This window comes from Triticum aestivum, chromosome 2D (genome assembly GCF_018294505.1).
Source record: "Triticum aestivum cultivar Chinese Spring chromosome 2D, IWGSC CS RefSeq v2.1, whole genome shotgun sequence".
Lineage (NCBI taxonomy): Eukaryota > Viridiplantae > Streptophyta > Magnoliopsida > Poales > Poaceae > Triticum > Triticum aestivum.
In genome coordinates, this window is record NC_057799.1 from 649,077,778 (window position 1) to 649,221,956 (window position 144,179).

Genomic DNA, 144,179 nt, shown 5'->3' on the forward strand with positions numbered 1-144,179 from the left:
TTTTCAAATTCAGCGGGGAACTTGTATCGTTCGTGCAGCTTCGTGAAGAGGAGGTTGCGCAAATTCCCTCGGTCAGGATGCCTCAGGTTCTCGGTGTTGATCGAGACGGTGCTCCGGAGAATGCACCAGAGCTGAAGCGAGTACCCCTTGACTATTCGTTCGGGCGCCGTTGGATTCCCGTCGGAGTCCACATCAGTAACTTCCTCTTTGAGGGTGCGGAGCACGGTCGGACGCCGGTCCTTCCGTTGCCTCTTCGGTTGGCTGCCATCTGTGTGTGCGCCGCCATCATCAGTGGTGGCATCCTCGGCGGCACCATCAGTGGTGGCATCAGTGGGGTCATCCTTGGCGGTACCATCAGTGGTCTCAGGATCGGTGGGGAAGGCGGCGTCCTCATACAAGTGAGGTTGTTCCTCCATCTCCTGGGACAGCTTCTAGAATGGCTTGACGCTCGAACCCCCGGCCTCATCGTTGTTGGCCATGTTTCTCTCTAAATAGGAACAAAGTTTGGTCAAAAAGTTGGTACCTACTAAGATACCCGGCCCATGCATTAGTCACAAGTACCCCATATGCCCTATTTTTAGCTAAGTCATGCTAAAATTTACGGAAAATTTCAGCATGACCTTTGCTGAAAATAGGACATATGGAGTACCCGAATTTGCCGGAACGGAAGTTAATCGACATTCCGGCAAACTCAAGGGCCTCTCGGGTGGACAAGGCAAAAAAGGCCTCCATCACAACATGGAAAATACACCAAGCAGTATCATCTCCAAGCAGTATCATCTCCAAGCAGTATCATATTTGTAATGACTGAAAATATTTACTTCAGGAAATATTCACTACTGTAGTTTCTGTTACAAACAAAAAAAAGACTGAAGTTTGTCCTAGCTATATTTCATGATGATTTTTCAGTTGCTCATGCTTTTTACAAATTGTAGCTACTGTTTTTTATACCTAAACAAAATTGCCCTAGCTATATTTGCTACTGTTTTTGTACCTAATTTTTTGCTACTGTTTTTTTAATTTGCTACAGCTTTTTTTTATTTGCTACTGTTTTTTTATACATACACCACCAAAGTCCAAAGAGTAACCACTTATTAGCTACCAGGAGTAAGTAACTAACTAAATACACTTCTATAACAAAATAAATCAGAAACTTAGTTTTCAGTGTAATGAAACTAATTTGGCGTTGTAGGTCTTGATATATTTTTCTTATGGACTTGGTCAAATTTGAATAAGGACAAAGCTAGAACTTCAATTAATTTTGAATGGAGAGAGTAATCCACAATAGATAAACTGAAGCATACTAAATGAAGACAAACTCTTGGATGCTACACCTTAGTTTTAGAATAGACAAACAGACACGTTCTAACTTATAATGGAAAACATGGTTAGATAGATGATTACAAATTGCACATGAAAGAACAGGGGTAAATATTGTTAACAGAAGACAGCCAAACAAATATATTGCTCTTTATGAGGTTATGAGGTTACAGAGTACAAACTTAACTTGAGAATGACAGTGTTCAAAATAGTCAATGAAAAATTCATCAGTACTGAACATAATTAACAGAAGTTATTTTGATGGTATATAAGAATATTTATGGAACAAACAACATGAAGATAGCTGCAATCTTAAACAAAAATCAAAGCACACTTGTCTGTAAAAAGCTAACAAACTATGTGATGCTTCCAGCTAATATTTTGCCATGCTATTTTACAGAACAAACAAACATTTTGCCACCTTGATACATAACTGAACTTTTGTGTAGTAGGTTCAGATCTCATTTTTTGAGCTATCACACTTTTTTTTGTTTACACAACTACAATCTTTTGCCATGGCAAATCTTGGGACCATGGTCACATGGCAAATGTAGGATTGCTCTTAGCTAAAAACACGGCAAATGTAAAACATGGCAAAGTCTGAAATTTCCACAACATGTCAAACTTATTTCAAGTACCATGGCAAACTGAATGTTTTTATTAAAGTTGCCATGGCAGACTTTGCTATGAGTAGTTGCCATGGATAGAATCTCTACGAGTTTTTGACATGGCCAAATTCTGGAGTAATTGCCATGGCAAAATTCTGTAGTAGTTGCCATGGCAGTATTTGCTATGAGTAGTTTGCGATGGATAGAATTGCTATGAGTACTTGTCATGGCGAATTTCTGGAGAAATTGCCATGGAGCTAAAAGAGCAGCAATTGTTGGTTCCTCGAGTAATTTCTAGATGGATTGTGTAGGAGGAGAACAAGGAGCAGTAGGAGGAGATTGGGCAGATATCATGGATGGATCGGAACGGAAACTGATTGAAGGGAAAGAAAAACAGAGAGAGGAGGGAAGGAACCAAACGAACCTTGCGGAAGTCGAGGCTGTTCTGGGGCGCGTTGGCGAGGTGGCGCACGCGGCGGATGGCCTCCTCGGAGGCGTTGTCGAGGCTGTCGACGACGAGGACGCGGAAGCCCTGGAGGAGAGGAGAGGGCGGCGGCGGGGCGGCGGCGTCGGGAGAGGAGAGGGCGGCGTCGCGGCGTCGGGGCGTCGCGGCGGAGACGAGGACGACGGGGCGGCGTCGAGGCGGCGGGGCAGCGGCGTCGGGGATAGGCGAGGGCGAGGGCACAATACTAATGGCGCACCACCCCTCGGTGCGCCATAAGTACATCCATACTAATGGCGCACCTCACCCTGGTGCGCCATTAGTATTTTTTTTTGATTTCTGCTCGAGCCAACAGGTTATCTTCCACCTGACCTGGTCCTCTCTGGCATGTTGAGCAGGGTACCAAGCAGACTCTCGCACACGTTCTTCGTGATATGCATGACATCAAGGCTGTGAGGCACACGGTGGATCTTCCAGTACGGCAAGTCCCAGAAAACAGACCTCGTTTTCCATACCTTCAGCAGCGGCTCTGGCGCCTTTCGCTTCTTTCCCGGCTCTGGCGCCTTTTGCTTCTTTCCCGGCAGTGGGCAGTCTTTCCAATTTTTCAACAGCTCGTCTATTTCCTCGCCGCTCCTCGTACGCGGGCGTCCTCGGGGTTCGGTTTCACCATCGAATAGATCCTTGCGTTTTCTCCACGGGTCATCGTCGTGAAGCCACCTTCGATGTCCCATGAACACGGTTTTCGAAGACCCGGGATCTCTATCTAGCTGGCGATACGTTGTGTCATCCATGCACCTGACGCATCCAGAAAATTCGTGGACCACCTGCCCCGCGAGATATCCGTAACCGAGATAGTCGTGCACCGTCGTGAGCAGCGCGGCTCTCATAGGGAAATATTCTTTCTCTGCGGCGTCCCACGTATTGGCTGGCGTTTTCCACAGCGTGTCAAGCTCCTCTTTCAGCAGCCCCAGATACAGATTGATGTCGTTCCCTGGTTGTTTCGGTCCTTCAATTAGCATACTCATGTGAATGTACTTCCTCTTCATGCACAACCAGGGAGGAAGGTTGTACATCCACACAAACACAGGCCAGGTGCTATGTGTGCTTCTCTGGCTGCCAAACGGATTGACTCCATCGGTGCTCGCGCCCAGCACGATGTTCCTTCGATCGTTCCCAAATTCTAGGTCTTCGAAGTTCAACGCTTGCCACTCGCTCGCATCCTTAGGGTGACTCAGCATCTTGTCTTTTTTTCTATCTCCGGATCATTTGCGTCATCTTCTCGCTTCTTCTCCTCCCTATCCGCGTGCCAACGCAGGAGCTTTGCTACCTTAGGGTCCGCGAAATACCGCTGCAGACGAGGAGTGATCGGAAAGTACCACACCACTTTTCGAGGAGCTTTCTTCCTCTTCTTGTATCGAGTGACGCCGCACACCGGACATATGGTAGACTCCGCGTGCTCGTCCCGATAAATGATGCAATTGTTCATGCACACATGGTATTTCACGTGCGGTAAATCCAGAGGACACACGATTTTCTTCGCCTCCTCCAAACTGGTCGGGCACTTGTTCCCCTTGGGAAGACGTTCGTGCCAGAATGACATGTTCTCGTCGAAGCATGCGTCGGTCATTTTGTGTTTTACCTTCATCTCCAGAGCCATGAGCGTTACTTTCAGGCGGGTATCCTCGGGCCTGCATCCTTCATACAATGGAGTAACCGCGTCTAACTCAAGTTGATCCATCTTGGCTTTCTCTCGGGCGGCAGCTCTTGCGTTATCCGTCTGCTTGAGAAGCAGCTCTTGAATATGAGGGTCCTGCACCCAGCCCATCGATGGTCCAGCGTCGTCTGCTCCGCCGGCATCATCATCTTCATGATCATGCCCGTCGTCTGCTCCGGCATCTTCCTCATCATCATGTCCTGCATCTTCTACATGATGACTGTGTACAGCATCACCGTCGTGATCATCTCCTGGGGATTCTTCGTCTTCTCGCCCGCCCGAGCCGCGGTGGTTGTCTTGCTGCCCTTCCTCATTTCTTGCCCGACCCCATGGACGACTTCGTAGTCATCTTCATCACCTTGCCACCGATAGCCATCCATGAAACCACGCAAGAGCAGGTGGTCCCGCACCTGCCAGGATTCCGGGTCCGCAATAAGGCTCTTCAGCTTGCATCTTCGACACGGACATCTTATCTCCGTCTCGTTCTTTTGAAGCATATCGGCCTTCGCGGACCTCAAAAACCTATTCACGATGCCTTCGGTCATCATGCGGACCATGGTCGCCTGCGGGGTAGAGCAAAACGATATTTTAGAACCAAGAAAAAATTTGGCATGACTTTCCCTAAAAATAGGACCAAAAAGAATGCTTAATGCCAAAATTCTCGCCGAAACGGAAATGAATCAACATTCCGGCAAAATATTGGCAACTATCGCATTTCAAATACCGGTACACCTCCAAACACAAACACATATGCAACACCACAAACATATGCAACACCACGAACATACATAGATCTAGCTAGGCCATAAAAAGTGCATGTGCACATTGTTGTAGGGAGAACAACATAAATATAGCTTCCCCCCCTACTTACCTATCAAAACAAGGTAATTTAACCACTTAAATTGAATGAATCTATGATGGAAATGAGGTGAAAAAGAGGAGGCACCCGAGACAAGGAGGAGGTGGAGAGAATGAAGTGGGGAGAAAGTGAGTGTGGCGGGTAGGAGAGGCTGTCCAAAATATCTTGTTGCTGCCCATTTACTAATGGCGCACCAACTCTAAATGCGCCATTAGTAATCCAGGTCACTAATGGCGCACCTACTGGTGGTGCGCCATTAGTATGTTTGGACAGGCGCACTAGTTAAAAAAAAACTTTTGATACTAATGGCGCACCCTGGGCCAGGTGCGCCATTACTAGTTACAACTAGTAACGGCGCACTGTGTCTGGATGCGCCATTAGTATGTTTGGACAGGCGCACTAGTTAAAAAAAAATTATACTAATGGCGCACCCTGGGACAGGTGCGCCATTAGTATGTTTGGACAGGCGCACTAGTTAAAAAAAAACTTTTGATACTAATGGCGCACCCTGGGCCAGGTGCGCCATTACTAGTTACAACTAGTAATGGCGCACTGTGTCTGGATGCGCCATTAGTATGTTTGGACAGGCGCACTAGTTAAAAAAAAATTATACTAATGACGCACCCTGGGACAGGTGCGCCATTAGTATGTTTGGACAGGCGCACTAGTTAAAAAAAAAATTTTGATACTAATGGCGCACCTCCAGGGTGCGCCATTATTAGTTACAACTAGTAATGGCGCACTGTGTCTGGATGCGCCATTAGTATGTTTGGACATGCGCACTAGTTTAAAATTTTTTTTTGATACTAATGGCGCACCCTGGGCCAGGTGCGCCATTACTAGTTACAACTAGTAATGGCGCACTTTGTCTGGATGCGTCATTAGTATGTTTGGACAGGCGCACTAGTTAAAAAAAAATTTGATACTAATGGCGCACCCTGCGCCTGATGCGCCATTAGTAGTTTCAGCTCTAATGGCGTATCAGAAGATGGTGCGCCATTAGTATATACTAATGGCGCACCGCTTGTCTGGTGCGCCATTAGTGTCAATCCCATCTATAGCTCTTTTTCTAGTAGTGTCGCCTTGTTGTAGGATAACACATAATGAATCATGCCCGTCACCAGTCAGGTGTTCCATGTTAGTTCTGGCCATTGCGAATAACTATCAGATGTCCTGTGCGAAGAAAGCTAACTCATCTGATCAAAAGTGGTGCAAGCCAGAATCGAAGTTTATAAAGTTGAATGTTGATGCAGCATATTTTCAGATGAGAGTGTTGGTGCAACAACTGCTATCTTAAGAGATGGAAAAGGGAGGTTTTTGGCAGCCCATTGAAACTTTATTCCTTATATATATGCAACGGATGTGCTGACCATAGAGGCAATAGGATGGAGAGATGGGCTAAACTTTGCGAACGGTATAGGATTCCATCGAGCGGAGGAGTCCGACTCTCAAGATGTTATTCAATATTTATAATGGGCACACAAAATGGCAATATTTATAATGGGCACACAAAATGGCAATATTTATAATGGGCACACAAAATGGTGGGATGGGGCAGATGCTATTTTTGCAAAATGTGTTGACATTTGAGCAACGATTGAGAAGATCATATTTAAGTAATTCATTCGCTAATTAAACGGCGCATGTGCTAGCTAATTTTAACTATTATTATTATCGATCCCTGAATTGACTGGTGAGTAAACTCATAAACGATAATTCGCAAAAAAAAAAAACTCATAAACGATGTACTCCTACTCCGTATCTATGTGTGTGTTGTGATTAATAAAGGCGCTCAACAGGTTCCTATGACTGGAAGGCGATTAATAAAGAGTCGTAAACGTGCCATGACTGAAAGGCGGAAAACCCATTCTACGTCTTCGCACCTTTTTTCTGACAGAAATGTCTTCGCACCTGATGTGTGGCCTCGTCTCTCTAACTCTTCTTGGTTCAAAGCGTACCTCTAAAAAAAAACAGTCCAAAGCGGAACACGGCGGCCGAAGAAGCCTCGCCCAGCTCCTGCTCTCATGCCTCACCGGCGACCGCGCTCCTCCCGGAGGCGCCGTCGTCACCGAGGCTCTCCGGACCTCTTCCTCGCCAGCCTCCTCCTGCGTGGCTGCTCTGAGCTGGGCCGCCTCCGGCGACGCCTGCCACCTGTTCGACCGGATGCCACGGACGAGCCTCGTCTCCTGGGGCCGCGCCATCTCCATTTACGCGCAGCATGGCCGCCGGGAATACTCCACCGCCCTCTTCATGGCCTTCCGGAGGGCATCCCATGGCAAGGCGCTCAACAAGTTACTGCTCGCCAGCGCCACAAGGGCATGCGCTCAGCCGAGGAAATCATTTACTCCCAGTCCAAGCCGTTTAGGTGAGATCAGCATAATATGGTACAGAAGTGGATGGATTATGGATCCCGCGGCTACCGACTTCCTGCTATGCCGCGTGTTTTAAGCCCAGCTCAGGTACATGATTATGTGCCTGTCATGAATCTCTGTCAAGAGTCGATGATAATCCAGGGGAGCTGCCCCATTCAAAGAAACAAGTATGTGTGCATTTGATTTTCTCTGTAACCTTTTCAGGAGATCAGGAGAATTCATCAGATGTTTCCAACATCAGCAAAACAGCTGCAAGCTATGCTGAAAACCGGAAGTCGGTCAAAACCAAACGGTTTGATGAAGCTCTGCTGCTCAAACGCATGTATAGGGCGCAGGGAGGTGCGCCGATGTGCTTTGGAGTTGGGACCCAGCCGCTTTGGTCCTGTTTGATGATGGTGATCACATGACCTATGCCGACCTTATGGTAATCATTCATATTTGCGAATAACTATTAGTAGCCATACAATCTCTGTTACTAATCAATCAAAAAGTATAATTAGAAAGCTACAGTAGGACAGATTAACGGATCAGACCATGTCAAGGAGATTTGTCTTTTAAGCTTGAGCCAACTGAAATCCGAGCTTCAATTCAAGGCACCTAAGCTATAATTTCCTTGTATTGAAGCTGAGATTTCCTTGGTGCAGACACCACCTAAGCTAGATAACATAGACTATGCACTGAAATCAATTATCCATAGGCCCATGGAATAGACAGCATCAACCTTCTATGATTTCATAAACTGGGAGTTTTATTGTGGTGTGTCTGGTGACCAGAAGAAATTACCCATGCATGCAATTATTTCTTATCAAGGACCTGCACACATACGTCACACTCTATATTGTCTAGAAAAAAAATTGTTACACAAAAACAATACAGTGCAACTGGCTGGTGCCATCTTGGTAAATTTTGAGAGATGTACATGAATAGAATTGACAATGAGTATGATAAAGCATTCGCTCCTAGCTTATATGCGCATAACATCCTTCGCTTAGTCATTGTCATCCTCACCATCTGCAGCTACATGCTGTTCTGAGGCTCCGAGTTGTGCTAGGGCGAAAGCACCAGAGTCGTAGCATGAGCCCCTGGTGGTAGCATGCTGCAACTTGTGGCAACTCAGCCATGACATTAGGTAAGGGACCTTCGTGTACCATTCTTCGCAGATGTCTAGATGTCTCTAATGTTCCCTTCCAATTTCAGTCACTTTGTTGCCGAGGTTTGACATGATTTGTAGTAGCTTGGTTGCACTCTGTCCCTGATTGGAGCCCCTGATAACCTAGAAATATTCTCTTCTGCGTCAGTGATGAACATCATTCCCTTCTAGGTCCAGACAGTTAGTCTGTATTGCCAAACATCTCTTGAACCCTTGCAGACGATTCGGCTGGTAGGTCCTCCTCCTCTCCTACACCTGCCACCTTTTTGGCCACAAATGACAGGAAACACTTAGTTTCTGCAAGAATAAGTTGATTGCGATGGCAACTAGGATTATAACATACCTCAGCTTTGGAATTCTCAGGGAATTGATCTTTAGCATCCCACGTTACATCAATTTCATCATGGCCTAGCGTCAGAACGTTGGAGAACATGGCAATGGCAGATGGTGTTGGAGACAGTGGCGGAGGCAGGGGGGATCAACAGGGTCCCCAGCCCGCCCCGACATTAGCCACTTCTTTGCATTTTGGGCGTGACCAGTAAACTTTTTGTTATGTTTCGTTAATTGCCCCCCCCCCCCCCCCCCTCAAGATCATAAATTTACTATTCCTGCCTCCACCACTGGTTGGAGAAGGTGGTGGAGATTGTGTTGAAGGTGGAGGTGATGCTGCAGGTTGAACACTATTTGAAGTGGAAGTCAGCAGTGATGGATCTTGTTCACAATTGCTAACCTTTTCAATAAAAGTTTCTGTCTCGTTAAGGTTGTTTATGATATCCACTATACTTGGCCTTTCGTGCCTATCCGTCTTCATGCAACTCAGTGCAATCTCAGTGCATATTTTCACTTGCCGGCATTGTGCGTCTAGTAGCTTGGGAGAACTCCATGTTTCTTTCAAACTTTTTCTCCAATTTCCTTCTACCTGTGTAATCGAAGTGTAAAGCTAGAATCACAACATACAAATGTACATCATATCATAATATGGTTCAAAGTAAACATGATCCTTTTGTCCAATCGTAGGGATAGCTCCCTTACTTGATCAAGAAACTCCTGATGCTGCATTTCAGCACATTTGGTGTGGCCGCTAGGCCCTGCAATTATCTTGTTCATGACAACACCCAAGCTGAATATGTCAAACTTCTTTGAGACCGTGCCTCCATTTATGTATTCCGGTGGCATGTATCCACTACATACAGCAATATAAATATTAAGGACATATATTCATGAAAAATGAGTTCATTTGCAGGAGGCATTTACTTACATAGTTCCTGCACGTAAATATTGCGTCACCCTGCAGGTTTGTTCTTCGTTGAAGAGCTTGGACATACCGAAACCGGCAAGTTTTGGAGCCATGTTTTCATCTAGAAGTATATTGCCCAATTTTAGGTCCAGATGGTAAAATGGTTTGTCCAATCCTTCATGAAGGTATTTTAGACCTTCACAAGTCCCTTTGATAATTTTGTAACGTGTTTGCCAATCAAGTACATTACATTTATCTGCAAGTTTATTATACAAAGAGGTTGTCAATGGAATCCAAACATAAGTAACATTTTTCTTCACATGCTTAATACGTATGCATGAAATATTCATGAAGTGGAGCGGCCTCATACCAGAAAGACGCTCGTGAAGGCTCCCCTGAGGCATATACTCGAAGCAAAGTGCTTTGTGTCTTCTTTCACCAAAAGCAAATCTTCCTTGGAAGTCCATAGGTTGATGTTGTGTTTCATAGCAGTAGCCAACTAACCGTACAGTGTTTGGATGCTTTAGCATCATAAGGTTATGAAACTCACGTGTGAATTTTTCATCATCAATTGTTTGCAAGCTATCATTGAGCAGCTTGACAGCAATCTCTTGTCCGTCGTCATGCACACCCTACACAAAATGTTTAAACTATCAGAACACAAAGATAGTATGTCAAGCAGAAAATGTAATTAAATATCAAGCTTTGTTTGTCTATTGCGTGTCACATGTATTTTTAGTACAAACTTAGTGTCCGGAATCTTACCATATAAACTTTTCCATATCCACCTTCACCAAGTAGTCGCTCCTTGGAGAAATTATTTGTGATTTTTCGTAATAATTTCATCGGTAGACTTGTGGGCTCCATGGCTTCACAGGGTTTCCTTTCTCCGGTGGTGGTGTGCCTGCTGGTACAAATTAAACCATGATGCACAACCATTTTAGAACATAGTACAGATTAACAATATACCAATATATACATATTGATATGCGGGTCGGGTCAATCGAGCGAGCGCCAAGGTGGACAGTACAGTGCATCATGATGACTAAATAACAGCCATAAAATCTAGATGGAGTGAGATAGTGAGATGTATTAAGCCGCGTCAGAACCTGCAATCTAGGTAGCCAGCTTGTGGGGTGTCGCAATAGCCATCGGAGGGAAGATGACCCACTGTACTGCCGGCGGTGTCGACCTGAGTGTGTATGGACAAGGGCAAATTAAGAACGCCCGTCAGGCTGGTACGGATCAAACACCACAGAGTTGTTAGATGGTACTTACCCGAGGTGGATGTGGCTCTCCACTGGTTGTACACTGGTTACTGAGACAAGCTGACAGGCTGTCGCTAGAGACTTGTCCTTCATATTCAGAACCACTCCAGCTCGGTCCCTGCATATATGTGCGGTTAAAATATAAATAAATAAATAAAAAATGCTAGCTAAGCTAAAGAAGAACTGCTTGTTACAAGTGAACGTGGACAGTTGAATTGCTACATCACTTGTTGCATGAGTATAGTTATATACTACTCCCACCGTCCCATGATGTAGTGTCAAAAAATGTCTTACATTATCACTAGTGTCAAAAAACGTCTTACATTATGAAACGAAGGGAGTAGATGATACCCCGCGCATTGTTGTGGTAACTTTGTTTAAAAAATGCGTAAGTGAGTGCTAAAAAATACGGAGTAACTAAATCTAATGAAAAGAAAATGAAAGCTTGAAAATCAATAAAAGAAAGTCTTTAAAAATAGAAAATAGACTTTTGAATTACTGTTAAAAATATCATTTTCTGAAAAAAAATGTGAAGGATGATTAACATGCATGTATGATGTGGCAGCGTTACATGCATAGAGTAATGCAAAAATAATTGTAATTTATAAGTTCATCATGGTCTATCACCAGAACCTCTGAGAAGGTGGCAATGATACATGGTGGTGGAAATGGTGTGGTTGGTGGAGGTGATGCTGCAGGTTGAACAACGCTTGAAGTGGAAGCAATTGGTGGTGATGGATCTTGTTCATAATTAGTAGCCTTTTCAATGCATTTTTCAGTCTCATTGAGTTCATCTAGGATATTCACTATGCTTGGCCTTCTGCGCCAATCCATGTCCATGCAGCTCAATGCAATCTCAGTGCATCTTTTCACTTGTTGGCATTGTGCTTCTAGTTGCTCAGGAGAACTCCATGGAGTCTGTAACCTTTTTATCCAATTTCCTTGTACTTTTGTAATCCAAATGTAAAGCTAGAATTACGACATACAAATGTGGAACATCATAATGTTGCTCAAAATAAACATATCTTTTTGTCCAATCGAAGAGATATCATTCTTACTTGATCAAGAAACTCCTTTTGCATTTCATCATGTGTGTCGTGGTCGCTAGGCCCTGCAATTATCTTTGTTATTACAACACCCAGGCTAAATATGTCAAACTTCTTTGAGACCTTTCTTCCAAATAAGTATTCCGGCGGCGTGTATCCACTGCATATGGCAAGGTAAAAATTACAGAGAAATTTATTCGTTAGAAATGATTCCATTCGCGGGAGGCATTTACTTACATAGTTCCAATGGGACTTTGTGTCATCCTGGTTTGTTCTTCGCCGTAGAACTTGGACAAACCAAAATCTGCAAGTTTCGGGGCCATGGTTTCATCTAGAAGTATATTGTCTGGTTTTATGTCCAGATGATAAAAGGGTTTACCCAATTCTTCATGAAGGTATCTTAAACCTTCACATGCACCTTTGATAATTTTGTAACGTGTTTGCCAATCAAGTCCATTGGATTCATCTGCAAAATTATAATACAGAGAGGTTGTCAGAAGAATCCAGATATCGGTCGAAGTTGTCTTCACATCCTTAAGTATGTACATATTATAATTAAAGTGGAGCAGACTCATTACCGGACAGATGCTTACGAAGGCTCCCCTCGGGCATATACTCGAAGCAAAGTGCTTTGTGTGTTGTTTTAGCAAAAACAATGGTTCCTTCAAAGTCCGCATGTTGACGTTGTGTTTCGTAGCAGTAGCCAACTAACCTTACGATGTTCGGATGCTTTAGCACCATAAGGTTTTTAAACTCACGTATGAATTGCTCATCATCAATTGTTTGCTTTAGATTATAGAGCAGCTTCACAGCAACCACTTGTCCGTCATCGCACACACCCTGCTCAAGATATATTATCAGCATACAACACCAATTATGAGAAGCAGAAAAGATAGATACCAAACTTCTTTTGTTGGTTATGTGTCACAACTATGGTTTTGAATTTTGTCTTCAGAAAGATTTTGATCAAAGGACCAACGTTTTTTTTATTATAATTCAATTGACAACCAACACTTCATTTTTTGAAAATAATTTAAATTTTTGTGCACTACTGTAATAACAGCTAAACTATTTCAATCAAAGGGCTATTATTTCAGTATCTATTGAAATGACTGAAATATTCAGAAATTCAATGAAATCCCATTGAAAGTGAAAACCACAAATGAAATTTCCTGAATCTTACCCTGTAAACTTTTCCATATGCACCTTGACCAAGTACTCGCTCCTTGGCGAATTGCTTCGTGATTTTTCTTAATAATTCCATCTTTAGACTTGTTGGTTCCATGGCTTCAGCATTGTGTAACCTTTCCCCAGCGGTAGTGTCTCTGCTCATACAAGTTAAACCCATATGCACGACCGTTTTAGAACATGCAAATTAACAATTAACCAATATATTGATATGTGGGTCAGTCGATCCAACGCTCAGCTAGGTGCATATTGAATAGTACATATAGTGCGCAGCATGATGGTGAAATAACAGCCATAAAATCTGGATGGAGTGAGATGAGATGTATTAAGCTGCATCAGAACCTGCAATCTAGGTAGCCAGCTTGGGTGATGTAGCAATACCCAGCTTGGGTGATTGTTAACTTGGCAGCTTCTTCCGACAAAAGGTTGGCTCCATCCAAGTTGTTAGGCATGGAGAGTACACTGGCGGTGTCGACCTGAGTGTATATACATACATGGTCAAGAACAAATGAAGACAACAGCGCCGGCCGGTATGGATCAAACACTACAGATGGTGGATGCACACATGGTTCTTTTAATGGTACCTTAGGTGGCGCTGGCTCGACATTGTCTGTAAAATGGTCGTTGAGACAAGCTGACACGCTATCGGTAGAGGCTTGTCCTTCATATTCAGAATCACTCCAGCTCGGTCCCTGCGTGCGTGGTTAAAAGCAATCAGCGCAAGTATGCAGATGCTAGCTTGCTAGAGAAAGAACTACAGTACTAATTTAATCAAGTGTCCGTCGACAGTTGAGTTGCTACTTCACTTGCTGCATGAGTATAGTTAGTTCAAAATCATAATCTACCAGCATTTTCATACCTGAAATGAAATGGAACATACATCGATGCCGTCCCATCTCTTTATGGTGAAGACTGGACTGTTGGGGTGGGCTTGGCTCGCCTGCCTTAGATCTTCTTCTGCCTTGTGCACCTCCACGGGGCTGCAACCCAAGTAGTCGAGATGGTAGCTGACCCTCTCAAGGAGAGGCATGTTCCCCCGCAGACCAACGTCCGTCCCCACCCTGATTCCGCCAACCTCCAGCTCCTGAATCCTTGGAAGCGCTCCCTCTCCACATATCAGCTCTATGTTGGTTACGTAGAGGTATGCCAGCACCATGAACTCGTGCTTGCCGGCGGTGTACAGCAAACGGTTGCCGTAGCAGTGGATGTGGAGGCAGAGGGAGCGGAGGGATGGCATCTGCCCGAGGATCTGCACATGTTGCACCTCCAGGGTCTCCACCTGCAGCACCAGCTTGGAGAGTTTGGGGACACGCGAGTGGTGGATCCACGGCATCGGCCTGGGTAGGATGATCCCCAAGAGGAGCAGCTGCCGGAGCTGCGAGGATGGCACGCTGCCTTCCCAATCGTGGCTGCCGAGGCGTGCCTTCTCCTCTGCGTCGGACCAGACCTGCAGGACCTGGAGCTTCCTCAGTTTATGAAGGGACACCACCAGCTTCTTCTGCATGCCCTCGTCCACCTCGTCCAAGTGGATCACCAGCACCCGCATCTCGCTCAGCTTCTGGAGCTCGGTGGCGAAGTCCGGGGACTTGTCCGCCGAGTGCAGCCACAACTCTTCCAGGCACGTCAGCATCCCTACCCGACCCATCATCCTTGTGCCCTTGCCAGCACGCAGGCACCTAAGCTTCCTTAGCTCCTCGACGAACGGTGGCAGCTCTCTGATGCCAGTTGCCGTCACGTCGAGGATCTCTAGTAGCTTGAGGCGTCCTATTCTCCTTGGGAGCTCAGCCATGTATATGCCGACAAGCCCAACATACTTGAGCACTTTCAATCTGCCGAGCTGCTCCAGATTGGAATCTCTCAAGGATAAATCACATCTCTCCAGATCCATTACACGCAAGTTTTCAAACTCCCGGAGTGGTGGCAAGCTGCTGCCGGGGCATGTGCTGGCATACAATGACAGCACCTCCCTCACTTCCAGCAGTCTACTGTTTTGACTTCGACCCACCATTGCTTCGCCTTCGTGGATGGCTAATCTATGAATGGGTATGGTTCTGGATATGCTCTCCTGCTTCATGTCTAGGCCTAGCATGGTGGAGAAATTCTCGCTGCTTGACAGGTCACGGATGACGCGAAGCATCAAAATGTGGACACGGCAACCACCTTGGCTGGGGTCATGAGGGCTCACTGCCCACTGGATCATGCACCTATCCATTAGCTCCTTGAAATAGGTCTCCCCAATCTCAAATGACCGCTCAGGGACAAGGCCTTCTGCAACCCACCTCCATATCAGCATATTCTTCTCGATCCAGTGGTCTTCTGGGAACAGGCTTAGGTACAAAAAGCATCTCTTGATATTATAGGGTAGAGCATAATAGCTATAAGACAACACCTTCCTTATGTGCTGGAAAGCCCCGTCCTCCTTGTGCTCATCAAAACCAATAGAATCATACACCCCATGCCACTCTTTGCTTTGATGTTCTGCAAGCAACACACCTATCATAGTGATAGCTATTGGCACACCACCACATTTACGCAAAACTTGATCTGACAGTGTATCAAATTCTGCATCATGGCTTTTAACTTGAGCTTTGGTTCGGAGCAACTCTTTCGAGTCGGCAGGGGAAAGTGGTTTCATTGTGTACACTGTGACACCAACTCCTTTGACAATATTTCGGTTACGAGTGGTGGTGATGATTTTAATTCCAGCACAACCCTTAAAAAAAAGTTCAACAAAGTTCCATGTTTCCTTATCCCATATATCATCGATGACAATTAAACACCTAATCACACCAGAAAGACAAGAGGCCAGAATGAATGATCATGACAAAAAAAAATCTGCTTCACGAAAACGGAAAATGCAGGGGAGAAGGCAGGAAGGATAGGAATACAGAGATGCAGGTGTTACCAATAACTCAGTACATTGTTTCTTTGTAAAATACTGAAAAAAAATAGTTACCAACAGCTCAGTACATTGTTTCTTTGTAAAGTACTACCAAACGTTTATATAAGGGCGTTGGAGCACATACTATACTAGAGATTTTTCCTAATTAACATGGTATTATAATAAGCATCACAATTTGAGAAGTTTATTTTGTAATGGATCTTTCGTGTCACTTGTATATACAGCAACAAAACACAATCTTAAACTCGCATTAGAAATTAGTACTACATAGAAATTAATGTCCACATGTAGGTACCACAGTACTGATTATACACTGACAAATAATAGCCCACCTAATTAACATATGAACTTGATTGATGAGATGTAATCTTTAAAATTTATTCACTATTTAATTACATGTAGGAAAGGAAACTCACATGCACATGCACATTCATTAATTCAGAATTTTTGTATTTATGTATTTTCTATATATACAAACAATTTGTTTCTCTAGTAGTTTATAGATATGGTAAATGAGGATACTATGCATACACATAAAAACATGTCATCAGCTCACACCACTAGCAAGCACATTAGATATATTATCGGAATAACCATGCGTACCTCTTATCCACCAGGAAACTTTGCAGCTGGTTGGTTAGCTGGTGTTGGTCTGGTTCGTGACCATAGATCTCCATGTGAAGTCCGTCGAAGATGTACATCAGAACCCTCTTCATGTCGGCTCTCTGACCGATGGGAACAAAAGCTCCGCAATCAAAATCACCTTTCATCTTGTCGTAGACTGCTCGAGCAAGGGTGGTCTTGCCCATCCCCCCCATCCCGACAATGGAGACATGATCACTCTTGGACAGCTTCTTGGTTAGCTCGGCAATTGCCCCTTCTAGGCCAACATGGTTAGATTCCCTAGTGTCCGTGGTAAACATACGTGTGCTGACTTCCAATGAGGAAGTACTTTCCAGGGCACTCTTACAAGGATAAGGGCCATACCGTTTACTCACCTTCTCCACCTTCTTCATGATTTCTTTGACGTATCTGTCCATCTCTTGCTGAATGTTCACCTTGCTCACGCTAGGAAGGAGGGCGCCCTTGGTTGACTCGATGCGTGCCATGAAGGAGTGGAGGTGTGTCCCGATGGCATGCGACAGCTCCCTGACCTCGCGGGCCCTGAGCTTCACCTGCGACTCGAGCTGATCCGGCGGCACGCTGGAGACATCCTCAAGGAAAGCGTCCATGTTCATAAGCTCGTCGTAGAGGTTCGTCAGCTCGTCCTTCATGGTCTTTTCCACGCACCACTTGTTGACGACCAACTTCACAAGAGAGGACATGATGACGCTCAAAGAAGTTGAGACCACCGCCTCCATGGCCATGCTTGCACGGTGGACTCTCACCCTCTCTTGCTAGCTTACATCTTCTTCTTGGATTGGGAACGTATAGATACTAGTCTGTAGTCTGTACTACCTTTGGGAAGCTCTTGCTTGGATTGGGAGCGTATAGATACTAGCTAGATCCAGGCATAAATATTTTGTTGGTGAGATCTGACCCATGGTGCCTCGCGTTCTGCTACACAACTTCTAAAAATACAGTGACTCACTGATCTAGGCGGTAAGTGAGCACACTTCACGTGCCTCTGCAATTAACCTGATATTTACTCCTAGATTCCCGCCACAACAAAAAAAAAAGATATTTACTCCCGAGGTAATCAAGGAGCAGTACGTCTTTCCACGCAGCATCATCTTATAAAAACACAGTTTTCGTTGCATTTTCAGTTTTCGTGAACCAGTTTTTCGGGAGGGTATCCAATGCATTCCTATCCTCCCGTTGGGCAACGGGATGGTTAAAGATAAACTTCGGCAGTGCTGTTGATAATGCCAATGGCAAGGGAGCCAATGGTTACTCGTGATCATGATGGTGCTTTTCGCTGGCAAGATGCGCCGGCTACGTGGGTGTCTCTGACCCTCTTAGCTTGGAGCTTTTGGCGTGTCTCGATGCCATGCTGTTTGCAAAGGAGGAGGGGTACCAGTTCATCATCATAGAGACGGACTGTTTCAATGCCAAGAACCTATGGGAAGCAAGGCAAGTGGATAGATCAATTGGCTACCACATTCTACAGGAGATGCAAGAAGAGATATTAAGTTTCCACGGATTCCAGCTTCATTATGCTAGTCGACATGTTAATTCTGTTGCACATATGTGCGCTAAGGAGGCTCTAGTGTTAGATGATATTGTAACTTTTTCAGATGTAATTTCTGGCTTTCCGAGGGGCGTTTTGCACTTAGATGGGCTACCGCTAAATGAATAAAATCCGGTGTTTGTAAGAAACCGGACCAGGTGCCGGTTCTGGTTTTCTCTGGTCGAACGGCCTGTTTAGTCAGGTTTTCAAAACTATAGGTGACAAACTGGACACATGGTGCCCTATGCTAGCCCCGCCAATGCCCGCGGATGGGCTTTTGCCGACGACACAATTTTGCTGAGTGCCCACGTCTACTAGACACTCAGCAAATCATGGACACATGGTGTGCTGCTGTGCTCCCAGTTTTGCTGATTGTTGCTGGGACGGCACTTGGCCTTTGCCCACTGGAAAGAGGCCTTTGCCCAGTGTGCCCAACACTGGGCAAAGTGCCCGGATCCGGTAGTTGTAATACTTCGTTTCTTAGATTGAGGTTTGATAGTAGTGAGAGATGTTTTGGTTTTTGAGACTGTTAGTAGTACTAGTACTTCTGAACTTTAAAGAGATCTCAAAGTACGTACTAGGTATGAACAAGTTGGAACTGTCATGGCAAGGGGTAGCCACATGCCCGCATATGGTTCAGGAGCCTACAGTAGGTATGAACAAGGTCTTCACGCCCATGTGTGTGGCTGTATGCCATGGCATGGAACGACGTGCGGCTACTTGATCATCTCACAATTAATATATGTAGTACAAGTCTATCAGCTTAATAAATTGCAGGCACGTGAAGTGCACTCGCCTTCTGCCTAGATCAGTGAGGCAGTGTCTTTTTCAATGTCGCGTAGCGGCACAGGTGCGAGGCGCCATGGTGTCCAGATCTGGTCAAATGCCTCGATGAAGTCACCATGTGTCCAGATCTGATCAACAAAATATCTATGCCTCTCCATCCACTAATCAGGAAGCGCTTGTATATCTTCCTAGCTCCAGCCGCCAAGATCTATGCGCTCCCAAGCCAAGCAATCCCGCTACCAAGCAAGGGTTTCTCAAAATATAGAGAGAGCAATAGGAAAAGAGAGGAGAAGAAATTAGCTAGCAAGCGAGGGTGAGAGTCCACCGGGAGATCAAGCATGGCGTTGGAGGTCGGCTCAGCGGTGCCGTCTCTAGATAAGCTGCTCCAGCATGACTGGGGCCTGGACAAGACCGTGAAGGACAAGCTGTGGAGCCTGGAGGCCAAGCTGAGCAGCATGCACGATTTCCTTGATGATGTATCCAGCATGCCGCCGGGCCAGCTCGAATGGAGTGTGATGCTCATGGCTCGCGAGGTCAGGGAGCTTTATCGTGCCATCGAGACACGCCTCCACTCCTTCATAGCGCGCATTGACTCGACCAAGGACACCTTTCTTCCTGTCATGAGGAAGCGGAAAATTAAAAAGTGAGATGGCCAGCTACATCACAAAAACACTCAACAAGTTTAGTGGGATGCATCAACGGCACAGCCGATATACTGGTATGATTTCCCTGCAACGTACTTCCTCATTGGACCCTCGTACCTTTGTCAACTACAGCACGGAAGGCCTGCTTGTTGGCATGGACGGGCCAGTTGCTGAGCTAACCAACAAGCTGTCCAAGTGTGATCATGTCTCCATTCTCGGGATGGGGGGAATGGGCAAGACCGTCCTTGCTCAAGCAGTCTATGACAAGATCAAAGGGGGTTTCCATTGTGAGGCTTTTGTCCACATTGGTCTGAGAGCTGACGTGATGAAGGTTCTGGTGGACATCTTCGAAGAATTTCACATAGATATTTGTGGTCACAAACCAGACCAACACGAGCTAATCAGCCAGTTGCAGAACTTCCTGGTGGATAAGAGGTACGCATGGTTTCTATTCCCATAGATCTATCCTTGCTAGCCGCGTGAGTTGATGAATGCCATCTACCATCTCAGTAAAGTGTAACATACTAAGAGAATACATAGTCTACATAAATGACTGTTACAGAAATTATGAATTCATAACCGCACATACGCCATGGATAAATAGTGAAATCTAAATTAATTGCTAACATCACATTGCCAACAATCATTAGATGGGTCATTATTTATCTGTTCTTTCTAACATTCATTGTGTGGTTGGCTGGTTGCATGATTATAAATTGCTAATGTGTAAGTGACAGGAGACTCATTGCAAACTGTATATTTAACTTTGTGATGACACCGATAATACCATGTTAACAACAAGCAGTATTGTCCCACCTGAAAAAAAACAACAAGCAGAATTGTGCGCAAGCACAAGACCACTTTGGGTCTATAGTACGCAGTCTTTCCCTACATTTCTGCAAGAGGCTGTTTTCAGGACTCGAACTCGTGATCTCATGGTCACAAGGCAACAGCTTTACCGCTGCGCCAAGGCTCCCCTTCTCAAAAACTCAACATTGTAATATAAACATTTTACAATGAATCAAGTTTTTGGTAAATCTCATGCACCTCCATGTTCCTCTCTTCCATGACTTCTCACTCTGCATTTGGGGTTTAATTAATCAGATTTTTCATGTTTGTTGATTCAAGTGTCTTGCTTTCTGGTGTGGATAGGTGCTTATTTGTCATTGATGATATATGGGATAAGGAAACATGTTACTTGGTACAAGGTCTTTTTAAGGGCAGTCACTTGTAGGAAAAGGGGCTTAGGTCACATGACAGTTTTCACATTAGCCCCGATTCAGTCACGAACCGGGACTAATGGGAGCCCGGTTCGCGCGGCCAGGGACCTGCCGGGCCTCGTGGGGGCATTGGTCCCGGTTCGTCCGGATCCTTTGGTCCCGGTTGGTGGGACAAACCGGGACCAATGGACCACGCTCCTGGCCCACCACCCTTTAGTCCTGGTTCCTACCACAAACCGGGACTAAAGGCCTGTTAGTCCCACCTCGCCAACCGAAGGGCGCTCACATCAGTTTATAAGGCCGTCCCTATCTGCCTTGTTGAGCTTCTCTTAAAGTGAAAATAGATGCCCTTATACAGGAAATTTGACCTAAATTCATAGTAAATTTCATAGAAATTTATTATGAATTTAGGTTGAATTTTCTCTATAAGCGCATCTATGTTCATTTTTATATATTTATAAAATAAATAAACCTTAATAAAATAAATAAAACTAAATAAACCTTAATAAAATAAAATAAAATAAACTATAGTAACTACAATAAATAAACCTTAATAAATTAAGTAAAAATAGCAGCAGTAAAATAAATAAAAATAGCAGCAGTAAAATAAATAAAAATAAAATAATTAAAGTAAAATACATAAGTAATTAGAAATAAAATAAATAAGTTTTTTGTTGTAAGTAGAAACAAAACAAAACAAATAAAGCAAAAGAGAAAAAAAACAGAGGAAAAAAATTATGCCACCTACTGGGCCACCACGGCCTGAATACGACTAGAAACCCATCCATGGGCCAGGATTCAGGCCCAGTAGGTCCACAGGCAAATAGTGACAGAATAGGCCCGTAAGCCTGCATTTGAGAGGAGCTCGAAGTGGTCAGCGCAGCTGCGCTTATAAACCACTGTCGAAGCCTCTCGGCTAGCGAGGTGGGACTAAACATCCCACCGCACCGCGCCAGTTCCAGCTTTGGTCCCGGTTGATGCCACGAACCGGGACCAATGAGTTCCCTATATATACCCCATCGCCACAGCAGAGCACTCCAGAGGTGTTCGATGATCACCTCCTATGCACATGAGGTGTTCGATGAAATGTCTGAGCCACACTAGTTAATCTTTCTCCTCTCGAAACTCGACCTCCGAGCTCCATTTTCCCCGAGATTTGTCTAGGTTTAGCGGTCCTTCACGTCCCGTCCCCGTCTTCACCACCGTCGATCGCCCGCGCCGATCTCGTCGCCAGCACCACCGTGGTGAGCCTCTTGTTCTTATCTTCTTTCTGAAAGGAAAAAATTCTTACCTTAGATAGTTACTTGTCTAATTTTGTTACTTTTATTATTCCTTCTTATTACATAGTGCGATGGTTTTGGTATCCGCCCCCGTCAGCCCTCGTCCTGTCTATGATTTGGATGTGGTATATATTATCTTTTTATAACTATTTGGTTCATTTATTGTTTATGACAAATATACCGACCAACGTGACATAGATTTTATTTATCTAGGAGGTGGTTGAACCGGAAATTCTAACCGACCCTATTGTCGAGAGGTTAAATTTAGTTGAAGAAGAAAACAATTACTTGAAGGAAAAAATAAAAAAATTGAGGAGTAAAAGATGATATTGGAGTTGCATGTTGCGGATGTCGTCGATGATCACAAGATCAAGATGGATGCAATGCGCTTGAAGATTAGAAAGATTAGAAAATATGACATTTATACCGAGGCTTGGTATCATTATGCCGTTGGATCAATTGTTACCTTGGTTGCGATTATGATCGCATTTGTTTTCGCATTGAAATGTTTTACATAGTTTCAATGTATGGTTTAATTAATTAGATGTTCTGGAGAGCTATATATATGTTGTTAGATGAGAACTATGTATGTACTTTGGTTCTAATGTGATGATGAACTTCTATTAATTTGGTCACTTAATTATCTATTTATGATGTTCTGTAATGGTTTTTGACACACTTAATTATATATAATGCACGCAGATGAACCGGCAATGGATGTACAGTGACAGACACACCTCCGAGTACATTAAGGGTGTGCATGATTTTCTCGAAGTGGCTGAGGCAAACAATACGAAGTCTTACTCTGACCGGAAAATCCTTCACACCCACCTGCTTTACAAGGGTTTCATGCCACACTATAATGTTTGGACGAGGCACGGAGAAATGGGGGTTATGATGGAAGACGGCGAAGAAGAAGAGGACGATGACAACTATGTGCCCCCTGAATACGGTGATGATGCAACGGGGGAAGCTGCTGAAGATGAAGAGGAACCAGACGATGTGCCCAATGATGCTGCAAGGGGGGAAGCTGCTGAAGATCAAGAGGAACCAGTGCCCGATGATGATGATCTCCGCCGGGTCATTGTCGATGCAAGGACGCAATGCGAAAGTCAAAAGGAGAAGCTGAAGTTCGATCGCATGTTAGAGGATCACAAAAAAGGGTTGTACCCCAATTGCGAAGATGGCAACACAAAGCTCGGTACCGTACTGGAATTGCTGCAGTGGAAGGCAGAGAATGCTATGCCTGACAAAGGATTTGAGAAGCTATTGAAAATATTGAAGAAGAAGCTTCCAAAGGATAACGAATTGCCCGACAGTACATACGCAGCAAAGAAGGTCGTATGCCCTCTAGGATTGGAGGTGCAGAAGATACATGCATGCCCTAATGACTGCATCCTCTACCGCGGTGCGTACAAGGATCTGAACGCATGCCCGGTATGCGGTGCATTGCGGTATAAGATCAGACGAGATGACCCTGGTAATGTTGACGGCGAGCCCCCAGGAAGAGGGTTCCTGCGAAGGTGATGTGGTATGCTCCTATAATACCACGGTTGAAACGTCTGTTCAGAAACGAAGAGCATGCCAAGTTGATGCGATGGCACAGTGAGGACCGTAAGAAAGACGGGAAGTTGAGAGCACCCGCTGACGGGTCGCAGTGGAGAAAAATCGAGAGAAAGTACTGGGCTGAGTTTGCAGCTGACCCAAGGAACGTATGGTTTGGTTTAAGCGCGGATGGCATTAATCCTTTCGGGGAGCAGAGCAGCAATCACAGCACCTGGCCCATGACTCTATGTATGTATAACCTTCCTCCTTGGATGTGCATGAAGCGGAAGTTCATTATGATGCCAGTTCTCATCCAAGGCCCTAAGCAACCCGGCAACGACATTGATGTGTACCTAAGGCCATTAGTTGAAGAACTTTTACAGCTGTGGAATGGAAACGGTGAACGTACGTGGGATGAGCACAAACAGGAGGAATTTAACCTGCACGCGTTGCTGTTTGTAACCATCAACGATTGGCCCGCTCTCAGTAACCTTTCAGGACAGATAAACAAGGGATACCACGCATGCACGCACTGTTTAGATGACACTGAAAGTATATACCTGGACAAAAGCAGGAAGAATGTGTACCTGGGCCATCGTCCATTTCTTCCGACCAACCATCAATGTCGAAAGAAAGGCAAGCATTTCAAAGGCGAGGCGGATCACCGGAAGAAGCCCGCCATGCGTACCGGTGATCACGTACTTGCTATGGTCAATGATTTACACGTAATCTTTGGAAAGGGTCCCGGCGGACTAGCTGTTCCGAATGACGCTGAGGGACACGCACCCATGTGGAAGAAGAAATCTATATTTTGGGACCTACCCTACTGGAAAGAGCTAGAGGTCCGCTCTTCAATCGACGTGATGCACGTGACGAAGAACCTTTGCGTGAACCTGCTAGGCTTCTTGGGCGTGTATGGGAAGACAAAAGATACACCTGAGGCACGGGAGGACCTGCAACGTTTGCACGAAAAAGACGGCATGCCTCCGAAGCAGTATGAAGGTCCTGCCAGCTACGCTCTTACGAAAGAAGAGAAAGAAATCTTCTTTGAATGCCTGCTCAGTATGAAGGTCCCGACTGGCTTCTCGTCGAATATAAAGGGAATAATAAATATGCCAGAGAAAAAGTTTCAGAACCTAAAGTCTCATGACTGCCACGTGATTATGACGCAACTGCTTCCGGTTGCATTGAGGGGGCTTCTACCGGAAAACGTCCGATTAGCCATTGTGAAGCTATGTGCATTCCTCAATGCAATCTCTCAGAAGGTGATCGATCCAGAGATCATACCAAGGCTAAGGAGTGATGTGGCGCAATGTCTTGTCAGTTTCGAGCTGGTGTTCCCACCATCCTTCTTCAATATCATGACGCACGTCCTAGTTCATCTAGTCGACGAGATTGTCATTCTGGGGCCCGTATTTCTACACAATATGTTCCCCTTTGAGAGGTTCATGGGAGTCCTAAAGAAATATGTCCGTAACCGCGCTAGGCCAGAAGGAGGCATCTCCATGGGCCATCAAACAAAGGATGTCATTGGGTTTTGTGTTGACTTCATAACTTCCTAATTGATGTAACTTTCCCATTGGATGTTAGAAAGGAATGAAAAGCACAATAATTGTTAGTTTAACACGTTACAAAATTCACTTTATAACTTCCTAATTGATGTAACCATTGAGATTGCCATAACTGTTCTACAAATCCAATGTTACCAAAATTTAAAAGTTCAATTTGTTTATCCACTTCAACAATATTTAAACTTTGTAACTCTATGCGTAAAAATACATATTTTATATGTAACTTTTTTAAAATAACACAACTAAAATTACTTTCCATAATAACGTATGGGCTTTACCCTGGTACACATGCTATTTCGAAATAGAGGGAGTAGAGTTTTTTAGTGATTAGTAAAAGAATGGCAGCAGAGCGGCAGCCAAAAGAATATTACTCTACCATTTTTTATCTGAATGTAATATTTCTTGTATTTTGAAAAACCGCCTATTGGAAATAAAAAATAACCGGATACTCCATCCGGTTATTTTCTTTTCAAAAGTCAAATTTTCTATGATGGACTAAATTTATAGAAAAATCATCAATTTCTACAATGCCAAATTAGTATAATTAGATCGATCGTCAAATATATTTTTGAATTTCATTTATTTGGTATTCAAGTTGTTGATTTTTTTTCCTAAAATTTTCTCAACCGTAGAAGGTGTGACTTTACAATAATACACCTTGTATTTTGGAATGGGGGAAATCTTGACAAACGACTCAATTTTCTTAAGAGCAAACTCTGTATGAAGTCGTCTCTACCTTATTTGTGGTAGATGTCCTCATAACTCTCCCTTATGCAGGTTCTCTGACTATTGGCGTGGTGGGATCTGTAGTTGGTCTGATTATGTTGGCTTGTTTAGCAGCTCTGATTTGGAAGGTGCTAAAGTTACGGAGTCAGTGCAGAAGAGGTTCATGTGATCCTTTTGGTGAATTATACTCTCTTCGTTCCATAATATAGTGCCTATAAATTTATTCAGTAGTCCAATTTTGCAAACTTTGATCAAGTTTTTAGAGAAAAATGTCCACATTATAATAAGTTGGCACTCTGCCATGTATGTTATATATAATTATACTATTTTGTTCTAATAGGGCATATTCGAGAGTTCACTTACCGGGAATTGGCGTCTGCAACACGCGAATTCGCTGACGGACGAAAGCTTGGACAGGGTGCCTTTGGAGTTGTCTATAAAGGGGCAGTGATGCTGCAAGATGAAGAAGTGGAAGTGGCTATAAAAAAGAATTTAAATGTTGTGTCAGATGAATCAAGGGCTGCCTTTAAGAATGAGGTTGATATTATGAAACCGTTGAACCATCTCAATATTATACGTCTTGTGGGTTGGTGCGACAACAGGAGCAGTCTCTTGCTTGTCTATGAACTAGTGGAGGATCGCAACCTTGAGGATCGGCTTTACGGCGGTGGTGCTAGTGTGTCTTCGGGTTCAGGTTTAGTTCTAGATTGGCGCCAAAGGTAGTTAAACACAAACATAACCTTCATATTACATTTTTCCCATTCATCAAAAGAAATCCTGGGTTTATAAACTTCAAATTACTTAACTGACATGGAATGCACTGACCGTGTTTCAGGTACAACATACTGGTTGGAATAGCCTCGGGTCTTGATTACCTCCATAATAAATGTGTGAAAACCGTCCTGCATAGAGACATCAAGCCAGGTAATGTGATGCTGGACAGGGACTTCAATGCTAAACTATGTGACTTCGGCCTGGTGACGCAACTCACCCATGCCGTAACCTCACGCTCGACTGGGAACATCATTGGAACACCAGCCTACATGGACCCTTCATTTGAGGAAAACGGCAAGGTTATTAGGGAATCAGATGTCTACAGCTTCGGTGTGTTGTTGCTTGAGGTTGTATGTGGTGTGAAGCCAAAACTGATCCCGATTGACAGAGACACAAAAAACAGCCTCATCGAGATGGTCCGGGAATATGAGAAGAAGAATGCAATTCTTAATGCAGCCGACCAACATTTGAGGGGAAAGTTTGATGACCAAATAAAAGGAGCACTGTTGATCGGGCTCCATTGTGTGAAAACAAACCGCGGTGATCGTCCAACTATCCAAATTGTGTTGTCCAAATTATCAGGCTTGCGTGACTCATATGTTGTGGTTTGAGTCCCAACAAAGATAGGTAAAGATGCTCACAGGGCAGCCCTCGTGCAGTGAAGCCTTACATGGTATGTACAATGGAAGCTATTTCATTGTTATTATTACCAAATGATATAGGTCACCATGCGTGCGCTGCGTGGCGTGTGCCTATTTGGGATCTCTCTACTCAACAATGGGATTGATCCAACATTGTGTATGCATTCATGTAACCTATGAGTCTATGACAATTTGTAACTGTCGTCTATCTTGTGATTCAACAAATCATGTTATCATCTTAAATCCAAATCCAATCAACCTTGCTACCCTTTTTTATCTCGTGCATTATTAATTTATCGATGTGAAATGGATGTTATGAATACTCCCACTTCCTCGCATCGTTGCCGGCGTAGGGAACAATGGGGATGCGCTGATCCCCCTGCCACACTCCCGCTGACCCCCATGCACCTCCTCACTGATCTCTATGCTCTGCATGCTGCTGCGAGCTGAATCGGGCACAACGAACAAGGAGGAAGGCCTAGGCAGTAGTTACACCGGGTCTCTTTTCCCTATACAGTCATGGAATCCGGCCCAAAGAGATGCTGGCCCAGGCTGTCAGTTCTAACACACCTAACCAAAACCCTTCTCCCTGCCGCGGTTGTGAGGCGCCCCTTCCATTCATCTAGCGGCACCCGGATTCTGTCGAGGATGAACTGCATAGTTGTCTCCATGTGATGTTCGAGCTGGTTGTTTTGCGTGGCTACTCTTGGTTGTAATCATTTAGCTTCTGCTAGCTAGTACCTGCAGTGGCTTCCCTACTAGTGCCCCAACACCTTACTCTCTTTTCCATCCCTTTTTGCTGCATGTACGAACTAGTTAGTTCTGTTGATAAACTAATGGAAAAGAGGTTTGCCTGGTTAGAATATGATGTAAGCTGGTCCGGTGGCAATGCCGAAGACATCTCCAAGGAAAGCGTGCATGCTGATCAGCTCATGCTTGACGTTCCTCAGCCTGCCCTTCACGGTCTTGTCCATGTCCAACTGCGCCATGCTCGCGCGGTGGACTCTCGCCCTCTCTTGCTAGCTTTTTTTTTTCCTTTTGAGAAGCCCTTGCATGACTACAGGCTGTCGGTGGAGCTAGAAATAAGATTTGAGGTGCGGCGCTAGCTACTGGTTTGTGCTAGGCATAAATGTTTTGCTGGCTAGGTCTCTGGATCCATGTTGCGTGACGTGTAGGGGTTATATTAACTAATTGTTAACGTTAATTCCAGGATAAGTGAGCAATCATTCTTCTGCGCAGGAACGTTTTGAGTATATGCTAAAATGCATGCACGCCATGGCATGAACAGATTAGTAATAAAATGAAAAAAGAACTTGGAAAGCAAATTTTGTAATGCCCCTTGTGCCCACATCTTTAATCTGTTCCAGTCATCAAGTCCAGCCAGATCTGGGCAGCAGTCGGCAAACTGGTCGATTCTGGTAGTACAATACAACCACTCTATTTTCCTTTAGAACATCTCCTACATTGCTTATGTGTTGAAGTGTCACGTTTGTACATCTTGTAAGGTTACTCTCTGTACTGGTGAGTCCTAGTCTTCAGGGCGATCCCTAGCACGTCGCTCCTAACTATCTTGCCCTGCATGTAGGGCACTCCCTGTTGTATACGTATTTGTATGTTCAGTGAATGAAGGCAGCGAACACATTGCTCATTATTCTTCTTTATGTTATCCTTGGGAAAATATGACTTGTAGAAAAAAAATGATAATCCGACAAAAAATATCATACATTAGTTCTAGACAATAAATGTTAAGGTCTTGATGTGTGCTGTACTCCACCAGTTTATCCGTGACACGGTATTCTCCTACTTTGCAGTAGCGCGAAATTTTGTAAATAGAGTGGTTTGGACTTTGGATCTCTCCACCAATGGATGAAAGGATAAGACTTGACGATGACCCATTACAGAAAGTTGTTTATAATTAGATGCTTTTCACGAGAGGAGTGTATAACTAACATATGCCACGCATAATGAATAAGATAATTGTAGTACGTACTGTAAGTGATGCAATTCTTGGGCTTGAATTAAAATCCAATTGTCTAATAGTTCGTCCACTTGTTGGTTTGTCTTCTCGGTATTTTTTTTTAGAAATGGAGGAGGACCCCCGGCCTCTGCATCTGGACGATGCATGCAGCCACTTTATTAATTATTTACACAAGACCTTACAAAGTCATACAATAGTAAGACTGAAGCCACCGTCTAGGCAACAAAAGTGTCGTTACTCCTATCCAATTGATGAAGGGATGCTGATAGTCTGGGCCTAATACCAAACAGACCTCGCAGCCAAACCTAACATGTAAGACCTGAGGTCCCAACCAGGACGCCTGCCGGGTATGGGCACCCACCAGTCCGGCGTGCTCCTCAACCAGGATGCCTGCCAGGTATGAGGCCGCCACAGCCACCTGCCACCAATCTATCTTCAGAGCTGTACTGTTGCATGAACGTTGCCCGGTCTAGCTGCAGCCGATGCCACCACGACGCTAGACAGCGTCGACCTCCTGCGCGAGTCCATCATCCCACATCAGACGCCTAATCTCCAGAGCGCCATGCCATCGAGATCCGACACCATCAATGTGTGTGATGAAGCACCGCTCCTCCTCTTGTCTCCTCCAGCCATCACTTGCTCCAAAACGATGCCCCCATGAGGGAAAGCGCTACTAAGAACGCCATCATCGTCCGATCCGGGAGACCCAGATCTAGGGTTTCCCCCGGAGCATCCCGAGCCTGATGACGCCAACTGCAACAACGATGCCTCGACAAGGAAACGACGTCAAAGACGCCGCCATCGTCCGCCATGACCGTAGTCGGCGCGATTTTCATCGGCAGTTGCGTCACCGGGCGTACGCCGCTGGCCTCACTGGTTCCTTCGACCGTAGCAAACTCCAAAACGATGCCCTGAAGAGGGACTACGGCGCAAGAGCATCGCCATCGCTCGATCCCATGGAGATCTAGGGTTTCCCCCAGAGTTGCCCGGGTTGTCAAGGGCCAGACACAGATGGAATCCCGCAGATCCGTCCAGCTGCCAACGTGTCGCACTCGCCATCGCGCCGACCGTGACCCGAAGACCAAGCTCACGCCTGAGCCCAGATCCGGCTGCGCCGCCGCCGATCTGGTCACGCCGCCGGCGTCCCTGGCGACCGTGGCGCCCCAGATCTTGAAACCGCCTGCCATGGGGAATGGGATTGCCGGAGCGTCCGCAAATCCCCCGTCGTGACGTCCAGACGCACGCCACGCTCCGGCCCGGGGGCGCCGGCCCGCGCCAGCTCCTCACGAGCGGGAGGGCACCTAGTCCCCGCCGCCGCCGGCGACGGCAAGGCTTTGCCTGGCCGCGCCCTCGGGCGGCGGCGAGGGACGAGGAGGACGAGAGGGGGAGTCGGGGGGACGGGATTTGGGGCCTCCCAGCCGCCGCACGGGGGCGACTCGGGAGGACTCGGGAGAACTCGGGATACAAGTTGAAATATACTATATGAAGTTGCTAGGCAGTTTCAGAATATAAAATGGTAATTGGGCAAGAACGCCACACAAAAGTTGATTTCAGTTTTGTTGAATGGGACGTAAAATATAAAAAAATGTAAAAAAAATGGATTCGTATATCAAGACTTCTCATCTTGTATGAAGTCTTTCTACTTTATTCAGAACAATTAGTAGATATACGTACAAACAAGACCAACTTGTGTGCAAGTTGCCTAGCTAAACAACAAAGCATGACAACTAGGCATCTGCATACATAATATGAACTAGAGAAGGGTACCAAGACTTGGTATGCTGTGCCAAAGTCTTCCTATTCAATAGAGTTTGGTCGGATAAAAAAAATTACGTACAGTGATTCGTTGGTCCATACAGAAAAGAGGAACTTGTTTCGGTTGCTTGCCAAATAATGCAAGACATGTATGGGTCATCATTTATTAGTAGATGCAAAAACTTGGCTAGAAGTAGTATTATCTCAGTAGGGCTTGTTGCTAGTTGCAATGATAATTTTCTTTCCTTATATTAAATCCAATGCTCCATTTGTTTATTCATGTAGGTAATATTTTTGTTAATTTTAAGTTAATTAATACATCGGCGTGTTAGATTAATTAACTACCTAGTGTGTCCTACTGTTGATCTTGACAAATTATCTCTAAACCACAGAAACATTCAACCGTAGCCTCCACCTAACCCAACCCTTGGCGTTGACAAAGATGGTATAATAGCCAGACCCATCACACACCCACGACCATCTTCATTTCTCCCGTCCAGTGGAAAGGAAGCCTAGTGACGAGACATGACATCTCCTGGAGGCTTCGATGGAGCGCTGCAATTGCAGGCAGGTCTCCATTTGTCCACCACAAGCTCCAGCTCCACGTTAGTGCTACATCCTTCTCTCTGGTTTGCCTTCTTTCCAACACCCCTCAAGCTAGCTAGCTACCTAGATTACAGGTTCTGACGCAGCTAGCTTTATACATCTGATGACCACACTTGATCCAGATCCCTTATGGCTGTCATTTCATTATCATGATGCGCCGCATTGGCGCTTGATTGACCCGCATATCGATATATTTGTTACAATTCTTAATTCAAGTTTTAAGTTGGTCGGGCGTAAGGATTTAAGTTGTACCACTACCAGCAAAGACAACCCCACTGACGAAATGTCACGCTGCGAAGCCATGGAGCCAACAAGTATGCCGCTGAAGTTATTAGAAAAAATCACGAATAATTTCTCTGAGGAGCGAGTACTTGGACATGGGGCCTATGGAAAAGTTTACAGGGTAAGATTCATTCATGACACATTGTTTGTACCAAAAATGTGCGACACATAGGCAATAAACAAAGCTTGATACTTACATTTTCTGCTTGACACGTACGATATTATGTGCTGATAATACATCTTGAGCAGGGTGTGCACGACGACAGAGGAGATATTGCAGTGAAGCTGCTTCATAACAGCATGCAAACAATTGATGACAAACAATTCATACATGAGTTTGACAACCTTATGATGCTAAAGCATCCTAACATTGTACGGTTTGTTGGCTACTGCTATGAAACACAACGTCAACATATACAGTTTGAAGGAAGAGTTGTTTTTGGTGAAACAACATATAAAGCACTTTGCTTCGAGTATATGCCAAAGGGAAGCCTTCAAAAGCATCTGTCTGGTAAAGAGGCCGCTCCACCTTCAGTTATATTATATACACACTTATTAGGCATGCCAAGAAAAATGTAGTCTATTTCTGGATTCCACTGACAACCTTTTTGTATAATAAATTGGCAGATGAATGTAATGGACTTGATTGGCAAACACGTTACAACATTATCAAAGGGGCATGTGAAGGATTAAAATACCTTCATGAAGGATTCGAAAAACCATTTTATCATCTTGACCTAAAACCAGATAATATACTTTTAGATGAAAACATGACACCAAAACTGGCAGATTTTGGTTTGTCCAAGCTCGTCGGTGAAGAACAAACCAGGATAACACAAAGTCCTATTGCAGGAACTCTGTAAGTAAATGCCTCCTATAATGAAGCCATTTCTAATGAAACTGTATATATAATATTTATGATGCCATGTGCAGTGGATACATGGCACCAGAATACTTATCTGAAAGCAAGGTCTCAAAGAAGTTAGACATATTTAGCTTGGGTGTTGTAATGACCAAGATAATTGCTGGGCCTAACGGCCAGACAATATACGCTGAAATTCCGTACAAACAGTTTCTTGATCAAGTAAGAAAGTTATCTCTTCGACTGGACAAAAGGACCATGTTAATGTTGTAAATATAACTTTACATTTCTATTACACAGGTACAAGGAAATTGGAGAAAAAGGTTGCAAACACCATGGAGTTCTCCCGAGTCACTAGAGGCACTGTGCCAGCAAGTGAAAAGATGCACTGAGATTGCACTGACCTGCATGGAGATCGACAGACACAAAAGGCCTAGCATAGTGGATATCATACACGACCTTGACCAGACCGAAAAAAATATTGAAAATATTAATTCTTATGAACAAGATCCATCACCGCCACTTGATTCCTCTTCAAATGTTGTTGAACCTGTAGCATCAGCTCCACCTACAACTCCATCTCCACCACCTTTCCTAACCCAATCTTATATTGGATCTTCAACACCATGTCCGCGTCCACCTCCAAAAAATAGTCCGGTTATGACGCCGCCACCACCACCACCACCAGTCCCACGCGGTGGCATCATGGAACTCTTCGGCACGTTCATGCATCGCAAGGCCAAGATATCCGGTGCATGTCCTTTGTCCATTTCCTTCCCCAATCATCCTTATGTTCTATTCAAGATAGGCACTGCATCATCACATCTCCCTTGTCACTTTTGCATCTTTTGCAAAGTTCTGCTTGTCTCATAGATTTCCAGCGAGGAGGTACCACTGTCTCATATATATACTTTGTTTTCTCTGTTTTCGTAGGACATGGTCAAAGGTTCACTTACAATGAATTGGCGTCAGCAACACATGACTTCTCGAAAACGCAAAAGCTTGAAGAGGGTGCCTTTTGGACAGTCTATAAAGGTACATTAACGTTGCAAGACAAACAAGGTAAGAAACAAGAAGTGTCTGTGGCTATAAAAAAGAATAAACATGGAATGTCAGATGAAGCCAGGGAAGCCTTTAAGAATGAGATTGATATTATGAGCCCGCTGAACCACCACAATATTATACGTCTTGTTGGTTGGTGTGACAAAAGGAACAATCTCTTGCTTGTCTATGAACTATTGGAGGATCGCAACCTTGAGGCTCATCTTTACGGCCATGGTGCTCATATGGATGCGGAACATTCTAGTGCAAGGTCTCCAGGTTCAGGTTTTGTTCTGGATTGGCGCAAAAGGTTGTTAAACACTGATTTGTGTTCTGTACCTTCAAAGTAACTTTTCTTTTGATATAACCTTCAGATTACTATTTTTCATTTGTCGAAAGAAACCAATAGTTTACAACCTTCAAATTACTTATCTGACAGAGAATCTATCATTCGTGTTTCAGGTACAACATACTTATTGGAATAGCCTCAGGTCTTGAATACCTCCATACTAAATGTATGAAATGCATCTTGCATAGGGATATCAAGCCAGAAAATGTGATGTTGGACAGTGGCTTCAATGCTAAGCTGTGTGGCTTCGGGCTCGTGATGCAACTCAACCATGCCATGACCTCGCGGTCGATGGACAACATCATTAAGTCACAAGTCTACATGGACCCAGCATACCGGCAGAACGTTGGAGGAAATAGGGAATCTGATGTCTACAGCTTTGGTGTGTTGTTGCTTGAGGTTATATGTGGCGTGAAACCAAAGCTTACCTCAATTGATAAAGGCACGAAAAATAGCCTAGTCGAGATGGTCCGGGAATGTCAGGAGAGAGATGCAATTCTTGATGCAGCTGACCAACGGTTGAGGGGCGAGTTTGACGAGGAAATTAAAGGGGTGTTGTTTATCGGGCTCCGGTGTGTCGAAACTAGACATGGTGACCGTCCAACTATCGAAATTGTGTTGGACCGGTTAGTAAGCCTGACGGCTAAATAGTAACCAACATACAAGTGTGGTGTCCGTTGAGATGTGGTGTCTCCTTGGAGCCCGTTATTCACTAGTACATACAGTATTTAAGAAATGTTCAGTGTGTGTTACTAAAATGTTGATCATTTATTTACAAATATGCTCTTTGAGTATTTTGAATAAATATTCGTCATGTTTTGAAAACATGTTCACAGTATATTTTAAAAAATGTTCATGTTTTTGAAAAGTATATTATAACTGACACAAGATAATAAAAAAGGAAAAAACCAAAAAAGGGCAAGAAACGAAAAGGGAAGAGAGATCCACAAAAGCGAAAAATCTTAAGAGAATGATGAGGACAAGAAAAAACCGCTGAAAACCTGAAAACCCGAAAACCAAAAAAAAAGAAGAAGTAAAAACCGCACAACCCTCGCAATCGCTAACTGGGCTGGTCCAGGAGCGAGCGTCAAATAGGAACTATCTGGAGCAGCGGTTAGCAGAATACAGGCGCGTAGGCGAGGGAGGAAGCTGGGCATGAGATTGGACACAGCATACAGAATATTATTTTAGTCAAGCATGAAGGCATTAATACACATGAGTCAATTACACTGGTGGTGCTATAACTTGACGTAAACGATCACTTTGGTGTTAGAAGTTATGGTGTACATAGAAGTGGTGCAAAAACTTGGCATTAACGTGCAAATACAACGCTTATCTCGCATATATATGAAGCTGGTGCTGACTAGACGCGTGGGGCCCGCTGTCAGCCATTGGGCCAAAGAGAAGGAGCGTGTGGCCTGATTTTTTGAAAAACGCCTCGAGATATAAAAGAAAGAGGGGATTTGTGCTACCTCCTACTCCTACAGAAGATCGATTGGCGCAGACGCTAGCTCACGTTGGCATCTTTCAACCTTTCGGATAACTTCTCTCCATACTAACCAAGAAGAGCAGGGCGGTTTTACTACCATTAGCGAGTAGTTCCCTTTTTTTATCAAAAAAGACTATTGACGTGGCAATTTTTTCACCTCTATGACCAGTGGGTCCTGCCTGCCAGAAGAGAGTGAAAATTAAACTAAACAAAAGGTAAGGTGAGGCCACTTCGCCTGGTCTTGAACCCACAATCAACACCTAGATACCAACCTGTCTAACCTGCAAGCCATCACGCTCGCATGCACACTGTGGATAATAGACTCTTAGGGCCCGTTCTGAACTCCTCCCGATCCATGTTTCTCAAACTCCGGGCGAGGAGCCGGACAAAACGCCTGGGCTCCGCGGAGTTAGCTTCCTGGAGCGTTGCGAGCCTGCAGTGTAAAAAGTTGAAGCTGCTAAAGCCCAGCTTCACCAATTGGAGAAGTGAGGAGTTGGTAATAATTGCGAGGGGATGCCACCACTAAGTTGAAAAAACGGTTCGTGAAACAATTCCCCCGACGCCTCTCGATGCCTGCCTCGCTTCAACTCTGTGCAGTGCACGTGGCCAGCCCTCCTCCACAGAAAGATGCAGCGTGGGGTCATATGGGCTGCCTCGAGCTGGCCCAAATTGGCGACCAACAGGTCAGTAGGCTCCCAGCTGGGCCAAATCTGGAAGAAGCTACACGGGCTGCCGAATGGATGAAATCGCCAAGTGAAGTTAGAAGCTAGCTCCGGAAGCTAATTTTGTGGAGTTTGGGAAGCTGGGGGAGGTTCAGAACAGGCCCTTAGTTTTAACATTTCTGCATGCGGAGCTTATCTGAGCCACAGATAGTGGGCCCATTCTGCACCTGTTCCTTTTTAAAAATTTAAATGTACATCCGTGTATGATATGAAAAATATTTAGTTAATACAAGTTATACATATAAACGATTATTATTAAATAATAACATTTAAATGTACATCCGTGTATGATATGAAAAATATTTAGGTAATACAGACATTTAATAAGAATGAATATGTTTAACGAATACTTAATATTATGCAGTCACGTCTTATATTAAAATTATATAAAATAAATATTCATATGAACAGTTTAAATTATAGATTACGAATATTTTTAGTTATAAAAACGTGTGTATAATTATTGAAATGCTGTATAACTAAAATAATTTTTTGAATAGTAATTTTTAATTATAAGTTATACAAAAAAAATTATAATTCATAAATATTATTTAAATATATGAGTATTTTTAAATAATATATGAGCAATTTTCTAAATGTAGTTTATTCTGTTTGTATGTACAATATTTATAAACAGAAATATTCATGCGTTAATTTCATTACCTTTTTTTTAGGGAACGCTAATTTTATTACGGAGATTATAATTTAGATACTTTCTACAGAAAATTTTAGAAAAACTAACAGGTGCAGAATAGGCTGCAAGATCCGTAGCTCATTTAACCTCCGCCAGATTCTCAAAAATATAAAATAAATTAACCTCCGCCTGCGCTTAGGTCATACTCCTATATATAAGTGATTGTTATCCATACTGACAAAGGGAACGTAACGGGTGGAGTGGTTTGTTCGATACCTACCGGTAAAATTGCCATTTAGTTCTTGCTCAGGCGGGACCCACTTCTTCTTATTATAGGTGACAAAATCTCCCACGTCAACATATGTTCATTCTCTCTGGTCCAGTGGCTGACAATGGGCCCCACGCACCTGGTCAGCACCGACTACGTATACAAAAGAGATAAGCACTGTATTTGCACGGCAATGCCAAGTTTTTGCACCACTTCGATATACACCACAACTTCTAGCATCAAAGTGATTGTTTACGTCAAGTTGTAGCACCATCGGGGTAATTGACTCAATACACATGCATATAGGGAAGAAAGGAGCAGAAAGGGAGACGTCAATTGTAGCACCAAATGAAATTCAGAATTACTTTACCCCCCGGTCTTACCAGAAAATGAAGCAGCCGTCCTGTCGTTGGAAACTGGACCTACACCTGCCTTTCCGCCCGCCTACGCCAATGTGGGGGATGACGGGGACGCGTCGACACAATGTGGGGGATGACGGGGACGCGCCGACACGCGGCCCACGTGCTCCTCCTCCTCTCACCGCCGGTGGTCGTTGCTGACCTCGAACTCGTCCTATACCCTGCGCGCAGTGGAGAGTCCCTGCCTCCTTAAGGAAAATGCCGACACATCTTCATGGGAGAGTTGCGGCGGAGCAAGCTGCACTCCGGTCGGCGTGGGGTTGAGGGTGGGGAGATAAGAGAACAGAGCTCGGCGGGCTCGGCAGTGTGTACAGGCCGTCCATAAGTCATGAATCCAGGCCGACATGGATCCCGGCCCAGGCCCTTCGAATGCCAGCCCATGTATTGTACTTTAGTCTGTTGGACCTCATGTATTAACAATATCAGTTTTGCTAAAGCATGTCTAGATGTACCATAAGTATTTCATATTAGTTTTGCTAAAGCAAATCTAGGTATGCCATTAATTAAAGCTACTAGCAACTCATGGTCATGGGAAGTGACAAACAACACAGTTGTGCCGTATCGTTCCAGAATTGAATGGCCTGGCTTGCTCTTAGTTTTATTTACTCCCTCCGGTTCTTTAGCGGAACAACATTGTCTAGTGTATCACTCATGTGTAAAGTTTCATAATAAAATAAATTTTATGTTACTATTGGCAAAAAGACAAAATTGCAACTACAAATTATGTGAATAGTAAGCTTATATTAATATACTATTGTTTTTGTTTTTATTCGTTCAGAATACCACAAAAATCATTTCGTCATGAATCTTTACGCGTGAGTAATACACCAGACAAATGTCTGTTTCAACAATATTTTAGAAAAAAAATAATTTTTTTTATTAATTAATAAACAATTCTGGTACATGTGCATCCATGTCCCAAGGTGTATTTTTGAACTTGTTGGCAGGTAAAAAAATGCGTGCTTGTTAGCTGGTTGTCGTCCATTCAACTAGAAAAAGATTGTTCAAAATAAATTTCAAAAACAAACAAACTTAAAAAAAGAAAAGGAAGTGTGCTATGGATTTAGGCCTTGGACAATGTAGTATGCTTAGGGAAGGTGCTTAGTAGAATAAACCTATTTTTCTCAAGCATCGGTGATTTAACTCTATTGAAGGGTGTCTAATTAAGCGTCTATCCTTTGTAATAAGTATTGGTGCTTAAGAAATATTGGTTTATTTTTGTAAGCACCTTACAACAACTCCAATGCTTCCTCTGGAAAACTTACGGGATGTTTGTAAATTGGCCAGTTATAGGAGCCGGCGCACCGGCCGAAAATTTTGGCCGGTTGCATCCCATGCGTTCGTTCTGCTAACTGCCAACCGTCAGATCAGGAGTGCTTTGTCCCCCACATCCCGCATCCGAACCCGCACGAGATAAAAAAAAGGAAAGGGTGCGGCTCAGATCGCCGAAATCCATCGCATCACTGACCCCGCCTGCGCAGCCGCCGGAGTCCCGCTCGCCGCCTCATTGTCGACGGATTCGTTCCAGCAAAAACGCTGCAGCAGGTCGTGGTAGTTGACCGCCGTGTGACATCGTGATCCACCACCATGAGTTCACCGGTCCTAGCACCCTACGACACCGGTTCCAGCAAAAACAGAGGTGGTTCCAGCAAAAACAGAGGTGGTTCCAGCAAAAAAACAGAGAGCAGGCGTGGCCGGTTTGAAACAAAAAAACATGGTTCCAGCAAAAAATGATGTGCTTCCAGCAAAAAAATGATGTGGTTCCAGCAAAATATTGAAAATTGTTTTCAGTAAACAATGTTATGATCCAGCAAAAACTGAACATGGTTCCAACAAAAATTTGACACAGTTCCAGCAAAAATTGAAATGGTTTTTAGCAAAATTGAAATGTCAATGCAGCAAAAAATCATGCCGTCCACCGCCGTCTCAGGGCCATCCTCGTTTGTTGTAGCAAAGTCAAATGCTGGATCCAGCAAAAATCTGAAGTGGTTCCAGCCAAAATTTGATGTAGCAAAAATCATACGGCGATGGCGCCTCCATCCTCTCAATTTGCAACAACACCGAAAGTTGGTTCCAGCAAAAAAAATTGATGTAACAAAAAAAATTCATGGCGGATAGAACCGTCGCCGACCACCACCAACCCTCACCGGTTGAAGCAAATCCTGCGGGCGGTTCCAGCGCCGCACCTCATCGGTTGCAGCAACCCCCCCCCCCCCCCCCCCCCCCCCCCACACACACACACTACTAGAGAAAAGCCTATACACAGAACTTTAGAAGTAGCGCATGTTAAAAAAGGGCGCTACTGCTAGACAGCAGTAGCGCGCGCGAAATAACCACGCTGCAGATACATATATAGCAGTAGCGCGTCCCGTTGTAAAAGCGCTACTACAAAAATTCCCACCACTAAGCCGATCGGCTACACATAGTAGCAGCGCTAAACAACGCTGCCGCTAATTTTGTTGTAGCAGCGCGTTTAGGTGTAAGGCGCTACTGCTAACGAAAATAAAATGAAATGAAAAACAAGTAGAAAAGTAAATGAAAATGAAAAAAATAGAAAAAGGAGAAAGGAAAAAATTAAATGTAAATAAAAATAAATGAAAAAAGGAGAAAGGAATAGCAGTAGCGCGTTTCAGGAAACGCGCTGTAGCTAACTTAGCTATAGCGCGTTTTCAGGAACGCGCTACCGTTACGTTTCACTTAAACAGCGGTTTCCCTCCCCCCGGCCACCACTTCTCCCCCAAATCCCTCGCCCTCGCCGTCATCTCCCCAATTCGCAGTCGCCCCACTTCGCCGCCGTCTCCTGCCGGCGCGGACACCCGCAACCTCACCGTCTCCCCCCGAGGCCGCCGTCATCCTCACCGCTGCCGCCCGAGGCTTCCCTCGACCTCACCATCGCCGCCCTCGACTTCACCGCCGCCCGAGCCCACCCAGGACCGCCGCTGCCCGTGCCCGAGCCCGCCCTCTCCACCCCTGCCCCCGTCGCCGAACACCTCCCCGCCACCGTCTCTCCCCTCTCTGTAAGTCCCCCACCCCTCCCCCCACTCCTCTATCTCTGCATTTTAGAGCAAAAATTAGTAGAGCAAAAGTTAGTTTATAGCAAAAAAATTAGTTTAGAGCAAAATATGTTAAGTAGTAGATGTTAGAGCAAAAATTAGTTTAGAGCAAAAAAATTGGTTTACAGCAAAAGTTAGTTAGGGCAGTAGGGTTTAATTAGGGTAGATGCTGCTTGTAGTATATAGTGATACTAGTAGATGTTAATTAGGTTAGGGCAGTAGTGGTACTAGTAGATGTTAATTAGATGTTTTTTAGTTAGGGCAGTAGAGTTTTGCTAGGTTAATTAGGTTAGTAGTGCTGCTAGTAGTAGTGGTACAGTAGGTTAATTAGGTGAAGTTAAATGAATAACCTAAATGAATGAAATTAGTAGTTAACTGAATTTTTTTCCTTTCATCATTATAGAGCACTAAAGTTAACTGAATTTTGTTCTATTAGTAGTTAAATGAATTTTCTTCTACACTTTGTTTTTGAATTAGCTTGTGAAATTTGGACATGTATATTTGGACATGTGGTTGCTCGTGTATATTTGGACATGTGTTGTGGTGTCGAAGATGGATATTTGAACACTATTTCCAGGGAATGAAGCTGAGTGGCCTATGTTTTGCCGGAATGTTGATTCATTTCCGTTCCGGCAAATTTCAGGTTCTCGATTTGTCCACTTTTTAGCAAAGGTCATGCCGAAATTTTCCGTGAATTTCGGCATGACTTGTGCTACAAACTAGGACATATCGAGTGCCCGAGATTTGCCGCACCGGGAAGGAGTCAACGTTCCTGCAAAACATAGGCCTTTTTTATGTCATTATTCATTTTATTAGGTCTAGAATTAATTGACTAGATTTAATCGTAGGAAACATGGCTAGCAACGATGAAGGACAGGGTTCTGGTGATTGCGACGACGTCTACCTGGCGGCAGACGAATTTTTGAGCCTTGCCGACGATCAACCGATGTTGTTGCTGGGCCCACCGGTCGCATCAGGGACTGAGGCCGACACGCAGACCGGTGCTGAGACTGAGACCGGCGCTAGACTGAGACCGCGCTGAGACCGACGCATCGAGACCGGCGCTGCCTCGGGGAGCGGAGCCGGTGTAGAACCGAAAGCAAAGAGGCAACGACTTCCTAACAAACTCAGGACTACTAGACTGGTGGTCACGGAGGTGGATGACGGCAATTTTGAGCCAAACGCGCCCGAGGAAGCGCGCGCGTGCTACGGCAATCAAATAGGCTGCATCGTACGGACAACCGCCACCATCAACGATGAGAAACTACAGAAGATAGATAATATGAGGCCCTCCCTCCTAAAGAAGTTGCATCAGGTATTCTTGTTCCCGGGCCGGAATGAAAAGGATTATAAAGATCCAGATAAGGACCCGACAATGAAGAAGATAAACAAACACGCCATGACCAAGTTTAGCGACGCGTTGGCCGCCTGGAAAACAAGGATGAAAGCAAGGATCATCGATAAAAAGGAACCCTACTCCGAGATTGTAAAGGATAATCCGACAATCACGGCAGAGGACTTTGAAATATTCAAGGCATCTTGCGAGGCCGAAGCTGCCAAAAAAAAGTCGAAGTACATGAAGGGGCTTCAACAGAGGAACATTGGGTGCCACCACCTCGGAAGCCGTGGTTATGGCGGGAAGAGGTCCATATGGGCCAAGGAGGACGCGGAAGCTGCGAGTCTGGGCATCCCAGACCCCTTGACGGAGTTCACCGTCCCGCAGGAGCGTGACATCCTCAGGGCCCGGCACCGTTGGGACCCAGTGAAGAAGGTTTTCGAGACGAACGCGGTCACGACGGAGTTCATGAGACTGCTGGTAATTTTAGTTTTTGATCAATTCGACTGCACGTTAGTCATATTTGTAAACAATCCTTGTGCCTTTTGCAAAGAGAGCACCACAGGATTGCGGCCGAAAGCGACTCGCCGTCTGAGGCGTTGGCGAGGCCCAAGTGGGACACTCCATTCAACCGGGTGTTGAACATATTGAAACGACTCCCGGTGGAGACTCGACCGTCGTATGGACGCGTGCACGGTGTCGGAGACGGCGCCATGTGGAAGAAGTACTACCGTGAGACCACGGAGGAGAGGAAGGAAAGACGGAGGTTAACTGAAGAAAACATCGACAAGAAGGTTGAGATTGCTGTTGAGAAGAAATCATCTCAGACAGTCGCAACAGCGGTAGCTGCCGCAAAATAGGTGGTTGTAGATATGTCTACTTCCTTGGTTCCGGCCATTTTCAATTGGACCGGGCAAAATCCAAAAAAAATGCAGCGTACTTCCCCTTGCTGACTTCTTAGGGAGCGCCTCGACTAGCGTTGCACCAGCACCTGCATCTGCACCTGCTCCCGCACCGGCTTCGGCACCGGACGTGCTCGGCGGTGCTTCGTCTTTGGCTGAGCTTGACGCCCTCACGGTATCTGTCACACCGTCCCCCTTCAATAAATGTATAATCTTCCGTTTTCGTTGCCTTTCGGATGTCTCCCGTCGCAGACTTTTCTTTGCAGGTCGACGAAACCCCGTGCACCATATTGTACACCACCGGCAACCAGAAGGTGGACGTGGGGAACGCGATGATAATGAAGCCGGAGGAACCATTGTTCCACAGCTGGCCGATCCCCTCGAACGTCTTCAAGGTTTCCGTGGCCAGTGTCAAACTGGGCCACGAGAATTTGGCTCCTCTGGTACTAGTGGGGGATGACGACGAGACCCCGCGGCGGCTTGGTGATTGTTGCAATGGGTGGGTCCTGTTGTGGCCAAAGAGTCTGCTTCGTCTGGAGGCGGCCGGGAGCACACCCACGAGCACGTAGTTAGGTATGAACATCAACACCTCACCTACCCAATTAGCGTCGGCTGTCGTGCTGGGTGATAGCGGAGGGGGTGAGGAAAAGGCTCCATTAGTCGCTGGTGACGTTGCCATAGATGAGGATGAGGATGACGATGGCACTCAACAGTATGTCAATACTGGTGCCTACTTAGGGTTTGAGCGTCATGAGTCGGTGCCTGAATTGCCGTCTACGGAGGCTGAATGTATTATGGACGACCTTCCGGTAGTAAAGAAGTCTAGGAAGAGACCGAGGAAAGGCCAAAAAGCTGATTCTATGATCCAGCCGCCTCAGCAGCCTCGGGTTCAAGACCGTATAGATATCCCCGGTGCGGATAAATGGCATATCCCCGGTCAACCAATCCTACCTGCAGCAGCGCGAGGGGCCAGATTCGACGATCTAAGGAGACTTCATGACGATGTGTTGCGGATAGAGAAAGGTCTCATCGCCTCGAAAGATCCAGGATACCCACTCTACATGGTTAACGTTCCGCGGCAATTGTCGTACGTCGACACATTCCCCGCGGAGAAGTTCTTCCTTCGATTCGATTACATATTCGACATGTTTCACGTGAAGAAGCTGGATTTTATGTTTGTCCGCCTTTATGCCTTGCACGTGAACTACATCATCGGGGTTGAGCAGATGCCTCCTATCTGTGTCGCTGACCCGTACTTCATGTATGAGGGGGCTTCTTGGGAGTCTGCGCAAAGCACCGTGAATACGCAAGGGAATACATCGTCAATTTCATGCTCGCCAATAAGGACAAGGAGGCGATTCTCGTGCCTTATCATCCCCTGTAAAGTCATCCGCGCGGATATCCTTCCTTCGATTTCAATCATTCATTTGCACGGTGGAGGCTAATTAATTTGAGGTGTACTTATTTTGCGCAGCGGCGGGCGCGCCGTCCTCATCATCCTCTACCCTCGATACTCCCACACTCTTTACTTGGACTCGTCGAAGAACATTAACAAAAAGGATTACACCCACATCAAGGATGTTCTCGACAGTGCTATGTTTTACTACGACGCACGGGGTGGAGAGGTCAAGGACAAGAAGAGAAGGGACGGCAGGCCCGCCTTCGGCCATAAGACCGACTTCTGCTGCATCCAGCAACCGAGTGATTCTCTTAATGATGGATTCTATGTCCTACACCACATGCTGGAGTACAGACGGGATCACCAGAACCTTCGCATGTCACCTACATCCGGCGATGCCCATATTCTGCAATGGGCAAAGAACGTAGGAGATATCGAGGATCATCGACTTCGAGCTGAGTTCTATCACATCCAGCGCGAACTTGCCCAAATCATCATGAAGGAGGTCGTCGGAAAAACAGGGATGTTCTACGAAGAAGGACAAATGTCGCGGGAAGACGTCCGAACACGGGTAGCCGCTCAGCGTCTCGACCTGAAGCCTTTCACTAGGCTCGGGGACTATCTCCCTGACTTGGATGGATGGCACTACATGTTGGAGTGATTGTCGATATATGACAATGTGTCCGTTTAGTCCATACTTTCTGTATGACGAAACTTTGAGTTATGCACGACGAAACTTTATTTGTGATGTAATTAAACCGTCCTCCTCGACTAGCGACGATCACTCTAGTTAGGGCATTTTGGGTACGATCAACTTTGTTATTTATGCTTATGATATGTTGCTTCTATTTTTGCCAAGTCTGTCTCTTTCTGTTGCTCAACTATATATGTTGCATATCATCGACTCATGTGACGATGCAGGTGCATAGATCATCGATGGCGAAGAAGTGCTACGCCAGGAGTATATATACGACGAGTGGCCGGAGTGTCAGGCCCAGGTGTACCGGTTTCCGGTTTCCGAGCGACAGGCAGTAGTTAGTTTAGGTTCACGCTAATGCGAGAGAGGGATACGAACTCATGTACTGCATAGTTCCGCTCTCACTCAAAGTGATAGCTCTTCTCGCGTATATCATTGTTTAGATGGATGACGATGTAGTTGCAAGTAATCGAGACTTGTATCGCTATTTTTGAGATGATGACGAGAGACCACTTTGTGTTGGATGATGATTATGATGATGACATGATTTGATGAGACTATTTGTATGTATATGCTATGATTACATTTGTATGTGTATGATATGCTAAAGATTATTGTATAAAGCCTATTCAAATACAAAACAAATATGCAGAAAAAAACTAATAAAACTAGCAGTAGTGAGGGGAACAAAGTTAGCAGTAGCGCTGCCTTACCAGTAGCGCTTCCTGCTAAAAAGGGCTGCAGATATTAGCAGCAGCGCTCTTCACTAAAGCGCGCTACTGCTAGCCATGGATAGCAGTAGCGTGGGACGACAAGCGCTACTGCTACACGTTAGCTGTAGCGCCTTATCAGTAGCGCGTCGTCCCGCGCTACTGATAGGCAAAATACCCGCGCTACTGCTAGGGTTTTCCCTAGTAGTGCCCCCCCCTCGCGTCGCCGCCGGTCCCAGTATTTGTCGTGTTGGACGCAATAGCCTCCGCCGCGGACCGGCCGCACCACTGCCGGTGAGCTGCCGCTCGTAGTAGTGCACGACGCCATAGCCCCGTAGCAGCCTGCAGTGCGTCCCCGTCGTCGATTAACCGTTGTGCGGCCTGCCTGGCTTGTCGCAGCCGTGGAATCGGGGGGCGCCGTCGCCCCCGCAGGACAAGCATCAGGCTCGTCTCGCCACGTAGCCGCGCCACACAGCACGGAAAATCAGCGAGCTCTTGCATGCCCCCTGTATGGGTGCTCACGCGTAGTCGGATGTGGAGGCCGCAGGGCGCGTGAGATCGAGGGATGCCATGGCAGAGCGACGAAGAAAAAAGAAGATGTGATGGAGACGATAGACTCACATGCTCGGTCCTAAAAGAGATAAGGCAGTAAAGAAGGAAAGTGGTGGTTGGCCCCACAAGACCCGTGTGTGGTGGGAGGCGACCGGCGCAACGTTTCGGCCGGTGCGCCGGGTCTAAATGTTTACCTTGTAAATTTTAGGGAAAGTTTTCCAAAAAACTTATTTTGTTAAATGCCATAAAACATCTTCCTCTAAATCTATTTTTATTCTATGTTTACGGGATCTAGTTTTTTTTCAAACTTCCTATTGATCAGTTACTCTTATGACTGATGGCCCCACCGCTGGGTGACCGGGGATTACGACTCATCATATTTTAGTGAGATTTTGGTTATATGGAACATGAATATTTGAAATAATAGTTTTTAAAATTATATAAGAATTAAATCTAATATCATAATAGAATGGAATTTTACATGCAGCATGTTTTGCATGCTGAAGTGGATTTTTAATATACATAGTTGCATGTTAAGGTGGACCTTTCTTATGCAAGTTGAATGATGAGGTGGCATGCTTGCATGTTGAAAGAAATATGTTAGTGGGCAGCTATTTAGATATAGAAGATTGAGTTGTAAAAAACAGTCCACTCAGCTTCTTGAGCGGTGGCGGCTTCAAAACAGGAAGGCCGAAGACCGGAAGTCGAACCTCCGATTCTTAGAGAAGGGGACTTGCCGGCGGCGAGGTGAGACGAGGCGAAGTGGCCGAGAAGCATCCATACGCTCCATCCCATTCCCATCCCCACTCGTCGTTTAATCGTTTCTTCGCTCCGCAGCGCCGACCACACCCGCAGCCTACTCGACAGAATGCCTACTAGGAAGAAGCGCAAGGGTGCGCCGTCGGTGTGCGCCACCGACCGCATCGGCACCCTCCCCGACAATATGCTCCACCACCTGCTCTCTTTCCTGCCAGCGCAGGCGGCTGTGCGGACGTGCGTGCTCGCCCGCCGTTGGTGCGACCTCTGGAGGTCCGCCACAGGCCTGCGCATTGTTGGCCTCGACGACGACGAGATGCCTGTGCAGGCCCAAGACATCCGTAAGTTCGTGGACTATCTGCTGGTCCTGCGTGAGCGCACGGACCTAGACACTGTTGAGACCAGATTCGACACTTTCCTAGAAGACGACATACCCTATGTGAACCTATGGGTCCGTTCTGCTGTGATGTGCAAAGTTCGGGTGCTCACCCTTCATGTCTGTGGCGACATCCAATACCACTGCCTAGTTTTTTTTTTTTTTTTTGAGAACTGCGTCTTGTCTCTCAGCATCTGAGAACGCTGGACCTTCAGGCTTCGTTTGACACGAGAGGTTTCGGGGGGTATCGAGTGGATTTTCCACGCGTGGCCCAGAATCCTCTACAATTCCTCCTTGGCCCATTTGGCAGACGAGGTTTCGCTGGCCCAATCCACCTGATTCCCCCTCGATCCGCCTCGACCCACGCGGGTCAGAAGGCACGAGGAGGGCCTCGTGGAATTGGAGCCACGCGCGAGACCGAGCCTTCTCCTCGCGCCGCTGGCGGCAGCAGCCATCCTCGCGGAGGGGATGCGTGGCTGGAGGGGATGTGTGGCTGGAGAAGGATTTAAGCTTTCAAGGGGATTGGATGAAAGAGGAGGATTCACCAAATCCTCTAAAATCCCCTCCTCCCAAAACCTCCACGATCCCTTCCTGTCAAACAAAGCCTCAGGGTGTAGCCCTACAGAAGGCCTTCCTTTATTTTGCTAGGTGTCCAGCATTGGAGGATCTGAAGATGCTTAATTGCCTCATCAATGCTAATAAGATATCATCTCATTCCCTGAAGCATTTGAGCATCACCGATTGCCGCTCTGACTTGGATTGCCGGATCTGTGTTTCTACTCTGGGCCTTGTCTCTCTGGAACTAGATGCGTTTGATGGTTCAGCCCCTTTGGCGTTGCTAGATACTGCATTTGTCTACCTAGGCAAGGACTGCCACGATGTCTGCTTGAATTATGAATCTGGTGTTTTCTGTGGAGCTAATGATATTACATGTAAGAACTGTGTTCCTATTAGCGACGATTGCAACAGCGATTGTGTGCTTCTAGGTGGTATCTCAAGTGCTAAACACCTCAAGTTGATATCTACAATTGGAAAGGTATGCCACTTGAGCCACTTGTCTTTACCTCCTTTATGCTATCCCTTTTCTTGTTCTGCACTATCAACATCATTGCTGGAAACAGGCAAAAGAAAACTGATAACATATGCATCACCAGCAACTGGGGTGGTGGGGCAGTTGTGTTCTTAGAGTTTGATCTTTATCTCTCATTCTCATTGATTGTTTAGTTTTGCATTACTGTTTCAGTTTATCTTCTCAAGAGATTTGAAGCACTGCCCTGCATTTTGCAAGTTAAAGACTTTATCACTCAATGAGTACTGGTGCGAGGCTCCTGATTTGCATCCACTATCTTGCATTCTGAAAAACTCACCAGTTCTAGAGAAGCTCACTCTTGAACTTTTTCCCAAGGTATAAATCATCTTTTTTCCCAAGGTATAAATCATCTAACATGGACAATTGCTGCACTGATAAAGTTATTATTGATTATCTATTTTTGTTAAACGTTTCTGCTTACCACAGGGGCAAAATCCCAAATTGGAAATAAAAGGAAGCTACTGTTGCATGGAGAAACCATCTGCAATATCAGAGCACCTTAACGTAGTTGAAGTCAAGTGTGATGTGGTCAACGAGAGAATTCTCAAAGTTCTGAAGTTCCTGTGTGCATTTAACATACATAAGTTGACTAATGACACTTTACATGCTCTCTATATTCTGAAATTAGATTTAATATACTCCCTCCATCCGAAAAAAATTGTCCCTCAAATGAATGTATCTAGCACTAAGTTAGTGCTAGAGTTATTGTACAATATCTTCAGTTCTTCACATGTTCATTTGCACTGATAGTAACCCAAATGCATAGTAACACAATATTTTGACTCATTGTGTTGTCGAATAGTTTGTGCTAATAAATAGCAAAATTTATAGGCTCGCTAGATCTTAGATGCTCCTTGCCATTGTGGGCTAAAATTCGACACTCAGTTTGATTGTAATTCTAGCACTAATTTTTTTGGTATTTTTATAGACTTGCTGTTAGATTTAAGCCTATTGTTGTGTCATTGAGTTGAATAAGTGCATGCCTGTGTGCATAAGTGTGAACGGTACAACTGTGTGGTATGCCGAAGTGCAGCGGCGTGCTGCAGTTTGCCTGCAACTGAAGCCAAGTTGCACAGGTGACCAAATGCGTCTCTGTCTTGGTGAGCTGAACCAGCTGCGTGCATAGGTTCAGTGTTTAAGTCGGTTGTGTTGGCAATCGAATCATGTGTAAGTCAGGCATTTGTTGTACTGAACAGGCTTACTGAAAAAGAAAAGGGGTGTGTGTTGCCCGGAACCCATATACTACTGTTTATCCTCTGTGTTTCAGTTACTCTGTTTTTGCTCTGAAACTATGAAGTGGGCATCGTTCTGAAACACTCCGTGTGTATGTGTCTGTATCCACTGAAATCAGAGAGAGCGGAGGAGATTGTGAGGATCTGAGCCAAGACTTGGGATGCGTTTGGATAGAAGGAGATGCTGGGGTGGCTATGGGCATCCCTATCCAGCAGGATAAGGATAACCATATTTTCTGTTTGGTTGATGGATGAGATTAGCCCATGTTTTGTTTGGTTTGAAGGTTAATTTTGGTTGGGGATAGCCATTTTTCTGTTTGGTTGGTGGGTGAGGTTAGCCATTTTTCAATATGAGGCAATCAAATATGATATGTACAACAGCAAGTATAAGAACATTTTTAGAATCTTGAGCACCATACCAAAACAAACTCCAGCAAGTTATAATGAACGAAAAAATAAATTTCAACAAGTTAGAATGCATGAAAGAACAAATTTCAGCAAATTATAATGCATGAAAGAACAAATTTCAGCAAGTAATAATGCATGAAAAAAGCATTTCAACAAGTAATAGAATATATAGCTCGACATTCCATAGAATACTTGATCAAATATATAGTTATACAACCCATGCATAGTTCAATGTTTTGGTTGTAATCAAAAGAACAAGTCCATACAAGCCATTAGCTCCATTGTTTTGGTTGTCATCAAAAGTACAAGTCAAACTACCCATATAAACTCATCATGCGTCGGCTTCAGGGAAGGTACTCTTCACATACCTAGAGACCCAAACCTTTCTCTGGACATCTCCCAAGACCTTGAATGCTGTTGCAACACGAGGATTGTCAACCAAATAGGCATAGTAATGTGCAAGGGAATCCAAATCAAAACCAGGGAGTTCTTTCATCTCATCCCAAAGACCATCAATGGCGGGGTTGGCGCTGCTAATAAGTTTCTCTATGGCAACAGCAAGCCTTTCACTTGAAGCCATTATGGTTGCATGCATCCTGTCTTCTGCAGAAGGATTGGTTTTGGCTTTCTTCAACTTGGGAGCAGCTGACTCGCCACAAGTGGGTGATTGGGAAACCTCTTCATGAGGGGCAGCAGCTTTGTTGGCTTTCGGTTCTTCAAGATCAATCACATCTGTACCTAAAGGGTCACTTGAGCCTTTTGCATATTGCCCTGTAGCCATGCTAGCTCCAACGATAACCAGCATCTCTTCATAATGTTTAATAGGCTTGTTAAGGAAGGGTTCATCTTCTTTGTGGTCCTTTATAAACAAAGGTAATCATTTTAGCAAGGAATGGGAATACAAATAAATTATAGCAAGTTATAATGCATGAAAGAATAAATTCCAGCAAGCTATAATGCATGAAAGAATAAATTCCAGCAAGATATAATGCATGAAAAAGCTCATTTCAGTAAGGATTTGGATATAAAAGTACTTATCCCATCAAGGAAATGGAGTATAAAGAAGTGCAAGCAAGTGATAATGCATGAAAAAGCTCATCAGCAAGGATTTTGATATAAAATTACTTATTCCAGCAGTGAATGGAGTCATTCCAGCAAAGAAATAGCTCATTTCAGCAAGGATTTGCATATATATATATATATAACCAAATTCATCAAGTACTAAAAGGGCGGTGAAATAGATACCTTAATGTGGTTTGTGTAATGCTCATGATCAAGAACAATCATAAAGTTCTCTTCATCCCAAAGTGCACCACTCAATGATTTGAGGTGCACTATCTGTTTATACTTCCTCTTCCATGTCCTTGTATGATTTGTGATGTGGGTTCCAATTAAGTCAGTGCGGTTAAAATGTTCATTCATAGCCATGGCACAAGCATTCCAATGTACATTCTTGAAGGCGGTACCGGTTCTATGGCCACCGGTCACCACAGCACATAGGTTCGCTAGCATGTATGATGACATGGTAGGTGTCCATGAAATTTGCCTAGCAGCCATATCCTGAAATTGCAACAAATATTTAGACACAATGAATAAATTTCAGCAAGTATTTAGAGATAATGAACCAATTCAGCAAGCCTTTGGAGATAGAGAACCAATTCAACAAGTATTTGAAGATAAAAAACCAATTCAAGAAGTATTTAGAGATAATAAACCAATTCAGCAAGCATTTGGAGATAAAGAACCAATTCCACAAGTATTTGGAGACGAATAACCAATTCAGCAAATATTACAACGGATAAAATGACATTACAAAGTAATTCCAGCAAAAACAATAGTTCCAACAAGAAAGTACAATAGATTGTCGCAGCAAACTAAATGACATGGTAGCTACTACACGTTTTGATGTTGCATATAGTTTTGTCGGTCTTCCCACATTTGATCAGCAAGGCCTTGCCTAAAGTTAACCATGTATGCATGTTCTTCTGCTTGTCCAGTTGATGTTGAAGCATGAGTGATATTTGGCACCCATTCATCCTCAGGTATGATATATTCATCAATCCCATCATTTAGAACCCAATTTTGAATGATGCAGCAAGCCACAACAATATCTACTTGAGTAGGATAAAGAAAGAATGGAGTGGCATCATCAAGAATTTTGAATCTTCTCTTCAATGACCCAAATGCACGTTCTACGGTTGTGCGAAGAGAAGAATGCCTAAGGTTGAACAGCTCCTTCTCATTTTGCACAGGATTGTTTCCCCACTCATTCAAATGGTACCTCACACCACGAAAAGGTGGCAAGAACCCTGGTTTGACTCCATATCCAGCATCAACTAGATAAAATTTTCCTAAGTATGACAAACATTTGGGTTACTTACATATATACCAAAATCTCATTGACAACATGTATCTACACAGTTAATCTATTACCTTGTGGGACACGTAGACCGTTTTCACGTATTAAAGCATCACGTAAAACTGTAGCATCATGTGCTGTCCCTTCCCAACCAGCCAACACATATGTGAATCGAAGATCAAAATCAACAGCCGCCATCACATTTTGAGTAGTATGTTTCTTTCTACCACGAAAGGCAGGCTCCATATCAGGAGTAACAGAGGCACGTACATGTGTGCCATCAATAGCTCCAATACAATCCTATTTGATGGAAATAACACCCAAAAAATTAGGATCTAAACAGATTTGTTTCTACAATGACAAAATGTAGTTGTCACTCAATCTCATACCTTAAAGTATGGATCCCACCGGTAGTTTCCTTCTACTTTGGTTTGAGTCTCCAATGAAGGCTTCCTAATAAGGTCATCTCGAAGCTCACCAATTGCATGGAGTACTCTATGGAAATACCGGCTAACAACTTCCCCGGATCTACCGAAATTCCCTCCAATTACCCTATTCCTGACATTATGACCAATGGTGTGCAAAAACATTGCTACTTGTTGCTCAATAGACATATGGACTGTGTCTTTTAGCAAATTGCGATCTCTAAAGAGTTGACAAAACCGAAAGAATGGTGCCCTCCGAAGCCTGAGCATGTTCACACTAGTTGTATCATTTTTCCATACTTTGTTATCAAAGTACTCTCTTCTCATCCTATCTCTCTCATCGATTGGGGCATATGTAATTGCTTCTCTCCTTTTTCTTTTTCTAGATTGAACAACCAAAGCTATCATATTGATAAACCATTGTGCCACTGCCGCACAAATTAACATCTTTGTCTTTTTGTCCATCTACAATATAATAGTACAAATGATATAACTTCAGCAGGAACAAGTCAACATGTACATCCTCTGTCAAGCAGTACATAGGAGGAGCAGTTAACAAGTTACCTTAGATTTTGGAGAGAAAATCAACGATAGGAAGATGTAGTAGTCCCTGACTTCCCTGTCGCCTTTGACCTGCCTTTGACCTGAGCTACTGCAGCACAAAGAAACAACAAAAAAAGATTAGCATGTTGGATAGAAAATCAATGGAGAAAGCACACATCAGTACATCTGGCCGCCGCAGTACACAAAGCAAGTTTGGCTGCAGAGCTAGCAAGATCCACGCAGCAAGCAGGGCCAAGCAGCTAGCAGGCCGGCGTACCGCGCACAACATCTGCTCTCACGCGGCGCACAGCATGCGCACTTGCCGGACAGATGCAGGGCCGGCGCAGCACCCGCGCACGGGGCGCACAGCAGGCGCGCCGGCCGGAGAGAAGCAGGGACGGCGCCGCTATCCTCAGGCCTCCGGCGGCCGCGCGCGGCACTCACCTGGCTGGCCGCCGCCACCATGACCTCTGATGGCAGATGAGGAGCGGAGGAAAAGAAGGAGAGAGCCACGACGCTGCGCACTCACCGCCGTCGTCGGGCTTCGATCTGCTGGCGCCGCTACGCACTCACCGCCGTCGTCGGGCTTCGATCTGCCGCCGCCACTGGACAGGAGAGAAGTGAAATGGAAAGGGGAAAAGAGATAAGGTTGCCCTTTTGTGGGAGGCGAATGAAACGAGACGGCGCTGAAAAACGTTTCACGGGCTCCCTTCGCGCCCCCCGCGCGCGCGGGATGCCCACATCCGCGAGATTTTCGCGGACCCGCGGAGCCGAGTTTTGGACGAATATTCGAAGCATCTAGCCATCCCTATCCCAACTCGCGCGTGAAACAAACGACTGCTATCCACTTAAAAAACTGCTATCCCTGTCCCATGGAGGGATAGCCCAGCATCCAAACGCATCCTTGCATTGGGAGTCTTTACAGTTATACGTGACGTTTTCTTCAAAAATAAGTCTATACATAACATGTCAAGTAGTGTATGCCATGATTGCTTATTTCACATTTCCTTTGCCGTGAAATTGCTTTTGACATTTTCTGTGTTCTTGTTTGGGAGCAGTTTAGCTATATGTTTTCGTGTTAAATTATCAGCTAGAAGTGGCTTATACTCCCTCCGTCCGGAATTATTTGTCGCAGAAATGGATAAAAATGGATGTATGTAGAACTAAAATACATCTAGATATATCAATTTCTCCGACAAGTAATTCTGGGCGGAGGGAGTATCAAATATAGTGGAGTTTGTGCCGAAATTCATATTAAGATAAATTACACCTGGTAAAGTAAATCTCCATCATACATTCATACTTACCAAACTTTGTTCCAGTATCTTCATTTTAATTATGGAGTAACTGAGCACTTTTTTACTTATGCAATACACCAGAGACTTACATTGTTTTTCCATTCTTGTACAGGATTTAATTTCGAGTAACGGTTAGAAGATGCAGGTTGTTGTGGATCTGCCATGTCTCAACCAGTCGGAAATACAAGGCTTAAACCCATCTAAAGCATCTTATGCCGATTCTACTGAGAGGAATGGTGTAGAACCCGCAGTGTGCAACTTATGAACTCTAGATCTTATGCCTATTCTACTGAGAGGAACGAACTCTAGGCCATCTAGCTGGACTTGGTTCCTGTAATTTCTTATGCACTTTAAGCGTTTCTCTTTTGGCCTGGACCCATGACTGCTCTCTAATGATGTGATCTGTATATTTTGTCTCCTGAGCTAACAGGTGGGTGTTTGGAAAAGTAAAGGTGTAGAGTTGCATATGTTGTGTTTTTCGATTGCGCTACTGTTGATATATTTTTTCTGATGTTATATTCTGGGCAGGGAAAATTGAAAGTGAGCTACAGCTCTGAGCTTGTGTTTCGAGCAATTGGAGGGATACCCAGCAGTTGCTACTCTAGGAGGTAATCTCAGCTCCATTCTATAGGAGCACTAGATCATAGAAGCACGCGTTACCGTGCCTGTCTATATTGAAAAATTAATGATAAGTATGTGCTCCCTCCTATCCGAATTAAATGACGTAACCTCTATACAATGTCAATAGTAAAATATATTAAAAAATTAAAAGGTTTGAATTTTATTTATAGATGACACACATGAGAAAATGTCAACAATCTCAAAGGATTTCCAACATTGGTTAGACGTGTGATGCAAATCCGGTAAAAGAAAGTTACATTTTGTTCTAAATTGCAAATATTTTGATTTTACAAACACCAGATTAATGAACCACACTGATGCTAAATAAGGTTTCCAACAGCACTACTATTCAAAACTGAGGGTACCATGATACTGATATCACATGAAAAATGACGCGTAGCTATCGTTTTCTGATTTCAATAGCTCGACTTTGTACATACTACATACCTACATGTCACTTTAGGTTGTGTTGAAGCGACAAATAGCTGATTTTAGGCCCTTCCACGGGGAAAATCCATGGGAGTGCTCGGCCTCGCCTAATCATGGCATCGTACACCGTCCGACATCTCAAGATTTGGGAAAGGATTGACTCGTGGTTGAGGATTCATCTTTCACTAGAAGGGTTAGACGCGTTTTGCTGCGCCGCGCGCTGGTGTTGTTGGGTTTCTTAAAAAAATTACTCACTCTATTTTAAAGTATAAGGTGTATTATTCTTTGAAAAAACAAACCTTTTAAGTTTGATCAAATTTATAGGGAAATATATCAAAATCCAATATCAATTTGATATGATTAGATTCATCATGAAATGAATTTCCATACTTTTTTATTCAATATTCTGGATGTTGATTTTTTTCTCCGAACTTGGTCAAAGTTAAAGAAATTTGTGATTATGTGTCCACTTACCAACCTACATTTATGTTGAGAAATTTCTGCTCGGTGGCTGCATTTACTATATTGGTGCTACAGTATCACATGGTGATGCTTCTTTTTTCTAGGTGGTGGGAGGGTGCGCCGGATTGATATTTTTTTAGGCCGGTTTCTACTAATTAATTAAAAAAATCATTGGCCAAGTCAAAATTGAATACCTCAATTGAATGAAAGAGTTTCAAAATTAGGGAACAAAGTGAATTAAAATATTTGAATGGGAGGGCTCGAGAAATTGTTGATCCGGCCAAAATCGGGTGAGCCAATTCTAAATCGAAGACCTTAAATATTATGAAGCATACTGTATAGTTTAGAAGACTATGAATTGGTTTTCGTACAAAAACTATGAACTGTATTGATTGCCAACCCTTGTCCCTCATCTGTTAGTGCGTTAATTCTAACCAGATAATACTGTTTGAACTAGATCAGCAAAACAACATTATTTTTCTGTTTAGATTGTAAAACATGACTGAGAGGTTCTAAGAAAAGAGTGATGTCTGCAAAACTATGTTGTTATTCAGCTTATATTTTGGGGCATTACCTAAAAAAATGTTTTTCTCAGGTTCCCAAAGAGGATTCTGACATGGTGCTAGCTGATGACAATTTCAGTACCATAGTTGTTGCAGTTGGTGAAGATCTACTTACAAAAACATGAAAGCTCAAAGCTTTCATAAGGTTTGTGCACTGAGAGCAGTGCTCCCTCTTCTCATTGGCAGTTTTGTGGTTGCTCGCTTGCATTTTATTGTACTGGTTATATGTGCCTTGCTAATGCTGATGTTCCTGAATTGAGCATATTTGCATGACTGCTGCTTCTTACGTACTGTACTTGTCTAGGTTGTAGATTCAGTTATTGGAAAATCTCTTTTTGAGTATTCTGAAGGTCCTTGTTCACTGTTGCAGATACATGATTTCCTCATACATTGGTTAAGTTACTATTGCAATCACACGGAGTATTCTGAAGGTTCCTTTCCACTGCTGCAGATACATGATTTCCTCAAACAGTTATTTTGCCTTGTTTCCAAGTCTAATGTTTACCCAGTCAATGGTGTCCAAATGTGCACGGGATCCAAAGCTACGCACAATGCCTGATATTCAGTCCCTGGCAAAACTTCTTCATAGTTGGCTTGCGACGGACTTTATAACATTTCATCATGCATATTGGTAATATTGGTTCCTTATCTATTATATGTATTGTCATGATTCTTTTTTGTTTTGTTTTTTCTATTACATATTGTTTGCAGATCATACTTCCGTATGCTGGCCTTGATCACTTTATATTGTTCATCATCCACCAACATGCCAAAAATTCTCTTTATACTGGACTCCCTTGGCATATTTGTTGCCTCAGTCAAGCTTAAGGACCTTAGATATGCATTGGAAGTTTGGAACTCTAGAGGATCTCATTACCTAAACAAAGCACCCAAAGTAGCGCATCCCGGACGGAACGATGATATTTTTTCTGGCATCGTCAATTACCAGCTCTTGTTCCAAAAAGCACAGATAGGTTTGTGTCTTTGAAACTCATTAATGCATCTCATTTATTTTTTGCAACGCTCAAGATAATAACACTAAATTTATCTACTAGAACTTGTCTGGTTATTATGCTTTTAGTTTTATTCACTCACGGAACGGGAAAGAACTAAATCATCCCATTTGCTGGGTCAGTATTCATTCATTGTTTCATGATTTGACATTCTACTATGCAAAAACTCCAAGATAATGACCTAGTATTCTCATTCAGGATGGTGACCAGCTAAGGAAGGGATTTTTGCTGCACCAATTCAGCTACATCGACAATGAAGCTGCATACCACTTTCCAGATGATGTACGAGAATTGATTAGCTGTACTAGGAAATATTGACATAATAATATTTTTTGGTTGCATATGATGCTACATTAAAATATTTTCTTGATTTTTAATATATTTAAGTGCACCCAAAATATCTTTCTGTGTATATTAATTCTCACATATATTTGTAATATTAGTCGAGACGTGCATTTGCACATGCACGCTTACTAGTAAAGTATAAGCGCTCCATTGGTGTGCTAATTAAGCATCCATCGGAGGGTCTTTGGCTGAAAAGCAAATTGATTCGGCGGTAGAAAAGTTCCATTGGTATGCTAATTAAGCATCCATCGGGAGGGTCTTTGGCTGAAAAGCAAAGCTAGCATTGCTAGTTCAGCCAATACAAGAGCTAGCATTGCTAGTAATACCATCAGGTTGTGCTTGTGTATAAAGTGCTAGCATTGCAGATTGATATTTTTCACGGATCAGCCGTACAAAAGGCATTGATGCCAACAAATATTGTGTTTGAGTAAAAAGGTTCTATGACACTAGAATCTTCAAATTATGATAGACAAGAGTGCAAGATTTGTTTTTTGTTGTTGTTGATATAATAAGAATGCTTGAAGGCGTTGCGCGAATCAGGCCAGCTAAGATGGACATAGAAGAGTCAAAGGAGTTGCGGATGCAAGCACCCGTAGTCATGCTCCGGAGAGTAGGCCAGTTCATTGAACCTCATTAAAAAATATCGGTTTGTCATTGTGATATGATTGCTTGTTTCTTAGTAGATAGACTACATGCCTCCTCCCAGTAATAGCACAACACCGATCGACTGGATGCCAGCACATGGCAACATCTTCCCTGCGTGCATGTCACTATCTAATTGTCATGGTTTACAACGTGTGGTGCTCTCTCATTATGTAGGAGCCCAAGAATACAACATGTCTGACTTCAGCATTAACCATATCCTACCTAATCCGTGCATAACATCCACACAAACTCAACATGCACGACGGTGTCAAGCGCCGGTTCGTCGACCTTCCAAACGGCATGCTTGCGTGATGGACCCTCCCCTTCTCTTGATGGCTGATTTATTCTTCCTTTCATGAGCTCTTTCTAGGTAGCGAAAGGTTGTATGCCTGTATTCTTCCGGCTGGGCAAGAATTAAGATTTGAGGTGCGATGCTGCTAGTTTGTGTTAGGTATAAATGTTTTGTTGGCCAGGTCTCTGGATCTATGTTGCCTGCCGTGTAGGTGTAGCGCCCAATTAATTAAGGTTCATGCATGCTACCTAATATTAATTCAAAGATAAGCGCCATCGTCCTTCCACACCGGATCTTTTCGAACATCTTAAACCTATGCTGGCCATCCAGTCCATGGGATCCTAACCACTCTATTTGCCTTTAGAACATCCCCAAAAATGGTGGCATTATCGTTCAAAAAATATGGCATGTAGAATAAAGATGATGATGTGACAAAAAAATCATATATGAGTTATCTACAATAAAAGTTCGGGTCATGATTGATGGAAATATGCCCTAGAGGCAATAATAAAGTGGTAATTATTATATTTCCTTATTCATGATAAATATTTATTATTCATGCTAGAATTATATTGACCAGAAACTTAAATACATGTGTGTATACATAAACAAATACCGTGTCCCTAATGAGCCTCTACTAGACTAACTCGTTGATAAAAAAATGTTAAGGTTTCCTAACCATAGACATAAGTTGTCACTTGCTGACGGGATCACATCATTAGGAGAATGATGTGATGGACAAGACCCATCCATTAGCTTAGCACATGATAGTTCAGTTTATTGCAACTGCTTTCTTAATGTCAAATACATATTCCTTCGACCATGAGATCATGCAACTCCCGGATACCGGAGGAATACCTTGTGTATTATCAAACGTTACAACGTAATTGGGATATCATAAAGATGCTCTACAAGTATCTCCGAAGGTGTCTGTTGAGTTTGCGTGAATTGAGATTGGGATTTGTCACTCCATATGACGGAGAGGTATCTTTGGGCCCTCTCGGTAATACAACATCACAAGAAGCTTGCAAGCAAAGTGACTAAGGAGTTAGTTACGAGATGATGTATTACGGAACGAGTAAAGATACTTGCCGGTAACGAGATTGAACTAGGTATGGAGATACCGATGATCGAATCTCGGGCAAGTAACATACCGACAGACAAAGGAAACTACGTATGTTGTCATAAAGGTTCAACCGATAAATATCTTCATAGAATATGTAGGAACCAATGTGGGCATCCAGGTCCCGCTATTGGTTATTGACTGGAGAGGCGTCTCGTTCATGTCTACATCATTCTTGAACCTGTAGAGTCCGCACGTTTAACGTTCGTTGGCGATATAATATTATATGAGTTATGCGAAATAGTGATCGAATGTTTCGGAGTCCCGGATGAGATCACGGACATGACGGGGAGCTTCGAAATGGTTCGGAGGTAAAGATCGATACATAGAACGATGTTATTTTGGTCACCGGGAAGGTTTCGGAATGTACTGGGTATTCATCGGATCACTGGAAGGAGTTCTAGGAGGCCCCGGGAGGTTATTGGGCCATATGGGCCAAACGAGGGGAGCACACCAGCCCATAAGGGTTGGCGCACCCCAGCTCTGGCCGCAGGCCTTGGGGAGAAAAGGAAGGAGGGGAATCGGCCTCCCCTTGCCTCCCCCCCTGTAACACCCACGATGCGGCTATATCTCCCACGTGTCGAGGCACGACTTAGAGGCATAACCGCATTGTAGGTTTTGTCGCAAGAAGGGTCATCTTCACACAATCCCATGTAATGAACAAGAATGGGATAAAGAGTTGGCTTACAATCGCCACTTCACACAATACATAAATTAAACATACATCATCCAGAGTGCACACATAGTCCGACTACGGACAAATACAAATGAAAAGAAGATAAACCCCAAATGCTAGATCCCCGATCGTCCCAACTGGGCACCACTACTGATCATCAGGAAAGGAAACATAGTAACGACCAAGTTCCTCATCGAACTCCCACTTGAGCTCGGTTGCGTCACCTGCACTGGCATCGTCGGCACCTGCAACTGTTTTGGTAGAACCTGTGAGTCACGGAGACTCAGCAATCTCACACCCGCGAGATCAAGACTATTTAAGCTTATAGGTAGGATGGAGTAATGAGGTGGAGCCGCAGCAAGCACTAAGCATATATGGTGGCTAACATACGCAAATGAGAGCGAGAAGAGAAGCAACACACGGTTGTGAAACTAGAAGTGACTAAGAAGTGATCCTGAAGCTACTTACATTCAAGCATAACACAAGACCGTGTTCTCTTCCCGGACTCCACCGAAAAGAGACCATCACGGCTACACACGCGGTTGATGCATTTTAATTAAGTCATGTGTCAAGTTCTCTACAACCGGACATTAACAAATTCCCATCTGCCACATAACCGCGGGCATGGCTTTCGAAAGTTTATACCCTGCAGGGGTGTCCCAACTTAGCCCATCATAAGCTCTCACGGTCAACGAAGGATATTCCTTCTCCTGGAAAGACCCGATCAGTCTCGGAATCCCGGTTACAAGACATTTCGACAAGTTAAAACAAGACCAGCAAAGCCGCCCGAATGTGCCGACAAATCCCGATAGGAGCTGCACATATCTCGTTCTCAGGGCACACCGGATGAGCAGTCCGTACAACTAAAACCAACCCTCAAGTTTCCCTGAGGTGGCGCTGCAAGGGGCTCTAGTTTGGACCAACACTCAGAGGAGCACTGGCCCAGGGGGGGGGGGGGCTAAATAAAGATGACCCTCGGGCTCGCGAAAACCCAAGGGAAAAGGTATAGGTGGTAGGCAAATGTAAAACCAAGGTTGGGCCTTGCTGGAGGAGTTTTATTCAAGACGAACTCTCAAGGGGGTCCCATAAATCACCCAACCGTGTAAGGGACGCAAAAGCAAGGAACATAACACCGGTATGACGGAAACTAGGGCGGCAAGAGTGGAACAAAACACCAGGCATAAGGCCGAGCCTTCCACCCTTTACCAAGTATATAGATGCATTAAATAAATAAGGGGTAATATGTGATATCCCAAAATATCCATGTTCCAACATGGAACCAACTCCATCTTCACCTGCCCAAATATGCAAACAGAGACATGAATGGATAGAGGCAGACTATATCTACAAAACACTCTTACTGAACTACCTCCAAATATGCATGGATCTCACTGTAGCAACAAGTTTACATGGCATAAAAATAACTGCAGAACAGTCCCTGAAATCAGCAACATTATGTAGCCCTCTTTGCAAGCTTGATGCACTCACTACAGGGCATATAAAAATACAAGTATTGCACCAATGTAAAGATAACATGGATATGAACAAAACTCATGTAGACATCATGCTCATAGGATACACACACAAAATGTAATAAAAATGACAAATCATCAAGTTCTGTTAACAGACAGCAGTTAACATCATATAGCACTATTGCAATGATGATTTGGGTATCAAGCTGGACTCAAATGACCATAACACAATGGAAAAAAATAAAGAGCATCTCATGATGAACATTTTCATATATCATATGCACAAAACGGAGCTACAGATGAGAAATTATGATGCGATGAACAGGGGACCATAATGTGAAAATTTCGGGACTTAGAGGAAATCGAGGGGGGAAGTCAACCTCCGGTTTTAGATCTAGATCGGGCCGGCCGAGAGCTCGCCGGAGGCCGGCGGCGGAGGGGCGTGGGGCCGGCGGTGCGGAGGCGGCGGAGGGGCGGCGGAGGGGCGGCGACCCGGCGGCGGCGGAGGTGGCGTGCGGCGCTCGGCGGCGGCGGCGCGCGGGCGTGGTGGCGAGGTCGGCGTTGGACGGGCTCGGCGGGCCCGCGATGGGCTCCGCGGGCCGGCACGGTGGGCGGCGCGCTGGACGTGTCCGGTGGCGCCCGGACGTGTCCGGCGGCGCGGAGGGAGGATTTTAGGGTTTCGGGATCCGGATTTGGACGGGGGTGCACATATTTATAGCTAGGGGGAGTTAGGAGAGTCCAAATGAGGTGCGGTTTTCGTCCACGATCGTGATCGAACGACCAAGAGCATGGAGCTAGTTGTGATGGGTTATTGGGCTGTTCTGGAGGGGTGTTGGGCTGCACACAAAAGAGGCCTTTGCGGTTACGCGGTTAACCGTTGGAGTATAAAACGACCTCCAAATGGCACGAAACTTGACAGGCGGTCTACCGGTGGTGTACCAAGGCCGCTTGACAAATCTCGGTCCATTCCGAGAACGTTTAACACACGCACACGGAAAAGAGACAAAAGAGGACGCCGGAGGACGTAGGAGTGCCGGATTGCAAAACGGACAACGGGAAAAATGCTCGGATGCATGAGACGAACACGTATGCAAATGCGATGCACATGATGACATGAAATGAAATACATGACATGAACAAAATGCAAAATGAAGACAAAAACCCAACCACGAAGGGAATCTCATAGCACATAGCCGAAAATGGCAAGAGTTGGAGTTACAAATACGGAAAGTTACATCCGGGGTGTTACACCCCCCTTTCCTTCCCCCCAGAGCAAATAAGGCAGGGGCGGCCAGGGCAGGAACCCTGGGCGGCCGCCGGCCCCCTTGGGGGCGCTCTATGCTGCCTCCCCTCCTCCCCCACCTATATATATGAGAGGAGGGAGAGGGGCAACACACACCACGATCCCCAAGCTGTGTGTGTTGCCCCGTCTCCCTCTAGTTCTAGTTCCTCCTCCGTCCATGTCCATTGTGCTTGGCGAAGCCCTGCAGATAGTTTCACCAACATCATCACCACGCCGTCGTGCTGCCGGAACTCATCTACTATTTCGCCTCTCTTGCTGGATCGAGAAAGCGAGGATGTCATCGAGCTGAACGTGTGCTGAACGCGGAGGTGTCATGCGTTCGGTACTTGATCGGAAGGATCGTGAAGGTGTACGACTACATCAACCGCGTTTATCAACGCTTCCGTTTAACAGTCTACGAAGCTACGTAGACACACTCTCCCCTCTCGTAGCTACGCATCTCCATGGATAGATCTTGTGTGTGGATAGAAATTTTTTTGTTTTCCATGCAACATTCCCCAACAATGATTTGCTGTAATCCGCCGGTTTATCCTAGACTTGGTGTTCACCTACTTTGCAATAAAATGAAATTTTCTAAGAGAGAGTGGTTTAGACTTGGATGTCTCTCAACCAATGGATGAATGGGTAAGCCATAGCGATGACCATGCACAGAAAGTTTATATTTAGGTTCTTTTCATGAGAGGAGTGTCTAATTAACATATTGCACGCATAGTGAATAAGACAATTGTAGTACTGTAAGTGATGCAATTCCTGAGCTTGAAAAATTGGGTTCGAGTATCAAGACTTCTTATCTTGTATGAAGTCTTCCTACTTTATTTAGAACCACTAGTACATATACGTACAATTGGGACCAACTTGCGTGTTAGTTGCCTAGCTAAACAACGAAGCATGACACTATATGAACTAAACAAGGGGTACCAAGACTTGATATGCCACGCTAATGTCTTCCTATTCTACATAGTCGTCTCAAATTAGCAAATTGATCTCTGGTAAAAGAAAGTCTACAGCTAGTCCGTACAGAAAAGAGGAACTGCTTGGTTGCCTATGAAATAACGCAAGTCAAATGTATGAGTCATCATTTACTAGCAGATGTGAATACTTAGCTAGAAGTTGTATTTGTTGATCATCCTATCTCCGTACTCGGTAGCGCTTATTTCCATTTTCATATTGTATTTTAAATAAAGATTTAGATATCAATATTTTTCTTGATATAACTATGCAGTAACATAGTGTTATGTGCATTACATGCATGGTTTAACCTGCTTTTTCGAAAAAAAGGGGTATGGGTTGTCTGAGGACGTAGTTGTTAAATATATAAATTGATTTAGTTATACTCAGTATCTTATAAGTATAGGACATATTGTATAACATTAGCAAACAGGGTTTGACCAGCAATTGCTCGATTAATATCTCATTTATGTGGCATGAAATGATAACTCAAGCAAGTACTTTTTTACGAATGTAACTACCTTGACCGTATCGACAGTCGCCATATATCCAGCCAATCTTTCCACGATGTGAGGTCACGTCTTGGCCTCTTACCTAGCCAGCTGCCGCCTCCAAAAGGTTAGGGCATTCTGCCTCCTGCCGGCGCCGGCGCCGGTCCGTCCCGTCTCCGGTAGTCTTAGGGCCATGGAGGCGGAGTGGATCTCGCTCCTTGCCGATGGGAGGCACTAGTAGAAAAAGGCCATTTGTCCCCGTTCATAAGGCCCATCTGTCCCGGTTGGGGAACCAGGACTAAAGTGTCGTTAGTAATGCCCTAGGCCTTTAGTCCCGGTTCTTATACGAACCGGGACAGATGGGCCTCCACGTGACCGCTCCGGCGAGCCCAGGCAGGCGGGCCTTTGGTCCCGGTTGGTAGCACCAACCGGGACCAATAAGCTTCCACGCGTCAGCATTTCAGGGGCTGTTTTTTTTTTGAAAGGAGGTGATTTAGGAATTTTGGGGGTTAATTTAGGTTGTTATAGGTAGCTAATAGAGAGATGTGTCCTCTCTTATCTCCGATGCTACTGCTACTGCTATGCCTAAACATGACTTAGATTGATGTGAGGCAACATGTGATGCATGTCGAAAGTAATACTAATCCTAACTTGATCAAGTTTGGATTATACTACTTTCGACATGCACCACATGCATGTTGCCTTCACTTCAATCCAATCCATGTTCATTTCACCCACAGATATATAATAACTCTTCATGCTTGCATCATGCATCATCATAATAACAAGTCCTACTAATCATCATCATACAACTTCTACTCGTTATTAATAACAAGTCATATGATCATCATCCTCATAGTCATCGAACCAACCCTACTTAATTGTTCTTAGCACATGATCATCAGTATTAGGCAGGACCTAAATACCCTATTTAAGATAAAATAGCATAAAACAATATAGACCCCGACTCTCCATTATGGAGAATGGAGATCATCCTGTCTCCAATTCTTGCACGGCGCTTCTTTTTGCTTCCAAGAACCTCCTTACGACTGTCCATACATTTTTTCCATTCTCTGATTAGCATGTCTCCACTTCTTTTAGGAATCCGGTATGGACAGTTGAGATTCGTAGGATGACCTGGTTGTATGTTCAAAACATGAAGGCTACCATACTCATACATCAAATGAGGCACACAATCCGTCGGGATTCTCTGTTGAAAAAACATAGTAATAACTTCATAGTTAGCAATGATGTACTAGTTTTAGAAGTATGCAAAAGATGCACGAATGTCGTAATAGTAGAAAATCTTACCAGGGTATCTCCATAATAGTTACCGTAGTTCAACACGTGCACTAGTGGCACGTATTGACCATAATGTTGAGGAGTTTTACAATAGATATTGTAATTCTCAAGATCAGTACAAAATCCGACCAAATGATTTTTCTCCTTATAAGTTAACTCAGAGCCATCGGTGTAGTAGGTTCTGTCTACCATCTTCTGCACATTCTTTGAACAATCAAAATAAGCTGTCAATGGAAATAAGCTGTCAAACGACCTCCAAATGGCACGAAACTTGATAGGCGGTCTACCGGTGGTGTACCAAGGCCGCTTCACAAATCTCGGTCCATTCCGAGAACGTTTAACACACGCACACGAAAAAGAGACAAAAGAGGACGCCGGAGGACGTAGGAGTGCCGGATTGCAAAACGGACAACGGGAAAAATGCTCGGATGCATGAGACGAACACGTATGCAAATGCGATGCACATGATGACATGAAATGAAATGCATGACATGAACAAAATGCAAAATGAAGACAAAAACCCAACCACGAAGGGAATCTCATAGCACATAGCCGAAAATGGCAAGAGTTGGAGTTACAAATACGGGAAGTTACATCCGGGGTGTTACACCCCCCTTTCCTTCCCCCCAGAGCAAATAAGGCAGGGGCGGCCAGGGCAGGAACCCAGGGCGGCCGCCGGCCCCCTTGGGGGTGCTCTAGGCTGCCTCCCCTCCTCCCCCACCTATATATATGAGAGGAGGGAGAGGCGCAACACACACCACGATCCCCAAGCCATGTGTGTTGCCCCGTCTCCCTCTAGTTCTAGTTCCTCCTCCGTCCATGTCCGTTGTGCTTGGCGAAGCCCTGCAGATAGTTTCACCAACATCATCACCACGCCGTCGTGCTGCCGGAACTCATCTACTATTTCGCCTCTCTTGCTGGATCGAGAAGGCGAGGATGTCACCGAGCTGAACGTGTGCTGAACGCGGAGGTGTCATGCGTTCGGTACTTGATCGGAAGGATCGTGAAGGTGTACGAGTACATCAACCGCGTTGATAAACGCTTCCGTTTAACAGTCTACGAAGCTACGTAGACACACTCTCCCCTCTCGTAGCTACGCATCTCCATGGATAGATCTTGTGTGTGCATAGAATTTTTTTTGTTTTCCATGCAACATTCCCCAACAATGATTTGCTGTAATCCGCCGGTTTATCCTAGACTTGGTGTTCACCTACTTTGCAATAAAATGAAATTTTCTAAGAGAGAGTGGTTTAGACTTGGATGTCTCTCAACCAATGGATGAATGGGTAAGCCATGGCGATGACCATGCACAGAAAGTTTATATTTAGGTTCTTTTCATGAGAGGAGTGTCTAATTAACATATTGCACGCATAGTGAATAAGACAATTGTAGTACTGTAAGTGATGCAATTCCTGAGCTTGAAAAATTGGGTTCGAGTATCAAGACTTCTTATCTTGTATGAAGTCTTCCTACTTTATTTAGAACCACTAGTACATATACGTACAATTGGGACCAACTTGCGTGTTAGTTGCCTAGCTAAACAACGAAGCATGACACTATATGAACTAAACAAGGGGTACCAAGACTTGATATGCCACGCTAATGTCTTCCTATTCTACATAGTCGTCTCAAATTAGCAAATTGATCTCTGGTAAAAGAAAGTCTACAGCTAGTCCATACAGAAAAGAGGAACTGCTTGGTTGCCTATGAAATAACGCAAGTCAAATGTATGAGTCATCATTTACTAGCAGATGCGAATACTTAGCTAGAAGTTGTATTTGTTGATCATCCTATCTCCGTACTCGGTAGCGCTTATTTCCATTTTCATATTGTATTTTTTAAATAAAGTTTTAGATATCAATATTTTTCTTGATATAACTATGCAGTAACATAGTGTTATGTGCATTACATGCATGGTTTAACCTGCTTTTTCGAAAAAAGGGGTATGGGTTGTCTGAGGACGTAGTTGTTAAATATATAAATTGATTTAGTTATACTCACTATCTTATAAGTATAGGACATATTTTATAACATTAGCAAACAGGGTTTGACCAGCAATTGCTCGATTAATATCTCATTTATGTGGCATGAAATGATATCTCAAGCAAGTACTTTTTTACGAATGTACCTTGACCGTATCGACAGTCGCCATATATCCAGCCAATCTTTCCACGATGAGAGGTCACGTCTTGGCCTCTTACCTAGCCAGCTGCCGCCTCCAAAAGGTTAGGGTACTCTGCCTCCTGCCGGCGCCGGTCCGTCCCGTCTCCGGTGGTCTTAGGGCCATGGAGGCGGAGTGGATCTCGCTCCTTGCTGATGGGAGGCACTAGTAGAAAAAGGTCATTTGTCCCGGTTCATAAGGCCCATCTGTCCCGGTTGGGGAACCAGGACTAAAGTGTCATTACTAATGCCCTAGGCCTTTAGTCCCGGTTCTTATACGAACCGGGACAGATGGGCCTCCACGTGACCGCTCCGGCGAGCCCAGGTAGGAGGGCCTTTGGTCCCTGTTGGTAGCACCAACCGGGACCAATAAGCTTCCACGCGTCAGCATTTCAGGGGCTGTTTTTTCAAAAGGAGGTGGTTTAGGAATTTTGGGGGTTAATTTAGGTTGTTATAGGTAGCTAATAGAGAGATGTGTCCTCTCTTATCTCCGATGCTACTGCTACTGCTATGCCTAAACATGACTTAGATTGAAGTGAGGCAACATGTGATGCATGTCAAAAGTAATACTAATCCTAACTTGATCAAGTTTGGATTATACTACTTTCGACATGCACCACATGCATGTTGCCTTCACTTCAATCCAATCCATGTTCATTTCACCCACAGATATATAATAACTCTTCATGCTTGCATCATGCATCATCATAATAACAAGTCCTACTAATCATCATCATACAACTTCTACTCGTTATTAATAACAAGTCATATGATCATCATCTTGATAGTCATCGAACCAACCCTACTTAATTGTTCTTAGCACATGATCATCAGTATTAGGCAGGACCTAAATACCCTATTTAAGATAAAATAGCATAAAACAATATAGACCCCGACTCTCCATTATGGAGAATGGAGATCATCCTGTCTCCAATTCTTGCACGGCGCTTCTTTTTGCTTCCAAGAACCTCCTTACGACTGTCCATACATTTTTTCCATTCTCTGATTAGCATGTCTCCACTTCTTTTAGAAATCCGGTATGGACAGTTGAGATTCGTAGGATGACCTGGTTGTATGTTCAAAACATGAAGGCTACCATACTCATACATCAAATGAGGCACACAATCCGTCGGGATTCTCTGTTGAAAAACATAGTAATAACTTCATAGTTAGCAATGATGTACTAGTTTTAGAAGTGTGCAAAAGATGCACGAATGTCGTAATAGTAGAAAATCTTACCAGGGTATCTCCATAGTAGTTACCGTAGTTCAGCACGTGCACTAGTGGCACGTATTGACCATAATGTTGAGGAGTTTTACAATAGATATTTTAATTCTCAAGATCAGTATAAAATCCGACCAAATGATTTTTCTCCTTATAAGTTAACTCAGAGCCATCGGTGTAGTAGGTTCTGTCTACCATCTTCTGCACATTCTTTGAACAATCAAAATAAGCTGTCAATGGAAATAAGCTGTCAACTATTTTGAAATGAACAATATAAATTAGTTAATAATTAAATATGTTTGAGAAACTCACATAGCGGTAGAACTGGAGGCGTATCAACAAGGACCCAAATGTCCATATTGTCTTGGTCGATGTCAGGATCACCAAAATCCATGGTGACAAGCATACCCTCATCAAAACCATAGATCTTACAAAATGCTTCCCAATTTTTGCAACCAAAATGGGTTACACTCTCAGAATTATACAGATTTACTTCAAAATCCACATCATGATGGGTCCTTAGGTGAATTTTCTTTGTTTCGAAACTTTCATGGTCTTCAAAACCCATCCTCTCCAAGACATAGCGTCTTGCATGGCATGGGATAAGCTAGTCGAACTGTAAAAGATGAAAAGTACATGTTGAAATATTTGAAGTCCTGCTTAATTACGAAAAAATAACACTTGCCGTCGTCGCGTACCGTTTCAACATCGAAGGTCTCCTCCAGCATAATGTTGAAGCGTCGATCTTCGTCCAGGTGAGGCCTGTCGCACAGACCTCGGTCATCGTGACACCAGTCGCACTCCCCCGGGAGACTTTCGTCGTCCGAGTACGACATTTCCTACGTTCATAATTCAAATATTAAACGTCTACAATTAAATATATGTACTAAAAGACCTAAGTTAGATCATTATTATTCATCACGGGTTGACTATCGGTCTGTCGAGTCTTTTCTTGAAAACTCTCAGCTCACGTGGTGTATACATTCGACCGTTGGTGATGGTCGCTCCTCCATTCGTCCCCGAGTGCATTACACCAAAATGTCTAGCACACGGGAACGAAGGAGAAGCGACCCCCACGACAACAGTCGGGATTCTTCGTCCTCTCATATATATGGTGGAACTCTCCCTCACTGATTCATCTCTGACATTTGCGACCGTCGGTGATGGTAGCTCCTCCTTTTGTTCCCGAGTGCATTACACCAAATTGTCTAGCACACTGGAACGAAGGAGAAGCTACCCCCACGACAACAGTCGGGATTCTTCGTCCTCTCATATATGGTGGAGACTCGACAGACTTAAAGTCAACCCCAAATATCGTTTAATTATCTTTCTAAAAAAGGATTTGGCTGGTCTCACCTCGAGGTCGGAGGGGGTCGGTGACGGGGACGACGACGGGGATGATGGAGGGGGGCTAGCTCCTAGATTTCTGCGAAAACAAAAACCCTATAAGCTATCAACTAATCATATGCATACGCCTTGCATAGTGCTCTCCAATTTTAGCATTTAAAGTAGGAGTAGTTTTCCAATTTGAGCATTCAATAAGAAAAATCAAATCGCAAAATAAAGTAGTATTCAAATTAGGATGCATTCAATTATAAGCAAAACTACATCATCTCTTGCGTCCATACATCGTCGAATATTATCACTAATACACCTTGAATACTATCATACATATAGCATCGCTAGTACAGCTAGAACCGTAGCGCCCGACGGGTATCGGCGCGGGCGGTGGACACCCAAAGAGAAGGAACCATCACAGGATCATAGCTCCAGTGAGATCCCTGAAGAACCTGCCAGGTATTGTCGAACCTGCCCTCCAACGCAACCATGTAACGACGGACGTGCTCGTCCTCCTCGCTGACACGGTGACGTACCACCTCCGCGGTGTCCGGAAGCATCGGCACCATCACTGGCCCACGCGACCGCCACCAAACAAGGATCGGGTCAACGACGGGCTGGCTCCTCACAAACCTACGCCCCCGGAAGGTAGCACCTCCCAATACCAGCCCGGCGGAGTCCAGTCCCGGACATGGCCCCTCTGATCAAGCCGGCCTCCTCCGCCGAGTCGACGACGAGGATGCGGGATAGGCATCGTCGACGTCGATGCGGGAATAATTGCTTGAACTAAAAAAATATACTAGTTCTATTAATTTTTTGCTAAAAATAAATTACTTCTATAATAAAATAAAGTAGTTTTATTAAATCAACTAGTTCAACTACTAAGCACTTACTATAAATAAAATAAAGTAGTACTTACTAAAAATAAACTACTTCTATAGTAAAATAAAGTAGTTTTCACCACCCCCTCATGTCAAAGTTATCGAGGAGGGGGTATATCGACCCCCACCCCCCTCATCATGCATATATAGCTACCACATACATATATACATTGAAAAAAATTTACATATATGCAACAAAAACATTAATTCACATATGAACAAAAAAATACATATATGAACAAAAACATGCTCTGAACAAAAAAATCAATACATTATGAACATCTACATCTATGCATATAGCCACATACATTCATCTATACATTATATATATATGAACACAAAATTAATATAATAAAAATTAAAAAATAACAGAGCAGGGCGGCGCGGCGGCTCACAGCGGGGGCGGCTGGCGACGGCGACAGCGGGGGCGGCGAGGGCGCCGGTGCGCGGGGGTGGGCCGCGGGCAGGGGCTCGGGCACGGGGCAGGGACCGGTGCGACGACGACGTGGTCGAGGGCAGGGGCGGCACGGCGACGGCGTCGGAGGCAGGAACGGCGCGGCGACGGCGTCGGAGGCAGGGGCAGCGAGGGCACCGGCGCGCGGGGGTGGTCCGCGGGCAGGGGCTCGGTCGCGGGGCAGAGGCGACGACGGCGACGGCGACGAGGAGCAGCGCTGGGGCGTCGGGCGGGGAAGACGAACTGAAAGAAATTTTTCACAAGTGATGCTTATATAGGCAGAGAATTGGTCCCGGTTCATGGCACCAACCGGGACCAATGCCCCTCGTTAGTCCCGGTTTGTGCCACCAACCGAGACCAAATGTCTCTTTTCACCAGCCCAAAGGGCGGGAAGCAGAGGCCTTTGGTCCCGGTTGGTGGCACCAACCGGGACTAAAGGAGGGCATTGGTCCCGGTTGGCGCTACGAACCAGTACCAATGCCCCCCTTTAGTCCCGGTTGGTGGCACAAACCGGGACCAAAGGCCTCGTGCTGCCCGTGCCCAAATGTTTAGTCCCACCTCGCTAGTTGGGAGGGGCGCGCAGTGGTTTATAAGCCCCACTGCCGCACCCCTCTCGAGCTCCTCTCCATTGCAGGCTTACGGGCCTAATTGTGACTGCTATGCCTGATGGGCCTACTGGGCCTTCTGCGGGCCTGAATCCTGGCCCATGGATGGGTTTCTAGTCGTATTCAGGCCGTGGTGGCCTAGTAGGTGGCATATTTTTTATTTTTCCCTGTTTTTTGTTTTCTTTTTTGCTTTATTTATTTTGTTTTGTTTCTACTTACAACAAAAAACTTATTTATTTTATTTTATTTTGTTTCTAATTACTTATTTATTTTACTTTATGATAATTCTTTTTGCTATTAAAGTTTCTAACAAAAAAAGTTCTTTATGAAAATTCTTTTTGCTTTTAATGATTTTGAACAGAAAATACTTTGATAATTTTAGTTGCATCAATTTTATATAATTTTAGTTTCAATAATACTAGAGGTAGCTTATATTGTTTTGAACAGAAAATACTTTGATAATTTTAGTTTCATAAATTTTATTTATGTTATTAAAGTTTATTTTATTTTATTTTATTTTGTTTCTACTTATATATTTTATTAAAGTTTATATTTTTTTCTAATTACTTATTTATTTTATTTTATGATAATTCTTTTTGCTATTAAAGTTTGTAACAAAAAAGTTCTTTATGAAAATTCTTTTTGCTTTTAATGATTTTGAACAGAAAATACTTTGATAATTTTAGTTGCATCAATTTTATATAATCTTAGTTTCAATAATATTACAGGTTTATCTTCAGTGTTCAAAATGCACCATTAGAAGCCACATCATCAATTTTCAACCCTTTCTGACTTCATTTGTTATTTTTCATGCATTTACTGATTATTTTGAGCTATGAGACCCTGAAATTGAAAAACATTTCAAATGAACTCTGAAAAGGTTGAAAGTTGGCATGGTATCATCATTTCATCCACATAGCATGTGCAAGAAAGTTGAGAGGGTTACGGCAAAAACTGGATGCACTTTGTGTACAAAACGGACAATCTCTTTCGAAGTATCAGGATTTCATACGGAAACTCGTCTGTTACAAAGGGATTTCATTTTTTAAAACTTATTTGAACTCCTGACTTTTTGTGTGTTCAAAATGCACCATTCAAAGCCACATCATCAATTTTCATCCCTTTCTGACTTCATTTGTTAATTTTCATGCATTTACTGATTATTTTGAGCTATAAGACCCTGAAATTGAAAAGCATTTCAAATGAACTCTGAAAAGGTTGAAAGTTGGCATGGTATCATCATTTCATCCACATAGCATGTGCAAGAAAGTTGAGAGGGTTACGGCAAAAACTGGATGCACTTCGTGTACAAAACGGACAATCTCTTTCGAAGTATCAGGATTTCATACGGAAACTCGTCTGTTACAACAGATATTTCAAATGAACTACGAAAAGGTTGAAAGTTGGCATGGTATCATCATAATAGTTGTGGAGAGAAAGTCTTCACTTTTTCTTCGCTTGTGTCATTTCCTTATTGCGCCGTAACCATGGATAATCTTCATCATTTATCAGGATGCTTGGGTCAGCCTTCACTTTGAAGGGAGGAATTTCATGAAACTTTTCATAATCTTCGGGCATGTCTGTCTTGCCCTCGACTCCCACGATGTCCCTTTTTCCTGAAAGAACTATGTGGCGCTTTGGCTCATCGTATGATGTATTCGCTTCCTTATCTTTTCTTTTTCTCGGTTTGGTAGACATGTCCTTCACATAGATAACCTGTGCCACATCATTGGCTAGGACGAACGGTTTGTCAGTGTACCCAAGATTGTTCAAATCCACTGTTTTCATTCCGTACTATGGGACTACCTGTACCCCGCTTCCTGACAGATTGACCCATTTGTACTTAAACAAAGGGACCTTAAAATTATGTTTGTAGTCAAGTTCCCATATGTCCACTATGTAACCATAATATGTGTCCTTTCCCCTCTCGGTTGCTGCATCAAAGCGGACACCGAGTAAAATGTATTCTCATTTATCTCGTATCCTTTCTAAGTCAATACAGTCGAAGATGGTCCCCTGGACAACGAGTACAGCTCATCACAAACAGTGTTGTCACCTCTGAGACGTGTTTCCAACCAACTGCTGAAAGTCCTGATGTGTTCACATGTAAACCAGTCGTCACACTGCTCCGGGTGTTTGGAGCGCAGACTGTTCTTGTGTTCATCGACATACGGGGTCACCAAGGTAGAGTTCTGTAGAACTGTGTAGTGTGCTTGAGACCAAGAATGCCCGTCCCTGCATATTATTGAGTCCGCTGCTAGCGTGCCTTTTCCAGTCAGTCTCCCGTCATACCGCGATTTAGGGAGACCTATCTTCTTAAGGCCAGTAATGAATTCAACACAAAATCCAATGACATCCTCTGTTTGTTGGCCCATGGAGATGCTTCCTTCTGGCCTAGCACGGTTACAGACATATTTCTTTAGGACTCCCATGAACCTCTCAAAGGGGAACATATTGTGTAGAAATACAGGGCCCAGAATGACAATCTCGTCGACTAGATGAACTAGGACGTGTGTCATGATATTGAAGAAGGATGGTGGGAACACCAGCTCGAAACTGACAAGACATTGTGCCACATCACTCCTTAGCCTTGGTATGATTTCTGGATCGATCACCTTCTGAGAGATTGCATTGAGGAATGCACATAGCTTCACAATGGCTAATCGGACGTTTTCCGGTAGAAGCCCCCTCAATGCAACCGGAAGCAGTTGCGTCATAATCACGTGGCAGTCATGAGACTTTAGGTTCTGGAACTTTTTCTCTGGAATATTTATTATTCCCTTTATATTCGACGAGAAGCCAGTCGGGACCTTCATACTGAGCAGGCATTCAAAAAAGATTTCCTTCTCTTCTTTGGTAAGAGCGTAGCCGCCTGGACCTTCATACTGCTTTGGAGGCATGCCGTCTTTTTCATGCAAACGTTGCAGGTCCTCCCGTGCCTCAGGTGTATCTTTTGTCTTCCCATACACGTCCAAGAAGCCTAACAGGTTCACGCAAAGGTTCTTTGTCACGTGCATCACGTCGATTGAAGAGCATACCTCTAGCTCTTTCCAGTAGGGTAGGTCCCAAAATATGGATTTCTTCTTCCACATAGGTGCGCGTCCCTCAGCATCATTCGGAACAGCTAGTCCGCCGGGACCCTTTCCAAAGATTACGTGTAAATCGGAGATCATAGCAAGTATGTGATCATCGGTACGCATGGCGGGCTTCTTCCGGTGATCTGCCTCGCCTTTGAAATGCTTGCCTTTCTTTCGACATTGATGGTTGGTCGGGAGAAATCGACGATGGCCCAGATACACATTCTTCCTGCATCTGTCCAGGTATATACTTTCGGTGTCAGCTAAACAGTGCGTGCATGCGTGGTATCCCTTGTTTGTCTGTCCTGAAAGGTTACTGAGAGCGGGCCAATCGTTGATGGTTACAAACAGCAACGCATGCAGGTTAAATTCCTCCTGTTTGTGCTCATCCCACGCACGTACACCGTTTCCATTCCACAGCTGTAAAAGTTCTTCAACTAATGGCCTTAGGTACACATCAATGTCGTTGCCGGGTTGCTTAGGGCCTTGGATGAGAATTGGCATCATAATGAACTTCCGCTTCATGCACATCCAAGGAGGAAGGTTATACATACATAGAGTCAAGGGCCAGGTGCTGTGATTGCTGCTCTGCTCCCCGAAAGGATTAATGCCATCCGCGCTTAAAGCAAACCATACGTTTCTTGGGTCACTTGCAAACTGAGCCCAGTACTTTCTCTCGATTTTTCTCCACTGCGACCCGTCAGCGGGTGCTCTCAACTTCCCGTCTTTCTTACGGTCCTCACTGTGCCATCGCATCAACTTGGCATGCTCTTTGTTTCTGAACAGTCTTTTCAACCGTGGTATTATAGGAGCATACCACATCACCTTCGCAGGAACCCTCTTCCTGCGGGGCTCGCCCTCAACATCACCCGGGTCATCTCGTCTGATCTTATACCGCAATGCACTGCATACCGGGCATGCGTTCAAATCCTTGTACGCACCGCGGTAGAGGATGCAGTCATTAGGGCATGCATGTATCTTCTCCACCTCCAATCTAGAGGGCATAAGACCTTCTTTGCTGCGTACGTACTGCCGGGCAATTCGTTATCCTTTGGAATCTTCTTCTTCAATATTTTCAGTAGCTTCTCAAATCTTTTGTCAGGCACAACATTCTCTGCCTTGCACTGCAGCAATTCCAGTACGGTACCGAGCTTTGTGTTGCCATCTTCGCAATTGGGGTACAACCCTTTTTTGTGATCCTCTAACATGCGATCGAACTTCAGCTTCTCCTTTTCACTTTCGCACTTTTCCCTTGCATCAACAATGACCCGGCGGAGATCATCATCAGGCACATCGTTTGGTTCCTCTTGATCTTCAGCTTCCTCTTGATCTTCAGCTTCCCCCGTTGCAGCATCAACGTATTCAGGGGGCACATAGTTGTCATCGTCCTCTTCTTCTTCCCTGTCTTCCATCATAACCCCTATTTCTCCGTGCTTCGTCCAAACATTATAGTGTGGCATGAAACCCTTATAAAGCATGTGGGTGTGAAGGATTTTCAGAGTATGACTTCGTATTCCCACATATAGGGCATGGACAACACATAAAACCATTCTGCTTGTTTGCCTCAGCCACTTCGAGAAAATCGTGCACGCCCTTAATGTACTCGAAGGTGTGTCTGTCACCGTACATCCATTGCCGGTTCATCTGCATGCATTATATATAATTATGTGTGTCAAAAGTAAGAAAATTAGACAAGTATCTATGTAAAGTAAGAATTTTTTTCCAGAAAGAAGATAAGAACAAGAGGCTCACCACGGTGGTCCTGGCGACGAGATCGGCGCGGGCGATCGACGGCGGTGAAGACGGGGACGGGGCGTGACGGACCGCTAATATAAACCTAGACAAATCTCGGGAAAAATGGAGCTCGGAGGTCGAGCTTCGAGAGGAGAAATCTTAACTAGTGTGGCTCGGGCATTTCATCGAACACCTCATAGTGCATAGGAGGTGAGCTAGAGCACCCAATGCCCTCCCCCTCGCCGGCCAGCAAAAAAAGAGCACTGTGGAGTGCTATGCTCGCCGGCGATGGGGTATATATAGGCAACTAATTTGTCCCGGTTCGTGGATGGAACCGGGACTAAAGGCCATCCTTCTGTCCCGGTTCCTGCCACGAATCGGGACCAATGGTTGTGGGCCAGGAGCGCGGCCCATTGGTCCCGGTTCGTGCCAAGAACCGGGACAAATGGGCCCAGACGAACCGGGACCAATGCGCACGAGGCCCCGGCCGGCCCCCTGGGCTCTCGAACCGGGACAAATGCCTCCATTGGTCCCGGTTCGTGGCAGAACCGGGACTAATGGTCTGGCCAGGCCCAAACGAAAGCCCCTTTTTCTACTAGTGAGGCCTCTGTTTTTAGATCTTTTTTCGAGCTTTGTTAGGGTTTGTGTCCTACTCAGGAAGGCGAGACGGCGGCGGCTCCCTGAAGATGAAATAAAGGTCTCCCCGCCTAGCCCCGGTTTCGGTGATGCGTCTAGCATCATTCGTGGGCCTGTGGAGGTGTGTCTTCGACGGATCTGTCTTTGCTGGATTTGCTCGGATCTGTTCGTCGTTCGTCTTCATTTGTGTGTCTTCAAGTTGGATCCTTTTGATCTACACTCTTTATCTGCGGCGGTTGTTGTTCTGGTGCTTTGGTTCTATTGGGCCTTAGCACGACGACTTCGCGACTGTCAACTACAACAAGGTTTGTCTGGCTCCGGCGAGGGAGGGGCGATGACAGTGGCGCGCCTTCGGCTCGCTTCAGTGCTTGTAGTCGTCGCTGGGTGGTTTACGGATCTGGATGTAATTTTTATTATTTTTAGTGTTCGTTGTACTACCCTGAGTGAAGATGAATAGATTGGGAGTTTTTTCCGCAAAATCAGAATGTAATTGCCTTGAGAACACCATGATAGTTGGCTTTATTGTCAAACAATTATATACTAATAGCGGAGGTATTGGCCAAGGGGGAGGGGGGGTGTACAATATAACCAGCTATGCTGGAACAACCTAGCTACTTGTGAACTCTATTAGAGTATCCTTCACAAGCAGCCTCCATAAAAAAATTGAACAAAAGGAAAGATTAGATGCGAACAGTCCATGGCTTGAGCCAGGTGTGAGCTCAGGGTCTCCTAAAGTGAATTGCACGCTTTGTCTTTCATGTTGCAGGACTTTCAGCTGAATGACGTGCCATGATTCTGTTAGTCCCAACCCTCCACACATGCGCTGCTTTGAAGACTTACGCTGCTGCTGATTTTTTACTTTTGGTCCTGTCTCTGTTAAAAGAACACTCTTAACATTGTTGAAGGGCGTCGTGCTGGTGGCACATGTTGACGCATGTTGGCGGGCGGCGGGTGTCCTCGTGACTATGTTGGCGCATGTTGGTTGGCGGCGGGTGTGGTGGAGCCGAAGGCTGGTCCTGGGTGGTGGGCGCGAGGGGTCGGGAGAAATCCATCTCGGGTCTTGCCGGCACCGACGCGGTGATGCCTGCGGGCGCCGCCATCCTTCTTGAAGGCGTCAGGTGACCCTCTCCCCCCACTACCCTCCATGTACCGGGAGAAATCCTAGGATTCGTCCGGGCAGCAGCGTCGTCATCGTCGCATCCCTTCGTGAAGGTGATGCTTGGTACATGGCAACTCGGTGGCTTTAGAGCGTGGTGGTTATCTTCGGTGGGCACAGCGGTCGCGGGGTGCCGTAGCTTTCGTTGATCCGGCATTGTTGGCATTTTTTTTCTCTTATTTTCTCTTGTATTTTCTTTTGGACGTGCTTGTGCTATTAGCCCTAGCGTTAATCGAAATGTTGTATCGGGTTGTTGCTATATCTATATAGCGGGGCGAAAGTCTATTTCTTCAAAAGAGCACTCTTAAAACTCCTTTTAGTAAGTACTCCCTCCGTCTCGTAATATAAGATTATGTTGCTTTAGTTAATCATTCCCCAGAGATCTGCCATGTTAACTCCCAGGGTTTGATGGAATTTGGGTACTAGGGGAAGTACTCCCATTTTGTGTCCTTCGATCATTCATCGTAGTTTGGTTTCATTTTCCTTGTTTGTTGGTCCCTACTAGTTGTAAAAAAATGTGGTTTCTACTTTCTAGTAATGTAAATCGGAGAGGGAGCTCTCTTTACCCCCAAAATGGCGCGCTGGATCAAAGGTCTCTCTGCCATGGCGTGGGTTACTACTCCTCCCAGGCTTGCTATGACCTCCACGTGGATGGAAGATGCTGATACCAATCACGCCAACCTGATTTGGCGCAGCCGGGCACAAAATAAGGTCAAGATTTTTGGTTGTGGTTGCTGTTTTGGGACGACTAAACACCAAAACTATCTTCCATGAACACCTCACCACCGCTGCCTCATGCATCACCATGACAGCATGACATTTCTCAACAACAACAACAACAACAACAACAAAAAGGCTTGTCTAAAAGTTGCTTGATTATTTTCTCTTATAAGAAGCACTTCCTCAATACTGTGCATCTGGCCGCGACACCAGCCGCACACAGTACTGTGCATGGTGCTATCCCGGCTTCGACACCGCTACAGCCGGCCTTGACTCCAGCCGCGCATGCGACACTTCCTGCTTCGGTTGGCGTGCGGGAATCCCGGACGTTGCCAGCGATGGAGTCTCCAGTTCGTGCGGCCGTTGCCGTGGTGCCACTTGGCCCAGCGACGGATCGTGCTAGAGGATCTTCTTCGGCATCTGATGCGGGCGTTCCGATGGGACCTGCGACGCGCCCCTCTTCACCAACCCTTGGGACGCTTCGGACGGCACCTGCTTTGCACAGGACTACATCAACTACTCCGCCGAAGACTTTGATGGGGACTACGTCGGGAGGGTTGGCTACACCCCTGCGACGTAGTAACCGACTCCCTCAATATTGATGGTTCTTCCTCGACTGATGAGCACTCTCTTGCGAAGGCAATGCGCCTCCAGGCTTCGAGGAATTTGGACCCCATGACAGGTACCTCCTCCGCTCAGTCATTTCTCTCTTTGTCCGACAACCATATTTCTACTAGTTTAAATAAAGTCGGTGTATCTATGGGAAATAATGACAATGAAATTAATTTGTCGGTATGGGTGCTTAAACATATGGAGATCGACCGCTCAAAGGTTTCTCCAAAATGTAAAACCACCATACCTGACCCCGAAACCGAGGAGGAGGATGAAGCGGATGCCAAATATGATGGTCCGCTTATATCCCACTTGGTTGGTGAGGTTACCGAGGTTGGATTGGATGATGCAAGACCTGGGTCCATGTTTTGTGACTTCACGGTGTCTTCGCGGAAATCTAAATCGCACTCCTCTAAAAAGAAACAAAAACCGCCCAAGAAGGCGAAGAGTTCAACACAAACCTGAGTTTCCACATGAGAGGCATGTTTTGGAATAGCATAGGTCTTTCAGACTTGGCTAAACATAAACACGTCAGTGATTGTGTCCGGGAACACGGTTTGGATTTTGTGGCAATTTCTGAGGCTGGCAAGTGTGACTTTTCGATCACCTATCAGGTGGTTTCGACTACACATGGCATAGTCTACCAGCTCGTGGAAGATCTGCAGGAATCCTTCTTGGGATAATGACAACAACCATGGACTTGTTGGCTTTTTCGATCGGTGAATTTCATATAAAATTTCACCTGCGGAATAGAGCTGACAATTTTACATGGACTCTTGTCGCTGTCTATGGGGCTGCACAAGATGAGCATAAATCTGCTTTCCTTTGGGAATTGGTTAACCTGGCTAAGAAAAACCCGTACCCAATGCTTATTTGAGGGGACTTTAACATTCTGAGGTACCAGGAAGAGAAAAATAATGACCGCTTCGACACTCATTGGCCTTTCCTATTCAATGTTGTGTTAGACAGTTTGGATCTTCGGGAGGCCAGTATGTCGGGGCGTCAGTTCACTTGGGCAAACAACCGATCTGTGTCGACATACGAGAAGCTCGATAGGGTCCTAATGGATACCAGATGGGAACTAAAATTTCCTCTGGTAACCGTGCGAGCCCTAGAGCGTATCGAGGCCTTATCGGATCATGCACCCATCATTCTGGATTCTAACTCTACGAACTCAGCCACCCGGCGCCCTTTCAAATTTGAACTGGGATGGCTGCATAGGGACGGATTCGTAGACATGATCAAGAATGTTTGGGAGAGGCCCGCTGTTGGTCGTACACCTATTCAGCGATGGATCTTTAAAATAAGAGCCATGAGGCGACACCTCTCCGGATGGGCAAAACACACCAACGGAATTTATAAAAAGGAGAAACAAAGGCTCTGTACCAACATTGACGACCTCGACAAAATTGCAGAGACGCGCACATTCTCTCAACAAGAGATTGAATTAAAAATCAATCTAATGAGATGGTTGCCCGTCTACTGCAAGAAGAGGAGATCAAATACTACCAGAGATCCAAAGCTGATTTCATTTTAATGGGTGATAGTAATACAAGATACTTCCAATGGGTCGCCAATGGGCGGCATAGGAAGAAATGTATTTATAGTCTCCAACAAGATGAGGGGAGGATCGAAGGTCAGGAGGAGCTCAAAAAGTATATCACCAAATACTACAAATCTCTTTTCGGAGCGCCGACTGAAGGGAATTTCACCCTTGATGAGACCCGAATAGATGATATTCCACATGTCACGGCAGAAGAAAACGATATCCTAACGGCACCATTCTTATAAGAGGAGGTGCGAGCTGCGGTGTTCCAAATGTAACATAACAAAGCTCCAGGCCCTGATGGTTTCCCCGCAGAATTCTATCAGAATTTCTGGGATATCATCAAGTCTGACCTTTTGGAGTTGTCCAATTGTTTTCATGCCGACCGACTTGACCTATTCAGACTTAATTTTGGCGAGATTGTCTTGTTACCGAAGATTAAGGAGGCTGAACGGATTCAACATTTCCGACCCATATGCCTCCTTAATGTCAGCTTCAAGATTTTCACCAAAGTGGCGACGAATAGATTAAACTCGGTAGCTGACCATGTTGTCCGGCCATCTCAAACAGCTTTCATGCAAGGAAGGAACATACTCGATGGCGTAGTAATCCTGCATGAGACCGTCCATGAGATGCACCGAAAAACATGAGTGGAGTAGTATTCAAAATAGACTTCGAAAAAGCCTATGACAAGATCAAATGGTCTTTCCTCCAACAGGCCCTAAGGATGAAAGGCTTCTCCGATAAATGGTGCAAGTGGATCCAAAATTTTGTAACTGGAGGTAGTGTGGCCATCAAAGTCAATGATGATGTCGGCCATTACTTTCAGACAAAAAAAGGACCACGACAGGGTGATGCAATATCCCCAATGTTATTTAACATTGTGGCTAACATGTTGGCTATTCTGATTGAGCACGCCAAGAAGGACGGACAGATTACAGGAGTAGTGCCACATCTAGTGGATGGCGGTCTCTCTATTCTACAATATGCCGATGACACAATTCTCTTTATGGAACATGACCTAGACAAGGCTAGAAACCTGAAACTTTTGCTGTCAGCGTTTGAGCAAATGTCGGGTCTTAAGATTAACTTCCATAAAAGTGAATTGTTCTGCTTTGGAGAAGCCGTTGAGGCAGCGGCCGAGTATGCTGACCTTTTTGGTTGTGCACATGGACAATTCCCAATTAAATATTTGGGAATACCAATTCATTATCGGTGTCTCACCATTGCGGAGTGGAAGCATGTAGAGGAGCGACTAGAGAAACGCTTGAGCAGCTGGGAAGGCAAGTTGCTCTCGGTTGGAGGACGATTGGTTTTAATAAAACTCTGTCCTCACAAATATGGTTCTCTATATGCTTTCGTTCTTCCAGCTCCCAAAAGGGGTCTTGCAAAGATTGGATTATTTTAGGTCCAAGTTCTTTTGGCAAGGAGATGGTGAAAAGAAAAAATATAGGTTGGCCAAATGGAGTGTGGTTTGTAGGCCGAAAGAATAGGGCGGCCTCGGTATTCATGACCTGCAGGTCAAGAATGAGGCCCTACTTAGTAAATGGTTGTTCAAACTTCTTACTGAGGATGGTGTTTGGCAAACCATGCTGCGCAATAAGTATATAGGCCAAAAGGCAGTGTCTCAGGTATATTGGAAACCTGGAGACTCACACTTTTGGGCCGGCCTAATGGCGACAAAGAAACATCTCTTTCGCTTTGGGTCTTTCGCGATAAAGGACGGGTCGGAGATTCTTTTTGGGAAGACATCTGGCTAGGCAATGCTAGCCTTCAAGAACAATACCCAGCCTTATACAACATTGCACGCGATAAGAATAATACTATTGCGCAAGTGCTCAGCTCATCCCCGCCAAATATTTCGTTCAGGCAGGATTTGATTGGCACCCGACTTATGTCATGGAATAATCTATTGTCCCGTCTGGATTCGATTATCCTGACACAAGGTCGTGATGTGTTTCACTGGAACCTTACTACATCGGGGTCTTTCACAGTAGACTCTATGTATCATGCCCTCACGCATTCTGAGGTACCGGTGAGTAATAACAAAAAAAATTGGAAAGTGAAGGTACCACTTAAAGTCAAAATATTCATGTGGTATCTCCGTAGGGGAGTTGTGCTAACAAAAGACAACCTCGCACAACGCAACTGGTCGGGAAGTAAGAAGTGTTGTTTTTGTACTCATGACGAGACAATTAAACACCTCTTTTTTCACTGTAAGTTTGCGCGTTCTACGTAGTCAGCCATCCAAATAGCGTCAAATTTGTATCCGCCCACAAGTGTTGTCAATATTTTTGGTCATTGGCTGGACGGTGTTTCAGATAGGCACAAAACGCTAATAAGGGTGGGAGCGTATGCCTTACTATGGTCGCTTTAGCTATGTAGAAATGATGTTGTTTTTAATGACAAAACTGTTTCTCCTTTGCAGGTTATTTTCCGTTGTACGCACTTGTTTCGTACGTGGTGTACGCTACAACGAGCGGAGTACCAACCGCTATTCAAGGCGGTGTGTATGTTGTTGGAGCAGGTGGCTACGGAGGTTTTTACCCAACATGGATGGCAGCATAATCTCCGACTCGGTCCACCATCTCTTTCCACATAGGCATAGTGTCAGTCTATGGACTCTACTGTTGCCGAAATGTCGGTATTTTATCTTTTTGTTTATCAGACTACTGGTGTTTGGCTGTGTGCATCCTAGTTATGCAGAGGCCAGGTGATACTCTTAATGATTAGTATCACTTTGATGCTACATTTTGAGATAATAAAAGCGGCCTTTATCGAAAAAGAAGCACTTCATATGTTTAGCCTCCACTTGTATGTATTGTCAACTGAAGTCGTCTCTGTAAACAGTAATTAATGAACATGGAGTTAGGTGGCCTTGTAGAACGGGTCTAGCTCGACCGGTGTCTCGTGTATATAAACCCATGCATGTGCCTTCTTCCTCCACAACAGCAAACCAAGCAACAAGCCAGCTAGCTTACAGAGAGCCATGGCACTCCAACGACCCTTATTTTCTCCACTCTTGTTCCTTTGCTTCCATCTGCTGGCTGCATTACACACAACCTCCGATGCAGCCTTGAGCTCACACCTGCCTCAAGCCATGGACTGTTCAACGTCCGGCAACTACACCTCTAACAGTGCCTACCCTGCCAACCTGAACCAATTCCTTGCTTCTCTCCCAGAGAAGACTATCTTCAAGAACGGTGGTTTCATCAACGACACGGTCGGGGAGGGCTCGGGCACCGTTTACAGGCTGGCAATGTGCTCCGCTGACTACTCGCGCTCTGACTGCGGTGACTGCCTCGCGGCCGCTGCTAGAAGCAACGCTAACGGTCTGCCGAACCGCTGCCCCGGGAGCACCACCGTGCTCGCCTGGTTCGACCCGTGCCTCGTCCGCTACTCCGACACCAACTTCTTTGGCAAAGCTGAAATAGGTAAAATCTGGATGAATTTCACCTGTAAAATAGAACAAGTGCCTTTTTTTTCCCGACGAAATGGAGGTTATATTCCGGTCCTCTGCATCGATTGTTACATACCAAAACAAGTAGCTAGCTCTTTGAGATAAGATCAATTAGGTGTAAAATATGCACGAATTCCATGATCATAATTCCCACACAAAAAAAGAATTCCATGACCATAAAAAACTGTGTGCTTCCGTCCGTGCAGGTGAAATCTACGCGCTGAATGGTCCAAGAGCCATCTGGGAGCCGATGCGGTACCGTGATGACGTAGTCAGAAACTTGAACGAGTCGATAGGGGCCGCAGTGGCCTCGTCGCAGCGATTCGCGGCATCGTCGACGGATCCATACACGTTGGTTCAGTGCACGTGGGACCTGCCGCCGGACCAGTGCAAGCAGTGCCTGGACGTGCTGACGGCCAATGCGTCGAAGGACTGGACTTCCATGGCAGTAGATGGTAAGCGTAGGAGCTATAGCTGTTCTGTTAGGTACGGCAACACCAGCTTCGTGGTTGTGCCGTTCGGCGGTGCTCCTACCTCGCAGTCCGTAGACCAAGCAAGCAGACCAGCTACTCAGTCCAGCGGCCCCAGCAAAGGTATGCAGGTTCTATACTTCTATGTGATGTATATATACATGCTATTGTGGAAGAGAAGGAGTATATAGCAAAGTTTTAAATAGCAGGTTATGCCATTTAGGATGGCTTGGCCAGATCGTATGAAAAGTTATGGCGGAGCTATAAAGAAGCTAAGCCTACTTTAACATTTTTTTCCTTAAATAATGAGAAATGGAAAAATAAGGACAATCATATATAATATACCACACATATTTGACATACATATGTTCAGACATCAAAAAGTCAATCGTGATCAGGAGTCCTAATTAGAATACCAAGATTTGCATCAATGCATCAGACATATTAAAAAAATTTAGAATAAAGCAGAAATTTGGGGCACTGTGACATGATGTAATACTTCTTATACTTGAAATATTTTAACAATAAATGTTTATTAATATTTTTAGTGAAAAGGAACATTTTGTTTGTGGAAACAGAGAATTTTTGGGACAAGAAACATTTTGGCAAAAGGGAATGCTCTTTTCTAAGTAAATATCAAATGCAGGGAAAATGAACATTTTTTGCCGATTGAAAGTTGGTTATTGGAAATAAAAATAACCGGATACTCCCTCCGTTTTATATAAATATTTTTGTATGATTGATTAAATTTAATAGATGGAATATTGGTGTCTACAATGCCAAATTAGGTACATTAGATCTATCATCAAATATATCTTCGAAATTCATTTATTTCGTACATTGATACTTTTTATAAACTTTGCCGTTTCTAAAAATCATGAATTGAAATAGAATACACCTTATATTTTGGAATGGACGAAGTATTAAAACTATGCCCAATACGGTTCAATTTTGTTAAGAACATACTCTACATGAAGTCCTGTCTACGCTGTTTGTGGTAGATGTCCTCATAACTCTCCCTTGCGCAGGTTCTTGGACAGCTGGCGTGGTGGGATCTGTAGTTGGTCTAATTCTCTTGGCTTGTTTAGCAGCTCTGGTGGTCAAGCTAAAGAGCAAGCATGAAACAGGTTCGCATGACCCTCTCGGTGAATTATATATAATAATAGATATCGTGTACTCTCTCTGTAAACTAATATAAGATGGTTCAGATCACTAAAATAGAGGAGTACAATAGTACGATATACATAATGCTTTTTTTCATAGGGCATGTTCGAGAGTTCACTTACCGGGAATTGGCGACTGCAACACTTACCTTCAAGGACACAAGAAAGCTTGGACAGGGTGCATTTGGCATTGTCTATAAAGGTGCAGTGATGATAGAAGGCACACAAGTGGAGGTGGCTATAAAAAAGAATACAAGTGATGTGTCAGATGAAACGAGGAAGGCCTTTAAGAACGAGGTTGAAATTATGAGCCCGCTGAACCATCGCAACATTATACATCTTGTGGGTTGGTGCAACGAAAAGAACAACCTCTTGCTTGTCTACGAACTAGTGGAGAATCGCAACCTTGAAGCTCGGCTTTACAACCATGGTGGTACAGATTTAGTTCTTGATTGGCGCCAAAGGTAGTTAAACATGAACATGATGCTCAGATTACCTTTTTTTCAGACATCAAAAGAAACTCGTATTTTACAACCTTCAAATTACTTACCTGGCATAGAATGCATTGTTCGTGTTTCAGGTACAACATATTGGTTGGAATAGCCTCGGGTCTTGAATATCTCCATAATAATTGTTCAAGAACCGTCCTCCACAGGGACATCAAGCCAGCTAATGTGATGCTGGATATGGACTTCACTGCTAAACTGTGTGACTTCGGTTTGGTGACACAACTTACACGTGCCGCAACCTCACGCTCAACAAATAACATTATTGGAACACTAGGCTACATGGACCCATTATACCAGCAGAACGGCCAGGTTACTAAAGAATCTGATGTCTACAGCTTCGGTGTGCTGTTGCTTGAGGTACTATGTGGCGTGGCGCCGATCCTGATTGGCAATCCCTTGAAAAACAGCCTCATCGAGAATGTCCGGGAATGTCGTGGGAGAAATGCAATTCTCGATGCAGCTCACCAACGGCTGAGGGGCGAGTATGATGAGGAAATTAAAGGAGCGTTGTTGATCGGGCTCCACTGTGTCGAAACAAGACGTGGTGACCGCCCAACTATCAGAATTGTGTTGTCCAATTTAGTCAGCTTGACCGCATCACATGTTGTGATGTCTTGACAAATGCAGGTGAAGATACACGAAGGGGCAGCCCTCCTGCAATGGAGCACTATATAGTATGTACAATGACGAAGTTTGTTAGGTATTGTAAACCATATGATATATATGCGTGCGATCTTCTTGCTCAACAATTTGATTGACCCAATATTGGGTGTGCGTTCATGAAACATGTGTGATTATGTAATTGTTGATCTCGCGATTCAATAAATCATGTTGTCGTCGTTGTTTACATCCTAATTCAGCCAACCTTGTAAGGCACTGTTTGGATTACCATTTCTCTTTAAGATACACCCTTAAAATATACACGTCTCCACCCACAGGTTTCGTTTGGAGCCGGAAAACACTCATGTCCAGTAAAATGCACTTGTAAAATTAATACCCTCGACCGCTATGTAGTGTTTTATTTTATTCTGTATCATCAACTGCCCCGGCTATGGCAAAAGGGCCCACTTTCCGTGTGGAAGTGCTTTTCAGTGATGTCTCGCGGCGATAGTGGTCATGCGGGTCACGCACCTTCTGAATCTTAATTTGATACTCCCTCCGCTCGAAAAAGGTTGTTTCAAATTTGTCTTTAAAATAAATTATCTAGCACCATGGATGTATCTAGCACTAATAGGGATAAGTTTTTTCGGACGATGAAAGTACTACATAGTTAATAATCTTTTTGCTCATAGTAGCAAGAAGGGTGCCCTTGGTCAACTCCATGCGCAGCATGAAGGAGTAGAGGCGTGTCTCGATGGCTTGTAACAGCACCCTGACCTTGTCGCGTGGAGCTGTAGGTCCGCTGCAAGCCGGAGGCATCTCCCAAAGGAAAGTGCGCATCCTCATCACCTGGACCTTGAGATTACACAGCCTGTCCTTCACGGTCTTGTCCACGCCCCACTCGTCGCTGAGCAGGTTACCAAGAGATGGCACGGCGGCCTGAAGCACTGCTCACGGCATGCTCTTGCGGTGCGCTCTCACCCTCTCTTGCTGGCTAATTTCTTGCTTAATTAGAGAAGCTCTTGCTAGGTACCGAAAGGTTGCCTTGGCTATAGTATAGACTGCTGGTGGAGCTAGAAATAAGATTTGTGTTGCGATGAAGCTGGTTCATGCTAGGCGTAAATGTTTTGTCTGTCGTGTACAGTCCAATTCATTATTTGTTGCGCCTGCTACCTACTGTTAATTCCAAGATAAGCTAGCAATCGTCTTTCTGCACAGGATCCTTTTGAGAATCTTAATAGTTTAGCCACTGGTTGGTTATGTCTTCAAGGGATACAAGTTAAAATATGCTCACTCCGTCTCAAAATAAGTGGTGCTAATTTAGTACAAAGTTAGTTTTGAGGCGGAGGGAGTACTATATGAAGTTGCCAGGCAGTTTTCGAATACAAAATGACAATTGGGCAAGAACGCCACACACAAGGTGACTCAAGTTTTGTTGAATGGGTCATAGATGACAAAAACACAGTCTAAAAAAATTGGATTTGAGTATCAAGACTTCTTATCTTCTATGAAGTCTTTCTACTTTATTCACAACCATTAGTACACACTAGCAAAAGGGCCCGTGCATTGCAACGGGAGAAAAAAAATCCAATGGTCATGATCACATTTCGTTGCATCACCGAGATACAATATCTCTCTCTCAATTTCGCGAAATCATGAACATTTTTTAAAATTATGAACAGTTTGTTAAACTCATGCACATATTTGAAATCGCAAACAACATACTATTACAAATTTCTGAACGTTTTCTACAATCAAGAACATTTTTGCTATTTACAAACATTTTTTAAAAATTGTGAACATTTTTAAGCAATTTTCCTGAACTGGCAAACATTTCTAGAATCGATGAACTTTTTCTAGAAATTGGGTGGAATAGTTATTGAATTTGACGAAGTTTTTTTGATTTAACAAACATTTTTGGAAATGCCCGTCCGTTGCAATGGGAAAAAATATCAAGTTATACAGGTGTGGTAGATATAAAAAAGTATGAATCAAATTCACAAAGTATATCAAGTTATACAGGTTTCCATGAAAATCCATTTGAAATCATGATTTGTTTATAATATGTGAGCAAAATTTTAAGTCATGAACATTTTATGATTTTCCGAATATTTTTTGAATTCACAAACAGTTTATCATTTTCTAACTTTTTTTTGAAAACTCGCAACTGTTTGATATTTTGGAAATCCGAAATTAATTTTGAGATAAAAACAAAACAGAAATAAAAAAGGAAAAAAATAAAAAACAGGGGGCGCCACGAATCCGAAGTTAATTTTGAGAGAAAAGAACCAAAACAGCAATAAAAAATTAAAAAAAAGAAATACAAAACAGGGGCGCCACGCCCCGCACATGGGCTGGCCCATTACTGCGCATAAGATAGGTAAACAGAAAGAGAAAAAGCTGGGAGAACAAGGGATCGAACAATGGTACCCGGTGTGGAGCTTCGTAGCCTCAACCATCGTGCTACTCACCCATTGGTGTTCATATACCGTATCAACTTATAATAACAGAACCCGGTGGCGATATTTGAAATTAAAACCGAATCGTTTTTGCCACTTACGGGTGGCATTGGTGAGTAATTATTGCCAACTTCAAGGGTAGTTTTTATGACGTACAGGCAGAAGCCCAATTCTTTTTATTAATAGGTAAAGATAAAGATATACGTACAAACAAGACCAACTTGTGCGTTAGTTGCCTAGCCAAACAACAAAGTATGACAACTAGGCATCTGCATACCTAATATGAACTAAAAGAAGGGATATCAAGACTTGGTATGCTATGCAAAAGTCATCATAATCTATAGAGTCCAACAAATTGATCTGATAAAAGAAATCTACAGTTAATCCATCCAGAAAAGAGGAAACTTTCCGTTACCTACCAAGTAATGCAAGATGAATAGACGATGTATGGGTCATCATTTACCTCTAGATCCAAAAACCAACCACGCAGCGAGAGGCAACGAGCTGCCGTCTGGCGGACGAGCTGGCCGTGCTAGCCGGGCCGGAGGACAAAGGGGATTAGGAGGAAAAGAAGGGGATCGATTGTTTATTTATCTAATGTTTTCTTTTTTCTTTTACCAGGTTGGGTCTTTACTAGTAGCTACATATGGGGGTGGGGGGGGGGGGGGGCATCTCCCAGTAACTCAGGGGTATATTGGATCAAGAGACAAGGTCAAAGCCCTTTGGCTGTATGAAAACCGCACAAAGGGGCACAAGTGAGCAGCGATTTGCCAGAAGAGGGGCAAAACTGAGTGGTGCCAAAAAATAAGTGCACAACTGATTAGTGAATGAACTAAGGGCAAATAAACCCGGAAATCCAATCTGGCTCCCAGGAGCACGTGTGAAAAATGATTTTTGAAATGTTAAAAAAATCCCAACAAAATTTCTATCTATTCATAGTCACATTCAAATGCTACCTTCAAAAATTTTAGGCAAAAAGGTTAAACATTTTGGTCTGTGCAAAAAAAAAAATTGAACACAAAATGTTACCCCAAAATGTCACCTCAAATTTGTGTTTTTCACCGACGAAACACTACTGCCCCGTTTCGCATGAAAATTCTCGAGCATGCTTGCGACACTAACACGAACATCCATAAAAAAATCAGAATTTTTCGAAAATATTTAACCACTTTTTAGGTACTGTTCATCCAGGAGAAAATGCTCCCGGGAGCCAAAATGACTTCCCCAAAAAAGCGCAGATTATTAATATGTAGTATTTGCTAGTTCACTGTTAGGGGAAATTATTTCCCTTTGCTGCTGCTTAATCAACACCACATGTCTTCTGCTGTTACACTTGTAACGGAGGAGGAATGCCCTCGGCTCCAAAGCTATATAGTTCTGTTAAAAAAAATGACCGTGCAATTTTTTGGGTGCTAGTGTTGGTCAGTGATATCCTTGCATTTTATTTATTTTATTAATTGCAGCCAATGTTCGTCAAAGTGTAATTACCTTTTTACCAATATTTATAGTCGTTGTATCTTCTGTGCGTGGACAGCAGAATGAGTGCTGCTACGCAGATGGCGCTGCATAGCCGATTTTGGGACGATACTGTCAATCAAACCATCCATGCAGAGGATAAACTGTAGCACAACCGTTGGATGCAGTGTCGTCTCCATGTGTGTGTCGTTTGCTAAGTAGTTTCGCAGCAGAATTGTTGCTAGTGCATCGATCGTGTCTTCTCTGTTTTATGTACCTGCCAGCTTGCTAATTGACCATTTTCTGAACGTGTTTGGGGAGACTTGAAAGAGATGAGTAATTTTTTAGCCTAAAGAGATGTGTCATTCATTTTGCTTCGGTACACAATAAAAAGAAAAGAAAAAGAAATGTAGCTGTCCACCAAACTCTTTGACAAATATACTGCATTACAACCATGTGGGCGCAAGCGCGTAATCAATAAAATAAAACAGGCCTGCTAAAAATCAGTCGACTGAGATTTAATGAAGTCTCAGTCGACCATGCAACATTTTTTTGACCGTATGCAACATTTTTTCATACTGGTTGCAACATTTGTTTTGTTGGTTGAAGCATGTCATCCCTCCTCGGTTGTAGCACGTCATCTCACCAGTTGCAACATCCTTCATTGACGGTAGTAGCATTTTAGTTAGAACGGTTGTAGCATTTGTTGTTGTTGCTTGCAATACCATCGCAACATTTTTCGTCGCCGTTTGTAGCATCTAGCCGTGCCGCTTGTAGCAAAAAAAGACATGCTGACGTCACTCGACTAAGACTTCGTTAAGTCTCAGTCGACTGAGTTCTAGACACACCAAAAATAAAATAAGGAACTGATTGATATGGCCGGCCTGATGGATCCATCACACAGCGACGACCCGTCTTCATTTCTCCCACCTCTCGCTGGAAAGCAAGTCTAACAATGGCTTCTCCTGGTGGCGACGATGGAGCACAGGAGCAGGAGGCAGGCTTTCATTTTCCCGGCTCAAGCACCAGCACCAGCACCAGCTCCAGGTTAGTAGTGCTAGGTTCTCTTCTCTCCGGTGTGCCCCCCCCCCCCCAAACATGCTATGTTTACTACTAGCTACCTAGATTGCGGCAGGTTCTGAACTTCTGATGCGGCTAGCTTAACACATCTGATGATCTCTCACTGGATCCAAAATTATTCTATGGCTATCTTATTTCATACGCTCCTTGGTGCTCGGTCAACCCATATCAATGGCTATCTGGGTTAAATAGTTCATCTTTATATCTTGGTTCATCATGTCATAAGTTGGTCGTGCATAAGGATTCAATTTGTACCAGCAGAGACACTGCCACTGCCGAAAGGTCAAACTGCCAAGCCATGGAGCCAAAAAATCTAACACTGACATTATTAGAAAAAATTACGAATAATTTCTCCAAGGAGCGATTACTTGGTCATGGTGCATATGGAAAAGTGTACAAGGTAAGATTTATTCAGGACACTTCATTTTGTACCAAAAATGTGTGTCACGAAACCAGCAAACAAAGCTTGATACATCCATTTTTCTGCTTGACATATGATGTTGTGTGCTGTACATCTTGAGCAGGGTGTGCACGACGGACGAGAGATTGCTGTGAAGCTGCTCAATAATAACATGCAAACAATTGACGATGAGCAATTCATACATGGGTTTTCTAACCTTATGATGCTAAACCATCCAAACACTATACAGTTGGTTGGCTACTGCTATGAAACACGACGTGAGCATATGGACTTCAATGGCAAAATTGTTTTTGGTGAAATTATATAAAGCACTTTGCTTCGAGTATATGCCCAAGGGGAGCCTTCAAAGGCATCTTTCTGGTAACAAGGATGCTCCACTTCAACTATACTACATAATATTCCTTCTGTTCCATAATATAAGACCTTATTACATCCAATTTGTGAGTATATTGGATGTAATAAAGCGAAAATACAAAGGTGAACATGGGTGCGCACGCACCCACATGAATAGTAAATTCATAAAAAATACTAGAAAAAATAAAAAAAATTCTGAAATTTCGCGGTATGAAACTTAGTCGATCATTCTACTCATGTGTGAAGTTTCATGATGTCTTGACACCCATGGTATTCTTAGTGAAGAAAATACAAATGCGACCATACTATTCATTAAACAGTGTTTTTAATATAACTTCAATTAGCTTCGATTTTGTCATTTTTGCCCAGATTACCATGGATGTGATTTCTTCGTGAAACTTCATATGCGAGTATACCGGTTGACTATGTATATTACAAAAATAAGTTCAGATTTTTTTGATTTTTTCTAGCATTTTTTTAAATTTACTATTCATAAAGGGTGCGCGCGCACCCATGTTCACCAAATCCGCGTCCGTAATAAAGATCCTATATTATGGGATGGAGGGAGTGCTTATTAATCATGCCAAGAAAAATGTCATCTATTTCTGGATACAATTGACAATCTCGTTGTACAACAAATTTGCAGATGAATGTAATGGACTTGATTGGCAAACACGTTACAAAATTATCAAAGGGGCCTGTGAAGGTTTAAAATACCTCCATGAAGGATTCGAAAAACCATTTTACCACTTGGACCTAAAACCAGACAATATACTTCTAGATAAAAACATGGTCCCTAAACTGGCAGATATTGGTTTGTCCAAGCTTTTTTGGCGAAGAACAAACTAGGGTCACACAAGTACTATTGCAGGAACTGTGTAAGTAAATGCCTCCTGTGAATGAACTCATTTCTAATGAATAAACTCTATTTGTAATATTTATGTTTCCATGTGCAGTGGATACATGCCACCGGAATACTTATTTGGAAATTTAGTCTCAAATAAGTTAGACATATTCAGCTTGGGTGTTGCAATGACCAAGATAATTGCAGGGCATAATGGCCATGATGAGCTTCTTGATCAAGTAAGAAAGCTATCTCTTATATTGGACAGAAGGATCATGTTTATTTTGAACAATATTATGATATCCCCTACATTTGTATGTTGTAATTCTAGCGAAACACTTTGATGACATAGGTACAAGGAAATTGGAGAAAAAGGTTACAGACAACATGGAGTTCTCCTGAGCCACTAGAAGCACAATGTCAACAAGTGAAAAGATGTAGTGAGATTGCACTGAGCTGTATGGAGACGGATAGGCACAAAAGGCCAAGTATAGTGGACATCATACATGAACTTAACCAGACTGAAAAAATTATGGAGAAGGTTACTTCTTACTATGAACAAGAACTGTCACCACCACCTTCCAATTCAAATGTTGTTTAACCTGTAGCATTAGCTGGACCTTCAAAGCCATCCCCACTACCTATCCCAATAGCATCTTACATTGGATCTTCAACACCTCGCTGGCGTCCACCTCCAGTGACTAGTTCTGTCATGCTGCCACCGCCGACACCACCACCGCCAAGTGGTGGCCTGATGAAATTCTTCCGCATGTTCATCCAGCGCAAACCCAAGATGAAAGGTGCATGTCCTTTGTCCATTTCCTTCCTCAGTCACTCTTATATTCTGTTTGAGATAGGCAGTACATCGCATCACATCTACCTTCTCACTTTTGCATCTTCTGCACAGATTTGCTTGCCTCTCATAGATTTCCAGAGAGAGCTACCCGTTGCATATGAATATATATTGCTTTTTTCTGTTCTACAGGGCATAGTGGATGGTTCACTTACCAGGAATTGGCGGATGCAACCCGTGACTTCGCAGACACGCGAAGGCTTGGACAGGGTGCCTTTGGTGTTGTCTATAAAGGTGCAGTGATGGTGCAAGACAAAGAGGTGGACGTGGCTATAAAGACAATACTTGTTGTGTCAGATGAAGCTAGGGCTGCCTTTAAGAACGAGGTTGAGATTATGAGCCCGCTGAACCATCGCAACATTATACGTCTTGTGGGTTCGTGCGACGAAAAGGACAATCTCTTGCTTGTCTATGAACTAGTGCAGAATTGCAACCTTCAGGCACAGCTTTACAACCATGGTGGTTTAGTTCTTGATTGGCGCCAAAGGTAGTTAAACACGAACATGATGCTCAGATTACCTTTTTTCAGTCATCAACAGAAACTCTGTTTTTTCAACCTTCAAATTACTTACCTGGCATAGAATGCACTCTTCGTGTTTCAGGTACAACATATTGCTTGGAATAGCCAGCTAATGTGATGCTGGATATCTCCATAATAATTGTCCGAGAACCATCCTGCATAGGGAGACAAGCCAGCTAATGTGATGCTGGATAGGGACTTCAATCCTAAACTGTGTGACTTCGGTTTGGTGACACAACTTACCCATGCCGCAACCTCACGCTCAACAAATAACCTTATTGGAACACAAGGCTACATGGACCCATCATTCGAGCAGTACGGCAACGTTACTACACATTCTGATGCCTACAGTTTCGGTGTGCTGCTGCTTGAGGTAGTATGTGGCGTAGCACCGATCCTGATTGGCAATCCCCTGAGAAACAGCCTCATTGAGAATGTTCAGGAATGTCATGGGAGAAGTGCAATTCTCGATGCAGCTGACAAACGGCTGAGGGGCAAGTATGATGAGGAAATTAAAGGAATGTTGTTGATCGGGATCCACTGTGTTGAAACAAGACGTAGTGATCGTCCAACTATCCGAATTGTGTTGTCCTAGTTAGTAAGCTTGGCCTCATCGCATGTTGTGGTGTGAGTCTAGACACAGGCAGGTGAAGATGCTCAATGGGGCGGCGCTCATACAGTGAAGCTCTATGTAGTATGTACAATGACAAAGTTCATCATTGAAGTTATCTCCCTGTTAGTGTTAACCAAACGTTGCATCTGTTATGCGTGCATGCCACTATCTGAATGTGGTCAATCCTAAGTCGTCTCTCTTAACACATAAGATGAGAGTATTTTTCCCTTGCTAAGTTTGCCAAGGCGTGCATGCGTGGTTATCGATGGTTTCTTTCATCTCCAATTTTTCTTTGTCGAGGTGTTCATTTGAAATCAAGATCGGCGCTCGTATGAACAAAAGACGGATCACGCGCTATTGATTAAGGTTTCACTCTAAATAGAATTTTAAAAATAGTTAATAGGTAAAATAACATCATATTCAGATTCTACATATTTTTCTAATCAAATTTCATATATAACATGTTAAAATTAGAGATAGGCCGTAAAAATATGAATATTTTAAAAAAGCACGTTTTGTACTTAAAAATGAACTGCGGGTTAATAATAAGAAATTATAGGGGGTTTTTTTGTAAAAATAACGATCCGTTTTGTCACTTAAAAGTGAACTAGGTTACTTACCCGCAGGTTGGGGTTTTCTATAAAACCAGAAAATTGTTTCATTTTTTTCACTTAAAGATGTACTGCAGGTTGATTCTTCGTAAAAATGTTGACAGTGAACGGGCAGCAATTCATACTTTATTAGTAAGTATAGATATAGATTATTATTATTTGCATAATGTTTTGGAGGGTACATCCTAATTTTTTTTCTTTCTTTTTTTATTTTGGTTCATTTCTGTTTTTTTCAAGTTTAGTTTTATTTTTTAAGAGATATCCAGAAATTTAAAACATGTTCGCATTTTCAGCAGACCGGCAAGGTTACTAGAGACTCTGATGTCTACAGACCCATCATTCAAACAGACCGGCAAGGTTACTAGAGACTCTGATGTCTACAGCTTCGGTGTGCTGCTGCTTGAGGTAGTATGTAGCAAAGCACCGATCCTGATTGGCCATATTCGTGTTTTACACGTCCCTACTTCCCAACAATTTGCAGATATCATGACCAAGGCTTGCCTACGGCGTCTTTTGAGGAGTTCCGGTCCAGTCTTTGCGTCAGCCGCGGTGCCGCTTCGACTGCGGGGGGTGTTGAGTATGTTATTTGTGCATGTATATTGACTAGGCCCACCTCTTTAGTTTGTAGAGGCCCCACCTTGTACTTATATATACCGTGCACATTGCACCGAATCAATACATCGTGCAATTCATACATCTTCATCGGCGAATAAAAGGCCCATATTCGGCGTGGTTCGTCGTGGCTCGGCGTTCAATTACCAACATAAATATTTTTTTATCACATAGTTCAACAACAAATAGTTCAATACAAATTATATAGTTCAACAAATATAAACTCATATTTCATCACACGTCGCGCCCGGCGTCGCCCTTGAGCCTCCATAGGTGCTCCACCAGATCCTGCTGCAGTTGATGATGCACCTGTAGGTCTCGGATCTCCTGATGCATACTGAGGTAGGTAGTCCAGGTTGCCGGTAGAAGGTGATCAATGTCGGCTAGAGGACCCTGCCTGTAGTATGGTTCAGTGTCAAACACTGGCTCTTCTTGCTCGCTCTCGATGATCATGTTGTGCAAAATGACACAGCAAGTCATGATCTCCCACATTTGATCTTTATACCAGGTCTGAGCAGGGTACCGGACAACAGCAAATCGAGATTGGAGCACACCAATGCCCGCTCAACATCCTTCCGGCAAGCCTCCTGCGCCTTGGCAAAGTGGGACTTCTTGCCTCCTGGCATAGCGTTTGAGTTAGTCTTCACAAATGTAGACCATCTCGGATAGATGCCATCAGCTAGGTAGTACCCCTTGTTGTAGTGCCGCCCATTGACCTCGAAGTTCACCGGAGGAGAATGACCTTCAATAAGCTTGGCAAAGACAGGGGAGCACTGCAGCACGTTGATGTCATTGAGTTCCTGGCATACCAAAGAAGGAGTGCCAAATTCAGAGGTCCTGTGTGTCCACCGCCTTAAGTACCACACTGCAACCGCTTTTGGCGCCTTTGTACATCCCCTGCCAAGCAAGTGGGCAGTTCTTCCATTTCCAATGCATGCAGTCGATGCTTCCAAGCATCCCAGGAAATCCTCTTGCTGCATTCTGTGCTAGGATCCGAGCAGTGTCTTCCGCATTCGGTGTTCTCAGGTATTGCGGTCCAAACACTGCCACCACTGCCCGACAGAACTTGTAGAAACACTCAATGGTGGTGGACTCGGCCATGCACCCATAGCCTCTTTGTATAAAAAATCTGCAGATGAATGTTATGGACTTGATTGGCAAACACGCTATAAAATTATCAAAGGGACTTGCGAAGGATTAAAATACCTTCATGAAGGATTAGAAAAAACCATTTTACCATCTGGACCTAAAACCAGAAAATATACTTCTAGATGAGAACATGGTCCCGAAACTTGCAGAGTATGGTTTGTCCAAGTTCTACGTCGAAGAAAAAAATAGGGACAACACAAAGTCATGTGGGAACCCTGTTAGTAAATGCCTTCCACAAATGAACTCATTTTTAATGAATATCTATAACACTTATGTTGCTATATGCAGTGAATACATGCCACCCGAATACATAACTGAAAGCATGGTCTTAGAGAAGTGTGACATATTCAGCTTGGGTGTTGTAATGGCCAAGATAATTACAGGGCCTAGCGGCTGCACCAGATATGTTGAAATGCAGCACCAATAGTTTCTTGATCAAATAAGGAAGCTATCTCTACGATTATACAAAAGGATAATGTTTAGTTTGAACCAGATATGCACTACATTTGTATGTTGTAATTCTAGCGTTACACTTTGAATGCATAGGTACACGAAAATTGGAGAAAAAGGTTGAAAGAAACATGGAGTTCTCCGGAGCCACTAGAAGCACAATGCCAACAAGTGAAAATATGCACTAAGATTGCATTGAGCTGCATGGAGACAGATAGACACAAAAGGCCAAGTATAGGGGATATCATACATGAACTTGACAAGACTGAAAATTTTATGGAAACTGTTACTTATTATGAACAAGAACCATCACCACCACCTGCTACTACTTCAAATGTTGTTCAACCTGTAACAACAACTCCACCTTCAACTCCATCTCCACCACCTTCTCCAACACCATCTTACATTGGATCTTCAACACCACGTCGGCGTCCACCACTACCGCCGCCACCACCACCACCAAGTGGTGGGTTCACGAGATTCTTCCGCACGATTTTCCAGGGCAAGCCCAAGATAAACGGTGCATGTCCTTTGTCCATTCCTTCCTCAATCACTCTTATGTTCTGTTTAAGATAGGCAGTACATCACATCACATCTCCCTTTTCACTTTTGCATCTTTTGCACACTGTTTGCCTTTCATAGATTTCCAGCGAAGAGCTACCTGTTACATATGAATATATATTGTCTTTTCTGTTTTCGTAGGGCATAGTCGAAGCTTCACTTACCAGGAATTGGTGTTTGCAACCAGTAGCTTTGCAGACACACGAGAGCTTGGACGGGGTGCCTTTGGCGTTGTCCATAAAGGTGAAATTATTATGCAAGGTAAAGAAGTGTTTGTGGCCATAGAAAAGATTACATATACTATGTCAGATGAAGCAAAGGCTACCTTTTATAAAGAGATTGATATAATGAGCCCACTCAACCATCGCGGCATCATACGTCTTGTGGGTTGGTGTGATGAAAGGAAGAATCTCTCGCTTGTCGACGAATTAGTGGATGATCACAACCTTGAGGATCGGCTTTACGGTCATGGAGCCAATGTGTATCGGAGTTCAGGTATATTTCTAGATTGGCGCCAAAGGTAGTTAAACACGAAGAAAATCTTTCAATTACCCTTTTTTTTTCATTCATCAAAAGAACCACGAGTATACCACCTCGAAATTACTTATCTGACATAGAATGCATGCTTCATGTTTCAGGTACAACATACTGGTTGGAATAGCCTCGGGTCTTGATTACCTCCATAATCAATGTATGAAAACCATCCTGCATAGGGACATCAAGCCAGCTAATGTGATGCTGGATATGGACTTCAATGCTAAACTGTGTGACTTCGGTTTGGCGACACAACTTACCTGTGCCGCAACCTCGCGCTCAACAAATAACATTTTTGGAACACAAGGCTACATGGACCCATCATTCCAGCAGACCGGCAAGGTTACTAGAGACTCTGATGTCTACAGCTTCGGTGTGCTGCCGCTTGAGGTAGTATGTGGCAAAGCACCGATCCTGATTGGCAATCCCCTGAAAAACAACCTCATTGATAATGTTCGGGAATGTCATGGGAGAAGTGCATTTTCAGAAAAATCATTTTACATAAAATGTTCACGTTTTTGGAAACTGGAACATTTTTTCGTGTTTTTGATAAAATGTTGTGGAATTTCAAAAAGTGTTCCCTCTTGCAAATATTTTTCACAAATTCCAATATGTTCATGAATTCAAAAAATGTTTGGGAATTTTAAAGTTATTTTGGTTTTTCAAAAATTGTTCCTGCTTCCGAATTTTGTTCACAAATTTAAAATATGTTCTTGTTTTTAAAAGTTCTTCAAAAACTAAAAAAATCTTTCCCGTATTTTAACTTGATTCACAAATTAAAACATTGTTCACATTTTTCAGAAAGAAGATTGCAATTTGTCAAAATTTTATTCTGAATTAAAAATATCCAGATGCACTCGGAAGCTCCCTTGGCTACATGCCTCCGTGAGCTAGTGGTCGTGAGTTTGATTCCTGTTGAGCGCATCACAATTTTTGGTTTTTTTCACAGCTCGTGCGCGGCTGCTACTTCATGGGCCAGCACAGCCGGGGACTCCCCCGGTGCAAAATCCGGGCTGTTTGCGACAATAAGAGTGTGATATTGCGACAATCGAGAGTTTGGGCTAGCCATTTCAGTATTTATTCCCCCACCAGTTTTAAGAGGGTTCTAGAACATTTCCTGAACCAGTTTTTTGTCAATATTGCGACAAGACGCACCAAAATGCATTCACGTGAAGAGAAATGCAAGCAATTAGATCTTGAAAAGAAGAAAGCTGGGAAGAAAGCAGAGTTTGAGAAAGCCAAGGGAGAATTGAAAAATGAAATGTTGAAGTGGGAATCTGAAAATGAGATATCAGAGAGGGAACTGGAAAATGAGAAAGCTATGCTTAGTCATGATATCAAAGAGCTAGACATCTCACTTTGAATCACAAGCACAGACTGCTAGTGCGAAAAGTTTGGGACAAAGGCTTGGTGAAAAAGGTCAAAAGGGAAAGGGCGTTTACTTATAGGGGTTGGGCATGCGTTAATTCATATGGGTCGATGTGCAAGTGTAGGCAAAAAAGAACAGCCAGGCATCTTCATTTGACGACAATAACAGAGCGACGCCCAATGCATCATGTTCAAGATCTCTACTCTTATAAAAAACCGAGTTGGTGATGATGGTGTGCCTATCATCCTGCAATATGGACCATCTGATCTATATCTAACGGATAGAAAGCAAACTATGACAATTTTGCAAAAAGATATCCGCACCCCTCTCCACATTTGCAGATAATTAAGGACTTCCCTCGTTTATCTTCGTCTCCCACGAGATAAACAGCTCGTATAAATGCATCTTAATGTTCCATGCAACGCATGGGCCTCTTGCTAGTAAATAGAGAAACACATAATCTCAAATATGGCTATTCCTAACTGGTTAGACGCACAGCTCGAATCCACGCCATCCCCTCGTCTTGTGGATTAGCGCCGCAGGCCCCACATGGACCCACCTGATTTTGCCTATTTCCAATTTTCGTGGGTATCACAGTGCAAGGTCAGGACGCTGGTCAACGCCTTGATGCCCGGATTATAGCCACGGGGAATCAACCGCTCTCTCCAAGGGGCCTGCATAATGCATGGCAGATTTCGCCATAGCGACAGCTGACCGCGCGGACTTCTTATACAGCAACATAAAACCATAGTTATAATCCTTCACCACAAAGCCATACAAACCCTACAAAAACCTGATGGCCTGCAAGGCAGCCTGGTCGTACGCATGGAGGTTAACTTGCCAGGCAATGCTCCAGAATTGTTTTCTCTTCAGCGAGGGAGAGACGCCATCCCCAGGGAACTCAATCTCTATTCTGGCTAGCATCCATCCTCAGCAATCTCACACACGTAAGAAATCTCCAGCAAAGCAAATGGCATTGCCATGCTCTGCAAAACAAGGATTACAAAAGAGGCAGTAGAACACATCATGTACACATAAATCACCAAGAAAATGTAAAAAGGGCGGTTGCTGACTAGGGGGGTGGGTGGTCCCTTTTAACTCACTAGGTAAAAGCGTGTGTTATGCTCTTGCTCCGTACGATGGTGTGTGGGCATGGGATTGGATGGGTAATGTTCCTCTTAGTTGCCTCTTGCTCCGTACTCGGCGGGTTGGCGTGGGATGGGTAAAAATAGCGATGCGGCACACAATTCATCGCATAGGATGAAGGCACTACATGCTTTTACCTAGTGGAGTAAACGTTGTACGCCTATCAGCCAATGGAGCCACCCACCCTTACCACTAACCAAGCCCAATAGCACACGGCCCAACAGGAGGACCCAATGCCAGATAACGGTTGGATAAACATGGAGGGAGAACTAGGATGCACGTTACCCATAATCTCTTGGTTATTACACATACCCATGAAAGGCTCTCTTTATGTAGCTTCAGAGACATCTTTTGGTTGAGCAGCTAGATGTTCCTTGGTCTTTCATCTTTTCACTTAATTTCATCCTTTCTTGCTTTATTTGGGAAAGGGGTTGATCCTTCTTCAACAGAAAATGGTTTTTCCTTCTTGGGATGTAGTCTCCGTGTTAATGGTTTAGCTTGAATTCCGATATTTTGCCACATAGTTGATAAGTTTATGGAAGTAAGTGGCAAAAGGAATAAAAAATTAAAACAAAAATTAGAAAACATGCTTACATGTGCTCTCGGACAAACATACTAACTTCTGATTTAAGACGTGACATGCAACAAATCTGAAAGCATTGTTCCATTTAAATAAATCCAACATATAACACATAGGCAAGCACACAAAAAATACACACTCATGCAATTCTAGGGATACAAGCTTATTGACTTCCAATACCATGAATAAGAACACCATACAAATCAGTGATGTGATCCCATAATGTGAAATCTGCCCTGCAAATCATGTCGTAAGTGCAGCCATGCTTGCGCCAAGCTTCTTGATCGACGGCCTTGCCACGAGGCTCTCCCACCACGCCTTCACGTGTGGGTATGAGTCGAATAGGACTGCGTGAGGAGTTGCCATGAAATAGAAAGTGTAGGGGAAATGGTTGAGATCCGCAAAACTAATGAAATCCCCCGCCAAGTACTTGTGTTTGGACAAATGCTCCTCGTATATCTCCAGCACCTTTTTCAGCTTCTCCAGGCTTTCATCCACCACCTTTTGGTTGGTGGGTATGCCTTGCAAGAGCGGGTTAAAGAGGCACTCATACACGACCGGCGAGAGGGCTGGGTTGTAGGTGTGTGCCTCGACCTCGGTCCATATGTCCACCATTGTGGCTTCTTTCAGGTTACCTTCCCTCATCAGATTGGCTTCATTCATCTTGTACTTGTGGATCACGTACTTTGAAATTGCGCGTGACTCTGGAAATACGAAAAAATCAATGTTTGAGAAATTGAGAGGATATTCTGGATGAGCTTTACTTCGGTCCACCCCTTTAGAATAGTCTACAACTTTCTATGCAGATCAATGGTGGGGATTAGAATTTACCTTTTGGTAAAAAGGACAATATCTTCATCTCACTTTTTTTTGTAAAAACAACCTCATGTGTGTTGTTTTGTTAGTAAATTACCTCACATGGTAGAAACAATACATACCATCAGGCCCAAACCTAAACATGTTTGAGTTGTATGTATTAGTCCATCACTATCACTAGACATTGCCACCATGCAAAAGCTATACCTCACTTATTGCGAGGTACAAACGAGCCCTCGCCTAGAGGCGTGTAGTACCTCGGCTTGCCTAGTACACTAGTTTTCCCGATTTTTCTACTGCATTGGTCCGGTTTTGCAGTGTGATTTTTCTACTGCCTTTTTCTTTGCTTCTCTTTTGCCTTTTGCCTTTTTCCTTTTTTAATACTCTTTGGTTATTATTTTTTGTGTTTTCTGTTCTTTTCCATTTTTATTTTTCTGTCACTTTACTTTATTTCCCTTTTTATGTTTATTTTTATTTTCCTATTTGAAAAATATTTATTCTATAATATGTCGACATTTTTTTCAAGATACACAACCATTTATTTAAAACACGAGAACACCAATTACAATTACATAAACATTCTTTTAGATGCTTGACATTTCTATAATTAGATGAATATTTTCAAAATACATGATGAACAATTTTCAATACAGGATTAATTTGTTTTAATGTGTGACAGACATTTTTTCTTTAATACATGACAAACTTTTTTTTGAAACACATGTTGCACTTTTGTAAAAATACTTGAACTCCTTTTAAAACAACATCATCATTTGATTAAAATTAAGGAACATTTTTAAAAAATACAAAAAATCATATTACTTTTCAAACAGTTTATCGAGAACTAATAAAATGAACATAAAATATCCAAAAAGAAGAAAAAAATTGTATCTGTGTTGATGGGCCACGCTGACTGCGTCCCCTTTACCCTTTCTCATGAGCGACGCCTCCCATCCCGCTTGCAAAGAGCAAGACATAGATGCACTTCTTGTTTGCTAAAAAAAAGGTGTACTTCTCGCTTTATCCTTAAAAAGATGCACTCTCACCACCGTTTCCAAAAACCTCGGTGGAGCGAGCGCTATGGAACTTGGTGTAGAGGGTCAGGGCATACTCGTATTGCCGATGATGGACATGTTCTGCAGTGCCACCATCGGCATTCAAACACAATCTCTGGGCTATATAAGATGAATGCTATGTTAGATCCTTTTGTTTAGCTTATTTCTTGTTTGTGTTAAAACTAGTACTCCTTTTTTTCATGAATTCAAACTAGTCATCTGTGTATTAATTAATATGAACACGACGTAACTGGGGCATATATGATATATACTAGTTTTCCTAGACCGGGACATAGGCTTGGCAGGTGGGCGATGCTACTGCCAGTGCATCATCGGCGAATGAGTCTGCCCAATGTTCTTTTATTAGCAATAAGTTGAGCAGATGTATCCCTCTGGGTTTAGGCTACAGAATAGGGCGCCGGTGTACACGTAACGTCTAAAGCTCTAAATATCCGAGAACTAATATTAATAGTATGGAAGGATGAAAACACCCTTGACGGAAAAAAAATGACTGTCCTTGATCTTAACTATGTTCACCGAACTTGATCGCAACTCGAGCCGTCAGAGAAAAAAACTTGATTGCATCTCCAAAGATGGTACATACTACTGTTGATTAGGATCATGAACAGTACGTACTGATACCCCAAAATTAACAAGTTCATGGCCCAAAATTGTAGTAATATTCTGAGGACCGCAATGGTTAATTTTTCATGTGACTTCACTTCAGGTCCTTTTTTTTTAACAAGACTTCAGGCCCTGCTGATCTGCAAATAACCTCAGCAAGCATCCACCGGAAACAAATTTGAAGGCTAGTGCATTCACTTTACTACTCGGTCCCATTAAGATGCCGGTAAGTCATTTGTGTTATGACAATCACAAAGTTAACTGTAAAAGGGAAGACCTATCATACCGAAGAGGATCAGATCGCCATCCTGGAAAGCAGGGATTTGCCCGAACGGCTGCAAGAAATTAAAACACCAGCACGGAAATCAGTTGATGGAATGGCAAAAATCAAGGAAAAGGGTTTAGAGGATTCGAGTAGTCGGGGAGGTTACGTTTCTGGTGAGGTGCTCGGGGCTCTTGTGCTCCAGGGCCATGAAATCTATGTCGACGACCTCGTAGTCGGCGCCGACCTCCTCCAGGCACACTAGCACCCGGGCCACGTTAGCAAACGCCGCCGGCCCGAACACCTTCACCGGCGCCATTTTTCTTGGCTGCTGCAAGAGAGAGAGAGAGAGAGAGAGATCGGGGCGTGTGTTTGTTTCTAGTATGGTATTTGTGTATCTGCGTCCGAGCGGTGTGCAGCATCATGGCAACTGCATCCCAATTTATAGGCCATTTTCTCGTTTCCCACTAGCTGCCTTTTTTGCTATTTTTGCTTGAGTAGTACTCCACCAGCTGGTTGGTGGGAGGATTGGGTGTCAGAATGCTGGTGATTAGGTGAAATAGAACCTTGCTGGAGCAATAATGTAGCATCAATTATAGGTGTCCACTATGTACTAGCTATGATCAACTCTACCTTGTACAGAGTTTGATGTCTACCGTGAATTATCCTTTTTCATTTGTCAGGACAAGGATGATCTGGAGGAGAATTTAGAGTTCTGCTTTCAACCATCCAACGCCTTGCATTTGCATCGATCGACAGATGCTGCGTCTCATTACCACTTTGCTTTTGTGATCAAATAAGGTGTGATTCCATGTGTGTAATCTGATTTATGTTATCCTTGTTTGCATTTCTTTTCTTTTTTAGTTGCGAATGTAATTCAGCAAATCGCAGCTGGCCATATCCTATTGGTTGCCTTGTACAAACAACTATTTCTGTATTTAGTAATTGTCAACAGATGCGATGCACTAGCTAGTTGCTTACACTTGTATGAAACTAACCACTAGGTAGTTTTTTCCTTCATTAATTAATTGTCCACCTGGCCTTTGTGCTGCCAGTGTATTCAAAATTTCCGTTTCAACCAAGAAAGGACCATTAAAATGACTTTTTTTTTCATATAATAGTAAGCATAAAAGCAGTAATGCATATGCATAGAAGTTCCACATCGTGAAATGAATATTCAGTTGTGCGATTAACACTGTTGAGGTGACGAGAAGTACCTTTCTAAATATGTGCATCCTTCTCTCTTAAAAGCTTCAGCATTGAGTAGTGCAGGAGGCTGATCGACTCCGGCGATTTCAGCCCCTTTACTAATCTTGCGAGCTCTCCTTGTAGATGGTTCAGTAGTGCCTTGTCACAGACATCACTACATTAATTGAGGAGAGCTGCTATACACACGACGTTTTTGGAACGATGCATGAACGATACTCCACATCCAGCCATTGAATCATAGAATAAAGTGCTTCACATCCATCTGATTGTGAATCGTGCATGCATCGTGCGTGCAGTGTTGTCTGTCTAGTATTTTCGTTAATTGAGCTGTGCAGTGTCGGAAACAGAAGCGTGTTCCTTCCTGGGTTGCTCGATGTGAGCGTGCGCAGCCATGACAATGGCTGTTCTGGCATTGCCTCCCAATGGATGTGCCCATTTCTTCCATTGCTTCAGCAGGAACATGGTATGGTAGTACAGTGATTGGTCAAAGAGCAGGCAAAAAATGAGTAGAAAGGGGAACGTGAAGCTGCAGCGCCAAATGAAAATCAGAATTACTTTACTCCCTGTCTCTGTCTTACCCCGAAATGAAGCGGCCGGCGTGCCGTCCAGGTTCCGCCCGCCTTCACCGGCGTGGCCGGCCCAGGTAGGTTGTGCAGAAAGATAAATGAGCGCGCGCGCTAGGTGAAGGCGGGAAGCCGCGAGTACGCGTCCGCTCGCGCCCGACCACGCGCACCCCACGTGTTCCGCGAAACACCAGACCCGACCCCGATTTGGAAGTGGTCTCTCCTCTCCATATAAAGCTGAGCTACCTCAGCCGCCAATCCAGTCAAAATCCTCTGCCCTCGTCCGCCCATCAGATCCCCTTGCTCTGCCTCAGCCGCCGCCGGAGCCGCCGCGATGTCGACGCTGCTGCCCGGCGAGGGCATGGCGAGGGTGCGCCGCAAGAAGGACTTCCGCCACATGGAGCGCGTCGACGGCCGCATGCTCAACGTGCTCCAGGGCCTCGAGCTCCACGCCAACGTCTTCTCCCCCGACGAGCAGGCCAAGATCGTCACCTGCGTCCTCGACCTCCAGGACCAAGGCCGCCGCGGCCGCCTCCGAGGTACCCAACCTTCCTCTTCATCTCCAATGAATCGATCAATCAATTCCCCTGCACGGGAGCTCCTTCTTCCTCCCCCGATCTTGATCTGACGAGCTCGATTCTTCTCCGGCGCGTGTGACTGCAGAGCGGACCTACTCGGAGCCGCGCAAGTGGATGCGTGGCAAGGGCCGGGCGACGATCCAGTTCGGCTGCTGCTACAACTACGCCGCCGACCGGGACGCCAACCCGCCGGGTATCGTGCGGGACGAGTCCGTCGACCCGCTGCCGCTCCTCCTCGCCGCCATGGCGCGCCGCCTCGTGCTCTGGCGCGTGCTCCCGCCGACCTGCGTGCCTGACAGCTGCATCGTCAACGTTGTTGTTGCCGCTCTCTCTCACGTCGGACTAGAGGTAGAAGAAGAACAAGCACAATACACTGGAGTTTCACCAGGCTGCACACATAGCCCCGTTACTATTCCCAGAGCGCAAAACTCATCACGACACACAGTCGTGGCCATGGCTTTTGTAGTACCCCAGCAGCGCAACGCCCAAGTTTTCCATGCGCACGACGCGGCCAGCTTCACCGGTCGTTGCTAACTACTACCGTGCATGGCTAGCCCACTAACCAACTGACTCCTTGCGTGTAGGCTGCTAAATCACATCCAGCCAACAACCTAGCTAGCTAACTCACACCACCACGCCACACACGTACTCACGCACCTACGAATCTGACACGGCCACACACCGCCATACACACACATACGCCACACTTTTGCTGCGTTCCGCCTGTCCCGCACGCATCCGACGCGCCCGACAAGCCTGACACCACCAGTGCGCCCCGCACGTTCCGCGCGCATCCGACGTGCCCGATGAGCCCGACCACACCACGCGACGTGGCTTATTCCAACAAACGTCTACGACGTCGACGACTGCATCCCGCCGCACGTCGACCACCACGACTTCCTCCGCCCCTTCTGCACCGCCTCCTTCCTTACCGAGGCGCCCATCCTCTTCGGCAAGGACATGCGGGTGGTCGCCCCCGGGGAGTTCTCCGCCGCCACCTCCATCCCGCTGCCTGTGGGGTCCGTGCTCGTGCTCAACGGCAACGGCGCCGACGCCGCCAAGCACTGCGTCCCCGCCGTGCCGGCCAAGAGGACTCCATCACGTTCAGGAAGATGGACGCCTCCAATTAAGGTCCCGTTCGGCTTCCGGCCCGACCCGCTGCTGCAGAGCCTCGCGGCTGCTGCGGTCCGGCCGGCGGCTGCTAGGAGCGCGCCCCCTAGCAGAGCAGCCTGGGAGCAGAGCAATGGCGAGGCGGCGAAGCATGCGACACCACTGCAGCACCAACCGGCAGCGCCTCTGTACCAGGCTGCTGCTGCCAGGGCGGGACAGACAAAGTCACGGAGCCCCGGCGGCGGCGGCCCTTTCAGCCTCTCCACCGATGAGTTCCCGGCGCTTGGTGCCTCGCCGGCCAGCGGACGACGGCCGGGAAGGAGATAAAGAACTTAATTTTTTTTAAAGATGAGTCGAAAGATACCAGAGACAGAGAGTGCATTTTGTTGGAGCTCATGTAGTATTAACAACATTTATTCTTTAATTCGGTGTACTACTGCTCATCATAACTTATTAAACAAACAAAATATAATGATGATAATTTACTCTAATTGATTTGGTAATTGGTATGATGATCAACCATGTGGCTCATGAAGTTCCTAAGATAAGACTTTTTTTACTAAGAATAATTCTTAGGATATTCCTCATGTCTGGATTTGGAATTGTCTTCGCGTTTGCAAACCAAAATGTCCACTAAAATCTATCTCACTTTTAGCCTTCATGATACTTGCACCTCCATGTCGTGTCAAGTATAGATTCCGGATAAATTTTCGGCAACATCTCGCTGGTGTTCTCCCATATTAGATGTATTTTTTGCTTGAAATATATACTTTACTTGGCTTGGAATGGTTCAAACTACACATTCTCGAGTACCGCTTATGACCTATCATATTCACCAAACCCTACTACGCCCATTGAGCCATGGTTTTTAGAATGGTTGTATCTTTATATGAAATTAATTGGCATTGTTTTGAATAACCCCATTACATGGAGTTGAACCCATTCAACTTCTCCGTCGATGAGTTCTCAGCACTTGGTGCCTCGTCGGCCAGTGGACACCGGTGATAAATGATTCGATTTTTTTAAGATGAGTCGAGAGATACTGCAGTTTGTAAAAATAACATTCATCCATTTCATATATACTACTAATCATCATAAGTAAAAAAGAAAGGAAATACGACAATGTTGATTTACTCTAATTGATTTGTTATAATGATCAACTTCAATCAGTGCCTCCTGAAGTTTCTAAGGTAAACTATCAAAGGACCAGGTTCAACTCTATCAGGATTAACAGGTAATCAACAGTAATGAGACATCTTCTTACCACTGTTGAGTTTTATTTTATTCAGTTTCTTCGGCAGAAATAAAGTTCAAACATCAAGTAGAGGCAAAACGAAAATTGCTGTCATGGAAGAAAAAAATGTTGAAAAATCAGGTCATCGAAATCTGTTGTCTGCCTAATCCTCTTCTCATGTCGATTTCAGCCACTACCGTAGTACCACACCATTTCTCCATTTAGCTACTTCTACTGGGTATATATTTTCAATGCACCGTTTTTTACATCGAAAGGAAAAGTTGACCTGCAGCCATCAAGAACACAAGTGTTGCACGATTGAACCAGCGTCTTGCCAACATGAACAAATAAAGTAACTGAACATATAAATCACGCTAGGCTACCCACATAGCGGGGGCATTCGCGGGGCGCATGGGATCTGGCTCGCACGATCTGCCTCGCTGGCCTTTTTTTCACCGCGTTGTCAAAAATGTCGCGGTTAGTTTCTCTGGACGTTACTATTTGATGCTACAACGGATGACGGGTGGGCCTCCTTCCGTCGCAGGCCCAGCTTGCCGGTGTCTGTCTCGTGTGTGCGCCGGATGTGTCTTCTGTGGAAATTATTTACTGCAGCAATCGTGGGCAAGGTGGTTTTCGTCAACCCTCGCAGCCGCCGCATCCATCCATCCCCTGCTCCAATCCTTCCCGCTTCCCTATGCTGCCGCCACCCACTCTTCTCCTCTAGCGACCCCTTCCTGTCGCCCCCGTCTCCCCTCGCCCCTGCCATGGCGTCGCAGCCCTAGGCCCTCCTGCTTGACCGTGATATCCACCGTCAAGATCCACTCGACAGTTCACGCGGCTGGCTCTCGAGCTCTACTGCTCGATCCCCCAGGACGGGCGAAGGACAAATTAATGGGGCATCATCTTGGTAGATTAACTTTGCTAGATTTGTTTCTTGCCATTTAAAACAGATGAAATCCATGCCTCCCATAGTTATTGAAGGTGTGTTGCTTCCATTTGCAAATAAGAAAGTAATGCTCCTAATGAATTTCCTACAGTCTTTGTGCTCTGCTGAACTTTCTTTTATTTTTGTCATTTTGGCAGGTGTCTTCCATCGGATTTTGCAGAATCTACCTGACTACACAAGGTCTTGCAGGTTGCAACATGAAGAATTGTTGGGCTTAAAAATCCAGGATGGTGTTGTTAATGCAGCATCTCTGTTTGAAGCAAGACATTTTTAGGCACCGATGAATAGAGTTGCCCTATTAGCATGTACATTGTGGTGTTCCAAGAGTTGGTTATTGTAGTTTTGGGAAACTATAGTGACGGACTAATCTACCAGACTGTGGAGCTGCCTCGGAATGGCGAGGTTTTCTTGTGTCAATGAAAATAGTTCGCATAGATCAAAAAGGATGCTTCTATTATGTTTATTTGGCTTCAACATTACCTATAATAAGATGCACTCTCTCCCCTGCTTTTTTGCTGCAGGACCTTATTCCTTGCACTCTTGAGTTTTTTGATGCGAAGGAGAAAATTATTGTTGGGAGGCAAAAAGACTGATGATGAGTTCCTAAAACAGAGAGTGCAACAGTGAAGAACAAGAGGCTTTTTTGTTGATTAGTTGGCCTAAATAAATTGTAGATGATTGCCAAAAAGTTGTTACTGAAGGATTGGAGTCAAGCTTAGGATCAGTTTATCATATGGGTTGTACTACAAGATTTTTTTTGGCTTGTTAGAATACATGTAGCATAAGGTATGTCTCTCCTCATTTATTTTGCTATAGGGCCTTGTTGGTTGCATTCTTGGGTGCTTTGACAAGGAGCAATTACACAATGTGATTGTGGTCTCTACTTGCGATTATACTTTACAAGCAGTTCTGTGAAGCCATTGTGGCATGTACTTAGCACTTCTGTTGATGTGCAGTCCGTCAACCGATAACGGAGAAATTAGGTTCATAGATAAGTGCTTTATGCTGGGGTGAACGGGCTTCCATTAGGCCATTGATTCCCCAATGAAGGAGCTTTGAGGCAAGCACCACAATGATGTATATTTGTATATGGCATAATCTGTAGGAACCCTCTCCTTGTTTCCTTTTGTTCTTGGTTTCGCTCCAGTTGATTACTACCAATTATTCTAGCTATTTTGTCGTACCCAGGTGCCTATGAGATCTGCACGGACAAAATTCATATTGATTTGTTTAGTTGTGGCATGTATCGCAGCTATAGCAGTATGGTAATTTAGTTCTCAAATAAGGTAGTTTCTGTCTCCCCTTTACATATGATGGATATATGTGTGATACGTCCATTTTGCATCATGATTTCCTACTGTTATTTATAGTGTTTTTAATCAATATAACACTTTGTGGAGTAATTCTAATGCCTTTTCTCTCTTAATATGCAAAATTTACATGAAGAGGGAGATTGCCGACAGCCAGAATTCTGGACCTGAAAAAGCTATGTCAGAGATATCTATTCTGCACATCTTCAAATGAGCTGAAATTTTACAGAGATTAATTTTGAAATAAATAAAAAATATTGGAACAAAGAAGTGCCAGAGGGGGGCCACCCAGGTGCCCATGAGGCACCAGGGCGCGCCCTGGTGATTTGTGGGGCCCCTGGCCAGCCTCCGGTGCCCATTTTCTGGTATATAAGCCCATTTGCCCTAGAAAAATAAGGAGGGGACTTTCGGGATGGAGAACCACCGTCTCGAGGTGGAACTTGGGCAGGATCACTTTTTCTCTCCGACTGAGCGATTCTGCCGGGGATACTTCCCTCCGGGAGGGGGAAATCAAAGCCATCGTCATCACCAACAACCCTCTCATCGTGGGAGGACCAATCTTCATCAACATCTTCACCAGTATCATCTCATCTCAAACCCTAGTTCATCTCTTGTATTCAATCTTTGCATCAAAACCTCAGATTGGTACATGTGGGTTGCTAGTAGTGTTGATTACATCTTGTAGTTGATGCTAGTTGGTTTATTTGGTGGAAGATCATATGTTCAGATCTATTATGCTATTCAATACCCCTCTATATTGGACATGAATATGGTGTGTGAGTAGTTACTTTTGTTCTTGAGTACATGGGAGAAGTCTTGTCATAAGTAATCATGTGAATTTGGTATTCGTTCGATATTTTGATGATATGTATGTTGTTGATTCCCTCTGTGGTGTTATGTGAACGTCGACTACATGAAACTTTACCATCTTTGGGCCTAAGGGAATGCATTGTGGAGTAGTAATTAGATGATGGGTTGCTAGAGTGACAGAAGCTTAAACCCTAGTTTATGCGCTATTTCGTAAGGGGCTGATTTAGACTCATATGTTTAATGCTATGGTTAGATTTATCTTAGTTCTTCTTTCGTAGATGCGGATGCTTGCGAGAGGGAAGTGGGAGGCTTTTTCAAATAAGAACAACACCCAAGCACCGATCCACCCACATATCAAATTATCAAAGTAGCGAACGTGAATCAAACATACATGATGAAAGTGACTAGATGAATTTTACGTGTGTCCTCAAGAATGCTTAGCTTATTATAAGAGACAGTTTTGGCCTGGCCCTTTCAACAAAAAGGATTGGGCTACTTGTTAATATTGGTCCTTGTTACAAATTACCTTGCTATCAAACTACTCGTTACCGATAATTTCAGTGCTTGCAGAAAATACCTTGTTGAAATCGCTTGTCATTTCCTTCTGCTCCTTCTTTGGTTCGGCACTCTTACTTATCGAAAGGACTACGATAGATCCCTTATACTTGTAGGTCATCAAAGCTCTTTTCTGGCGCCGTTGCCGAGGAGTGAAGCGCCTTTGGTAAGTGAGATTTGGTAGGGAAACATTTATATTACTTGCTGAAATTTGCTGTTACTTGTTACTATGGAAACCAATCATTTGAGGGGCTTGTTCGAGTTATCTTCACCTCGACCCGAAGCACAAAGAGTTGCTCCTCAACCTATTGTACCTACTGAAAGTATGTATTATGACATTCCTTTGGGTACCTCCTAATATGCACCTAATCCATGTGGATTATTTAAGCTTGCAGGTTGATACATCTCCAATGTATCTATAATTTTTGATTATTTCATGCTGTTATATTATCATTATTGGATGTTTTACAATTATTTTATAGCAACTTTATATCATTTTTTGGGACTAACCCATTGAAATAGTGCCAAGTGCCAGTTGCTATTTTTTGCTTGTTTTTTACTTCGCAGAATATTCTTATCAAATGGAGTCCAAATGCGGCAAAACTTTGTGGATATTTTTTTGGACTAGAAGACAACTTGGGAGCCAAGGAAGCACCTGGGGGGGCTTGTGGGGCCCACAAGACACCAGGGCGCGCTAGAGGCCCCTGGCGCGTCCTGATGGGTTGTGGGGCCCACGGGGGTCTCCTGCACCGCCTCTTCGCTCTACAAATCCTCAAAAATCTCAGAAGCCCTAGGGGAGCAGACGAAACACAATTCCAGCCGCCGCAAGTTCCAGAACCACGAGATCCAATCTAACACCATCACGGAGGGGTTCATCATCCTCATTGGTGCCTCTCCGATGATGCGTGAGTAGTCCACCATACACCTACGGATTCGTAGGCAGTAGCTAGATGGATTCTTCTCTTTTTTTGATTCTCAATACAATGGTCTCTTGGAGATCTATTTGATGTAATAACTTTTGCGGTGTGTTTGTTGGGATCCGATGAATTTTGAGTTAATGATCAGTTTTTATCCATGAATATCATTGGAGTCTTCTTTGATCTCTTATATGCATGATTACTAATAGGCTCGTATTTTTCTTTGAATCTTTGATTTAGTTAGGCCAACTAGATCGATTTTTCTTGCCATGGAAAGAGGTGTTTTGTGATGGAAATCCACATTGAGAGCCGACCTATCGTTGTCGTTGGAATCATCGCTAGTTCGGTGCATGCTCGTCGTAAACCCACACACCGGTGGCCAGATGATGGCGATGGTAATCGAGGAGTCATGAATGTGTCAATACTCTATTTCACATGTTTCTCACCACGGAAAAAAAGAGAACGAAGTTTGAACAAACATCAATGACAAGCCACTAGGAGTAGCCAGTGATAATAAAGTAGTAGCAGCACTGATGGTATATTTTGACATTAGCCTGTGATGAACAATCGACCTCGCTACGGTTGAGGAGGACAATAACACATATGTACCTAATTTTAACCGGTCTGTATTAACCGTCTTGAAAGTCCTGCGGAGGCTTATCACTGACGCGCCCGCGCTGTCCCTCCAGCTAGTTAGTGATGAGTAGTCACTTGTGTTTGGTTTTGTAGTAGTGTTGGGGGCGAAACACAAATCTTATGTAAATTACATGACGATTCAACATGAATATAGAAGAGAAGAGATGTTAACCCCAAGGCGCGACTCTGTAGTAGTGCCATGGGCGCCGTGGTTGGGGGTCCGTTGTCAATCCCCGGAACACAATGTTACTTAAATCACTTAACAGTTCAACACGAGTGTAGAAGAGAAGACATGTCAGTAGAGCAATTTTTTTTAGCAAAGGCATGTATGTTAATGGACGGGCCGGCAAGCGAAGAACTGGGCCATAATTACTTGTGGAGAAGAATAGCTTCTTCTTGGGCCAGCCTCCGAGGAGAGACCGGGCCGGACTGACAAGTATACAACCATCCCAACCGGCCACATCACTGTTGAAAAAGGAAACCCCAGGCGGCGGCGGCGGCGGCGGAGACAGAGATCGACGGTGCGGGCAAGAGGCAGCGATGAGCAGCGGGTCGATCTCGTCGGACAGCGAGATGCTGATGGAGGAGATCATCTCCCTGCGGAGAGAGCGGAAAGACATCATGGAGTCTCTTACTCCCAGGATTTCTTGCTGGAGGGATCAGATCTCTGGAGCAGCAATCTCGTCCTTCCATAAGATGGACTCGAGCACCATCAAACCAGCCTCCAGTTTCCAGTCCGACTCACAGCAGCAGGTATACTTGACGGACGACTTCGATGTTCTGGAGGACGTCGAGGATTTGGGCCAGCGGATGCTATCTTTGGCACATTCTCTTTCGACCTCCCATGCCCCCATCTCCTTGTACAAGGCGGACGAGCTGGTTAGCACAGCATCCAAATTAGAGAGGATCTCGCTGGATTTCTACAATTCTACCGAGGCGGCAATGAAGGAGGCAGCGGATGAGGAGAGGGATAGGATGATGGAGATTCGGAAGACAGAAGGAGAAGGTACTGCTGAGGAGTTGGATGAAGAGATGGAGATGGGAAGGAAGATGAAGAGATGGGAAGGAAGATGAGGAATGATGATGAGCTGAGCAAGCTTTTTCTGTCCCACGAATTCTTGAAACTCTCCTCCAATGTCCTGGATAGACCCTACTGCTACAAAAATGAGTTGGCCATGCTGTTTAAGGTGGAGGAAGAGGAGGAGTATGAGAGGGTGAGGGAGGCCGAGAGAGAGATGGAGAGGCAGAGGGCGAAGAGTAAGCAGAGGAGGCAGAGGGAGAAGAACAAGCAGCAGATTGTGGTGAAGGAGGAGCGCGTTGCTGATGAGCAGCAAACAAAATCTCAAACGGAGCAACTCAAAGAGTGGATGGATGATGCGCTGGAATTTTTCGCAGGCCACCGTAGCATCTGGGAACGCTCTAGTGGCAGCAAGGCCGGGCGGTTCGGTGGCTTCGAAGATAAAAGTAAGTAAAATATCCATGCTCAACTTTATTCGTTTAGTCTATTATTATTATCTTGGTGAGCTCTTACTACTATGATTTTTTATACTACCACTGAGACAAAAAAAATTACTTACTATTTTTCTGGCACTCGCTGTCCTATTATTCACCAGTACCTCCTATTATTCACCAGTACCTGTGTGTGTCATAAGGTGCGGATGGACAAACGGGATGCAAATGAGTGAAGATCTGACCGTACCATAATAAATATATGGCTTGATCTACTAAATTCCAGTAAGCGGCAAGTTAACTATGGGACTTGCTACAACATAAAACTGAATCTGCAATAAGTCATTTATTTATAGTATTGGTCTGATTAAAAAGTGTGAAGTAAGACCCATTGAGTATGGACAATTGGGCACAGTTAAATTAGGAAATAATCTGCAACTCAAGGATACTCACATTGTCATATTTATAGTATAGGAAAGTGTTAAAATTGAATTAGAGCTTTAATGTGGTATAAGGACTGAGGAATATCTGGGTAAATGCAAGTATTCACACTTACACGGTTCAACAAAACAGGGGAGAAGTGGTATCTGCTTGAGATCTCTTTGTACTACTAACTCTTGAAGCATTTCAAAATGAAAGTGAACTGATGGTCTTTGTTTAATTTGTGTTGCAGCGACATTAAGTCCTCTCCAATTTACACACTGCACATCCGGTATCCTTCTGCCCCGTGCCGCTGTCACTGAAAGAACGTTGCAAATCTACTCATTCAAACTTGTTGGACTAACGGAGCAGCTGAAGTGGCCACTCTCTGTTTATGGCGTGGTTGCTGCCCGAGACACCGTAGACCGCAACCGCAACCTTCTCTTCTCTCGGTCGAGGATCAGGGGTCAATTACTCTCTGGACATGTATGTACTGTTGTATATTCACTTTCTCTTCATTGTCCTCTTCTTCTTTTAAGTAATACGTACTTCTTTGTCCTCTGTTTATTTTAAGTACTATTTTTCTTCCTCTTCAGCAATGATGATTTAATCTAATGATCGCAGGACTCTTATCTGTGCTTGACTGGCCCGTCTCGAGCAATTCTAGTTGGGGATTATGTTGACTTTGAAGTTGAACTAAAAGTACGTGATGGAGATGATGAGCACAATGATACACAGTTGATGTGTGTTAGCAAGCGGTATAAAGAAGCAGACGGCGACGGTGAGCAACCTTTACTCTTCGATAGCCCATTATGTACTGCGGAGTTGAGGTTTGAGCTTTTTCCTACGACGGTCCAGCTCACTGTATTGTCCGTTCGTGTTGTTGGAGGGGAGTTCCCTTTTAGCTCTGGGGGTCAGGTTGCTTGTATTGTTTCTGGCCGTGAGAGGGTTGTGCTGTTTGATTCTACTGAAAAAATTACTAGAGAAGACGAAGTAGTTTTGGATGGTTATGTTCCTTTGTCAAGAAACGCCATTTCAGTAGAGTTTGAAAAAGGAGTGACTGTTGAGGTAACAGCCTATGTTGATTCTGGTTCTATCGCTGATCGTGTCCACTTCCCTTCCAAGTGGTGCAACATTAGTCAGGATAGATGTTTCATCTGTGGTTCTGAGGTGGAGATTACTGTTGCATGGTCCCGGGTTGTGAGAGACAAGATGGAGATGTTGCTGGAGGGATACGCTACCCAGGTGTAGTGTGCTATCTGTAATCAGGAGTGGTAATTGTATGTCGGCAAGTATCAACTATATATATTATTATTTGTATGTTGCCTCTATATTTTGTATGTCGGCAAGTAGTATGTATGAAGTCTATATTATATTATTTGACTCTTATGTGTTAATGAGCAGTCGTGTTGTGTGAAATATTCAGGAAATAGCCTTGAAAGCCAAGTTTGCTTGTACTGGCATTATGTTTACTTGTGTTGTGTGCCATTGCAAATATTCTGCTCAGCTGCTTAATAGAAGTATGTAAGATTGGGATGTCCTGCATTTAATCTCCCACCTGGTACCATTGTTGCATTGCTTGTGAAGGGTGTCCTCCATGGATGGTAGATCGTGTGCTTTGCTTACCCAGGGAAGAAATACAAGTTAGGATGGTCTCGAGTTTGCAAGTCACAGCCCAAACAAAATAATTGAGAGTCAATTAACAAGTTGGGATGCAATCCAGATAGATTCTGCAACTGAAGTTGTAGAGAATTTCCTTTTCACATAAGAGCATCTCCAACAGCCGCGTCAAAAGACGTGCGCGCGGGGTAAAAAGCCCATTTAGCGCGCGCGGGAAGTTTTCACGCGCTCCAGCAGCGGCGGAAACAAGCGTGCGCGATAAACGTTTGCGCGCGCGGGGGAGAAAGCTGTCGGTTGTGTGATAGATTTGGCGCGCCGCATTGTGGCGCTCGCCACGCGTTCCTCCACATTGCCACGCGCGCATTTCCCCCGCCTCCTCGCGGCTTCCACTGCTTTCTCGCCGTTTCCTCACCGCTTCAGCGCCCCGCCACCACCGCGCCACCATGCTGCCGCGGCGTCCGTGAGCGCCCCAACGACTGGTACAACGCCGAGATCCGGTCCGGCGACGTCCGGCTCGGCCTCGGCACGTTCTAGACCGCGCACGAGGCCGCCCGCACGTACGACGCGGCGGCGTGGCGCCTAGAGAGGCCTCCGCCGCGGATGAACTTTCGTGACGTCTACACGCGCGAACAGGCGCAGGCCGTCGCCTCTCCGCCTCGTCTTATCACGGACCAGGACCATGTGGAGCACCGTCGGCGGCAGCGCCGCCACCTCATTGCCGAGGAGGACGAGCGAGCCATGGCGGACTGGCGCCGGCTCCACCTGGAGGACGTCGCCGACGAGCGCGCCTACTGGGCGGAGAGGACGGCAAGGCGCCGCACGGAGCGGGCAGACCGGCGTCGGCGGAAGGCACTGGCCATATCGCAGTGCGATATCGTTGAAGCAGGTGGGAAGTCGATCTTCACGTCAGACGATGAACGTTGGGACGACATATGGATCGATACCTCGGACAACACCACCGAGGATGAGGATGATGATGAGGACGACTCGGAGTAGTTCTAGCTGCACCATAGTTTATCTAGTTGCACCGTAGTTTAATTTTATGTAGTTGCACGGTAGTTCTGTTTATCTATCTATGCTATGAACTATGTAAAATATCTTTGTATCGTTTTTTATCTATGCTATGAGAATTATGTATGGTTTAAATCTATGCACCGTAGTGTTTGTGCGAGAGCGCACACGCTGCATTTTACCGCGGCTACTGGAGCCAGCGTTGCCTGCCGCGCCAAACCTGGCGATGGGCGCGCTGCAAACTGGTTTTTAGCGCGCCGTGTGTTGGGCGGCTGTTGGAGATGCTCTAAGAGGTTGGTGACAGGAGTGAACTGCCCTAATGTCTAAGTTGGTTGAATAGTATCCACGGTTTATTTTCGTCCCACCACTTTCGTCTGGCTTATTTTTGTCTCACATGCATCCCACCACTATATCTCCTCACGTTGGTTTTTTAATCCTCGCAATGAAAACTTTCCTAACCTTTTTAAAATTTCCTAACTAGACATGTTACAAACGGGCAAGGAACGACGGCACGTTACCCATCAATAAAATTCAGTTTAATGACAATTAATTCTAAATCCTAACTTTGCTAATGCATTGATCTTTGCCTTTTGTCACTAATAATTATCTCTCTCTACCCCCACCAAGCTCTCTCTCTCTCTCTCTTAGATCGTCAGCTGGTCGCGGAGGCACATATAGGTTTCGGCTCCTCCACTAATGGCGACATCAAGGGCTGGTTCAGGCCGGCTATCGTGGAGCCTGTTTCTTCGTGGACCCAGTTCTTCGACGAGTTGCTGGAGAAAGACAGCGGCTTGAGGGGGATTCGGATTCTACGAGTCGGAGCGGCATATGGGGCGGTTCCTGAGCCTGGTATGCGAGGGATCGGCACCAGGGCAGGCAAGCGGTTCCTGGCATGGCAACATTGGTGCAGCACACCGGCTCAGTCGCCCGGACCAAGGGGAGGCTCGTTCACGTACGCCCTCAACCGCGTGCTCGGCTGACCCCACGCCTTTTCCAGTAAACACGTGTTACCTCGTCCCCGTCAAAATGTTCCTTAGCACTACAAATATCTCTAGCTATCATGTTGCTCAATGTTTTGTTGCGATCGTATGAAAGGTAGGCAGATTCCTTCCCAATGCCACATGTTCCTGCACTTGTATGCTTTTGAAATTGCAGAAATGGTGCTGGCCTAATTCACCGCTTCCAGTTCCAGTGAGATTATTTATTATTCGGCTATGAGTTGTTACTAACTTCATGGTTTTCTTTTTCTACAGTTGGGCTTTTATAGTTGAATTCCTACTCCCTCCGTTCCAAATTACTCGTTGCAGAAATGGATGTATCTAGAAGTAAAATACATCTAGATACATCCATACCTACGACAAGTAATTCGGAATCGGACGGAGTACATGTTAAGCAGGCTGCAACGAGCAAGTAATCTTCTTTGGAGTGCCACCAAATCAAATTTAGAGATTATGTTTGTACACCCTTGTTAACAGAGATGGCAGGGCATGCATGCATTGGCCCTTCTCTACTTGGTACTTCAATCAAATGGTGGTAGTCAATTTTATCTAAGAGCTATGTCTGATATGTGGCCTCTCAAGTGAACACTGACGTGCCACAAAGCGAGCTACTGATATCTTGTGAAGTGAAAATATGCTATGTGATTACGGGCTATGCATGGGAGTTTAGATATTTTCACACGTTTGTTTTGGATGCTGGTGTACTATTGAATTTGATTTAGATGTCAAGTGTACATTCATGAGAGCCATGATAAAACAAGCACTACATGGATGCGTTCCTGATGTTCTTTTTCATCAAAATGTGACAAAGTTTAATTACCTCTAATATGCATGCCCTAGTCAGTCTTAAGAGCATGAAGCCTGCTTATTTGTCCAACATATGCCATTGGGTGCAGATTCCAGACCTGCCATCCTATTTGTCCAATAGGCCAACTGCCTATACAGAATATCTGTCAAGAATGCACTAATGCGACTTATGCAGACCTCTTTCATTTGTTTGAGAAATTTGCAAGAAGAAAAAAAGTGCAGTGTTGTGAATAAAATATAAGACTGGGATCAGTGTTTCTACAACAACACCGGTGTGTTTCATGTATTTTTTTTGTTCGTATTACCTTTTCTGCCGTTCCCAGTAATCCATGCCTTGCTGCATATTCAATAAAATTCCTCTAATTCTGGCTTAGTTGTTTCCTCAGCTTCTGTATGACGAGGACGTGATGGATCCGAGGAAGTTTCTGATGCAGAGATAGCTTTGGAAGGAAGTTTTGTCGCGTGGTGTTTACATGCTGGTGGTACTCTTGGTGGTTTCTATAGTCTTATTGCCAACTGAAAAGAAGTAACGTAACATTTGTTGGGCTTAATTCATCCATCAATGCCAAAATACAAAAGGCTGAAAAACAAAAATGAATAGTTATGTGGCCTGTTGAAGAAAAATCAAAAAGGGAAAAAGATAATAGTATTTCTAAAGGTATTTTTCTGGAGATCCAACAATACCCATTTTATATATTTATTTTGAAAGAAATAAATATATTGATCAGAAGTGTCATATAGAGAACTGTTATAAAGTTGTTTTTAGTATACTAGCAATAATTCCAGACGATGACACTACTATCAGCTGTAAAAGCTATTTTTAGTACTCTATTTCACAACACCCAATGAGCAGCTACCTATGTATGTAAAGAATCTTAGTATTATGAATTTTGGCATCAACGGACAGAATTACATGTAAAGTATAAAACCTTTTGAGGTACAGTCATCTTAATAGACTAGATCACCACACGGTGCTAAATGAATCAACAAGCTAGCTGCTAATTAACACTAGTAGAAAACTGGGCTTTGGTCACAGGGCAATATTCACATTAGTCCCGGTTCAGTCACAAATCGGGACTAATGTGAGCATTGGTCACGGTTCGTGCGGCCAGGGGCCTGCCGGGCCTCGTGGGGCATTGGTCCCGGTTCGTCCGGCCCCTTTGGTCCCGGTTGGTGGGACAAACTGGGACCAATGGGCCTCGCTCCTGGCCCATCACCATTGGTCCCGGTTGGTGGCTTGAACCGGGACCAGAGACTCACCCTTTAGTCCCGGTTCATACCACAAACTGGGACTAAAGGGTTGGTCCTAGGAGCGGTCAGAGTTTAGTCCCACCTCGCCAACCGAAGGGCGCTCACACCGATTTATAAGCCCTGTCCCTCTCTGCCTTGTTGAGCTCCTCTCAAAGTGAAAATAGATGCCCTTATACAGGGAATTTGACCTAAATTCACAGTAAATTTCTTTGAATTTCATAGAAATTTATTATGAATTTAGGTTGAATTTTCTTTATAGGCGCATCTATGTTCATTTTTTTATAGTAAATAAAATAAATAAACCTTAATAAAATAAATAAAAATAAAAAAACCTTAATAAAATAAAATAAAATAAACTATAGTAAATAAAATAAATAAACCTTAATAAAATAAATAAAAATAGCAGCAGTAAAATAAATAAAAATAAAATAAATAAAGTAAAATACATAAGTAATTAGAAACAAAATGGAATAAAATAAATACGTTTTTTTATTCATATATATATGTATTGACCCCCTTCTTCAAATTAGATGTTTCGGATGCGGGATGAACTCCTAGCAGAAGATCGTATGCGAGCAATTCAAGAGGAATTGGCGGCATTCTTCCTTGACCACATGATCGCTGAAAACGGAGAATACTATGTGGACCCTGTGTTCTTACAATTTAATTAGGAGATTATATTGTAAGAGATAATTATTGTATATATGTAGCCGGTAGTGTCAGATAGATATACGAGAACTTGTTGTTCGACCAATCTCTCGGAGAAGGAGAGGTGGTCGATATCACTTCTCTCTGTATGCATATGTTCATGACGATCTTCTGTTTCCTTCATTTGCTTACTAGCTAGTGTGTCTAGTCCTCTCCATACGTATATAGTACGTAGCGTCGACCAAGCACGGAGATAAGAGATGACACTTCTCTCTATTAATTAGCTAGCTAACCCAATATATGAAACACCTAAATTAACCCCCCAAACCCCCCCTTCAAAAAAAAAACAAAAACCCCAGCCCCTGAAATGCTGACGCATGGATGCCTATTGGTCCCGGTTGGTGACACCAACTGGGACAAAAGGCCCTGCCTATTGGTCCCGGTTGGTGGCACCAACCGGGACCAAAGTCCCCCTGCCTGGGCTGGCAGCAGCGGCCACGTGGAGGACCTTCTTGTTGGAAATATGCCCTAGAGTCAATAATAAAATGGTTATTATTATATTTCCTTGTTCATGATAATTGTCTATTGTTCATGCTATAATTGTGTTATCCGGAAATCGTAATACATGTGTGAATACATAGACCACAATATGTCCCTAGTGAGCCTCTAGTTGACTAGCTCGTTGATCAACAGATAGTCATAGTTTCCTGACTATGGACATTGGATGTCATTGATAATGGGATCACATCATTAGGAGAATGATGTGATGGACAAGACCCAATCCTAAGCATAGCACAAAAGATCGTGTAGTTCGTTTGCTAGAGCTTTTCCAAATGTCAAGTATCATTTCCTTAGACCATGAGATTGTGCAACTCCCGGATACCGTAGGAGTGCTTTGGGTGTGCCAAACGTCACAACGTAACTGGGTGACTATAAAGGTGCACTACGGGTATCTCCGAAAGTGTCTGTTGGGTTGGCACGAATCGAGACTGGGATTTGTCACTCCATATGACGGAGAGGTATCTCTGGGCCCACTCGGTAATGCATCATCATAATGAGCTCAATGTGACCAAGTGTTTGGTCACGGGATCATGCATTACGGTACGAGTAAAGTGACTTGCCGGTAACGAGATTGAACAAGGTATTGGGATACCGATGATCGAATCTCGGGCAAGTAACGTACCGATTGACAAAGGGAATTGTATACGGGATTGATTGAATCCTCGACATCGTGGTTCATCCGATGAGATCATCGTGGAACATGTGGGAGCCAACATGGGTATCCAGATCCCGCTGTTGGTTATTGACCGGAGAGTCGTCTCGGTCATGTCTGCATGTCTCCCGAACCCGTAGGGTATACACACTTAAGGTTCGGTGACGCTAGGGTTGTAGAGATATTAGTATGCGGAAATCCGAAAGTTGTTCGGAGTCCCGAATTAGATCCCGGACGTCACAAGGAGTTCCGGAATGGTCCGGGGGTGAATAATTATATATAGGAAGCCCAGTTTCGGCCACCGGGAAAGTTTCGGGGGTCACCGGCACTACTAGAAAAAGGGCTATAGATGGAATGGCCACTAATGGCGCACCAGAAATGTGGTGCGCCATTGCTATATAGCAATGGCGCACCATGTGCTGGTGCGCCATTAGTGTGAAAGACACTAATGGCGCACCAGACAAACGGTGCGCCATTAGTAACAATTTTTTTATTTTGCCAGACATACTAATGGCGCACCAGGACATAGTGCGCCATTACTAGTTGTAACTAGTAATGGCGCACCAGCAACATAGTGCGCCACTAAAATATTTTTTTTATTTTTTAATTTTTTGCAAAACTACTAATGGCGCACCTGGTGCAGTGCGCCATTACTAGTTTAAGCTAGTAATGGCGCACTGCTCCCCGTGCGCTATTAGTGTATATTTCATGGACACTTGATCTCGATCCCCCTTCCATCTCGATCGCTATCCCACCTCGCCAGATCCGGTCCCCCTCGCCGCCGAGCACCCCCTGCACCCTCTACCCCGCTCCACCGGGCGCCGCCGCCGACCCCCCGCACCCTCCCCCGCTCCACCGCCGCCGACGACCCACCGCACCCTTCCCTGCTCCACCGCCGCCGCCGACGACCCACCGCACCCTCCCCCGCTCCACCGCCGCCGACGACCCACCGCACCCTAGCTCCCCTGCTCGACCGCCGCCGATGACCCACCGCACCCTCCCCGGCCCGCTCCACCGCCGCCGACGACCCCCTGCACCCTCTCCGGCCTGCTCCACCGTCACAAATGAATGCTATAGCTAATTCCTCCCTCTCCCTCGCCAGTTCCCCTTCGTCCCTCTCCCCGCGCCAGTTCCTCTCCGTCCGCTCCCAATCCGCGCCCCCGTCGCCTCCCTCTCCCCATCCTCCCCTCCGACCCCACCCCACTCTCGCCGGAGCAGCGCCGCAGGGCCGACACCAACCTCGCCCTCGCCCGCGCGCGCCGCAACCTCCGCCTCGCATTCAACAGCTACACATTCTACACCGAGGACAAGGACATGAAGAGCGATGGTTATCAGAACTCCGGGGTAACGATGGAATCCTACACCGGTAACGACAAGGACAGAGCACCCCCTGCAACCCCCGACGACCTACCGCACCCTCCCCCGCTCCACCGCCGCCGAGCACCCCCCGCACCCTGTTTTTATAAAAAAAAATTACTGTTATGATTTAAACAAGTTTGAACATATTTAAACACAAATAAATATCAAACAACATATTAAATGCATAAAAAAATTTGGGAGCCTGGGAAACGAACCCAGGACCTCCTAGTGTGTGTGCTGCGTGCTGACCAGTCGGGCTAGTGGGCGTGTTCTGATGGAGATAGGGTTAGGTGGGATATAACCTGACCAGTCGGGCTGTAAGTAAAACAAAATTCTAATGGCGCACCAGGGGGAGGTGCGCCATTAGAATCGACGTACTTATGGCGCACCAGGGGGAGGTGCGCCATTAGAATTTTTATACTTGTTCCCCTCGCACTGTCGCCTCCCTCCCTCCCTCGCTCGCAAGATCCCCCACTCCTCGACCCCAACCGTACGCCGCCGCCCCCTCCGTCCGCCGCGCCTGCACGCCGTCGGCGACGCCGCCGCCGCTGTGGTCTTGCGCTGCCTCGACGCCGCCGCCCCGACCCCCGCGGGACTCCACCCCCGCCACCCCCGCGCCCCCGAACGGGATCGGCCGAGCGCGCGCCGCCCGCTCCTTTCCTCTCCTCCTCCCTCCGACGAGCGAGGGCCTCCTCCAGCCCCTGCAGCAGCCGGTGAGCGCGGCCCCGACGCGCCCATCCTGCCTTTCAAGTTCAAGTTCAGCACTTTCATATGGTATCTCCAGTTCTGAAAAGTAGATTCATATTGTATCTCAAGCAAGTCTCATTTCTCATTATCATAAGGAGTATAGGCAATATTTACAGAGCTTCACTTGGTCCAAATCAGAACCTATAATGCCCACATCAATTTGTTAGTTTATGTTCCAGCTTGACAGTTTGTTTGTTGAAAGCAGTGATGTTGTTAGTTTAAAGGGAGCAAGCTTTGCTGCCCATGAAATCTGTTACTCTTTAGGTCCTGGCCATGTTTGGCATGAATAACCTCCAGATAATTAATTATTGTTTGAGTAATAATAAAAAGTAGAAGTGTGATTTAGAGACGAAACCTTCGAGGAGTGACAAACCTTCGAGGTCCCTGCCAAGACCTGCCAAGACACTCAGCAACATAGCATTTAACACCAGACAAAACCTTCGAGGAGTGACAAACATGGCTTGCACTGTTGCACAAGGTGGCAAACACCACTTACTAAAAATATATCAAGCAGAAAACAGATTCATTCAAACAAGACCCTCACTCAAAATATATCAAGCAGAAAACACCAGACAAAATTCATGTAACTCCATTCAAACAAGACCCTCACTCAAAAAGTTTCAAATGCAGCCTCTCAGATTTGCTGCATTTGTGGCATCGGTTTGGGACACTTCGTGGAGTTGTGCTGCACAATTAACTTCATGGAGAACATTAGAATTTGTGTTTAGTGAAGTAGTTAGTGTACTGTACTTGCAATAGTTTGCTTGGTCTTTCTTTGGTTTAAGTTAAGTTATTGTCAGATTTTCCTCTCCATTGCTCTGAGTGGTGCTTGTGTTTCTACTTGCAGAAATGTACCATGAGTGGTACAATCTAATTTACTACTGCTGCTATATACATCAATGCTTTACTACTAGCCCTTGAGTGGTGCTTGTGCTTCTACTTGCAGAAATGTACTACTTGGGAATTTTGTCAACTTGTGATGCTGCTGCTGTACCCTGAGAGGCCCTTGAGTTTGCCGAAATGTCGATTGACTTCCGTTCCGGCAAATTCGGGTACTCCATATGTCCTATTTTCAGCAAAGGTCATGGTGAAATTTTCCGTGAATTTTAGCATGACTTTGCTAAAAATAGGACATATGGGGCACTTGCGACTAATGCACGGGCCGGGGTATCTTAGTACTTAATTAAGTAGGATCAACTGCCCCTTTATTCTTGCTGCATTAAACCATAGGTGGCAATAGAGCCAAGTGATTAGGCCCAACTTAGAATTCTCCTTCCCTTTTCTTGATAGGGTGTATTATTAGAAGATACCCATATATATCAGTCAACCTAGGGTCCCTCGGCATCGATAAACCCTAAATGATGAAAACATAACTTAGCATTTAGGGTGCCTCAGCGTCGAAAAACCCTAAAGGATAAAACCTTGGCTTTCAGGGTGCCTCGGTGTCGATAAAAACCTAAATGATGAAAGCTTAGGCTTTTAGGGTGCCTCGGCGTCGACAAACCCCAACATATTCTATTTGGATGGCCCTGCTAACCCTTGACCATAAATACTTGAGATGGATGTAGCAGGCTTAAAGAAAGAAATGTTTTTAGGCCAACTCCACTGGGCCTGGCTGAAAATGCACAAGTGTGCATGACTAACAATATTCTATTGTAAAGCTAAACAGGAAAGAGGAACCACTCATCCTAACCATTAGCTCTCAAAATTACCACTTCACTTCTTACTACTGAAAATCATAGACCATCTCCATTCACCAATTGCTCAAACCAGTTCGAAGGGCGTGTTTTCACCACACTGTGGATTATCTTATTGGACCCAACAGAGATGATGTAGTTTTGAATTATGAACATAGGAAATGTCGTCATCGGACGACGAAAGTCTCTTGGGGGAGTGCGACTAGTGCCACGACGGTCGAGGTCTGTGCGACAGGCCTCACCTGGACGATGATCGGCGCTTCAGCATTAAGCTCGGGAGACCTTCGAAGTTGAAACGGTACGCAACGACGACAAGTGTTTTTTTCATAATTAAGCATGACTTCAACTATTCCAACGTGTAATTTCATCTTTTACAATTCGAGTATAGTTTATCCCATGCCATGCAAGACGCTATGTCTTGGAGAGGATGGATTTTGAAGATCATGAAAATTTTGAAACGAAGAAAATTCACCTAAGGACACATCATGATGTGGATTTTGAAGTAAATCTGTATAATGCTGAGAGCGTAACCCATTTTGGTTGCAAAAATTGGGAAGCATTTTGCAAGATGTATGGCTTTGATGAGGGTATGCTTGTCACCATGGATCTTGGTGATCCTGGCATCGACCAAGACAATATGGACATTTGGGTCATTGTTGATACGCCTCCAGTTCTACCGCTATGTGAGTTTCTCAAACATAGTTAATTATTAACTAATTTATATTGTTCATTTCAAAATAGTTGACAGCTTATTTTCAATGACAGCTTATTTTGATTGTTCAAACAATGTGCGGAACATGGTAGACAGAACCTACTACACCGATGGCTCTGAGTTAACTTATAAGGAGAAAACTCATCTGTTCGGATTTTGTACTGATATTGAGAATTACAATATCTACAATCAAACTCCTCATCATTATGGTCCTCAATACGTGCCACTAGTGCACGTGTTGAACTACGGTAACTACTATGGAGATACCCTGGTAAGATTTCTTACTATTACGACATCCGTGCATATTTTGCATAGTTCTAAAACTAGTACATTATCATTGCTAACTATGAAGTTATTACTATGTTTTTCAACAGATAATCCCAGAGGATTGTGTGCCTCATTTGATGTATCAGAATGGTAGGCTTGATGTTTTGAATATACAACCAGGTCATCCTACGAATCTCAACTGTCCATACCGGATTTCTAAAAGAAGTGGAGACATGCAAATCAAAGAATGGAAAAAAATGTATGGACAGTCGCAAGGAGCTTCTTGGAAGCAAAAGGAAGCAAGGCGCAAGAATTGGAGACAGGATGATCTCCATTCTCCATAATGGAGTCAGGGTCTATATTGTTTTATGCTATTTTACCTTAAAGAGGGTATTTCGGTCCTACCTAATACTGATGATCATGTGCTAAGAACAATTAAGTAGGGTTGGTTCGATGACTGTGAGGATGATGATCGTATGACTTGTTATTAATAACAAGTAGAAGTTGTATGATGATGATTAGTAGGACTTGTTAGGATTAGTATTAATTTCGACAAACTCGCTACTCGCGGTCTCGAGACTTGTAATGTTCTATCTTTGTTCGGTCTTTTGATTTCGGAGACTAATATGATGAATTGTATTCGAAGACTAATCTTCTATTGTATTCGATGAATCTGCTGTTGCTGTGTGGTCCTGTTTATATTCTGTCCAATAATATATTTTGTAATCTGTGCAAATATCAGAAAAGAAAAAAAATCCCTAATATACATACTAATGGCGCATCACCCAGACGTGCGCCATTAGTATGCCAAAGGATACTAATGGCGCATCGCCCACCAGTGCGCCATTAGTATGGCAAAGCACATGCCCACTGGGAGGCATACTAATGGTGCACCGGGGCCTATACTAATGGCGCACTGCCTGGTGCGCCATTAGAGTACCAGATACTAATGGCGCACCAGCGGTGCGCCATTAGTAAAAATTACTAGTGGCGTGATGCTAGTGGCGCACCAGTGGTGCGCCATTAGTAGGCAAAACTGGTGCGCCACTAGTAAGCCTTTTTCTAGTAGTGCGGTATTGTACCGGGACCATTGGAAGGGTCCCGGGGGTCCACCGGGTGGGGCCACCTATCCCGGAGGGCCTCATGGGCTGAAGTGGGGAAGGGAACCAGCCCCTGGTGGGCTGGTGCGCCCCCCTTGGGCCTCCCCTGCGCCTAGGGTTGGAAACCCTAGGAGTGGGGGGGCGCCCCACTTGGCTTGGGGGGCAAGCCACCCCCTTGGCCGCCGCCCCCTTTGGAGATGGGATCTCCCAGGGCCGGCGCCCCCTCAGGGGGCCTATATAAAGGGGGGAGGGAGGGAAGCCGCACCACAGCCCCTGGCGCCTCCCTCTCCGTCCCGTAACACCTCTCCCTCTCGCTGAGCTTGGCGAAGCCCTGCCGAGATCCCCGCTACTTCCACCACCACGCCGTCGTGCTGCTGGATCTCCATCAACCTCTCCTTCCCCCTTGCTGGATCAAGAAGGAGGAGACGTCTTCCCCAACCGTACGTGTGTTGAACGCGGAGGTGCCGTCCGTTCGGCGCTCGGTCATCGATGATTTGGATCACGACGAGTACGACTCCATCAACCCCGTTCACTTGAACGCTTCCGCTCGCGATCTACAAGGGTATGTTGATGCACTCCTCTCTCTCGTTGCTAGATGACTTCATAGATTGATCTTGGTGATGCGTAGAAATTTTTTAATTTCTGCTACGATCCCCAACGGTAGCATTATGAGCTCGGTCTATGCGTAGTTTCTATGCACGAGTAGAACACAAACTTGTTGTGGGCGTAGATGTTGTCAATCTTCTTGCCACTACTAGTCTTATCTTGTTTCGGCGGCATTGTGGGATGAAGCGGCCCGGACGGACCTTACACGTACGCTTACGTGAGACAGGTTCCACCGACTGACATGCACTAGTTGCATAAGGTGGCTAGCGGGTGTCCGTCTCTCCCACTTTAGTCGGAACAGATTCGATGAAAAGGGTCCTTATGAAGGGTAAATAGAAATTGGCATATCACTTGTGGTTTTACGTAGGTAAGAAACGTTCTTGCTAGAAACCTATAAGAGCCATGTAAAAACATGCAACAACAATTAGAGGACGTCTAACTTGTTTTTGCGGCATATGCCTTGTGATGTGATATGGCCAGAAGATGTGATGAATGATATATGTGATGTATGAGATTGATCATGTTCTTGTAATAGGAATCACAACTTGCATGTCGATGAGTGTGACAACCGGCAGGAGCCATAGGAGTTGTCTTTATTTTTTTGTATGACCTGCGTGTCATTGAATAACGCCATGTAAATTACTTTACTTTATTGCTAAACACGTTAGCCATAGAAGTAGAAGTAATCGTTGGCGTGACAACTTCATGAAGACACGATGATGGAGATCATGATGATGGAGATCATGGTGTCATGCCGGTGACGAAGATGATCATGGCGCCCCGAAGATGGAGATCAAAAGGAGCAAAATGATATTGGCCATATCATGTCACTATTTGATTGCATGTGATGTTTATCATGTTTTACATCTTATTTGCTTAGAACGACGGTAGCTTAAATAAGATGATCCCTCGCAATAATTTCAAGAAAGTGTTCCCCCTAACTGTGCACCGTTGCGAAGGTTCGTTGTTTCGAAGCACCACGTGATGATCGGGTGTGATAGATTCTAACGTTCGAATACAACGGGTGTAAGCCAGATTTACACACGCAATACACTTAGGTTGACTTGACGAGCCTAGCATGTACAGACATGGCCTCGGAACACGGAAGACCGAAAGGTCGAGCATGAGTCGTATGGAAGATACGATCAACATGTGAAGATGTTCACCGATGTTGACTAGTCCGTCTCACGTGATGATCGGACACGGCCTAGTTGACCCGGATCATGTTTCACTTAGATGACTAGAGGGATGTCTATCTGAGTGGGAGTTCGTTGAATAATTTGATTAGATGAACTTAATAATCATGAACTTAGTCTAAATCTTTACAATATGTCTTGTAGATCAAATGGCCCACGTTGCCCTCAATTTCAACACGTTCCTAGAGAAAACCAAGCTGAAAGATGATGGTAGCAACTATACGGACTGGGTCCGGAACCTGAGGGTCATCCTCATAGCTGTCAAGAAAGATTATGTCCTAGAAGCACCGCTAGGTGACGCACCCATCCCAGAGAACCAAGACGTTATGAACGCCTTGGTAGTCACGTGCTGATGATTACTCCCTCGTTCAATGCGGCATGCTTTACAGCTTAGAACCGGGGCTCCAAAAGCGTTTTGAGCAACACGGAGCATATGAGATGTTCGAAGAGCTGAAAATGGTTTTCCAAGCTCATGCCCGGGTCGAGAGATATGAAGTCTCCGACAAGTTCTTTAGTTGTAAGATGGAGGAAAACAGTTCTGTCAGTGAGCACATACTCAAAATATCTGGGTTGCACAACCGCTTGACTCAGCTGGGAGTTAATCTCCCGGATGACGCGGTCATTGACAGAATCCTTCAGTCGCTTCCACCGAGCTACAAGAGCTTTGTGATGAACTTCAATATGCAGGGGATGGAAAAGACCATTCCTGAGGTATATTCAATGCTGAAATCAGCGGAGGTGGAGATCAAAAAGGAACATCAAGTGTTGATGGTGAATAAAACCACTAAGTTCAAGAAAGGCAAGGGTAAGATGAACTTCAAGCAGGACGGCAAGGGAGTTGCCGCGCCCGGTAAGCCAGTTGCCGGGAAGAAGCCAAAGAATGGACCCAAGCCTGAGACTGAGTGCTTTTATTGCAAGGGAAGTGGTCACTGCAAGCGGAACTGCCCCAAGTACTTAGCGGACAAGAAGGCCGGCAACACCAAAGGTAGATGTGATATACATGTAATTGATGTGTACCTTACCAGTACTCGTAGTAGCTCCTGGGTATTTGATACCGGTGCGGTTGCTCATATTTGTAACTCAAAACAGGAGCTGCGGAATAAGCGGAGACTGGCGAAGGACGAGGTGACGATGCGCGTCGGGAATGGTTCCAAGGTCGATGTCATCGCCGTCGGCACGCTACCTCTACATTTACCTACGGGTTTAGTTTTAAACCTCAATAATTGTTATTTAGTGCCATCTTTGAGCATGAACATTGTATCTGGATCTCGTTTAATGCGAGATGGCTACTCATTTAAATCCGAGAATAATGGTTGTTCTATTTATATGAGAGATATGTTTTATGGTCATGCCCCGCTGGTCAATGGTTTATTCTTAATGAATCTCGAACGTGATGTTACACATATTCATAGTGTGAATACCAAAAGATGTAAAGTTGATAACGATAGTCCCACATACTTGTGGCACTGCCGCCTTGGTCACATTAGTGTCAAGCGCATGAAGAAGCTCCATGCAGATGGACTTTTGGAGTCTCTTGATTACGAATCATTTGACGCGTGCGAACCATGCCTCATCGGTAAGATGACCAAGACTCCGTTCTCCGGAACAATGGAGCGAGCAACCAACTTATTGGAAATCATACATACTGATGTGTGCGGTCCAATGAGTGTTGAGGCTCGCGGTGGCTATCGTTATGTTCTCACTCTCACTGATGACTTGAGTAGATATGGGTATGTCTACCTAATGAAACACAAGTCTGAGACCTTTGAAAAGTTCAAGGAATTTCAGAGTGAGGTTGAGAATCAACGTGACAGGAAAATAAAATTCTTACGATCAGATCGTGGAGGGGAATATTTGAGTCACGAATTTGGTACACACTTAAGGAAATGTGGAATAGTTTCACAACTCACGTCGCCTGGAACACCTCAGCGAAATGGTGTGTCTGAACGTCGTAATCGCACTCTATTGGATATGGTGCGATCTATGATGTCTCTTACCGATCTACCGCTCTCATTTTGGGGCTATGCTTTAGAGACAGCCGCATTCACTTTAAATAGGGCACCGTCTAAATCCTTTGAGACGACACCGTATGAATTATGGTTTGGGAAGAAACCTAAGCTGTCGTTTCTAAAAGTTTGGGGATGCGATGCTTATGTCAAGAAACTTCAACCTGAAAAGCTCGAACCCAAGTCGGAGAAATGCGTCTTCATAGGATACCCTAAGGAAATCATTGGGTATACCTTCTACCTCAGATCCGAAGGCAAGATCTTTGTTGCCAAGAACGGGTCCTTTCTGGAGAAAGAGTTTCTCTCGAAAGAAATAAGTGGGAGGAAAGTGGAACTTGATGAAGTACTACCTCTTGAAGCAGAAAGTAGCGCAGCTCAGGAAAATGTTCCTGTGGTGCATGCACCGACTAGAGAGGAAGTTAATGATGATGATGATCAAGGTACTTCGGATCAAGCTCCTACTGAACTTCGTAGGTCCACAAGGACACGTTCCGCGCCAGAGTGGTACGGCAACCCTGTCTTGGAAATCATGTTGTTAGACAACGGTGAACCTTCGAACTATGAAGAAGCAATGGCGGGCCCAGATTCCGACAAATGGCTAGAAGCCATGAAATCCGAGATAGGATCCATGTATGAAAACAAAGTATGGACTTTGACTGACTTGCTCGATGATCGGCGAGCCATAGAAAATAAATGGATCTTTAAGAAGAAGACAGACGCGAATGGTAATGTGACCGTCTATAAGGCTCGACTTGTCGCTAAGGGTTATCGACAAGTTCAAGGGGTGGACTACGATGAGACTTTCTCACCCGTAGCGAAGCTGAAGTCCGTCCGAATCATGTTAGCAATTGCCGCATTCTATGATTATGAGATATGGCAAATGGACGTCAAAACAGCATTCCTTAACGGCTTTCTTAAGGAAGAATTGTATATGATGCAACCGGAAGGTTTTGTCGATCCTAAGAATGCTAACAAGGTATGCAAGCTCCAGCGCTCCATCTATGGGCTAGTGCAAGCATCTCGGAGTTGGAACATTCGCTTTGATGAGATGATCAAAGCGTTTGGGTTTACACAGACTTATGGAGAAGCCTGTGTTTACAAGAAAGTGAGTGGGAGCTCTGTAGCATTTCTCTTATTATATGTGGATGACATACTATTGATGTGAAATGATATAGAATTCTTGGAAAGTATAAAGGCCTATTTGAATAAATGTTTTTCAATGAAGGACCTTGGAGAAGCTGCTTATATATTAGGCATCAAGATCTATAGAGATAGATCAAGACGCCTCATTGGTCTTTCACAGAGTACGTACCTTGACATGATATTGAAGAAGTTCAATATGGATCAGTCCAAGAAGGGGTTCTTGACTGTATTGCAAGGTGTGCAATTGAGCACAGCTCAATGCCCGACCACGGCAGAAGATAGAGAAAAGATGAGTGTCGTCCCCTATGCCTCAGCCATAGGGTCTATTATGTATGCCATGCTGTGTACCAGACCTGATGTAAACCTTGCCGTAAGTTGGTAGGAAGGTACCAAAGTAATCCCGGCATGGAACACTGGAGAGCGGTCAAGAATATCCTGAAGTACCTGAAGAGGACTAAGGATATGTTTCTCGTTTATGGAGGTGACGAAGAGCTCGATGCTAGCTTCGACACAGATCTGGATGACTCTAAGTCACAAACCGGATACGTGTATATTTTGAATGGAGGTGCAGTAAGCTGGTGCAGTTGCAAGCAAAGCGTCGTGGCGGGATCTACATGTGAAGCGGAGTACATGGCGGCCTCAGAGGCAGGGCAAGAAGCAATCTGGATGAAGGAGTTCATTACTGACCTAGGGGTGATTCCCAATGTGTCGGGCCCGATGACTCTCTTCTGTGACAACACTGGAGCTATTGCCCTTGCCAAGGAGCCCAGGTTTCACAGGAAGACCAGGCATATCAAGCGTCGCTTCAACTCCATTCGTGAAAGTGTTCAAAATGGAGACATAGATATTTATAAAGTACATACGGACCTGAATGTAGCAGATTCGTTGACTAAACCTCTCCCTAGAGCAAAACATGATCAACACCAGAACTCTATGGGTGTTCGATTCATCACAATGTAACTAGATTATTGACTCTAGTGCAAGTGGGAGACTGTTGGAAATATGCCCTAGAGGCAATAATAAAATGGTTATTATTATATTTCCTTGTTCATGATAATTGTCTATTGTTCATGCTATAATTGTGTTATCCGGAAATCGTAATACATGTGTGAATACATAGACCACAACATGTCCCTAGTGAGCCTCTAGTTGACTAGCTCGTTGATCAACAGATAGTCATGGTTTCCTGACTATGGACATTGGATGTTTGATAACGGGATCACATCATTAGGAGAATGATGTGATGGACAAGACCCAATCGTAAGCATAGCACAAGATCGTGTAGTTCGTTTGCTAGAGCTTTTCCAAATGTCAAGTATCATTTCCTTAGACATGAGATTGTGCAACTCCCGGATACCGTAGGAGTGCTTTGGGTGTGCCAAACGTCACAACGTAACTGGGTGACTATAAAGGTGCACTACGGGTATCTCCGAAAGTGTCTGTTGGGTCGGCACGAATCGAGACTGGGATTTTTCACTCCGTATGACGGAGAGGTATCTCTGGGCCCACTCGGTAATGCATCATCATAATGAGCTCAATGTGACCAAATGTTTGGTCACGGGATCATGCATTACGGTACGAGTAAAGTGACTTGCCAGTAACGAGATTGAACAAGGTATTGGGATACCGACGATCGAATCTCGGGCAAGTAACGTACCGATTGACAAAGGGAATTGTATACGGGATTGATTGAATCCTCGACATCGTGGTTCATCCGATGAGATCATCGTGGAACATGTGGGAGCCAACATGGGTATCCAGATCCCGCTGTTGGTTATTGACTGGAGAGTCGTCTCGGTCATGTCTGCATGTCTCCCGAACCCGTAGGGTCTACACACTTAAGGTTCGGTGACGCTAGGGTTGTAGAGATATTAGTATGCAGAAATCTGAAAGTTGTTCGGAGTCCCGGATGAGATCCCGGACGTCACGAGGAGTTCCGGAATGGTCCGGAGGTGAATAATTATATATAGGAAGCCCAGTTTCGGCCACCGGGAAAGTTTCTGGGGTCACCGGTATTGTACCGGGACTACCGGAAGGGTCCCGGGGGTCCACCGGGTGGGGCCACCTATCCCTGAGGGCCTCATGGGCTGAAGTGGGGAAGGGAACCAGCCCCTGGTGGGCTGGTGCGCCCCCCTTGGGCCTCCCGTGCGCCTAGGGTTGGAAACCCTAGGGGTGGGGGGCGCCCCACTTGGCTTGGGGGCAAGCCACCCCCTTGGCCGACGCCCCCTTTGGAGATGGGATCTCCCAGGGCCGGCGCCCCCCTAGGGGGCCTATATAAAGGGGGGAGGGAGGGCAGCCGCACCACAGCCCCTGGCGCCTCCCTCTCCCTCCCGTAACACCTCTCCCTCTCGCTGAGCTTGGCGAAGCCCTGCCGAGATCCCCGCTACTTCCACCACCACGCCGTCGTGCTGCTGGATCTCCATCAACCTCTCCTTCCCCCTTGCTGGATCAAGAAGGAGGAGACGTCTTCCCCAACCGTACGTGTGTTGAACGCGGAGGTGCCGTCCGTTCGGCGCTCGGTCATCGGTGATTTGGATCACGACGAGTACGACTCCATCAACCCCGTTCACTTGAACGCTTCCGCTCGCGATCTACAATGGTATGTAGATGCACTCCTCTCTCTCGTTGCTAGATGACTCCATAGATTGATCTTGGTGATGCGTAGAAATTTTTTAATTTCTGCTACGATCCCCAACACTTCTGTCCCGGTTCGTGTAAGAACCGGGACTAAAGGGTTAGGGCTTTAGTAACGACCCTTTAGTCCCGGTTCGAAAACCGGGACAAAAGGCCCTTACCAACCGGGGTAAAAGCCCCTTTTCCTACTAGTGTAACTCTTCGGTGCATGAATTTGTATACTTCTAAATCTCAAAACCAAGTTCAAACATATGATTAGGATGATCAACATTTGACATGTGGGATTGTTTTTCTTTGTAATATGATGATGACAAAGTTATCTCCAGGTCTAAGTGCCTCAAGTTTGCATACAATAGGTTACATATTACTGTGGGAGCACTTGTCCACAGTGGTCCCATGTATGAAAATAAGTGCAGATCTGTATTTTTTTTCCTTCACATATAACTAGCTTATGAACTTCAGATTTTTTTTCTTGGGAGTATGTATTTCCATGATCAGTTTCACAGTACAGCATAATGGCATCGTCGACTTCACGAACTACAACGGCTATTATTATCGAGACTTGTCAACAAGGAGTTGCAAATATAAGGAATAAATATGAACATCTTGCTATTTTTGAGATAGAGAAAGATGATGAACATGTTTGCTGAACGGAATTTTTTTTCCACTAATAAGTTAGCAAAAATGTACAAAAGAGTCCAGAGTTAGGGCTCGGCTAACAAAGTCAGAGAGACTAAAGGGGGTTTGCATGGTAATATACAAGAAGAGGGAAGAAGAATTACAAATAAGATGTCAACTACAGGACAAGAGAATCTATGTGTTATTCTTCAACTCTAAAAGAGATAAAATAAAGATCCTTCTTAAACATAACGTTTCAGTGTGCAATGGAATGCACCTTCCCCTCAATGATCAACCAATTTCTGATATGTTTCCATATATTCCATAGTACACATCCTACCACTTCAACAAACCAGGTTCTATTCGTGTTTTCTTCCTTTATTAGACTTTTTTCATTCTTGCCCTTCATTGATATAATTTAAACAGATAGTTTTCTTTATCTTAAGTCAACAGGGGCGCGTAAATACAAGTCACCACAAAATAAGCTTGGCAGCATCTCGTATTCTCGTCAAAGTGATGTATGTGTTGCAGACCACTTTTTGTCAAGTTTCAGGTCAGTGCCTATTCTCTAGACCATAGTCATCGGGGCCATAAGTGTGTGCGGAAGTTCAGTAACAAACTCATCAAATTAGGGACCTTGCATCTAAAGAGAGGAGAAGAAAGAATAAATTATGTCAACAGAATGAGCTACTACCACTGAATAGAATCTGTTTTTAGAATTTATGTAAAGGACATGGCTTAACCAATTGTTGGGTTTAATCATTAGATATTTGTTGAGGCGCGCGTAAGTATAATCTGACATTGATAATAGAAGATATGTGAATTCTCAATGCATAGAGCACTCTTCACTCTATATTATCTCAGAAAGCCATTTCCTCCCAAATCTAGCTGGTGGCGGAGCTTGAAAAGCGCCAGATGATTTGTGTGGTTGATGTGCTGCCTCTTCATCTCTTGACAAATGATAACTGAAAATAGTCGAAATTGTTTTGTACATTGTTGCTTACTTGGGAGACTTTTAGCGTGCAAAGTAAGTAATACATCAAGCAAATATTGTCTTTTGAGGCCGAGCTCCATGGAGCTCGGTTTTGAAAAAAAACAAATTTCATCAAATTTCATATTATCTACATTTCAAAAAATTCTAAAAAAATACACAGATATACATGAATGCATAACACACATGTGTGTAAATTTTCAGGGCAAAATGCGTTCAAATGAGGGCTGCACAAAAAGGACAAATCCGGGCCTTTCTAACAAACGATACTATTCATCCTCCCAAACCATGAATTTGTGTTTTTGTACAGGTCGCATTTCAACATTTTTTTCCTGAAATTTTACACACATACATATAACATTCTTATTTACTTGCACAAATTTTTTCAGCTTTTTTTGATACCAACAAGTTTGAATTTTGATTTTTTTTCAAAAAAGGCCTCCATGGAGGCCAAGAGCCAAACTTCCGTTCTCCATACATGAAGGATATATAAACTTAGTTTGCATGTACAATGTTGTTTTGAATCTCATGTCAGGTACAATGTACTTAAACTTATGCTTCGATGACTGATGATGACATTATTCAGGGGTTTGGTCATCCGCATGCATATTGTAATATGTAATGTACCAGTCAGTGGAAGAAGAAATAGTGCTATTGACTATATTGCTCTTTGCTATTGACAACACATAGAAGAGACAGGGGAAGAGCATCAAAGTTGCATTGTTGTTTGTTTTGCTGCCAATTGTCATTGTATTTGGTAATCTTTGATGGATAGAGATGAACTTTCAAGAAGTCTGATTGCTAATATTTTTTTAGGAGATAGAGTTGTAATAAAAAATACATGAATTGACTGCTGATTATTGGTTGCTATTGATACATATTGCCATGATGGCCGATCTGAGTGATCCTTCATTGTACAACTTGGCTAAAAAGTAGGGTCGGCAAAATTATAGCTTCGGAATAATTAATGTATGATAATATTTAGTGCGACAAAGATAAATATAATTAAAATGTGTGAAGGAAAAAGCTTGAGTGCACTACTGGAATTTACTTCTTTGCCGTCTGCCTATTCTTTGCCGTCTGCTGGCGGACGGCAAAAAAGGTCTTTGCCGTCAGCTTGCAAAAAACGGACGGCAAAGAACTGGCTGATGGCAAAGAATGTCTTTGCCATCAGCCAATTCTTTGTCGTCTGCTAGCGGACGGCAAAGAATCTTTACCGTCAGCTGGCGGACGGCAAAGAGAGAGGTGGGCCCCACTAACGAGCTGTTTAGAAAAAAACCTAACGACCCCCTCTTTGCCGTCTGCTAGCAGACGGCAAAGAGCAAAAAAGCGGACGGCAAAGGGGGGCGGACGGCAAAGAGATAACCTAACTAAAGGCCGTCCCTCCACCCCGCTCCCTCCCTCTCTCTCTCTCTCTTTCTGTCCTCCCCACCCCGACGACCACCGCCGCCCCCGCCACCAGCCACCCGCCGCCACCCCCACCACCCGCCGCCGCCACCTGCCCACCCACCGCCTCTCGCCCCGTCGCCCAGACCACCCGCCACCACCCTTGCCCCGTCGCCCCACCACCCGCCGCCGCTGTGACGCCCGGATAATTAGGCTACAATAATCCCACGTTAATGATGCCACGTCACCACGGTTACTGTTGTTAATCTCGTGTTAGTTCAAAATCGATTCGAAATTCAAACTTAAAATAAAGTCAAACGGTAAAGATTTTCAAATATTAAAACTAAAATGTTGGGGTGTTGCCAAATAATGCATAGGTAATTATTATGGAGAAACCACATTTTTATAAAAGGTTTAAATGCACTTAAATGATTAAAACAGTAGGTAAAACTATTAAATAAATGCCTTTTGAATATTATAAAATGCTAAACTATTTTGATCAGGGGCAAAACTTTCTGTGAAAGTAGTTGGAATTGTAACTCTATTTTAGGTATGGGTTTTACTTTTTGTAAAACTATAAATTATTAAATAAATAAAAGAAAGCAGAAAAGAAAAAGTAAAAATAAAACAAAACAATAAAAGGAAAAGAAAACGGAGGACCTAACCTACTGGGCCATTTGGCCCACCTAACTAAAAGAGGCCTAACCGGCCGAACCACCAACTCCCTTATCCCCCACGTCCTGAAACCCTAACCCCCCCACCACGCACTCCCTCCCCCACTCGCTCTCTCCTCCCACTCCCCCGATCCAGATCGGGATCGGGGAGACCACGCCCCCGCCCCCGTTGACTCCTCGCCCCTCCTCTCCCTCGCGCGACGCCCGCCGGAAGCCGCGGCCACGCCTCGCGCCGACCGCGCCGCCGACTGGATCGCCACCTCGCCGTCGACCAGGACCACCTCGCCGGCCTGCCCCCGTCCTCGCCGCCGGTCTGCCTCCTCCACGACGCACCGTCTCCATCCTCCTCCTCACGC

General features: G+C 44.5%; 6 protein-coding genes and 3 pseudogenes across 7 annotated transcripts; 5 read left to right on the forward strand and 4 right to left on the reverse strand.

Moving 5' to 3' along the window:
- Positions 1 to 8,646: 8,646 nt before the first annotated feature.
- Positions 8,647 to 17,652, reverse strand: LOC123056178 (uncharacterized; annotated as a pseudogene).
- A 2,058-nt stretch (positions 17,653 to 19,710) lies between these two features.
- LOC123056179 (probable L-type lectin-domain containing receptor kinase S.5) lies at positions 19,711 to 27,433 on the forward strand. The gene is made up of 5 exons (XM_044479878.1): positions 19,711 to 20,141; positions 20,859 to 20,914; positions 26,100 to 26,207; positions 26,389 to 26,767; positions 26,884 to 27,433. The coding sequence occupies exons 1-5, from the start codon at positions 19,711 to 19,713 to the stop codon at positions 27,431 to 27,433; spliced, it is 1,524 nt and encodes a 507-aa protein (XP_044335813.1).
- Positions 27,434 to 47,371: 19,938 nt separating this feature from the next.
- On the forward strand, positions 47,372 to 49,800 carry LOC123056180 (MEIOTIC F-BOX protein MOF-like; annotated as a pseudogene).
- Positions 49,801 to 50,536: 736 nt separating this feature from the next.
- On the reverse strand, positions 50,537 to 54,293 carry LOC123050814 (uncharacterized). Its single transcript, XM_044473545.1, has 4 exons — positions 54,280 to 54,293; positions 53,728 to 53,815; positions 51,625 to 51,939; positions 50,537 to 51,238 (listed from the first exon to the last, which is right to left on the reverse strand). The coding sequence occupies exons 3-4, from the start codon at positions 51,934 to 51,936 to the stop codon at positions 50,711 to 50,713; spliced, it is 840 nt and encodes a 279-aa protein (XP_044329480.1). The 5' UTR covers positions 51,937 to 51,939; positions 53,728 to 53,815; positions 54,280 to 54,293; the 3' UTR covers positions 50,537 to 50,710.
- Positions 54,294 to 78,472: 24,179 nt separating this feature from the next.
- On the reverse strand, positions 78,473 to 78,604 carry LOC123056289 (uncharacterized; annotated as a pseudogene).
- Positions 78,605 to 85,814: 7,210 nt separating this feature from the next.
- Positions 85,815 to 89,213, forward strand: LOC123050815 (putative cysteine-rich receptor-like protein kinase 12). Its single transcript, XM_044473546.1, has 5 exons — positions 85,815 to 86,266; positions 86,499 to 86,885; positions 87,791 to 87,889; positions 88,026 to 88,389; positions 88,506 to 89,213. Exons 1-5 carry the CDS (start codon positions 85,822 to 85,824, stop codon positions 89,050 to 89,052), a joined length of 1,842 nt encoding a protein of 613 aa, XP_044329481.1. The 5' UTR covers positions 85,815 to 85,821; the 3' UTR covers positions 89,053 to 89,213.
- A 15,492-nt stretch (positions 89,214 to 104,705) lies between these two features.
- Positions 104,706 to 107,803, reverse strand: LOC123055381 (probable glutathione S-transferase GSTF1). The gene is made up of 3 exons (XM_044479379.1): positions 107,572 to 107,803; positions 107,427 to 107,475; positions 104,706 to 105,349 (listed from the first exon to the last, which is right to left on the reverse strand). The coding sequence occupies exons 1-3, from the start codon at positions 107,719 to 107,721 to the stop codon at positions 104,889 to 104,891; spliced, it is 660 nt and encodes a 219-aa protein (XP_044335314.1). The 5' UTR covers positions 107,722 to 107,803; the 3' UTR covers positions 104,706 to 104,888.
- Positions 107,804 to 109,451: 1,648 nt separating this feature from the next.
- LOC123050816 (RNA demethylase ALKBH9B) lies at positions 109,452 to 111,342 on the forward strand. Its single transcript, XM_044473547.1, has 2 exons — positions 109,452 to 109,713; positions 109,838 to 111,342. The coding sequence occupies exons 1-2, from the start codon at positions 109,509 to 109,511 to the stop codon at positions 110,284 to 110,286; spliced, it is 654 nt and encodes a 217-aa protein (XP_044329482.1). The 5' UTR covers positions 109,452 to 109,508; the 3' UTR covers positions 110,287 to 111,342.
- Positions 111,343 to 117,745: 6,403 nt separating this feature from the next.
- LOC123055382 (uncharacterized) lies at positions 117,746 to 120,558 on the forward strand. 2 transcript variants are annotated; one of them, XM_044479381.1, is made up of 4 exons: positions 117,746 to 118,734; positions 119,393 to 119,625; positions 119,764 to 119,920; positions 119,998 to 120,558. In XM_044479381.1, the coding sequence occupies exons 1-4, from the start codon at positions 118,329 to 118,331 to the stop codon at positions 120,042 to 120,044; spliced, it is 843 nt and encodes a 280-aa protein (XP_044335316.1). In that variant the 5' UTR covers positions 117,746 to 118,328; the 3' UTR covers positions 120,045 to 120,558. The 2 variants fall into 2 exon arrangements, with proteins under 2 accessions (XP_044335316.1, XP_044335315.1); XM_044479380.1 differs by having other exon boundaries at positions 119,764 to 120,558.
- Positions 120,559 to 144,179: the final 23,621 nt, after the last annotated feature.

What these genes read in the sequence shown, in the direction of transcription:
- LOC123056179 (XM_044479878.1), top strand. Translation starts at nt 19,711, where the DNA reads ATGGCCAGCTACATCACAAAAACACTCAACAAGTTTAGTGGGATGCAT. An exon ending in AACATGTTACTTGGTACAAG is followed by an intron (nt 20,915 to 26,099) that starts GTCTTTTTAAGG and finishes TCCCTTATGCAG; the next exon opens with GTTCTCTGACTATTGGCGTG. An exon ending in ACGGAGTCAGTGCAGAAGAG is followed by an intron (nt 26,208 to 26,388) that starts GTTCATGTGATC and finishes TTGTTCTAATAG; the next exon opens with GGCATATTCGAGAGTTCACT.
- LOC123050814 (XM_044473545.1), bottom strand. Translation starts at nt 51,936, where the DNA reads ATGGCTGCTAGGCAAATTTCATGGACACCTACCATGTCATCATACATG. An exon ending in ATTACACAAACCACATTAAG is followed by an intron (nt 51,239 to 51,624) that starts GTATCTATTTCA and finishes TTGTTTATAAAG; the next exon opens with GACCACAAAGAAGATGAACC.
- LOC123055382 (XM_044479380.1), top strand. Translation starts at nt 118,329, where the DNA reads ATGGGAAGGAAGATGAGGAATGATGATGAGCTGAGCAAGCTTTTTCTG. An exon ending in CGGTGGCTTCGAAGATAAAA is followed by an intron (nt 118,735 to 119,392) that starts GTAAGTAAAATA and finishes TTTGTGTTGCAG; the next exon opens with CGACATTAAGTCCTCTCCAA. An exon ending in GTCAATTACTCTCTGGACAT is followed by an intron (nt 119,626 to 119,763) that starts GTATGTACTGTT and finishes TAATGATCGCAG; the next exon opens with GACTCTTATCTGTGCTTGAC.
- LOC123050815 (XM_044473546.1), top strand. Translation starts at nt 85,822, where the DNA reads ATGGCACTCCAACGACCCTTATTTTCTCCACTCTTGTTCCTTTGCTTC. An exon ending in GTCCAGCGGCCCCAGCAAAG is followed by an intron (nt 86,886 to 87,790) that starts GTATGCAGGTTC and finishes TCCCTTGCGCAG; the next exon opens with GTTCTTGGACAGCTGGCGTG. An exon ending in GTTCTTGATTGGCGCCAAAG is followed by an intron (nt 88,390 to 88,505) that starts GTAGTTAAACAT and finishes TTCGTGTTTCAG; the next exon opens with GTACAACATATTGGTTGGAA.
- LOC123050816 (XM_044473547.1), top strand. Translation starts at nt 109,509, where the DNA reads ATGTCGACGCTGCTGCCCGGCGAGGGCATGGCGAGGGTGCGCCGCAAG. An exon ending in CCGCCGCGGCCGCCTCCGAG is followed by an intron (nt 109,714 to 109,837) that starts GTACCCAACCTT and finishes GTGTGACTGCAG; the next exon opens with AGCGGACCTACTCGGAGCCG.
- LOC123055381 (XM_044479379.1), bottom strand. Translation starts at nt 107,721, where the DNA reads ATGGCGCCGGTGAAGGTGTTCGGGCCGGCGGCGTTTGCTAACGTGGCC. An exon ending in CCGAGCACCTCACCAGAAAC is followed by an intron (nt 107,476 to 107,571) that starts GTAACCTCCCCG and finishes AATTTCTTGCAG; the next exon opens with CCGTTCGGGCAAATCCCTGC. An exon ending in TGGCGATCTGATCCTCTTCG is followed by an intron (nt 105,350 to 107,426) that starts GTATGATAGGTC and finishes TCGTATTTCCAG; the next exon opens with AGTCACGCGCAATTTCAAAG.